Source organism: Salmo salar, chromosome 28, assembly GCF_965601325.2.
Source record: "Salmo salar chromosome 28, fSalSal1, whole genome shotgun sequence".
In the NCBI taxonomy this organism is placed as follows: domain Eukaryota; kingdom Metazoa; phylum Chordata; class Actinopteri; order Salmoniformes; family Salmonidae; genus Salmo; species Salmo salar.
In genome coordinates, this window is record NC_138318.1 from 36,817,865 (window position 1) to 36,962,043 (window position 144,179).

Sequence of the window (144,179 nt, forward strand, 5' to 3'; positions counted from 1 at the left end):
ATGTACCTTATGTGGAAGGACCACCAGAGGGCAGGCTGGGCTCACGGATAGTAGCCCAACAAGGCATGTGAGACAAGGTAACCAGAGTCAATTAAGCACAGCTGACGGTACTAATGAGATAAACTATCTCGGGAGAATGGCTACGGAGAGAGAGAGGTGCTATCCAAGAAGATCCATTAAGAAGGAGTGTTTCTGCAGGTGGGGACCACAGACCACTTCTCAGTTCCTATGCTTCCTGGCTGATGTTTTGGTCACTTTTGAATGCTGGCGGTGCTTTCACTCTAGTGGTAGCATGAGACGGAGTCTACAACCCACACAAGTGGCTCAGGTAGTGCAGCTCATCCAGGATGGCACATCAATGCGAGCTGTGGCAAGAAGGTTTGCTGTGTCTGTCAGCGTAGTGTCCAGAGCATGGAGGCGCTACCAGTAGACAGGCCAGTACATCAGGAGACGTGGAGGAGGCCGTAGGAGGGCAACAACCCAGCAGCAGGAGCGCTACCTCCGCCTTTGTGCAAGGAGGAGCAGGAGAAGCACTGCAAGAGCCCTGCAAAATGACCTCCAGCAGGCCACAAATGTGCATGTGTCTGCTCAAACGGTCAGAAACAGACTCCATGAGGGTGGTATGAGGGCCCGACGTCCACAGGTGGGGGTTGTGCTTACAGCCCAACACCGTGCAGGACGTTTGGCATTTGCCAGAGAACACCAAGATTGGCAAATTCGCCACTGGCGCCCTGAGCTCTTCACAGATGAAAGCAGGTTCACACTGAGCACGTGACAGACGTGACAGAGTCTGGAGACGCCGTGGAGAACGTTCTGCTGCCTGCAACATCCTCCAGCATGACCGGTTTGGCGGTGGGTCAGTCATGGTGTGGGGTGGCATTTCTTTGGGGGGCCGCACAGCCCTCCATGTGCTCGCCAGAGGTAGCCTGACTGCCATTAGGTACCGAGATGAGATCCTCAGACCCCTTGTGAGACCATATGCTGGTGCGGTTGGCCCTGGGTTCCTCCTAATGCAAGACAATGCTAGACCTCATGTGGCTGGAGTGTGTCAGCAGTTCCTGCAAGAGGAAGGCATTGATGCTATGGACTGGCCCGCCCGTACCCCAGACCTGAATCCAATTGAGCACATCTGGGACATCATGTCTCGCTCCATCCACCAACGTCACGTTGCACCACAGACTGTCCAGGAGTTGGCGGATGCTTTAGTCCAGGTCTGGGAGGAGATCCCTCAGGAGACCATCCGCCACCTCATCAGGAGCATGCCCAGGCGTTGTAGGGAGGTCATACAGGCACGTGGAGGCCACACACACTACTGAGCCTCATTTTGACTTGTTTTAAGGACATTACATCAAAGTTGGATCAGCCTGTAGTGTGGTTTTCCACTTTAATTTTGAGTGTGACTCCAAATCCAGACCTCCATGGGTTGATAAATTGGATTTCCATTGATTATTTTTCTGTGATTTTGTTGTCAGCACATTCAACTATGTAAAGAAAAAAGTATTTAATAAAATTATTTATTTCATTCAGATCTAGGATGTGTTTAAGTGTTCCCTTTATTTTTTTGAGCAGTATAGTTTAAAGATAATCGTAATGTGATCCTGTGTCATCTAAAGAAGATGTATGTTGTTCCTTTGGAGATTCTCATTGACTGTGTTGGAGTGTTTGTATTGTCAGAAATCCCTCAATAGAGAACTGTGTTGAATCAAGAAAACCTACTCTGGACTCATTTATTCCACCTTTCCACTTTAGAGTGACACCAAATGACTTGGTCCGCTCACACTTATGTTTCAAAAACAGTACCGTAAGTGATGGGTGTTAATGTTTACAGCTAACGTCAGGCCTCTTAACAAAAGCCCCCGTCAGAAGAGCCTATCGTCAATAGGCGCTTAAGCGGTTAGCGTCTATGAGGGGTAGAAGTGGGCTAACTTTCCAGTGCCTAACTATACAACCTTATGAATCATACTTTGTTTACACTGTGGTGTAGGTGGATTCCTGCATAGTATCAACAGAAGTAAAACAAGCACGTTGGAAATAGTTGTCAACAGCTGGTCAGATTTTTAAGGTCATTTTTTTGCAGACCAGATACAAAGGTAAGCTTCATGGTGTCACATAGGTCCACAAGTTTGGCAAAATCTTTCTTCTGCATGGATGAAGAGATCTTGAAAATAATGGTGACTGAAGAAAATGCAATTGACTGGAGCACATCATTTCCTAATCGGGGGAAAGAGTAACTAAATTGTCAATGCATTTCATTTGGGCAGTGCAGTCATTTAATTGGTTGTGTCTGAAATAGCACCCTATTTCCTGCACAGTGCACTACGTTTTACCAGAACTCCATGGGCCCTGGTCAAAGTACTGTACTATATAGTGAATAGGGTGCCATTTCAGACGCAGGCCTAGTTTGTGCTGGGTAAGAAGAAACTAAAGCTTCTCCTACAGGGTTTGATATGAGCCCATATTAAATGAAGTGTCCTTGTCTAGAGGTCAATATGACAAGTTTTGCCTTGCTGCTAGTGGTTAGAGCGTTGAGCAAGTAAACGGAAGGTTGCTGGATCAAATCCCTGAGCTGACAAGGTAGAAATCTGTCATTCAACATACTTAGAATGTTACTTAGTAATATGGTGCTGCTAGTGATAGACAACATGAGTCAAATCTGCAGTAAAACTGGTTTCAATTATTCTGCAGTGATTTGTTGTCTGCCATCTAGGGCATTTTAGGTTTCTAGTATTTTTCAGTCCTTTCCAGATAGTCGTTGCTGGAGAACTGTTGCTCTAGCCATTCACCTGCAGTTCTCCTCACATCCATTGATGTAGGATGCGATACTGTCTGTGTAGTCGTGTATGTTGGGATTGTTGTCCTTGAATATGTTCCAATCTGTGGTGTCTAGGCAGTCCTTTATCTCCCCAATGATCTTGTCAGTCCATTTCCACACCGTATGTTTGACAGGCTTGGCGGTTTTTTGTTTCTGTCTGTATGCAGGGATAACGTGTAGCATTACATGGTCATTGTTGTATGCCCCTTTAATAGTGCTGTAAACATGGTGTGGGTTCCCAAGGGGACAGCGTGGTATGCCCCTTTAATAGTGCTGTAAACATGGTCTGAGTTCCCAAGGGGACAGCGTGGTATGCCCCTTGTTCAACATTTTAACCAGTTGTTTGTATCTTGGAAGTTCTTGTTGTAGGTTGATGTTAAAATCCCAAATGATGGTCAAAATAGAAACTGGGTATTTCCTTTCCACCTCTGTGATCTGATCAGCCAATAGCTGTTGCTCTGTGTGTGCACAGCTGTGATCTGATCAGCCAATAGCTGTTTAGCTGTGTGTGCACAAGCGCTCGGCGAGATGTAGACTCCAGAATTACTTGCGGCAAATACCTTACCTTGCGAGGATAACTGCACTGAGCCTTATTCTAAAATGTTTTACGAGATTTGAGAACATATTGGGAGGAATCTTAGACCATTCCTCCATACAGAATCTTTCCAGATCTTTGATAGCTTTTGCCTGTGTTCTTCAATTCTAACCACAGGGTTTCAATGGGGTTCAAGTCTGGAGACTGATGTCCATTGCAAAATGTTGATTTTGGGGTCAATTAGTCCTTTCTTTATGGATTTTGTTGTGTGCTTAAGGTTATTGTCCTGTTGGAAGATTCACTTGCTGCCAAGTTTCAGCTTCCTGTCAGAGAAAACTAGGTTTTGGCTGCTAAATAGAGCTCTTTGGCCATTAAAAAGAGCTCTGGCCATAAACACCAGTGGTGGGTTTCTCATCGAAAGAAGGATGCAGAAAAGAACGCCATACCTACTGTAAAATATGATGGTGGATCTTTGATGCTATTGGGCTATTTCACTTCCACTGGTCCTGGGGCCCTTGTTAAAGGCCCAGTTCAAAATGTGTTTTTCCTGTGTTAACCTCTCTTGGGTACGGGGCAGTATTTTCACGGCCGGATGAAAAACGTACCCAAATTAAACAGCCTACTACTTGGGCCCAGGAACTAGAATATGCATATTATTAGAAGATTTGGATAGAAAACACTCTGAAGTTTCTAAAACTGTTTGAATGATGTCTGTGAGTATAACAGAACTCATATGGCAGGCAAAAACCTGAGAAAAATCCAACCCGGAAGTGGGAAATCTGGTTCTTGTAGTCTTTTCAAGTCATTGCCTATCTATCTAACACACAGTGACTTAGGGTTCATTTTGCACTTCCTAAGGCTTCCACTAGATGTCAACAGTCTTTAGAACCTAATTTCAGGCTTTTGCAGTGAACAGAGAGTGAACAAGAAGGCCGGGAAGTTGGTGACTCAGAAAATGACATGAGTTTTATGGTGCACGTTCATGTGATGAGTATCTGTGTTCCAAAACGTTTTTCAAGACATTGGAATCATCCGGTTGGAATATAAAATTTAAAAAAATGCATGAAATGTATGCACTCACTACTGTAAGTCACTCTGGATAAGAGCGTCTGCTAAATGACTAAAATGTAAAAAATGTAAATGTTATAAAGGCCCTAAAGATTGATGCTATACAACGTTTGACATGTTTCAACGAACGTAAATATAACTTTTTTTAACTTTTCGTCGTGAAATTTTGGGCGCGCTTCCTACATTTGGAGTAGCTTACTGAACGCGCAAACAACAAGGAGGTATTTGGACATAAACTATGGACTTTATCGAACAAAACAACATTTATTGTGGACCTGGGATTCCTGGAAGTGCCTTCTGATGAAGATCATCAAAGGTAAGTGAATATTTATAATGCTATTTATGATTTTAGATGACTCCAAAATGGTGGGTATCTGTATTGCCTGGTGTATGTTTCTGAGCGCCGTACTCAGATTATTGCAAAGTGTGCTTTCCCCGTGAAGCTTTTTTCAAATCTGTCACAGCGGTTGCATAAAGGAGATGGTTATCTATAATTCTTTGAATAACAGTTTAATATTTTTTTTGTAAATTGTTGTGCTGATTCACCGGCAGTATTGGAGGCAAAATACACTGCTCAAAAAAATAAAGGGAACACTTAAACAACACAATGTAACTCCAAGTCAATCACACTTCTGTGAAATCAAACTGTCCACTTAGGAAGCAACACTGATTGACAATACATTTCACATGCTGTTGTGCAAATGGAATAGACAACAGGTGGAAATTATAGGCACTTAGCAAGACACCCCCAATAAAGGAGTGCTTCTGCAGGTGGGGACCACAGACCACTTCTCAGTTCCTATGCTTCCTGGCTGATGTTTTGGTCACTTTTGAATGCTGGCGGTGCTTTCACTCTAGTGGTAGCATGAGACGGAGTCTACAACCCACACAAGTGGCTCAGGTAGTGCAGCTCATCCAGGATGGCACATCAATGCGAGCTGTGGCAAGAAGGTTTGCTGTGTCTGTCAGCGTAGTGTCCAGAGCATGGAGGCGCTACCAGTAGACAGGCCAGTACATCAGGAGACGTGGAGGAGGCCGTAGGAGGGCAACAACCCAGCAGCAGGAGCGCTACCTCTGCCTTTGTGCAAGGAGGAGCAGGAGAAGCACTGCCACAGCCCTGCAAAATGACCTCCAGCAGGCCACAAATCTGCATGTGTCTGCTCAAACGGTCAGAAACAGACTCCATGAGGGTGGTATGAGGGCCCGACGTCCACAGGTGGGGGTTGTGCTTACAGCCCACACCGTGCAGGACGTTTGGCATTTGCCAGAGAACACCAAGATTGGCAAATTCGCCACTGGCACCCTGTGCTCTTCACAGATGAAAGCAGGTTCACACTTAGCACGTGACAGACGTGACAGAGTCTGGAGACGCCGTGGAGAACGTTCTGCTGCCTGCAACATCCTCCAGCATGACCGGTTTGGCGGTGGGTCAGTCATGGTGTGGGGTGGCATTTCTTTGGGGGGCCGCACAGCCCTCCATGTGCTCGCCAGAGGTAGCCTGACTGCCATTAGGTACCGAGATGAGATCCTCAGACCACTTGTGAGACCATATGCTGGTGCGGTTGGCCCTGGGTTCCTCCTAATGCAAGACAATGCTAGACCTCATGTGGCTGGAGTGTGTCAGCAGTTCCTGCAAGAGGAAGGCATTGATGCTATGGACTGGCCTGCCCGTTCCCCAGACCTGAATCCAATTGAGCACATCTGGGACATCATGTCTCGCTCCATCCACCAATGCCATGTTGCACCACAGACTGTCCAGGAGTTGGCGGATGCTTTAGTCCAGGTCTGGGAGGAGATCCCTCAGGAGACCATCCGCCACCTCATCAGGAGCATGCCCAGGCGTTGTAGGGAAGTCATACAGGCACGTGGAGGCCACACACACTACTGAGCCTCATTTTGACTTGTTTTAAGGACATTACATCAAAGTTGGATCAGCCTGTAGTGTGGTTTTCCACTTTAATTTTGAGTGTGACTCCAAATCCAGACCTCCATGGGTTGATAAATTGGATTTCCATTGATTATTTTTCTGTGATTTTGTTTATCGAACAAAACATACATGTATTGTCTAACATTGAGTCCTAGGAGTGTCATCTGATGAAGATCGTCAAAGGTTAGTGCTTAATTTTAGCTGAATTTCTGGTATTTGTGACCCCTCTCCAGCTTGGAAAATGGCTGTGTGGTTTTTCTTGTGTTGTACCTGTCCTAACATAATCTAACTTTGTGCTTTCGCCGTAAAGCCTTTTTGAAATCGGACAATGTGGTTACATTAAGGAGAAGTGTACCTTTTTTAAAATGGTGTAAAATAGTCGTATGTTTGAGAACTTTGAATTATGACATTTTGTTGTTTTGAATTTGGCGCTCTGATTTTTCACTGGCTGTTGAATAGTGTGAAACGTGGGTGGGACGCTAGCGTCCCACCTGCCCAAGAGAGATTAACTATATATTTACACACCAAGGTTGGAATAGTACTGTGAATGTGTGAACATGATAATGCCCTTTTAGCGTAAGAGCTGTTTGAAAAGACCACCTGAAAAGTAAAGGTGTTTTGGTGGGATGGTGACAACACCATGCAGTAAATTAGTTAATAGACCAATAAGAAAGTTCCAAACCACTCTGCCAATAACAGCTAATCTTCCGGTTTCCCATCCCAACTCAGACCACTCCGCCAGTCCTAGCAAAATTCTTGCTTGACAAATTGTACATGCTAAGAATCCTATTTTGTTTCTATTTTACCATTTTAATTGAAAACAATCACAATGAAGTACTTAATTGTTACCCAGAAATTACATTGACATTGAGATAAAAACAGCTGCGTTGGAGGACAATGCACAACTCACTGTGTTGTGAGGTTAAACCAATGATTGAATTCTAACTGTGAGGATGCAACAGCAACTCTTGACTTTCCTTGTCTTAGAGTGAGGCTTTAAATTAGTGGGAGGGATAAACAGGTGCCAAATACTTACAATACTTACAAAAAGAACAAACCGGTCAAAGAGCAACAAACTGAAGCAATGAACTCGTTCATAAGAAAACACGAAAGCATGCCAACCTTATTACCCGCCTCTGTCAGACAAACAAAATGACAGGTGCTTAAATAGAAAATATTCATGAGAATCAGTTTCACATCAGGATACTCAGTTAACATTAAGCTGCGCAGATTATACAGTGAGGGGAAAAAAGTATTTCATCCCCTGCTGATTTTGTACGATTGCCCACTGACAAAGAAATGATCGGTCTATAATTTTAATGGTAGGTTTATTTGAACAGTGAGAGACAGAATAACAACAAAAAAATCCAGAAAAACGCATGTCAAAAATGTTATAAATTGATTTGCATTTTAATGAGGGAAATAAGTATTTGACCCCCTCTCAATCAGAAAGATTTCTGGCTCCCAGGTGTCTTTTATACAGGTAACGAGGTGTGGAAGTGGAGCAACTCTGAAGAAGAGACAATAGCAGCGTAAAGTTAAACCTTTACCAATTATTTTTTTACATTTTTCAAACTGTTGCTTTTGGTTTTGTCTAAAGAGTTATTTAAAGTTTGAGCCAGTTCACCGTGTTATTATTTACCTAATAACATAGCAGCACTGTCTATTGAACTATAATAACAGGGCCAGTTTACAAGTAAGCCTTATAATTTGATGTACCTTGAAACTTTTATTTTATGCATCGTAACATCCTGGTGCGGGTTTTTGTTTTAGGCCTATAGGAGGTTAGATCACGCTGGTCTTATACTCTGGCTTACTCCTGGTCTTTCGTTTGCACCATATTGTGTTCACCATTTAACAAAAAAACAATGACAAGTGGAGGGGCAGAAGGTGTACAGAGGGGGAAAAAACGCAGAGGCGGCTCCTCGTGTGTGTGTGTGTGTGTGTGTGTGTGTGTGTGTGTGTGTGTGTGTGTGTGTGTGTGTGTGTGTGTGTGTGTGTGGATCCGTTGAGCACCTTATAAGGAGTGTCACTGAGAGGGGGAGGTCTGTTAGAGAGTTTGGGGTAAGAGGGTTAATCACACGTTCCTGGTTGATTGTTAGGCATGTGTTTTTGTACGTTGACGTGCTTTAAAGCGTCCCTTTTATGTTTTTGGTGGTGATAGAGGATTGTTGGTATATTAGGCTGATCCAATGTGTTCTTATGGGGCAATGTTTTAGTTCAAGTATCCCTGGTAAATTCGATGACTCATTGTTAAGATTAAATTTACATCCTGGAACTGTAGGGGATTAAATAAAATCGGCAAAATAAAACAGGTAATAAGTAGATTAAAACAACTTCAGGCGAAGATCATACTTTTGCAAGAATCACATCTATTATCTGGCGACGTTCCTAAGATAAGCAAGAGGTGGCCTGGGCAGGTCGTTGCATGTAGTTCCCATGCAAGGGGAGTTAATATTCTTATCCCTAAATCCATTCCATATCAGATATTGCAAACAATTTGTGATCCCACCGGCAGATATATTATTATATGGGGTACCTTGCTGTCTGAGCAGTTGAATTGAATTAATGTGTATGGTCCCAACAAAGATGACTCTAAATTCTTTAATGATTTGCTTTTAAACCTTTCCACACTTCCAGGTAATTATATTGTTGCAGGGGACTTGAATTTCACTTTAGATCCTGTTAACGATCGCACCTCGGGTTCGAACTACTCCCACACCCAATCTAGGAAAACTATACAGAATTTTATGAAGGATTTAAATTTAAGAGATTTGGAGAGAAATGAAACCAGATGGTGTGTAATACTCCTGTTAATCTAGCACTCACCAGACCTATTCCCGAATCTACTTTTTTTTTTATCTCAGCAGCATTACGCTCAAAAAATTGAAGATTGCTTTTATGATAGCATTCTCATCTCTGACCATGCTCCAGCATCTCTTATATATTCCGATTCTAATTTAGTAGGTGACCAAGCTAAATGGCGCTTCCAATCAAAATGGCTGCAAGATACAAGTTTTACAGAATACATTGGACAGCAAATTGACCTATACTTTTCAATTGATACAACACAGACTTCAGCTTGTACTATAATATCTTATGCTTCACTGAGTCGTGGCTGAACGACGACACTATCAACATACAGCTGGCTGGTTATACGCTGTACTGGCAGGATAGAATAGAGGTGTCTGGTAAGACATGGAGCGGTGGACAATGTATTTTTGTAAATAACAGCTGGTGCATTATATCTATTGCTTGCCTGAGGTAGAGTTTCTCATGATAAGCTGTAGACCACACTACCTACCGAGATAGTTTCTGTATTTTTCATAGCTGTTTACATACCACCATAGACTGAGGCTGGCACTAAGACAGCATTGAATGAGCTGAATTCCGCCATAAGCAAACAAGAAAACGCTCACCCAGAGGCGGCACTCCTAGTAGCCGGGGACTTTAATGCAGGGAAACTTAAATCAGTTTTACCTAATTTCTATCAGCATGTTAAAATGTGCAACCAGAGGGGGGAAAAAAACTCTGGACTGCCTTTACTCCAGACACATACAAAGCTCACCATCGCCCTCCATTTGGCAAATCTGACCATAATTCTATCATCCTGATTCCTGCTCCAAGCAAAAGTTAAAGCAGGAAGCACCAGTGACTAGATCAATAAAAAAGTGGTCAGATGAAGCAGATGCTAAGCTACAGGACTGTTTTGCTAGCACAAACTGGAATATGTTCTGGGATTCCTTCGATGGCAGCACATCAGTCATTGGCTTCATCAATAAGTGCATCGATGACGTCGTCCACACAGTGACTGTACGTACATACCCCAAGCAGAAGCCATGGATTACAGGCAACATCCGCACTGAGCTAAAGGCTGGAACTGCTGCTTTCAAGGAGCGGGACTCTAAACCGGAAGCTTATAAGAAATCCCGCTATGCCCTCCTACAAACTATCAAACAGGCAAAGTGTCAATACAGGACTAGAATCGTACTACACCGGCTCTGACGCTTGTCGGCTGTGGCAGGGCCTGCAAACCATTACAGACTACAAGGCAAGCACAGCTGAGAGCTGCCCAGTGACACGAGCCCACCAGACGAGCTAAACTACACTACCGTTCAAAGGTTTGTGGTCACTTAGAAATGGCCTTGTTTTTGAAAGAAAAGCTAAAAAATGTATCCATTAAAATAACAAATTGATCAGAAATACTGTATAGACTTTATGTTGTAAATGACTATTGCAGCTAGAAACGGCAGATTTATGGAATATCTACATAGGTGTACAGAGGCCCATTATCAGCATCCATCACTCCTGTGTTCCTATGGCACGTTGTGTTAACTAATCCAGGTTTTTCATTTTAAAAGGCTAATTGATCATTAGTAAACCCTTTTGCAATTGTTAGCACAGCTGAAAACTGTTGTTCTGATCAAAGCAGCAATAAAACTGGTCTTTAGACTAGTTGAGTATCTGGAGCATCAGCATTTGTGGGTTCGATTACCGGCTCAAAATGGCCAGAAACAAAGAACTTTCTCCTGAAACTCGTCAGTCTATTCTTGTTCTGAGAAATTGCCAAGAAACTGAAGATCTCGTACAATGCTGTGTATTACTCCCTTCACAGAACAGCTCAAACTGGCTCTAACCAGAATAGAAAGAGGAGTGGGAGGCCCCAGCGCACAACTCAGAACGAGGACAAGTACATTTGGGTCTAGTTTGAGAAAGACGCCTCACAAGAACAACTGGCAGCTTCATTAAGTAGTACCTGCAAAACACCAGGCTCAACGTCAACACTGAAGAGGCAACTGTTGGCCTTCTAGGCAGAGTTGCAAAGAAAGCCATCAGACTGGCCAATAAAAAGTCAAGATTAAGATGGGCAAAAGAACAAACTCTACGTAGAAAGCCTGCATCCCAGAGTCAAACTGACAGAGCTCGAGAGGGATCCGCAGAGAAGAATAAGAGATAATCTCCGTTAATACTGGTGTGCCACGCTTGTCAACTCATACAAGACTCAAGGCTGTAGTGGCTGCCAAAAGGTGCTTCAAAGTACTGAGTAAAGGGTCTGAAAACTGAATAGCTATGCAAGTGTGATATCAGTTTCATTTTTTAATACATATGCAGTGTCTTAACCCGTTTCTGCTTTGTCATTATGCCTTGTGTTGAATGCATGAGCCTTTATAAAATGTACATTGTCTGTCCTGTGAATCATTGGGTGTGACTGACTGAGGGTTATATTTATCTACCTTGTGCCATTGTCACAAAAGGTGTTCATCTGGCAACAAGATGAAGCAAATAACCACATGTAGATGTAACAAACCATTTATTTATTTAGTTCAACTGTTGCATAGAGCTAACAAGCCATTTTAATACTACATTTTCAAGACAAAGTTACTTTACGCATTCCCACACTAAAGAAAAGTATTAGTTGGATTCTTGTTTGATATAGTCAGAGGTTGATCAGCATTAGTAATACATGACACTAGTTATGGGGAAGACTAGACCAAGTCTTCTGTCCTTTGGGTCTTCATGCCTGGCAGTCATTCTTGATCAACTGGATCGCTCCCAGCCAGGGTTGGCTCCACACCTCAAAGATGCACTGGTAGGTCTGAGGAAACAGGAAGCAACACGAGTTGGCGTGATCAAACACCCTTTCAGCGAGCATACCACCTGACAAAAGGTTTGTTGGACATTGCAGCCGACTGCCTGAGCTACAAATCACCTTGCATCATAAACAATGTATTATTTGTAGAGTAGTCAGGCAAAATGTACCCACAATGAATCATGGTTTTGATGCTCTCAAAACACTGCCAACAGACATTCGTCTATAGAAATGTCAACTGAAACTTCCCTTTGCAAACAACTCAATACTGAAATGGGTAACACGTTACAAGTAGGATTTACTAACGGTTTATAAATAGTTTTAGTTACCAATGTGTCCACTGTTGGTAACAGGTTAAACCAAAAAAACTGACAATTTTTAAGCTGTACATATAGGAAGCACTGAGCTGAAGTGCCAGTGTTAACACAAACATATCTGGGACCAGGCTAGTCTAGTGGTCCTTACCGCAGCTGGGTCCTGATGCACAGCGCAGTCCTTCACCACGCCTCCCTTCCTGCACAGGGTCCTGGCCATCTGCACTGTGAAGATGTACTTCATCCCAGCTACCACCTGTAAGCAGAGGATGGTCAGCACGTCAGACCACAGACATTGAAATCCCCCCCCCCCCCCCCCCCCCATCTTGAATGAGGAACCTGTTCTAGTGATTCTATTTCTATGTCTAGAACTGAACTACTAAAAAAAAAACTGTGCAGATGACCGCATGGTTTAAAAATGAGTCTCCTGCATAATATCAAGTGAGCATTGTTCACTGAGCCAGAGGGTACATAGGGCAATGGACATCTTATAATCACATTATTCCTAGCGTGTTCACTCCTGACAATAGGCTCCCATTGTCTCCACTCATCAACTATGTAAGGGATCTATGGAAAACAATGAACGACGTGGATCCACGACACTATAGCGGAATGGAACTGACTTTATACGGAGTTTAATTATTTTCCAGTGAATGGATAGAACCCTGAGTTGATTATTCCTTTTACATCAAATCTATAATTTCCCACACGTGTGTTCGCCATCCAGCGAAGTAGCTAGCAAGTTGACTAGATGGCTACAGTAGTTGCCGTGTTAACCCAACAAACAGACTTGCTTGTTTAACCATCAATCCTAGCTTGCTATTATGAAAACCAAATTCAACAAGACCAATACTGTATTCAATTTGACTTTTGCTTTCAAAAGTAGCTCAAACTTTTAAAAAAAACTATAGCCATTTAATTATATGGTTCAAACATACCCTGCGTTATAGGGAATTATACCAACGGGTGGGTCTAATACTGGATGCTGACAGGTTTAAACCGCATTCCAGACATTGTTTATTACACAAATTAGCACCAGTTAAAGGTAGGACCTTGACGTGCCCATTTAATCTGTTCTGACTGCGCAATCCAGTTTCTCGTAAACCCAGCCAGGCGGTTTATAAACTTGATCAACTGTAAAAAAAAAACATCTAGAGACATTGATCTCCTTTTAGGCCAGCATTTGATTTTCAACAGCGGAGATTTGTATAAACAAAGCTGTCTGTCTCTTGCATCCGGAAGAGAGTTTATCAGCGAGTCGAAATCATGAAGCAGCTGGTGTCAATAGTGTTGCTTCCGTCTCTTTCCTCGCTCCTACCTGGGCTCGAACCAGGGACCTGCAGAACAAGGGAAACTTCTAGGTCTGAGCAACTGACGACACCGATTGAGTCACTATTAGCGCGCACCTCGCTAACCATGTCACACCGGCATAGCTTTTAATGGATATATAAAGATATAATCCAGGTCAAATGAAAATGCAGCTAGTTCGCTGCCTTTACAGCTTCAATTTGAAGTGATTGTTGTTCAGAGGAACTAGTTAACAGTGTCCTGACGAGAGAGCACATTTTCTATGCCAAGTTTAGTAGCTCATAGTTATCCAAATTCAATGTCATTAGAAAATTTAAAACGCAAATACTTTGCTGTTATTCTGTCTTCATTGTTTGACGTGACTAATTTAGCCATAGTTAACTAGCAAGTCAGCAAGGAAGGGATAAGAACATTACCAACTAGTATTACAATGGAACAATTTGAACGAACGACCAGCCGGTTTGGGCAGCAACCTTAGACTTGACGGGACTACATCTCGTGAAATAGTATGAATAATAAACATTTTTTAAAAGTTATTCAAATATGTCAATCAATATTTGAATATGTTGGTAACCCGTTATATAAAAGTGATAACGCCCTCGAAGCCGGTGTTAAGGATATATTGGCACGGTTTCCCGGTCCTCGACTTGCTCTCGGGCGTAACACCTGTGCCAATATCCAAACACTGGTTTCTCGGGCGAAATGCAACAACAACAAAAACCCCTGTCGTGTGTGATCGCGGCGTAAAGTTAGTTAACTTGCTACTTCCAGACACAAACGAGAGAATATCTGACCATTCCACTAACTGAGCTGGTTAGGATGTTATCCAGATCGTTGGTGACCAACTGCGCTGCTGGAAACGATTGAATTACGTTTTTTTGGCTGACGTTTACTGACACCGGTCATATTCGACAGATGAATTTACGAATTCACATCATTTAGTTATTCTGCCTCTGGCACACAAGACGAGATTGTCCTGAAATCAGAGTAGATAGACAGTGAATTTAGGTATTGAACAGCGGAATGAAAAACAAAAAGAAAAACTACGTTACACAAACGATGAACATAAGTCAATTCAACTAATGAAAGGATCTATAAAAATGACACTGACCTGTCTCTGAGCCTTGACAACTTTGGCCACCTGCCTAACATACAGATCGTTTGTTGCCTTGTTGTATTCGGCCACGGCGAACTGCAGTGCGTCTTTGGTAGTTTGGTCGTTCATATTTGCGTCCGTGACGCCCCCCGGCATCCCATCGACGCTCGCCACGATGAATGTCACCGCGAGCAAAGGAACGACGATCTTCCAATTCATGGTCATTTTCCCCTCCCGTCTTATCTTGTCTTGTCTTGTCTTGTCTTGTCTTTTATTGCAACTTCGATCGTATCAACTAACGTTTAAACCACAACGAATCCTCGCCTCGGACGACTTTTATATAAACGCGTTGACGTCACGTCTGCTTGTTGAGGTGGGTGGGGCTTAATTATGAGTGGAATTAATATCAACACAGAAGCGACCGCCTCTAATCACACCGACAATGAACTATGCTCAAAATGGGACGGATACGTGCAACAATAGTTAAACATTCACCTTCTGCTACTATTTCTGTCAAGCCATTTATCACATACAGTTTGGTGCAAAAGTTCAATAAATCCAACGTGTGCGCCACAGAACGAATTGCCTCTGCATCTCAATGCTGCAAGGCAAACGCAGCTCTCCATTGGAAATGAAAGTACTTCTAGTGTACCAACACGCAATAATAACTGTTGGTATCGTCAAAGCCTAAAAGATGAGGACCCAAGAGATATCACGTAACTTACTAGAGTAGCCCGTTTTGCAGCGCGGCTTACCCCGTTTATTTGCTTGGTTGTAGAGGTTAAGCTAAATAATTCTATATGGAAAAATATTACGAAACGTAATGAGAACTTGCACACCAATGGATGTCAAAAATCTAAATCTCTGTAAGTGACACTAAACTAAATAGGCCCAGGACTAGGCTTTATTGGCTTTAGGGATGATTGGCTATTTATACATTCTAGCTTTAGACCTACTGTTAGAGTTCCCAGTGTATTAAACAGTGGTTACTTACTTACTTACTTCCCAGGGGGTGTCAAACTCATTCCACTGAAGGCCGAGTTGGCAGCCGCTTTTATAGTTCTTCTTTCGATTAAGACCTAGACAACCAGGTGAGGGTAGTTCCTTAGTCATTAGTGACCTTAATTCGTCAATCAACAACAAGGGTAGATCGAAAACCCGCAGACAACTCTGCCCTCCTTGGAATGAGTTTTACACGGGGCTAGGCTATATTCGTGATTTGACTTCTGTGCTTGTTATTTAGTCTATGGTGACTGGCCTCAAGTTATTGATGATACAAACCTGAAGAAATGAAATTAGAATTAAGAATTGTATTTTCTTATCATCATCGTGGTCATAATGTCATTAGTCTAGTGAAATGGTGCTTTCAAGACAACTGGGAACTCGGGGGGGGAGAAAAAAACGAGGTCAAATCCTGACGTCAGTGATCGGATTTTCAAGTCGGAAAGTCTGAGCTTCAGAAAGGTGCGCAGTGTCCCGACTTCATATTCCAAAGTTGGTTCACCGTTCAAAAAAGATTTTCCCATCCGGAGCTCATTTTTCCCGAGTTCCCAGTTGTCTTGAAAGCACTGAAGTCGGGAGATTGCCGAGTTCAGTTGATTTGAATGCAGTAAACGTCCAGACTTCAGTCAATGACGCACATAGACAGGAGCGCACTTTGGAACTGCAGGACTCTTGAGTAACCATGCAGACAATTGAAGTTCTGAAGTGAGTCCTTTTTTTATGTGGATAAATAGGGCATATTTAATCAAACCATTGCATACGAGTATATTAATAGCCTATAGACGTGGTTAAGACTAAAGAGGTCAACGGAACGCAGACAGTCGGGATAGAAGAAAAACGTCGGATTGGCGTCGCACGTTCAACAAACAAAGTGGATATTCGTCAAGTCATGATCGATGTATTGTAACAGGCCCACAATTTGGTTACCAATGTTCGATTTTTATATATTTGGCTGTTTTCGCTGCATAACATTTAGAAATTGAGAAGAATTTAGAAGTGACCGTAAAATGTTAACTCCCCATTTGTATAAACTGCTAGCATAGCTAGGATAGCGAAATCTGGGTTTGGAAGCATGTCGTTTTTAAAGGCGCACATGCAGAAATCGCTCCACCATTTTCTGGTTGCAAATATTAAAATAGTTCGACTAATGTCCGTTTTATTTAACTACAAGCAAGTATGATACGATGATATTCTACACAATTTAAACAGTTGAAATATATTTTCCATTACCACATATAGTAATATCAGCTGCTTGAACCTTGTGTAGAAAACACAAAGTAAAAAAAAAAGCGAAGTAATGTCGCACATAGAACATATCTACTGCTTTCAATGAGAATGACAGATGTTGGGTTGCCCAAAAAGTTATGTTTTGCAGCTTTAACTGTAATGCAGTTGATTAGTGATGACGACATAAATATATTAGGGTTGACATCCATACAAGCATTTTATTCAGATTTATACCTCTGTGAAATACCATGTATTTTCCCTCGGGGGCAATGAGTTGGTTTGGGAGGTTGAATGAAATGGCTAAATTCCCATGTGCCAAAATAAAAAAACTAGTTAAATGGGTTTCCATCGCATTTTCAACTACTGTTAGTTTTGTAAGAAGAAAAGTTTTGCTATATAGCGAATCTCTAGTTTTGGCAACAGCTCGTAGATACGGTGTGGGTAGGCTGCCTACATGAGCAAGTTTGTTTATACAGTGAGGGGAAAAAGTATTTGATCCCCTGCTGATTTTGTACGTTTGCCCACTGACAAAGAAATGATCAGTCTATAATTTTAATGGTAGGTTTATTTGAACAGTGAGAGACAGAATAACAACAAAAATCCAGAAAAATGCATGTCAAAAATGTTATAAATTGACTTGCATTTTAATGAGGGAAATAAGTATTTGACCCCTCTGCAAAACATGACTTAGTACTTGGTGGCAAAACCCTTGTTGGCAATCACAGAGATCAGACGTTTCTTGTAGTTGGCCACCAGGTTTGCACACATCTCAGGAGGGATTTGTCCCACTCCTCTTTGCAGATCTTCTCCAAGTCATTAAGGTTTCGAGGCTGACGTTTGGCAACTCAAACCTTCAGCTCACTCCACAGATTTTCTATGGGATTAAGGTCTGGAGACTGGCTAGGCCACTCCAGGACCTTGATGTGCTTCTTCTTGAGCCACTCCTTTGTTGCCTTGGCTGTGTGTTTTGGGTCATTGTCATGCTGGAATACCCATCCACGACCCATTTTCAATGCCCTGGCTGAGGGAAGGAGGTTCTCACCCAAGATTTGACAGTACATGGCCCCGTCTCTCATCCCTTTGATGCGGGAAGTTGTCCTGTCCCCTTAACAGAAAAACACCCCCAAAGCATAATGTTTCCACCTCCATGTTTGACGGTGGGGATGGTATTCTTGAGGTCATAGGCAGCATTCCTCCTCCTCTAAAAACGGCGAGTTGAGTTGATGCCAAAGAGCTCCATTTGTCTCATCTGACCACAACACTTGCACCCAGTTGTCCTCTGAATCATTCAGATGTTCATTGGCAAACTTCAGACAGGCATGTATATGTGCTTTCTTGAGCAGGGGGACCTTGCGGGCGCTGCAGGATTTCAGTACTTCACGGCGTAGTGTGTTACCAATTGTTTTCTTGGTGACTATGGTCCCAGCTGCCTTGAGATCATTGACAAGATTTTCCCGTGTAGTTCTGGGCTGATTCCTCACCGTTCTCATGATCATTACAACTCCACGAGGTGAGATCTTGCATGGAGCCCCAGGCCGAAGGATACTGACAGTTCTTTTGTGTTTCTTCCAGTTGCGAATAATCGCACAAACAGTTGTCACCTTCTCACCAAGCTGCTTGGCGATGGTCTTGTAGCCCATTCCAGCCTTGTGTAGGTCTACAATCTTGTCCCTGACATCCTTGGAGAGCTCTTTGGTCTTGTCCACGGTGGAGAGTTTGGAATCTGATTGATTGCTTCTATGGACAGGTGTCTTTTATACAGGTAACAAGCTGCGGTTAGGAGCACTCCCTTTAAGAGTGTGCTCCTAATCTCAGCTCGTTACCTGTATAAAAGACACCTGGGAGCCAGAAATCTTTCTGATTGAGAGGGGGTCAAATACTTATTTCCCTCATTAAAATGCAAATCAATTTATACAATTTTTGACATGCGTTTTTCAGGATTTTTTGTTGTTATTCTGTCTCTCACTGTTCAAATAAACCTACCATTAAAATTATAGACTGATCATTTCTTTGTCAGTGGGCAAATGTACAAAATCAGCAGGGGATCAGACTTTTTACCCTCACTGTATGTAAGACGGAAGCCAAAATAAAAACTAATTTGCCTACGAAGGGGGAATATTATGGACAAAAGAGACAAATGTTTATTTGTCCAACGGCAGCCAAGCATTGATGATCATGTCACCAGAGTAAGACCCTTGTTATATATTGGAACGAGGCATCAAGTTCATCACCTTGCACTTTCATCATAATTGATTGAATCGCTAGCCTAATAAACCGCATGCTTTCCCAACGAGTAGTAGTGGACGGACCAAACGACATGGCATTGCTTGATTCCATTTACTTTGATTTATGATGGTTATTATATCAATATTTGCGCATAAAAGCATATGAGAGAATTGTCGGTGGATAATTAATTTTACAGACAAAAAGATCGCACCTTGTCTAGCGTGTTTTGTCGACATTTAGAAAGTTTACCTACAAATGTTCTGTTTTCATCAGACCTGTCATTAAGTTGTTTTAATATGTACTTTACTCGCATAGAAAGATTGAATGGAAACCTGGTTTGTGATGCGAACTTAAAAAAATTATAATAATAATTTCCGGGTTGTTTTGTGTGTTGGTATTCCAGACAGGCCCTCTCCAGCCTGGATCCTACCCAGCAGCAGCAGCTTTTGGTGGCCGGGTCGGCGGTGGCCGTGGGCGGGCTGCTGACCTGTTATTACTGGGTGTATCAAGGGACGAAGACCAAGCGCATTCCAACAGGGGATGGGTGGTGGGGGGCAGGAGAGAAGCCTCGGTCAGAGGATGAGAAGGTTTTCCCCTTTCAGGTCCAAACTTCCGATGAAGAGATACAGGTAGGATAATAAAGGGGGTGAAACTTTTATATCAAGTTAATAATTGCTGCAAGTCTTACTGTCAGTTTCTACTGGACACAAACTGGTTCAATCCACTTTGTTTTAACTTAATTTGCCAACATATTGTGACATGGAATCTACATGTAAAATACATTTTAGATTTGAAAGAAGTAAACTGTTGTTTTTTGAAGGTGAAATTTCAACCACAGGATTATGTCATCATGGTAACCAAATTTCAACAGGCAATTGTATAAAAATATGTTTCATTAATTTGGATATTTAAAACAATGTCAGATCATCAACATTTCTATGCACTGTCGAGGGGAAAAAAACAATAGGCTGGCCAGCACCTATTGGAGAGTTGATGCATCTACAACTACCCTTTGCTATCCCATCCAGGGTATTAACCAAGCCCAGCCATTATATTTATCACAGACTATTACCTATGTGCTATCGTGAGAAGGATTGTTGTGAGTTCTCCAGTTAAAAACGAAATAGATTCACTGTCGCTATTAAAGTCATTCCAAAGGGAAGTTTTAACAGAGCAAATGAAACGGGACTGTACTTTATCTCTCCATACATCATCAATGAGACTATTTAGCCCTGTATAGCATTAGTAAAATCATCAACAGCTATCGTTTCGATTCAACCCAGAATTTAATTAAACGTAGACAATAAAATTGGCCAAGTGTTTCAAACTCTGGTTGATGTAAAATGTAGTGATATTGAATTGTTTGGTTGTCAACACAATGTATCTTCTGCTTGTATAGTGACCAGTAGCAGGATCAATAGATGGTAATATATACATGTAAACAGGAGGAATAGTGGCCAGTAGCAGGATCAATAGATGGTAATATATACATGTAAACAGGAGGAATAGTGGCCAGTAGCAGGATCAATAGATGGTAATATATACATGTAAACAGGAGGAATAGTGGCCAGTAGCAGGATCAATAGATGGTAGTGGCAATCAATAATCAACAGCCGTTTAGCAGACTAATACATTTTAATCAATGATCATTTTAGCAGCAGCGTAAATTGACTGAGCGGGTAGACTCCTGTGGATGGACATGGAGTCCGTGTGGATAGTCTGTGGGGGAGGGAGAACAGTATTTGTTAGCCATTTGATAGTCTCATAGCCAGGCGATAGAAGTTGTTTAGGAGTCTGTTTGGCAGGGCCTTGATGCAACAGTACCGTCTGCAGGACGGGGAGCATGGAGAACGGTGACCCACAACTGCAATCTTGGTCATTTGGTTCTGCTATCAGATGAAGCACAGTGATAATACATTAATCTGTTGTATAAATAAACAAAATATCTGACATTGTCTTCCCAATTTGCAGTAATATACATTTCGTTAACAATTAAACCAAAAATCAGACATGGTTTTTCCATTGGAATTTGGTTGTGCTTTTAGATTGTTGAAAGCGTAGTGACAACACACTGGAAATTCAAATAACTTTAATCTTTTTGAGTGGGTGAGTATAGGTTGTAATCTCATTGATCAACATCTCAACTAAATATTATCCATGTTGAAATGACGTAGTGTGCCCAGTGAGTTATGGTTGAGTATCTTTTAATTTCATGTGAAAATCAAGGGAACATGTAACTTTGTATGACCACAACAGGCCTAACACAGGTCTTCTTCTTCCTCCTCCATCATCTTCCTCTACAGGACTTGTATGACCGTATTGACAGGACCCGGTACACTGAACCACTGGAGGACGCAGGCTTCCAGTACGGCTTCAACTCTACCTACCTGAAGAAGGTTGTCTCCCACTGGAGGCATCAATTTAACTGGAAGAAGCAGATTGCAATACTCAACAAGTACCCTCAGTTCAAAACCAATATCGAGGGTTAGTAGGCCTTGATGATCACATCATCATCTTTTTAGTGCCAGTTTCTGTCTCTCACTCTGTTTGGCATTTGTCAGGCATAATCATTAAAGTCTGTTTTAAAAAAAAAAAAGTTGATTTAAAAAGAGTAAGGCCTTTATAAAAGGCTCATACATGCTTATAACAAGTTACCACAATGTTTTACCCACTGCTCCCCATCCTCTAACCCCTGATTCCTCTTCCTTCAGGATTGGATGTACACTTCATCCATGTGCGTCCACCTCACCGTGAGGGCCAGAAGGTGTTGCCTCTAATGCTGGTGCATGGCTGGCCTGGCTCTGTCTATGAGTTCTATAGGATCCTGCCCTTACTCACTGACTCGCTGGACAGTCTGGCTTTCGAGGTCATCTGCCCCTCCATCCCTGGATATGGCTTCTCCGAGGCCCCTCGTAAGCAAGGTGAGGACTTGCTTCTGGGGCATAAGCATTCTCTGAAGCAGGGGGGTCAAACTCATTCTATCGCAGGGGCCGCATTCGGTCTTCAACGAGGTCCAAACAGCTACACTGAAAATGTGTTTTTTTTTATATATATATATCCTCGCCGTCAATATCTGAATGCCTAGCTTTCTTTTTGGTGAATATTAGCGAACTGGACACAGTCAAGAAACTGTAAAAATGTACACTGAACAAAAATATGAATGCAACATGCAAAGGGTTAGTCCCGTGTTTCATGAGCTGAAATAAAATAACCCAGACATTTTTCATACGCACAAAAAGCTTTTCTCTCAAATGTTGTCCACAAATTAGTTTACATCCCTGTAACTGAGCATTTGCCAAGATAATCCATCCACCTGGCATGTGGCATATCAATTTACTGATTAAAACAGCATGATCATTACACAGGTGCACCTTGTTCTGAGGACAGTTAAATGCCATGCTAAAATGTGCAGTATTGTCACATGACACAGATGTTTCAAGTTTTGAGGGCGTGTGTAATTGTCATGCTGACTGCAGGAATGTCCACCAGAGCAGTTGCCAGAGAATTTAAAGTTAGTTTCTTTACCATAAGCCGCCTCCAACATTGTTTTAGAGAATTTGGCAGTACATCCAACCGGCCTCACAACCACAGACCACCTGTAACCATGAAAGCCCAGGACCTCCACAACCGGCTTCTTCACCTGCGGGATTGTATGAGACCAGCCACCCGGACAGCTGATGAAACTGTGGGTTTACACAACTGAAGAATTTCTCCACAAACTGTCAGAAACCGTCTCAGGGAAGCTCATCTGAGTGCTCGTCATCCTCACCAGGGTCTTGACCTGACTGCAGTTCGGCGTCGTAACCGACTTCAGTGGGCAAATGCTCACCTTCAATGGCCACTGGCACGTTGGAGAAGTGTTCTCTTCACGGATTAATCCAGGTTTCAACTGTTCCGGGCAGATGGCAGACAGCGTGTATGGTGTCGTGTGGGCGAGCGGTTTGCTAATGTCAACGTTGTGAACAGAGTGCCCCATGGTTGGGTTATGGTATGGGCAGGCATAAGCTACGGACAACATGGCAATTTGAAATACACAGAGATACCAGAGATGAATGTAGTGTTTACTGTTCATTTTTGTTTATCATCTACTTCACTTGCTTTGGCAATGTTAACATATGTTTCCCATGCCAATAAAGTCCCTTGAATTGAATTGATAGCGTGACAAGATCCCGAGGCCCATTGTCGTGCCATTCATCCGCCACCATCACCACAAGTTTCAGCATGATAATGCATGGCCCCATGTCTCAAGGATCTATACACAATTTCTGGAAGCTGAAAATGTCCCAGTTCTTCCATGACCTGCGTACCAGACCTGTCACCCATTGAGCATGTTTGGGATGCTCTGGGTTGATGTGTACAACAGCGTGTTTCAGTTGCCACCAATATCCAGTACTTTGCACAGCCAATGAAGAGGAGTGGGACAATATTCCACAGGCCACAATCAACAGCCTGATCAACTCTGAGAAGGAGATGTGTCGCGCTGCATGAGGCAAAGGGTGGTCACACCAGATACTGACTGTTTTTTTTAATCCATGTCCCTACATTTTACAATTGTTTTCTGTGACCAATAAAAAGCATGAGTTGGCGCACACCAAGATAAAATTATTTAGTTTAGAGGTGCTTAACGACGGTGAATAAACTAACTTTTGGTTCAACCATGATGCATAATTTACGAGGGAGACTTATATATTTTTTTTTAAAGGTATATGCGACCAACATATGCATACCTGTATTCCCAGCCGTGTGAATTCCATATAGTAGGGTTTAATTTATTTAAACTGACTGATTTCCCTTTATGAACTGTAACTCAGTAAAATCTTTAGAAATTGTTGCATTTTGCGTTTTTATATTTTTGTTCAGTGTAGGTCCATTATCACTTCCACGCAGTTGTGATTTTGGTTTTAGTCATTTTAAAGTATATCGTGTTTGTCCCCCCCCCCCCCCCCCCCCCTTCGCTGGCCGGATTGGACGGGCGCTGTATGTTTGACACCCCAATTCTAAAGAACTGTGATGGCATAGACCAGTTTTTACAAACGGCCAAACGTTCTGTCACATTGTTTGTTGCAAGAATTTGAGCTGGACATGTCCATATATCCTGCTAAGTGACTTATTATGTATCTCTATCTGGTTATATCATAACTCCACACCACAGTAATACAGGGTTAGGTTACAGTAACCCCATCATGACAGGCTGGAGGAGTTGTAGAACCTAGAATAGCAATAAATATCCCACTAATACTGTTTTTCTTAATAAAAAAATAAAAAAAGATCAAGCAAGGAGATTCAAGTTTTGGTTATTTTCTGACTGTGGTAAGTCATATTTTTGGCTTTTTACCCAGCCCTTTTTAGTAAAGTTACTATTTGTTCACTATACTAGGAATAGATGAGTTACTAAGGGCTATAGTCTTCTGTGGTGTCATACTAATGTATCTGCTCTTCTTCTGTGGTGTCCCTCCCTGCAGGGTTTAACTCTCTGGCTGCAGCGAGGGTCTTCCACAAGCTGATGGAGCGTCTGGGTTTCTCAGAGTATTATCTGCAGGGAGGAGACTGGGGCTCACTCATCACTACTAACATGGCCCAGATGAAGCCAGAGTAAGAACAATTCTCTTCTTTTCTAGATAAGTGCACTTGCCCATTCCCCTTCATGTATTTTAAAGCATATAATTGATGTAAACATTGGCTGGACTGAGTTGCCAGTAATGTGTAATCCATGAGAGGGGGAAAAGAAAAACAGTGTGCATCTGTACACTTTGAAAGAAGGGTTTAAAATCAGGAAACAGCCTAAGAACTCCCAAGTGGCGTAGCGGTCTAAAGCACCACATCTCAGTGCTAAAGGCGTCACTACAGCAGCCCTGGTTCGATTCCAGGCTGTATCACAACCGGACGTGATTGGGAGTCCGATAGGGCGGTGGACAATTGGCCCAGCATCGTCCGGATTTGGCTGGGGTAGGCCGTCTATTGTAAATAAGAATTTGTTCTTAACTAGTTAAATAAATAAAAATAACAGACAGCCGGTCCCAGTTCTCTCTCTCGTCCCTTGGAACTCATACCCTTTTGATATGTGTTGATCTGTTAAGTGGGAACAATATGGTGGAAGCACCACCACTACACTGATTCTACCTATCCAGACCCTTCAGATACACAGCACCACCACTATACTGATTCTACCTATCCAGACCCTTCACGATACACAGCACCGCCACTATACTGATTCTACCTATCCAGACCCTTCACATACACAGCACCGCCACTATACTGATTCTACCATATCCAGACCCTTCAGCATACACAGCACCGCCACTATACTGATTCTACCTATCCAGACCCTTCACATACACAGCACCGCCACTATACTGATTCTACCTATCCAGACCCTTCACATACACAGCACCGCCACTATACTGATTCTACCTATCCAGACCCTTCACATACACAGCACCGCCACTATACTGATTCTACCTATCCAGACCCTTCACATACACAGCACCGCCACTATACTGATTCTACCTATCCAGACCCTTCACATACACAGCACCGCCACTATACTGATTCTACCTATCCAGACCCTTCACATACACAGCACCGCCACTATACTGATTCTACCTATCCAGACCCTTCACATACACAGCACCGCCACTATACTGATTCTACCTATCCAGACCCTTCACATACACAGCACCGCCACTATACTGATTCTACCTATCCAGACCCTTCACATACACAGCACCGCCACTATACTGATTCTACCTATCCAGACCCTTCACATACACAGCACCGCCACTATACTGATTCTACCTATCCAGACCCTTCACATACACAGCACCGCCACTATACTGATTCTACCTATCCAGACCCTTCACATACACAGCACCGCCACTATACTGATTCTACCTATCCAGACCCTTCACATACACAGCACCGCCACTATACTGATTCTACCTATCCAGACCCTTCACATACACAGCACCGCCACTATACTGATTCTACCTATCCAGACCCTTCACATACACAGCACCGCCACTATACTGATTCTACCTATCCAGACCCTTCACATACACAGCACCGCCACTATACTGATTCTACCTATCCAGACCCTTCACATACACAGCACCGCCACTATACTGATTCTACCTATCCAGACCCTTCACATACACAGCACCGCCACTATACTGATTCTACCTATCCAGACCCTTCACATACACAGCACCGCCACTATACTGATTCTACCTATCCAGACCCTTCACATACACAGCACCGCCACTATACTGATTCTACCTATCCAGACCCTTCACATACACAGCACCGCCACTATACTGATTCTACCTATCCAGACCCTTCACATACACAGCACCGCCACTATACTGATTCTACCTATCCAGACCCTTCACATACACAGCACCGCCACTATACTGATTCTACCTATCCAGACCCTTCACATACACAGCACCGCCACTATACTGATTCTACCTATCCAGACCCTTCACATACACAGCACCGCCACTATACTGATTCTACCTATCCAGACCCTTCACATACACAGCACCGCCACTATACTGATTCTACCTATCCAGACCCTTCACATACACAGCACCGCCACTATACTGATTCTACCTATCCAGACCCTTCACATACACAGCACCGCCACTATACTGATTCTACCTATCCAGACCCTTCACATACACAGCACCGCCACTATACTGATTCTACCTATCCAGACCCTTCACATACACAGCACCGCCACTATACTGATTCTACCTATCCAGACCCTTCACATACACAGCACCGCCACTATACTGATTCTACCTATCCAGACCCTTCACATACACAGCACCGCCACTATACTGATTCTACCTATCCAGACCCTTCACATACACAGCACCGCCACTATACTGATTCTACCTATCCAGACCCTTCACATACACAGCACCGCCACTATACTGATTCTACCTATCCAGACCCTTCACATCTGCAAATATCGAAGGGTTATGGTGACGTGTCCTAATCTCGCTCCTGGGGACTCCAAGGTGTTCACATTTGGGTGTTTGCTGTACAGCACTACACAGCTGATTTAACTCATGAAGTTTTAGTATTTGAATGAACTGTGTAGTGATAAAGCAACAAAAAAAAACGCAGGGTGTACCCCTTGTCGACCCCAGGGCTGAGTTTGGGAAAGGCTAGGTCACGGGGACATTTAGTGTACACAGAATAAAATGTCTTCGGATCGTCAACACTACAACCATCAAGCAGAAACATTTCTCTGTTGGATGACTCTCTTTATGTTCTCTTCCTGTGCCACTGTGTAGGTGTGTGAAGGGTCTCCACCTCAACATGTTAACTAGCAAAATGAAGGGGTTCCGTGTCCTGTTTTCAATCCTGATTGGCCGCTACCTGCCCTGGCTGGTTGGGTTCACCCGGGAGGATGTCAGGAGGTTGTTTGGTTCAGTAGGTTTCATGGAAAGGAACGTCTATGAGATCCTCAGAGAGACCGGCTACCTGCATATCCAGGGCACCAAGCCAGACTCCGCTGGTGAGACGGTTTTTTTTACCTGATATTTCACCTGGTGTTTTGATGATCCACGACTCCCAGGCTTGTTGTTTGAGCATGAGACTGAATGGACTGTGTTGTTAGTCAGTTTTTACCATCGGTCTGTAGTACTCGTAACACCACCACACACACGTGGTGATATGCTTGATCCATTTTTGCCATGAACAGCCTTTCAAAGCACTTCATGGCTACAGACGTGAGTGCTACAGGTCGGTAGTCATTTAGGCAGGTTACCGTAAATTCCGGACTATAAGCCGCAACTTTTTTCCCAGGCTTTGAACCTCGCGGCTTAAACAATGACGCGGCTAATATATGGATTTTTCCCGCTTTCCATTTTTTTTCTCTCTATGACGTGCTCAGTTTTTTGGCGGCATTAAGCTTTCATTAGACCAATGAAATTGCCGAACGGGTTAAGGTCAAAACTTTTTTGTTTACTGTTTAGATTAAATCGAGCGCTCTCAAACTTCCCATCATTCTGATTACGGTAGTCATTTTGTCTCCCTCGTCATGGCAAAGACACGGAGAAATGCGTATGATGCAGCTTTCAAGTTGAAGGCGAATGATCTGGCTGTTGGAAAAGGAAATAGAGCTGCTGCACGGGAGCTTGGTCTTAATGAGTCGATAAGACGTTGGAAACAGCAGCGTGAGGAATTGACTCAGTGCAAAAAGACAACTACCGGTAAAGCTTACTGCTAATTATTTATTTTTTGTTACAAGCCGTGTTTCGTTAAAGCCTGTGTAAAGTTCATTTGTTTCAATGTACCGGTAGGCACCTGCGGCTTATAGACATGTGCGTCTTATTTATGTAAAAAAAAAACATTATTTTTTTTAAATTCAGTGGGTGCGGCTTATATTCAGGTGCGCTTAATAGTCCGGAAATTACGGTACCTTGGTGTTCTTGGGCACAGAGACTATGGTGGTCTGCTTGAAACATGTAGGTATTAGACTGGGTCAGGGAGAGGTTGAAAATGTCAGTGAAGACACTTGCCGGTTGGTCAGCGCATGCTCGGAGTACACGTCCTGGTAATCCGTCTGGCCCTGCGGCCTTGTGAATGTTGACCTGTTTTTAAAGGTCTTACTCACATCGGCTACGGAGAGCGTGGTCACAGTCGTCTGGAACAGCTGGTGCTCTCATGCAGCTTTTGTTCCACAAATAAGGTCTAAGATGTAATCTTCAAAATATTCTTACATTTTATGTTTTGGTGCCTCTAGGGCAATTCAGAAAGCTGATTGATGACCTTATTACTGATGAATGTGTTTTTTATGATTGTGTTTTTCTTTCTTTTTGTATTTTTACTTTGTGTATTTCAGGGCTGTAAAAGAGACCATGGTTTCTGTATGACTCCCTGGTAAAATAAATAAATGCATGGGACACACAGACCTCTGATAGTTTAGCTGTAGTAGTCGTACTAATCATAGTGAAATGTCTCCCCCTGCAGGTTGTGGAGTGAATGACTCTCCAGTAGGCCTGGCTGCTTACATGCTGGAGAAGTTCTCCACCTGGACTGACTTCAACAACAGGGACTTGGAAGATGGGGGGCTAGAGAGGTACAAGCTACAGTTCAGCCTGTTTACTTTGGGTTGTGAGTGGAGAAATAGATACTTTTTAGAGGGTAGATATATTGCTGTCCCATCAATTACTCTTAATCAAATGATGGTCAGATCTGCCAAAACTGTAGGGGAAACATTCAATACAACTTTATTTGTCCCAGCAAAACAATGAACCTACTCTATTTGCATGAACATGTTGCCTTGGTAGCACCCATTCACAGTCCTATTCACTTGACACCAAATGGGAAAAACACAAACTGAAACAGGGACTACCTGGGTTGTATTTATTAATGTACACAATAGCAAAATATTTTGCAACTGAAAGTGTTTCTTATTGGAGAATGAATAAAACCCAGGACTATTGATTGGTTCATTGAGAAAGCCCGGTTCCTGTCTTTTTAGGAAGTTCACCCTGGACGACCTGCTGACCAACATCATGATCTACTGGACCACCGGCTCCATCGTGTCCTCCATGAGGTTCTACAAGGAGAACTTCAAGACCAACATTGAGAACAGACTGGATAATAAGTGAGTTTATGTGTGGTGTCATAGTTCTCCAGTATGACACGGGCTGTTCCTACAGGGCCTGTCCAGTTAATATGACACGGGCTGTTCCTACAGGGCCTGTCCAGTTAATATGACACGGGCTGTTCCTACAGGGCCTGTCCAGTTAATATGACACGGGCTGTTCCTACAGGGCCTGTCCAGTTAATATGACACGGGCTGTTCCTACAGGGCCTGTCCAGTTAATATGACACGGGCTGTTCCTACAGGGCCTGTCCAGTTAATATGACACGGGCTGTTCCTACAGGGCCTGTCCAGTTAATATGACACGGGCTGTTCCTACAGGGCCTGTCCAGTTAATATGACACGGGCTGTTCCTACAGGGCCGTTCCTACAGGGCCTGTCCAGTTTATATGACATGGGCTGTTCCTACAGGGCCTGTCCAGTTAATATGACACGGGCTGTTCCTACAGGGCCTGTCCAGTTAATATGACACGGGCTGTTCCTACAGGGCCTGTCCAGTTTATATGACACGGGCTGTTCCTACAGGGCCTGTCCAGTTTATATGATACGGGCTGTTCCTACAGGGCCTGTCCAGTTAATATGACACGGGCTGTTCCTACAGGGCCTGTCCAGTTTATATGACACGGGCTGTTCCTACAGGGCCTGTCCAGTTTATATGACACGGGCTGTTCCTACAGGGCCTGTCCAGTTAATATGATACGGGCTGTTCCTACAGGGCCTGTCCAGTTAATATGACACGGGCTGTTCCTACAGGGCCTGTCCAGTTAATATGATACGGGCTGTTCCTACAGGGCCTGTCCAGTTAATATGACACGGGCTGTTCCTACAGGGCCTGTCCAGTTAATATGACACGGGCTGTTCCTACAGGGCCTGTCCAGTTTATATGATACTGGCTGTTCCTACAGGGCCTGTCCAGTTTATATGACACGGGCTGTTCCTATAGGGCCTGTCCAGTTTATATGACACGGGCTGTTCCTACAGGGCCTGTCCAGTTTATATGACACGGGCTGTTCCTACAGGGCCTGTCCAGTTTATATGACACGGGCTGTTCCTACAGGGCCTGTCCAGTTTATATGACACGGGCTGTTCCTACAGGGCCTGTCCAGTTAATATGACACGGGCTGTTCCTAAAAAACAATAATAGACGCTATTTAATAATACATGCCAAGGGACATGTAGTACATTTTGTAGTTTTGTGATCCTTGCGGGACTTGAACCCATGACCAACTGAATCAATCACAGAACCCTAATCATGCTTGCTTTGTGTTATGATAACAGGCTCCCAATAATGACATGTTCTAGGTGGTTGTTTTCTACCTACTTTAGTTGAATGCACTGATTGTGAGAGACACTCTGCTAGAATGAGTGTTTACTATGACTAAAATGTAAATGTGTGGCTGTTTGTTAACCTGTCTCTTGTGTCCTCAGTACGGGGGTATATGTACCTACAGGCCTGGCGGCGTTTCCCAACGAGCTAATGCACGTGCCCCAGTCGTGGGCCAGAGACCGGTTCAGGAACATCTATTCCTACTCTTACATGCCCCGAGGAGGCCACTTCGCTGCCTTCGAGGAGCCACAGCTCCTGGCTGACGACCTGCTGCAGTTTGTGAAGAAGGTGGAGAAGTTGTAGAGTTGATGGATACAAGAGGTCGACTCTCCACTCCTGCCAAGTGCCTGGAAGAAAAACCAGCAGGGCTGCAGAACATGATAACACTACAGCTTGGAATTGTATCTTTGTACTAAAAGAACATTTTAAATGTTAATCTAAGATAAAAAGTCAGAAGCACTGTCTGATTATCAGGTAAATACTTTGTCAATCAGTGATGTTAACACTGCAATATGATCATGCTCAGTGATTGTGTTGGTGTAATATTAAGCCTATACAGTCAACATAATGGACCAATACTGTAATAAAAAAAAATGAAATTATCAGCACTTAAAACACAGATTACAAATGTCTTCCAGATTGCACAACAACTGTGTGAAAGCAGCCTCAATCACAGATGTCTGTTCTAATCTTGTTTCAATAATGCACTACTGCTGTAATCATGTCTAATGTGATGACCCTTTACGGCAGGGATGTCAAACTCATTCTACAGAGGGCCAAGTGTATGTGGGTTTTCCTTTCAGTTAAGACCTAGAAAACCAGGTGAGGGGAGTTCCTTACTAATTAATGACCTTTTATTCATTGATCAAGTACAAAGGAGCGAACACCCGCAGACACTCAGCCCTCCATGGAATGAGTTTGACACTTCCTGTAATGTCTTCCTGTGTAGTGTCTAATATTTGTGGGGCTGGTGTCCAGGAGTGACCTGGACACAGCTTAAGTCTAGTCCTGGACTAAAAATATATTTCAATGGTAGTGTTCCATTGAGCATGGTTTTTAGTCTAGGTCTGGATTTAGCCTAATCTATGTCCAGGAAACCGTGAAGAATTTTCTGTGGACCCCAGGAAGACTAGCAGTCACTAAGGTGTCAGCTTATGAGGATCCAAATAAAGATGGTGCTTAAAGTTAGAGAGGGAGATAAGACTCCAGCTAGAGTGATTTTTTTTGTTTTTTTTGCAATTCGTTCCAGTCATTGGCAGCAGAGAACTGGAAGGAAAGGCGGCCAAAGGAAGTGTTGACTTTGGGGATGACCAGGAGATATACCTGCTGGAGCGCATGCTATGGGTGGGTTTGTTATGGTGACCAGTGAGCTGAGATAAGGTGGTGGATTTTGTCCATCCACACCCAGACTAAATCTAAACACGCAGGTTGAAATATCAAAATGAACTCTGAACTATATTCATTTGGGGACAGGTGTGAAACATCCATGGCCATTTACCTAGCTTGCTGTTGCCAGCTAATTTGTCCTGGGATATAAACATTGGGTTGTTATTTTACCTGAAATGCACAAGGTCCTTTACTCCGACAATTAATCCACTGATAAAAGGATAAATCTAGTTTATATTAATCGCTGATCCTTCAATCTTCTACTTCGGACTTTATATGGCTGTTGGCAACCAACTTTAAGGTTCATTCCTACCACCAACTGGACTGGAGTGTTGACCTCAGTTCACTTTTTAATGACACACGTGGGTATTATGCTCCTAAAAACCAATGATGAGGCGGGACTAACAACGCATATTGCATCAAAAACAGAACCAAGTTATAGTTTAACACCTGGCTACGCAGACGCTCGTTGAAGAGCAACCAGTTTGGATGAAGACTAAATAACGTGTGTGTGTATATTTATTTATTTATACAAAGCGAGCGGTGTGGTCAGCATTTAAGTTCACCATTAGCACTTCCTCGTTTGTTCCGCTGTGTCGGTTTGAAAAACCCTCTGGACGTTGCATCATGGGAAACGTCGGTGCGAAGACTGGAGCCCAGGTCAACTGGAGCCACCTGGCGGTGAGTTTGTTCACACCGGAGACCGGCACGGTTAAAAACATCCGTCTGCTCTGAGAAGTAAACTAACGGAAGAGGCCTGTCAAACGAGTAAATTACCCGCAGCCATGAACCTTAATCACTATATTGCCATATTGAAAGTTAACTGATTGTAGCTACTTATGTGGCTGACACGGTGTATGTATTTGTTGTATTTGATCAGTCAGCTGTCCGGTGCAGTTCTCAGGTGATTTGGACCAACGTGCTCCGGGCCATGGCGTCGGTGTGTGTGGCTGTCCGTGTTCGACCCTTGAACAAAAGGTCTGTATACTGTCATTTATTATGTAAACTCTCCTTTAATCGGAGTGGACAATCCATAAATGTTTTTCATGTTGCCGTGTCAGATTGATATAACTTGATGTATGATGACATGACTCAGCATATGAATGAATCAGTGGGGTCTGTGTCATTTTAAGATGATGGACGATAACTTCTTAATGGGCATTGCCTTATTTTATTTTTAACAGCATATTGGATGGCCGTCATTAATTTTCCGTTCACCCAACTCAATCGATAGGTTCAGGCTACTACATGATACTCGAATTTCCGCATGAAACTTAACGACGAGAGATTGTATTTTAATCAAAGTGACAGATTTTGTTTTCTTTGTTTGAGTGGCTGGTCAGGGGCTGGAACGTAATTACAAATCATTTGTTGATTGCAAATTGACCACAAGCGGCACAAACAGATAAAGCAATTATTTCAAACCTTGTTTACATTTGTAAATGATCAAATGTCTTATGTCTGGGAATACTAACACATTTCTTTAATTAAAATCACTTGGTGCTAATTTCATGGTGTTTTTACAGTTAATGTCCAACAATGAATAGAAAACACCTGCGGGCCGCCAGTTGGGGAACTCTATACTATAGTGTACAGTAACTAAGCGGTTTAGTAGTTACTGCCCCGGAGACGACAAAGTATTAACACCAAAAACGTAATTCATTGATTTGGAAGAGATTCAGTGTTGGATAGCCAGCAAGCTAACATATCACCCCTCTCTGTGTTGAGCTGGTTGTTTGAGTAGGCTAACTAACTATAACTTATGCTTTCAGTACTAGTCATTCTCTGATCCTTTGATTGGGTTGACAAAATGTCAGTTAATGCTGCAAGAGCTCTGATAGGTTGGAGGATGTCCTCTGGATGTTGTCATAATTACTGTGTAAGTTTATGGAAGGGGTGAAAACCATGAGCCTCCTAGGTTTTGTATTTTTAGTTGATGTAAGCAGAGGAGGATGAAAACTACCTGTGGTACATCATGGTGTTACCCTACAGAGTTCTGTTGAGGGCTACTGTAGACCTTCATTTCCTATTAGTGTTTTAGTCAATTATTTGGTGACTAAATATATTTAGTATAGTTTTATCTGAAAATGATATATTTTTAAATGTTTCACTTTAAAAAAAAATCTATTCACTGAGGATGATGGTCCTCCCCTTCCTCCTCTGAGGAGCCTCCACTGGAATGAAGGCTATATATCATTAGAAGAATAATGAAATAATATATATATATATTGTTCAGGGATAAATATAGTAATAATTTACTCAACACTAGAGATTGAAGTCCAATGGTGCTTTTTCAAAGATGAACTGCACAGTTCAAATTCTTGTTTCCCGATAAGAGGTGTTTTCTCATTCAAGTAAATTATCATCACAACATTGATTGTATTTATCGTCATGGCACTTACTCACCCACAAACTAACAATATATCGTCTGTAGGCCCTCACTGGACATGGTTTGCTGTTTTCTACATAAAACAGCCTGACTTTTGACTTAATGTAAACTGCTCTAAAAATCTACATCCATTTCACAGAGAAAAGGAAATGTCAGCGACGGTGATTATCCACATGGAGGGGAACACCACTTCTGTAGACTGCAACAAAAAGGTCAATGCAACATTAAATCATCAGAAACCATTCTTGAGCTTTTGTTTTAAGTGACATACATTTTTGGGGGAAGGAACAGACTATGATGATATGAGAAATGTTTGTACAAATATCGGAACCAACCGAAGGTTCTAGAATGAAGATGGCACAATGACAATGGCTCTCCTGTTTTATAAATGAATCAAAGCTGGGTTTTTTGTGTTTGTAGGACATACACAAAGGCATTCCTGGCGTTGGCCTGACTGACCGAGGAAGACATTCATTCTCCTATGATTTCTCCTACGATTCTACTGATGTCAGAAGCCCCAACTTTGTGCCTCAGGAGAAGGTATAGCACAAACACACACACACACCTCTGAACCTGCAGCCACTCAAGTGGCACACTGTTCATCAGCTATACCCTCAATGGAGACCCTGTGGTGTGTTCTCTACGTGGAGGAGAGGCTGTACATCTCTCTGTTATCTTTAAGTTCTGCTCTGGAGGAGAAAGAGCTATGAGAGCTCCCACATACCAACTGAACTCGCCCTGGTTTCACACATCCATCCGGCTTAACCCCTAATTCACCTCTTACTACCCCCTCCCCGCCATCCCTGTTCATTGCAGGTGTATAAAGACTTGGGCTGTGATGTCCTGAAGGCAGCGTTTGAAGGTTACAACGCCTGTGTGTTCGCCTATGGAGAAACTGGATCAGGGAAGTCTTATACCATGATAGGAAGCCCAGTAAGTCACCCAGGATTATTATAATTTTTATTTTTTTGTATTACAACTTTGAAATTGCGACTTTTTTTTTTAAAGGACCGTTTACACTAAAATGCATGAAAATGAAATAACATTGACACCATCTGAAATATAACTGGTGCGCGTCACTGCACTCTAGGAAGCTGAAGACCTAGTGGTGGCTGTGTGAAGATTCGCGCCACTCCTTACTCTGTTTACGACAAATATGTTGTAACTTGTCACTTTGATCTTTAAGGTTTAGTGTGAGATTTTAGCAATAAAGCCCTTTCTCAGCTTACCCAGAGTGGTTAAACTCGTGGATACCATTTTTTTTTTTGTGTGTGTCTGTGTGCATTTTGAAGTTGCTAACTAGCGTTAGCTCAATTGCTAACTAGCGTTAACACAATGGCTGGAAGTCTATTGGAACAGATGGCACAATGATTGTGTGCTAACTCTAGTTAGCAATGGCTCGCAAAACGGCTTTCAACTTCTTTCAAACTGCTTGCAGATACATAAAAATGGTATCCATGATTATCCAAGCCCGTCTCAGCAGAAATATTTGTAATACATTTGTATCTATCGTAACAGTCAAGTTTGGACACATCTACTCATTCCAAGGTTTTTCTTTTTACTATTTTCTACATTGTAGAATAATAGTGAAGACATCAAAACTATGAAATAACACATGGAATCACTGCATATTTGAGTAATAGCTAAATGTAATAAAAGTTTAGGTTTGTTTACATTACCTCGTTTTGTGACAGTTGGGCTGTAGGCTACTCCGCTAGCCGCTTGCTAGCTAGCTGGCTAAAAACCGCAAGCTAGCCTTTTAGGTTCCTACATCTCCCCCATGTGAAATAATCATATTTCTAATTAAATAATATGCCCTGGCAAATATTCTTATACTGCTTCAATGTATTCTCAACCATATCTGCTAAAAATGGAATGCCATTATATTTTGCTTACAGAGAAAAAGCACATGGCTTGGGGTTGTTTTTAGGTGCAGGTTGGAATTTGTCATGAATCTTGCCATGGAGGCAAGCTGGCACAGCCACAAAGTCATAAAATGTTATTTTAAACCTAACCCTTACCTTAACCACACTGCTAACCCTAATGCCTAACCTTAAATTATGACCAAAAAGCATATTTTGTTCATACATTGTTTTAACAGCCGCTCAGATTATAGTTGGTTATCAATGCAAAATAGACTGCTTATGCTATTTAATGCAAAGCTAAACTAAGAGGCGCAATCTGGAAGTTGATTGGTGACAATTACTTTTTAGCCATTTAGCAGACGGTCTTATCCAGAGCAATTAGGGTTAAGTGCCTTACTCAAGGGCACATTGACCTTTCGGCTATATGTTTAATTAGTTTGTGAAACCACTTTTGTTTTCGAAAGAGGAACAAACTATTTTCCTGATTCCATTTTCAACCAAAGCGAGTTTGGTGATAAAATAGTTTCATACTACTCAACACTGCCCCCGATGTTGCGCCACGAATTGTGCGGTCCGTAACAATATTTGAGTGGCAGGTAACTCCGTAGCAGAACTATGCAAGCAGCATAGGCAGGACTTCGTCCAAGGTGCCACCTATTTTTATATTTGTTTTGTGACGTAAAACGACATTCACATATTCCACTGCATTTGTGTAAGGTGGTGTAGACTCTTTAACTTCACATCAGATGCCCTGGCTGTTTGTAGAAGTTTTTGCTTCACTGGACGTGTGTGTCTGTGGAACAGCAGAGGAGAGGGACTATAGGAAACACCATATGTATGTTAAATGTACATGACCTCTCCTGTTATACTTTCTTCCTTGTGTTCCAGGGAGATCTAGGTCTGATTCCACGGATCTGTGATGGCTTGTTCTGTCAGATATCAGAGATGGACCAGGTGGATGGGGCCTCCTTCCGCACAGAGGTCAGGTAAGAGAGAGAGAGCACTAACAGTTTTAATAAGTGTGGCAGACAGTGTGGTCCAATGGTGTTGGCTGGATGGCATGTTCATTTGGCACCTATCTAAAATGTGACTAATTAGCTGAGGGTCGACCATGTGAGGTCATCGCTGTTGGTATTCACAACGTTTACCTGTCCAGACTTTTAGCCAGTAGAGCAGATTCGAACAACCGGGGGAGGATGCGCTAAAGGAAGGTGAACATTGGCTTTTTCACCTTCTGTATGATGAGTCTGAGGTACTCTAGCTGACCTAACTGCCAAACCCCCTACAGTAGCGCTAGGATAGCTGACCTAACTGCCAAACCCCCTACAGTAGCGCTAGGCTAGCTGACCTAACTGCCAAACCCCCTACAGTAGTGCTAGGATAGCTGACCTAACTGCCAAACCCCCTACAGTAGCGCTAGGATAGCTGACCTAACTGCCAAACCCCCTACAGTAGCGCTAGGATAGCTGACCTAACTGCCAAACCCCATAGAGGATAGCTGACCTAACTGCCAAACCCCCTACAGTAGCGCTAGGATAGCTGACCTAACTGCCAAACCCCCTACAGTAGCGCTAGGATAGCTGACCTAACTGCCAAACCCCCTACAGTAGCGCTAGGCTAGCTGACCTAACTGCCAAACCCCCTACAGTAGCGCTAGGCTAGCTGACCTAACTGCCAAACCCCCTACAGTAGCGCTAGGCTAGCTGACCTAACTGCCAAACCCCCTACAGTAGCGCTAGGCTAGCTGACCTAACTGCCAAACCCCCTACAGTAGCGCTAGGATAGCTGACCTAACTGCCAAACCCCATAGAGGAGCGCTAGGCTAGTTTACCTGACTGCTAGTTGGATGATTTTAGAGTACAGCGTGATTACAGTACATCTGTATGCCAATGAACATAAAGACAAGCTGTCTTATACCAGCTCCGCTGTAGTAATTCCTATGAATTTTATGACGAAATAAAATACTTTCCCCAGCCGCTGTCAGAATATATATTTTTTTATATAGAACTATTTTAATTAAATAAACATTCAGGGTATTAAAACTTAATCAGGTGGAAATGGTGTCTGCTTTCATTTTTGTGTGCTCAGAGAGAGATCGTTGTGAGTGTTAAAGTTGTTTCCAGACAACTAAGCAATAACGTTCCCTGTCTCTCTTTCCTCCCACTCACAACCCCAACAGAATACATCTCTTTCCTCCCACTCACAACCCCAACAGAATACATCTCTTTCCTTCCACTCACAACCCCAACAGAATACATCTCTTTCCTCCCACTCACAACCCCAACAGAATACATCTCTTTCCTCCCACTCACAACCCCAACAGAATACATCTCTTTCCTCCCACTCACAACCCCAACAGAATACATCTCTTTCCTCCCACTCACAACCCCAACAGAATACATCTCTTTCCTCCCACTCACAACCCCAACAGAATATCTCTTTCCTCCCACTCACAACCCCAACAGAATATCTCTTTCCTCCCACTCACAACCCCAACAGAATATCTCTTTCCTCCCACTCACAACCCCAACAGAATATCTCTTTCCTCCCACTCACAACTCCAACAGAATACATCTCTCTCCTCCCACTCACAACCCCAACAGAATACATCTCTTTGCTCCCACTCACAACCCCAACAGAATACATCTCTCTCCTCCCACTCACAACCCCAACAGAATACATCTCTCTGTTCAGGCTGTGAAAAGATGACTTGCTTTGATGTAAATGGCACTTTAATCTCTGTCAACAATAGATGAGGAAAATCATGGCTTTTATTATTGTGTTTTTCTGACAGGGTTTAATTAGGTAATTCGCTAAGTGAGTGAAAATTAGCTTGAAAATACAATTTGTCAGTGGATGATTTGGATCAAGTGATAAGTTATTCTGATGGTTGAATGAAAGCAGCTAGTCAGAGTGACAGATATCAGGAACAGGAAATGGAGTAGCTATCTAACGTCATCACAGATTATCATGTGATGTAGTTAAAACTACTTATCTTTCCCCCGTCAAATAGCAAACACCTTTCTAGAGCCTGTAGATACTGAAGGAAGCTTGCGGTCGATTGTTCTGCAGCCCGATGGTGGATGGTAATAATGATGATGGTGATGATTATGATGTGAAATGTTCCATGTCTTTGTTTGTTAGCTACCTGGAGATTTATAATGAGCGTGTGCAGGACCTTCTCACGACTAAAACGGGCCCAGGGAGCAGGTCAGGACTCCACCTCAGAGAACACCCCAAGGATGGGCCCTATGTGGAGAGTAAGACTTTATTACATTTACATTTAAGTCATTTAGCAGATGCTCTTATCCAGAGCGACTTACAAATTGGTGCATTCACCTTATGATATCACTCACGACCACATTGATCAGGGGTCTACAACCTTTTCTTGCCCAGGGACCCCCCCTCCCAGCCAGACCGCTAACACAGGGACCCCCCTCCCTCCCAGCTAGACCGGCAACACCGGGACCCCCCCTCCCTCCCAGCTAGACCGGCAACGCCGGGACCCCCCCCTCCCTCCCAGCTAGACCGGCAACGCCGGGACCCCCCCCTCCCTCCCAGCTAGACCGGCAACGCCGGGACCCCCCCCCCCTCCCTCCCAGCTAGACCGGCAACGCGGGGACCCCCTCCCTCCCAGCTAGACCGGCAACGCGGGGACCCCCCCTCCCTCCCAGCTTGGCCGGCAACGCGGGGACCCCCCCCCCAGCTAGACCGGCAACGCGGGGACCCCCCCCCCCCCAGCTAGACCGGCAACGCGGGGACCCCATCATGTTAGCCCAACATTTGTTATCATCAGGTGAATAATAATGGCAAAGAAAAGTTATCAACATTTTAAAATTAATAGATTTGGTAGAAACGCTGAACTAAATTATGAAGGCAACATGTAAAGTGTTGGTCCCATGTTTCATGAGCTGAATTAAAAGATCCCAAGAATGTTCCTTACGCACAAAACATAAGTTTTGTGCGCAAATTTGTTTACATCCCTGCAGTTTTGCAACTTTAGCCTGCATCTTTGATATGTGCTGAGAGAAGGACAGTGCACCGTCTAGCCATACTCCCATTTACTTGTATGAGTTGACTACCTCAAGCTCTAAACCCTCAGAGGTAGTAATAACACCAGTGGGGAGAGGGGCATTCTTCTTACCAAACCACATGACCTTTGTTTTGGAGTTGTTCAGAACAAGGTTAAAAAAGCTTGTTGGACATGTTGCTAACTAAACACTGGTCTCTGTTGTCTTCACATCATTAAAGGTGAAGACTTATTTTTTTCAAATAAATTCTCTGTAATTATTATTACGTGATTAAACTAATCATGTAATTAACTAGGAAGTCGGGGCACCACGGACAATCTTCAGATTACAAAGTTATACTTTTCTGAATATAACTCTACAGATATAAAAATCTGATCAATTAGTCTTCTACTAATGAATTATTCTTTACCTCACGTCAGTCTCATCTGAACGTCATAAATTGTTGGTTATCTGCATGAACCCATCCTTTAATATAAATCATCCTTACACCAATTGGCTTAATCATTTTATTTATTAACTAAATAATCATAGAAATGCATAAACAAACAGTAGATATTGGTTACTAACAGTGATAGGGAAGATCCCCTAGTGGGCTAAGCCGATATGACTGCTTGGTGGGCAAAGGGAAGGGGGTGTGGACTGAGAAAGAGCGGGGAAGACGAAATGGATTCCCTTTCAGTCTATAATTATATACATTGAAATGCTAATCCTTCGCCCGTGAACGGCTGCTCATTCGAGAATAATTGCAAGTACGTATTTACGGTGTATGTCATTGTTGTCTTCTCTGTTGGAATCCGGAGAGTTAATCTCTCTTTCTGTTTCCCTGAAGCTCAAAGTCTTTTGTGGTTAGACTGGAGACTTCAGAGTACCATTCAGAAATGTTCTCATAGAATAGATGTTTTCGGCTGTTGTCGGTATTCGCATCCCAGTTTTACATAATTTCTAGCTGCAGACTAGTAATTAGTATCTAAGATTTGCTCTTATTCTGTAGGGATCGATAGTTTCAGAGTTTAACCATTTCCAGCCGTGTAGCCAATGCTCCACGTGGTTTGGTTTTCTAGTCTTGGTTCTCAAACCTGTGCCATCTCAGCTTACACCGAGGTCTGAACTATTCGCAATCACAGCTCACGCTGTGGGTTTGATTAGTCTGAAGAGGATTTCCTCAGGAGGGGCTTTTGTTCGTAACAGTAGAAAAGGCGGTTCCATGACGCCAGATCATGTCTGTGTTCACGGGGGCGTGGCTGGTGACTAGTTAAACTTTACAGGGAATACAATTCTCCCAAAATGTAAAGGTTCACATTACATCATTTCACAAATAGTTTCATCTTTACTCATTCATTTTATACAATAATTAGATGCAAACGCCATAATTGAGAAATGTACACGTTCAGAGATAGTAGTTCTGTGTGTTTCCTGTCCTTCGTGAGGTCACCAAATGAAACACACTCAACATAAGTGTCCCTTAAATGTCCACGGACCCTTCCCACATTCTCACAAGTGGACATATACATTTGAAGTCGGAAGTTTACATACACTTAGGTTGGAGTCATTAAAACTCGTTTTTCAAGCACTCCACAAATGTCTTGTTTACGAACTATACTTTTGGCAAGTCGGTTAGGACATCTACTTTCTGCATGACAAAAGTCATTTTTCCAGCAATTGTTTACAGACAGATTTTCACTTATAATTCACTGTATCACAATTCCAGTGGGTTAGAAGTTTACATACATTAAGTTGACTGTGCCTTTAAATAGCTTGGAAAATTCCAGAAAATGTCATGGCTTTAGAAGCTTCTGATTGACTCAAATGATGTCAAATTGCCTATTGGAGGTGTACCTGTGGATGTATTTCAAGGCCTACCTTCAAACTCAGTGCCTCTTTGCTTGACATCATGGGAAAATCTAAAGAAATAAGCCAAGACCTCAGAATTTGTTTTTAGAAGTGTGGTTCATCCTTGGGAGCAATTTCCAAATGCCTGAAGGTACTATGTTCATCTGTACAAACAATAGTACGCAAGTATAAACACCATAGGACCACGCAGCCGTCATACCGCTCAGGAAGGAGACGCGTTCTGTCTCCTAGAGATGAATGCACTTTGGTGCGAAAAGTGCAAATCAATCCCAGAACAACAGCATAGGACCTTGTGAAGATGCTGGAGGAAACAGTCCTATATCGACATAACCTGAAAGGCCGCTCAGCAAGGAAGAAGCCACTGCTCCAAAACCGTCATAAAAAAGACAGACGACAGTTTAACTGCACATGAGGACGAAGATTGTAGTTTTTGGAGAAATGTCCTCTGGTCTGATGAAACAAAAATATAATTGTTTGGCTATAATGACCATTGTTATGTTTGGAGGAAAAAGGGGGAGGCTTGCAAGCCAAAGAACACCATCCCAACCGTGAAGCACGGGGGTGGCAGCATCATGCTTTGCTGCAGGAGGGACTGGTGCACTTCACAAAATAGCTGGCATCATGAGGCAGGAAAATCATGTGGATATATTGAAGCAACATCTCAAGACATCAGTCAGGAAGTTAAAGCTTGGTTGCAAATGGGTCTTCCAAATGGACAATGACCCCAAGCATACTTCCAAAGTTGTGGCAAAATGGCTTAAGGAGAACAAGGTATTGAAGTGGCCATCACAAAGTCCTGACCTCAATCCTATAGAAAATGTGTAGGCAGAACTGAAAAAGCGTGTGCGAGCAAGGAGGCCTACAAACCTGACTCAGTTAAACCAGTTCTGTCAGGAGGAATGGGCCAAATTTCACCCAACTTATTGTGGGAAGCTTGTGGAAGGCTACCTGGAACGTTTGACCCAAGTTAAACAATTTTTAAAGGCAATGCTACCAAATACTAATTGAGTGCATGTACACTTCTAACCCACTGGGAATGGGATGAAGGATAAAAGCTTAAATAAATAATTCTCTCTACTATTATTCTGACGTTTCACATTCTTAACATAAAGTGGTGATCCTAGCTGACCTAAGACAGGGAATTCTTACTAGGATTAAATGTCAGGAATTGTGAAACTGAGTTTAAATGTATTTAGCTAAGGTGTATGTGAACTTCCGACTTCAACTGTATCTCTTCTAGACAAACCCTGTCTCCCACCATGCAGTGCTCCATGGTGCTGGTCTGCAGTGTCCACGATAATCAGACTGCATGCCTTACCGCCTTTTGGGACAACAACTTCCATTGTCAGAGCGGTCACTCGACTATCTTGTCAATATAATAGAACTTTGTCTGCAGGAGGAGCGCTGTCTGTTTGAACTCTGACCCCTAACCCTGTCTCCCACCATGCAGTGATCCATGGTGCTTGTCTGCTATTAGAGAGTGATTTCACATTCTTACAATAAAGTGGTGATCTTAACTGACCTAAAACGGGATTTTTTCCTAGGATTAAATGTCAGGAATTGTGAAAAACTGAGTTTAAATATATTTGGCTAAGGTGTATGTAAACTTCCGACTTCAACTGTTTCATTTTCCCATTTTGACGATTTAGGAGTTTGGCCACGTGAAATCCTTTGTTCACTCTGTGGTATCTCTCTCGCGCTCTCTCGCTCGCTCTCTTTTTTTTTTTAAATTGTGTATTTTTTTTAATTTTTTTATCTATTTTTTTTTTTTGCTTGAGAAGGGGGAGAGTCTCCGCCAGGCGTTTACGACCTGAGATAACAGGACCTGGGTGTAGGAGATAGGGGGGAAGCCACGATCTACACCCAGAAAGGGCCACGTCATGACACTGGTAGACATGTTGCTAACCAACAAAGGTCATAGTGGCTGACTGGATATGAGCATGTCTGGAGTGTGTCTCACTTTTTTTATTGATCTCTCTAAGGCTTTTGATACAGTTGATCATGCTATACTAAGGCAGAGATTGTCGAGCGTAGGTCTTTCAGAGCATGCAGTTGCATGGTTTGTTAACTATCTGTCTGATAGAACTCGGTGCACTTAATTTGATGGGCTTATGTCTGTTAAATTGTCTGTCTTTAATGGTGTGCCCCAAGGCTCTGTACTTGGTCCTCTCTTATTCACTTTTTATATAAATAATTTGGACAAAAATGTCCAATGCGCAACTTCATTTTTATGCTGATACTGTTATTTACTGTTGTGCCCCGTCTCTTACAAAAGCTTTCCAGAACTTGCTAAATGCTTTTTATATTGTTCAACATACCTTGTGTCAATTGAAGCTTATCCTCAATACTGACAAAACTAAACTAATGGTGTTTTCTAAAGCAAGAAATAGACCTCTGAACCTTTCAGCTATGACAACCTGTCAGGGCAAGGAGATTGAGGTTGTAACCTCGTATAAATATATTGGAATTTTGATTGATGATGGCCTCTCTTATAAAATGCATATTCAACAACTTACAAAAAAATTTAAGCTGAAATTGGGATTTTATTTTAGGAATAAGGCCTGTTTTTCTTTTGAAGCCAGAAGGAGACTAGTATCAGCTACGTTTATGCTTTTACTAGACTATGGGGATATTTTATATATGAATGCTTCCGTGTTTGAGATCAATTGACACCCTTTACCATGGCACTTTGAGATTTATTTTAAACTGCAAAACCCTTACGCACCACTGCACTTTGTATACCAGGGTTGGCTGGCCTTCTCTAGTCACTCGTAGGCTCAGTCACTGAAATACTTTTATTTACAAAGCCATTTTGGGTTTACTACCTTTTTTTATTTGGGCATTTTTATTGTTCAGAAATGTGGTGGGTACTCGCTTTGTTCGCTGGACTTTATCCTGCTAACTGTTCCAAATGTCCGAACTGAATTTGGTAAAAGGGCTTTTATGTACTCTGCTCCATCGGCTAGGAACGCCTTACAAAATACTTTTAAACTGGAAGAACTTGTCCCGATTTGGTGTTTTTAAGTCATTGATGAATGATCTTGAGACTGATTCCCTGACCTGTCAATGTTTTATGATTTTGTTATACTCTTGTGAATTCTATGCTTTATACTAGATTACTTGTAGTTTTTCATGTTCTGTGTCTTTACAAAAAAAATAATGATTTGGTGCTGCCTATCTTGGCCAGGACGCTCTTGAAAAAGAGATTTTAAATCTTAATGACCCCTTCCTGGTTAAATAAAGGTTAAATAAAATAAATGTCAGGTGTGTCTCTCTCTCTGTGTGTGTGGTCAGACCTGTCGCCGCGCCTGGTTCAGAACTACACTGATATTGAGGAGCTAATGCATGCTGGGAATGCCAAACGCACCACGGCGAACACAGGCATGAATGACGTCAGCAGCTGCTCTCACTCCAGCTTCACCATCATCTTCACACAGGTAAACACACACACACACACACACACACACACACACACACACACACACACACACACACACACACACACACACACACACACACACAGAAACTGCTGGTGACCAAGTGTTCACAATGTCTATTTTTGTACTATAATATACCAATACCTGCCTCTTAGACTATTTTATCCATAGTGACTTACAGTACATTGAGTTATTTATTTTGTGTGTTTCACTGTGTGAACCCACAACTTTGATCTGATCAACTGACCCACACAGGACCACACCATGTATTCATGTCCGTTTTTACTTGGGTGTGTGTGTGTGTGTGTGGTTGACCCTTTTTGACTTTGTTGAAGAAAAGTATTTTCTTGCCTTAAGGTGCAACCAAAGACCAGCGCTCGAGATCAAATTTGTCCAAAATTATTATATAGAGATGTTTTGCTTTGAGCCACATCCAGCTATACATGTTAAGTAGCACAGTGTTGAGTGCTGATTTGTCTGCATCCCTCCCTCCATCCATCAAGCCATCCCTCCCTCCATCCATCAAGCCATCCCTCCCTCCCTCCTGACGTTAACAGCTCTGTGTCTGTGTGTCACCTTGGTCTCCAGGTTCGTTTTGATGCAGAGCTGCCATGTGAGACAGTGAGTAAGATCCACCTGGTAGACTTGGCAGGCAGTGAGAAGACTGGTGCCAGACTGAAGGAAGGAGCCAACATCAACAAGTCCCTGGTCACTCTGGGTAGTGTCATCTCTGCTCTGGGTAAATTTATGCTTAGTACACATGGACGAGCACATGAACAGACGGAAACGCAAGCACAGATGCGCCCACACACACACACACACACACCACATGTCTAATGCCAACCATGACATGACAACTCAGGCTATTAGTAATACCAATTAAACTCTGTACCAGGATTTTGAGTCAGTCTACCAAGCGGTAGCTACACTACTGGCAGCCACGCTACTAAGTATTCATCTCTCTGGCCAGCTTTGTGGCATGAAACATAAGTCCTTTCACGCTTTTGTAGTTGTTTTGGAAGATGTTATTGTGGAATTTTTTTCCAGTCTGTTTCAGTCAATTAGTGTTTCGTGTCGGTCTCTCTGGGGGGAGTGTGTTTACTTCTTTGTGTGTCTTGCCTCCTAGCTTGTGTGTGTGGAGGAGGTGTTTACAAAAAAGTAAAAGCTGCTCTTCACCCCCCTGTAAAGTCTCTGTCTGTTCTCTCCTAGCTGATACATGTGTGACTGGAGGAGGAAGGAGCTCCCACACAGGGAAGAGGAAGAAGCAGCTGTTTATCCCCTACAGAGACTCTCTTCTGACCTGGCTCCTGAAAGATAGCCTGGGGGGAAACTCCAAGACAATCATGATAGCAAGTATGGTTGATCTTAGTCAGTGGTATTCAGTCGGGGGTTGCTAACAAAAAGGACTAGTAGTGTAACCTATTTTGGTGGTGAATTGTCATAGTATTAATTTAACATTTTGAGTCATTTATCAGACACTTATCCAGAGTGATTTACAGTTAGTGCATTGGTGTTGATTATTCGCTTTGGTATTGCTGATTTGATTGATCTCTCTTTTAGTAAGAGATCCACCTCACTCCTGTTTGTGTCCATCTTTCTGTCCAGCCCTTTCTCCTGCTGACGTGCACTACGGTGAGACACTGCGCACGTTGCGCTACGCTAACCGAGCTAAGAACATCGTCGTCAAGCCCACAGTCAACGAGGACAGCGGTGTTAGAGTCATCAGAGAACTGCAGCAGGAGGTCGGTAGACTGAGAGGACTGATGGACTATAACAACCAGGTAGGTGTTCTAGTATCCGAAAGGTCGCTAGTTCGATTCCCAGAGCTGACAAAGTGAAAATAAATCTCTGTGTCCTTGAGCAAGGCACTTCATTTCTCCAGGGTTGCTGTTGATAATAGCAGGCGGGGGAACAGCCTCACCCCCCCCCCCCCCCCCTGTCCTCTCCTACAGGTGTTGGGTAACTGGAATGACAACATCTGGGGGGGTGTTTGAGTCCTGGGCATCTGGGGGGGTGTTTGAGTCCTGGGTAACTGGAATGTCAGTAACTTTGTGAAGAGTAAGAAGTCATAGAAACCCTGCCTGAACTTTCTCCTTATCTCTCTCACTTTCTCAGACACACACGTACTTACGTCTCTCCCAGTAGATCGACCCAACAGATGGCTGTTTCAGTGTCAAATCTGAGGTCTGAGCTTTGGGCTCCATCTGTCCCTTTGTCCGGTTCCACAGATCCGTCAGAAAGCCTCAGGAGGTTGACATGTATTAGTAGTGTTTATCGTCCCAGATAAACCCTATTCCCTTTATAGTGCACTACTTTATTCCCTTTTTGTAGTGCACTACCAGGGCCCAAAGGGGATAGTCTTTACTGCTTCTCACACCATTCTGTTGCTGCTAGCGTAAACTCTTGTTTATGTGGCAGTCGAAATAAGATGACAAAACAATATCCAGGAAACAATTTGCTGTTGGTTCTGTCGACTCAGTAGCTCTGCAATAAATGTCCCTTTATTCCCTTTATAGGGCACTACTTTTGACCAGTGCTCATAGGGAATAGGGTGTCATTTATAGGGCACTACATTTGACCAGGGATCATAGGGATAGGGTGTCATTTATAGGGCACTACTTTTGACCAGGTCCCACAGGGGATAGGGTGTCATTTATAGGGCACTACTTTTGACCAGGTCCCACAGGGAATAGGGTGTTATTTATAGGGCACTACTTTTGACCAGGTCCCACAGGGAATAGGGTGTCATTTATAGGGCACTACTTTTGACCAGGTCCCACAGGGAATAGGGTGTCATTATAGGGCACTACTTTTGACCAGGTCCCACAGGGAATAGGGTGTCATTATAGGGCACTACTTTTGACCAGGTCCCACAGGGAATAGGGTGTCATTTATAGGGCAATGCAATAAAAAAAAACACTCTAAAATGTGCAATTTTGTAATACATCACAATGCCACAGATGTGTCAAGTTGAGGGAGCTTTCAATTGACATGCTGACTACAGAAATGTCCATCAGAGCTGTTGCCAGAGAATTGAATGTTCATTTCTCTACCATAAACTGCCTCCAAAAACATTTTAGAGTATTTGGCCTTATGTCCAATCAGCCTCACAACCATAGCCCATGTGTAACCACGCCAACACAGTGGGTCGGCCTGGCTCCCCAGTCATGTGAAATCCCGTAGATTAGGGCCTAATTTATTTCAAATCCAATTTTATTGGTCACATACACATGGTTAGCAGATGTTAATGCGAGTGTAGCGAAATGCTTGTGCTTCTAGTTCCGACAGTGAAGTAATCTAACAATTCCACAACAACTACCTAATACACACATCTAAAGGGATGGAATAAGAATATGTACATATAAATATATGGATGAGCGATGACCGAGCGGAAAGTATCCAATTGACTGCAACTCAGCAAAATCTTTGAAATTGTTGCTTGTTGTGTTTTATATTTTTGTTCAGTATAAATGAGTTGGTTGAGACTCAATTTTTAATGGAGGATAATCACTTGACAGACTTTGGTGGAATAGTTTCTAGTTTTTCAGGGATGAGCATTTTTTGTTTTCAGCATCTTTGTTCTTATGTTCTGCTGTGGACTGATTTATGGTGATTTATGAATTGAATAATGTTGCTTGGAAAGAAGAACCTAATTGTTTGAAAATGAAAGTTAGGGTTAATTATTTTGCCAAGGTAAACTTTGTTTGGAGGAGTGTTCAGGACTGTGTTATGACAATAGCTGCAGGGGCGGCAGGTAGCCTAGTGGTTAGAGCGTTGGGCCAAAAGGTTGCTAGATCGAAACCCTGAGCTGACAAGGTACAAAATCTGTCGTTCTGCCCCTGAACAAGGCAGTTAACCCACTGTTCTCCGGTAGGCCATCATTTAAAATAAGAATTTGTTCTTGACTGACTTGCCTAGTTAAAGGTTACATTTAAAAACATATATATTTTTAATAACCCACAAGTGCTCATCAGTCTACCTATCAGCCCTGCGATTTGGGTCTGTTAACTTACGAGGACCAAGCAGGTTGTTAGATGTGGTAAGTGTTAAGTTAGAGGTTAGTGTCATGGTTGCATTGTAACTTCCTACAGTATTGGAAGACACACACACACACACACACACACAGACACACACACACTGCAATACTTATACATGGTTATATAGCAGTCTAATATGGAGTTAGATGCAGGTTTTCCTACACTCCAGTTAACAGAACAGTAACCAACATTCTGATATAAGCTATGCAGAAATGACATTTGGCATTTTCAGTAAACATTGGCATGTAGTTTGTCTTCCCTAACTCTGTCCCTCTTTCCGTCCCATGTAACAGGCGCTTGTAGTTTCCATATCCTACCAGCGGGTGTCAGTGTTGCTCTGCTGAACCTCGTGCTCAGCCTCAGCGACTGTAGAAAAGGAGGGAGGGATAAGGGTAATAAAGGAAGAGTCAACCTGGCGTTGCTATTTAGATTAGAATGGCATCCGACTGGCATTACAGCTGCTGAAATGGTCCTGAAGTCAACATCTGACACTGGGGGAGAGATGGAGAGAGCAGAGGAAACATCAGACGTGTCTAATCACTTACTCTATCTCTCTCTCTCTCTCTCTCTCTCTCTCTCTCTCCATCCCATATGGCTCCTCAGTGTGTAGAAGAGAGAGTGAGAGAATTTCCTCCTTCACGCTTTAGTCTGCCAGCCCAGAGTTTAGAGTGAGAGAAGAACAGCAGGAGGAAGACGAGATGAGTGACGTGACATTTTTAGCTGGTTGGCATTGGAAACTGTCGAAACAACAGGGTTAGTTTGGAATCTTAATGTTACCACAATGCTGTGCAGTGGTTACTTGACTCACTTTGAAAAGTTTCATTACGTTTCAAAATCTTTGAAAACGTTTGCACCTGAACTGGACCCGCCCACCTGCTATTGTGGAATATTGTAGGTAATTACCAGTCACTGCTGATGTCTAATTAACAGGTCTTGATTAGCTACATATAGCTCTGTGTTCATTATGCTACCGTCCGTCAGTCTGTTCCTCGTGTTCATTAAGACAGCCATGTAGTAAATCTCAGATGTTCAATCTATACAGTTAAATATCGCCATATTTTCTGTCCTAATTGGCTGTACCTCCACCAAAACTCCAGTATTTTTCCTTCATAGCTTATTCTGACATTTTTTTTTTTAAATAGGGAGACAATTTGTTTTTCTGGCAGTTTTATTTCTGTATTATCTCATGGCTCCTCCTTGTCCTTGTGCAGCAGACATATGGTGAGCACATCGAATCGCAATAAAATCACACTATCGAATAGCAATGCATATAGAATCGTGAGAATCTCCAATACATATTGTATCAACACTTAAAGTATCATGATAATATCTTATCGTGAGATTCCTGGCAGTTCCCAGCCCCACGTTGAAGGGTGAGCTTCTGAAATGGTAACTGGGCCCTTGGTCAAAAGTAGTGCACTATTAAGGGAGTGGGATGAATACATGGTCTATGTCTACAGACGAGCTGGGGACAGACCTGAGGGGAACAGACAACACAACGAAGCCTGGCCGTGTTTCTCGTTAAGTTAGGAATCGGGATGCTTTGTGACACTCGGGCTAAAAGGCCACTGTCCTGGCAAGCCGCTGGCACACTGATGGCGTAACTCTCTAAAGTGTTTGATGAACGGCTTTATGGATTTTACATTTTTTTTTGTCTTCTGCTACATTTGCATTCTGTACAAGATGACGAATGGTAGAGCCAGGCATGGAACTAGGGATACTTTGATGAATGCAGGAGACATATTAGAGGCTAGTGTGTGAGTGAGAGAGAACTAGACTGCATCGGTGTCTATTTAGAATGGAGAAGGGCACATCTATTCAGCTTCCTCCACTGTTTCACATTTCAGACGGCCTTATCAACAATGCTGTTCACCTTTCTCCATCAAATGTATTTATATAGCCCTTCTTAGATCAGCTGCTATCTCAAAGTGCTGTACAGAGACCCAGCCTAAAACCCCAAACGGCAAGCAATGCAGGGTGTAGAAGCACGGTGGCTAGGAAAAACTCCCTAGAAAGGCCAAAACCTAGGAAGAAACCTAGAGAGGAACCAAGCTATGAGGGGTGGCCAGTCCTCTTCTGGCTCTGACAGATTACATCTCTGGAATCATTTAGTGTGATTGGATGGAAAAGAACCAGCAGCTAGCCAGTCAGATCGGAGAGAGGCAGATTATTTGACAAACCACAACTGATACTCTTAGCTGTGACCTTTGACATGTGATCCTGTGGCATTCTGGGAAGGTGATGCCAGAGAACAATGTCCGTCCTGGATGGTAGTGCTGGGAATTGCCAGGTACCTCACCATACGATATTATCATAATACTTAGATGCTGATACGATATTGCGATTGTCACGATTCTAAACTCAGCAAAAAAAAGAAATGTCCTCTCACTGTGATCCGTTTGTTTTCAGCCAACTTAACATGTGAAAATATTTGTATGAACATAACAGTATTTGACAAACTTAACAAGTTCCATAGACATGTGACTAACAGAAGTGGAATAATGTGTCCCTGAACAAAGGGGGGGGGGGGGTCAAAATCAAAAGTCAGTATCTGGTGTGGCCACCAGCTGCATTAAGTACTGCAGTGCATCTCCTCCTCATGGACTGCATCAGATTTTCCAGTTCTTGCTGTGAGATGTTACCCCATTCTTCCACCAAGGCACCTGCAAGTTCCCGGACATTTTTTGGGGGAATGGCCCTAGCCCTCACCCTCCGATCCGACAGGTCCCAGACGTGCTCAATGGGATTGAGATCCGGGCTCTTCGCTGGCCATGGCAGAACACTGACATTCCTGTCTTGCAGGAAATCATGCACAGAACGAGCAGTATGGCTGGTGACATTGTCATGCTGGAGGGTCATGTCAGGATGAGCCTGCAGGAAGGGTACCACATGAGGGAGGAGGATGTCTTCCCTGTAATGCACAGCGTTGAGATTGCCTGCAATGACAACAAGCTCAGTCCGATGATGCTGTGACACACCACTCCAGACATGACGGACCCTCCACCTCCAAATCGATCCCGCTCCAGAGTACAGGTCTCGGTGTAACGCTCATTCCTTTGACGATAAACGCTGTCTTAGGCGTCTCAAAGTACGGACATTGCAGTGTATTGCCCTGGCCACATCTGCAGTCCTCATGCCTCCTTGCAGCATGCCTATGGCACGTTCACGCAGATGAGCAGGGAGCCTGGGGATCTTTATTTTGTGGTTTTTCAGAGTCAGTAGAAAGGCCTCTTTAGTGTCCTAAGTTTTCATAACTGTGACCTTAATTGCCTACCGTCTGTAAGCTGTTAGTGTCTTAATGACCGTTCCACAGGTGCATGTTCATTAATTGTTTATGGTTCATTGAACAAGCATGGGAAACTGTTTAAACCTTTTACAATGAAGATCTAATGGCACAGATTTAAAAAAAAAAAATTGTACTTTTTTTTTTTTACTAATTGATACTTCGAGTCAGTATCGTTATGTAACTGTGTGGACTTTTTCCCCCTAACGATACTGGATGAACTATACATTTTTAGGCAAAGTTAAGCACATTTCCAGCAGTTGCAGACCTCATGAAGCCTGACAATGTCTCACTGGGCAGGCCTCTGTCGCTGTCTAGTTCCCTATTCTTAGTGTGTGTAGCTAGGGCTTTTTTCTGTTGATCAAAGCTGCTTCTCTTCTCCCTGAAAGGGAAAACTAAATAGCCTCAGTAAGGGTCCCCCGTCTCGTCGTCCTTAGAGAAAGTGAGAGCAGTGTAAACAGAACCTTAATATCCAGGAAGGTAGATTTTTTTTTTTTTTCAATGCTAATGGCAGCCAAATTCCTCATGTTAGTGCACAACTAGAGAATATGGCACAACTTGTGAACATAGCCCTATTGGTCCTGGTCAAAAGTAGTGCACTAAATAAGGAATAGGGTGCCGTTTGGGATGTTACTGAGATTTGGTTCCAGGGCACGTGGGAAAGGTAATTAATTTGAGATGGGTTGAAGAGCAGCCTCTTGGAGAGGAGGGAGTGAAGAGCGACAGAAAAAGGTAAGAGGGAAAGATACCAGAATGTTCTCTCCTGCAGGATGCTGCCTGCCATATCATTTCCCTCACACACACATGAGAGAAGATTGCAGGATGTACCCACCCATTTGTTTTTATTATGGAAAGAGATTAATGCAAACCTGGGGGGTAATCATTAGTCCAAAGCATTTTTGCAACGGAAACCATTTTACTCCAAATGGCAAACATTTTGCAATGAAAATTGTAGTTTCTATTGGGCAAATTCAGTCAGTTCTTTCCCGGTTTGGTTTCTAGTGAATACACCACTGTAGTGCACTACTCTGGTCAGAAGTTGTGCACTATATAGGGAATAGGGTGCCATTTTGGGACTCTCATGGAAATAAGAGGAAGCACTTTGCCCTCTTGATTTGTTGAAATATAAACTAAGAGTTTATATTTTGGTTAGACCCAGTGCGGAAAGGCAGTGCGGCAAGGGGACTGTTTCTTTAGTTGGATAATTCCTCGTCTCACTTTCCTTTCTCTCGTGCGCTTTTTGACCAGGGTCTATAGGGTGTAATTTTGGACACCCACCCCACAGTGTCTTCAGTCATCTCCACCTATTTCCTTATGAATGGGTTCATGACCTTAGTATTCACCCTGTCAGTATTTATACCTTAATAGTTCATTTGAGATGACCTTTTTATATGAGAGATTTTGCTCCGTTTTCAAGTTGCTTCACCATGACTTGTCACTTTTGTTTTTGTGACTCTCAATGGAAATCAATAAGCAATCAAGTTGCTAATGTGTTTGAGCCCTCATCTTCAAGTCCACAGTAAATCCCAGTAATGTATTGTTCTACGAGCTTCATTTCAATGTCTTTGGAGACTCTTTCCCCCCCCCCAACACCTGTCCGGTGTTGTATTGTTGCTGGGAGGGATTTGATTGTTTTCTTCAGTGTGGGTGAGGAGCTGGTGAGATGGACAGGTTAATTGGCATTCCTACAGTGGAGTTGGTGTTTGATATGCAGAGTGCATTAGGGAAAACTCGGAGTGTCTGAAGGTGAGTGACATTTTTAATTGGAGCGTATAGGCTACCCAATATGACCTTTTGATGTTCTGGTGAACCTCCACGTATCTGTAAGCATAGCGATAAAATAAGTTGTAGCTCTAATTGGGACTGCAACAGCCTGGGTACAGTCTGTTTGTGCCATCATGCCACTTCTTGTCATGCAAACAAACAAGGAGTTGACATGGTGGCAAATCCAGATCAAGGACCAGGCTTTTTGGACTGAGGAACTGAGTGATTACAAACCAGATCTGGGACCAGGCTTGTTGGACTGAGGAACTGAGTGATTACAAACCAGATCTGGGACCAGGCTTGTTGGACTGAGGAACTGAGTGATTACAAACCAGATCTGGGACCAGACTTCTTGGACTGAGGAACTGAGTGATTACGAACCAGATCTGGGACCAGGCTTCTTGGACTGAGGAACTGAGTGATTACAAACCAGATCTGGGACCAGGCTTCTTGGACTGAGGAACTACGTGATTACAAACCAGATCTGGGACCAGGCTTCTTGGACTAAGGAACTGAGTGATGCAGTTCTTTTTTTTTAAGACAACTTGACTACTTTCCATGACTTGACTCACTTTCTATGACTCGTAATGAAAATCAATAAGCAGTCCAGTGTCAAATGTCTGCTCTCAAACCTTCAAGCATTTCGTTGTAACTCACAATTTATAAATCCCAATAATGCATAGATCTGTGAAAGGTGAACTAAATGTCAACATCTTTGAAGAGATATCTCCCCCACACAAGTTACCACAGTACCGTTCCTCTTGGAGATGGCCCCCTGTCCTGTCCTCTATGTCAGGAGTTTATATTGATGTGTTATAGTCTGGCCTCCTGTCCGCTCCCGGGTGGCTGGAGACTCATCAGAGCTCCCGGGTGGCTGGAGACTCATCAGAGTCCTCATGGACAGGTGGTGGACTGGCTGACCTTTCAGTACAGTTACTTTATTTTATGTAGGGAAACAAACTCTCTGAGTTGAAGTACTAACAAATGCATTCAAGCCATCTGCAGTTGGGGGGAAATTGTATGAGCTGCCCAAGCCGGACCAATAGACAAGCGAGTGTGTGTCTGTCCAAGCCTGCCCAAAATATTATGTCCAGCACCTGCCTCAATTAAGGGATATAGAGCAAAATACACACACATAGTAGTGTGTGTGTGTGTGGCATTGTGCTGCATGCCCTGCCCTGGAAAGCAAGAGAATCTCATCTACCCAGTCTGTCTCCTGGAAGTGTGTGTGTGATTCTGCCCAGGCCTGTGGTTAATTAAAGGGATCCTTCAGACTTCATTATAGGTGAAGAGAGGAGCCTGACAGATTAATGCACTGTGTCACTTCACTGAGACAGGACAGGGAGATGAAACGCACACACAGTCAGTCAGTCGATGCTTCTCTCTCGTCATTAGGCGATGCTCCCCCCCCCCCCCTCCTGTCTGTCTTCTGTCACTCTGCACAGCCATAACTATACATAAACAGTTTAAACTAGTTCATGGAGGGTATTGACTTCTCTCCAAGGGGGCTGTTTTCTGGTCAGCCTCCTGAAGGTACTTATGATAATCCATAGAAAATGCAAATCCTGACAGCCAGCCACACACAAGCCGAGTGAGTTTGTTATTCAACAGGAGCCACTGACTGAAAGAAAAGGCTGTTGGCCTTCCCTCGGTGGGAGCTCTGCATCCGTCTGGTGACTTCATTTCATTTGAAGTCCATAGTCATATCTCCTACACACAGGTGGCTGTGCGACTCCCCCTCTCAGTACAGTTTCTTCACGTACTGTTGAGCAGTGAGGACAGCCCGGTGTATAGAGCAGCCGGCCCAGAGATGGAAATGCGGTCACGCTGTAGTCATGCTGTCGCTCGCTACTTTTTTTAAATGTCTTCCACAGATCAAATCCATTTATTCTTATCGCCGTCCTTTTCTGAGGGACAGGAACCTGAAATGCCATTAAATGCATATTTAGCAGGGAGTTCTGGACAAGCGGCATGGATTTGTCGACCTGGACGGTCATTGATTTGAGGCTGACTTTTGAGTTGATGATCCGACCAAAGGTGAACGGGGGGTGTGACCGCTTGTAATGTGAATGTCAGTACTATAGGGCAGCTTTACACACACACACACACACACACACACAGATGCGTGCACACAGACACTATAGGGCAGCATTAATCAGACTCTTATGTGAAACATGGACGTTAACCATTCCATTAGTCACTGTTTGACATGGATGTTTCTGTGTGTGTGAATGAATAGACTTTATTTTTTTCAGAGGAGGAACTATCCAGAATACTACCATGAAATTGTTTCCATAATGACTCATATTCACCCGATCCTTCAACCTTTCCTCGGGAAAGGCATCGCATTGCAAGATAGTTTGTCACTGAGCAGCAGAGGAAACATATCACTTCAAATGTTATTTGTCACATGCGCCCGAATACAATAGGTGTAGACCTTACTGTGAAATGCTGAATACAACAGGTGTAGACCTTACTGTGAAATGCTGAATACAACAGGTGTAAACCTTACTGTGAAATGCTTGCTTACTTGTTGTATGAAGATGTTGAGGAGAGCAACATCACTTTATGTTGAAGAGGTCGACGTCGCTGTGTGTGGATGTGGAGGAGGGCGACGTCGCTGTGTGTGGATGTGGAGGAGGGCGACGTCGCTGTGTGTGGATGTGGAGGAGGGCGACGTCGCTGTGTGTGGATGTGGAGGAGGGCGACGTCGCTGTGTGTGGATGTGGAGGAGGTCGACGTCGCTGTGTGTGGATGTGGAGGAGGTCGACGTCGCTGTGTGTGGATGTGGAGGAGGTCGACGTCGCTGTGTGTGGATGTGGAGGAGGGCGACGTCGCTGTGTGTGGATGTGGAGGAGGGCGACGTCGCTGTGTGTGGATGTGGAGGAGGGCGACGTCGCTGTGTGTGGATGTGGAGGAGGGCGACGTCGCTGTGTGTGGATGTGGAGGAGGGCGACGTCGCTGTGTGTGGATGTGGAGGAGGGCGACGTCGCTGTGTGTGGATGTGGAGGAGGGCGACGTCGCTGTGTGTGGATGTGGAGGAGGGCGACGTCGCTGTGTGTGGATGTGGAGGAGGGCGACGTCGCTGTGTGTGGATGTGGAGGGTTAGAGGAACAAAATGACACATTCACTTACAGGTAGTGGTTCTCAATGGGTTACTTGAAGTACCCCCCTCGTCTAAATGATCACTAGATCATGTTCTTAGGAGTCTTCCCATGTAGCCCCTGTGGATAATCCAGGAAACCCCATGGCTAATCGTTCTCCAGGTTGAGAACCACTGACCTACAGTATGCTGTGTCCCTGTGGAGATCTATTGTTTTTAAAGGACAGGTTCACCCATTTCTCATGTTATATTGTTTTTGTGCATCTCTGATTTGATGTTCTATCAATTTCCCTGGGCCATTTAGTGGTTAGAGCGTTGGGCCAGTAACCTAAAGGTTGCTGGATCGAATCCCCGAGCTGACAATGTAAAAATCAGTTGTTTTGCCCCTGAGCAAGGCAGTTAACCCACTGTTTCCCGGGCGCCGACGACGTGAATGTCGACTATGACAGCCCCCCGTACCCCTCTGACTCAGGAGTTGGGTTAAATGAGGAAGACACATTTCAGTTGAATGCATTCAGTGGTACAACTGACTAGGTATCCCCGTTTCATATATATATATATATATGTGTGTGTTTGTGTGTGTGTGTGTGTGTGTGTGTGTGTGTTTTTTCATGTGTATCAGAGTTATTGGCGTTCAAGCAGGCAGTAATTTGTCCGGTATGACGTAGCGTTGTGATAAAGTCTCTCTCTCTCTCTACACTGGAAGTTAACAGGAATATGACTCTTAGATCTGAAACGTCTTATGTCAGATTTCGGGAGGTTGTCTTCTCTCCATTGAACCGTTGATCATATTTTTTGTTGTTGATATTCCTACCTCCTAGAAATGTTTTAATTTGATCACGTCTCCTATTTGTCTTCCTCTTCAGTCCAGGGTACATTGCATGGTGCCATTGTGAATGTGTGACTCTGCAGGTTGAACAGGGTGAGATTGTAGACTCCTAAATTCATAGCACAGTTTTTAGAAGATTTTACATCTAACTAGCTACGTTTGCTAGCTGCCAGCAAGCCCGTAGAGAGCGCATTGCATTGTGGATTTTGTAGGCGACTTGAGCCGCAACAGATTTCTACAACAATTTTCACGTTGCTACCAACCTTATTATAACGCTAAAGTTAAACATTTCTTCACAAAAAAATATTACTTTACCTTATTACTGTTATTTAACGGAGTTGTTTTGGGGGATTTTTTTTCCTTTTTAAGTTTGTCTCTGGTCTGTGTAAAGTTGACTCTATTCCCCCAGTCTGACTGAGTTTTCCTACCGTAGGCAGAATAGTTTAAATCTTAACCCAATGGTGTGATGTTGGTGGAGGGATCCGCCTGCTGAAACATTGTGTACAGTTAAACACGTCGCCATGGGAATCTCAATGATTTATAGTCTCTCTCTAGCCGTTAGCCATTCTCCCGCTACCGCGGCGACGCACGGGTTGGAGTGTCCCAAATGGAACCTTGTTCCCTTCACAAAGCACTACTTATGACAAGGACCCATAGGACTCTGGTCTAAAGTATTGCACTGAATAGGGAGCAATTTGGGATGCGGGTCGTAGTTGGCGCTCTTATTCTGACTAGCCCTGGGGTGAAGCGGAACCAGAACTCATAAACAATTCACTTTTCTGCTGTTTTGCTATTAAACGTCTGACTGTCAGCGGTTCCTGTCAGCGGTTCCTTTCGGTTGTGATTATTGTGGCCCAGACTTTGCTAGCCTAGGAGATGCAGTATATGAAGATATTGTTCTGTAGTAATTCACTATTCTGTTTCAGCTCTGTTTGTCCCCTGTTGTGTATGGTTGGAGGAGATGATAGTGTAGCTCTGAGAGTAAAGAAGTTACTGTGTCGGTTACTCTGTGTGTCGGTTACTCTGTGTGTCGGTTACTCTGTGGGTCGGTTACTCTGTGTGTGGGTCGGTTACTCTGTGTGTGGGTCGGTTACTCTGTGTGTGGGTCGGTTACTCTGTGTGTGGGTCGGTTACTCTGTGTGTGGGTCGGTTACTCTGTGTGTGGGTCGGTTACTCTGTGTGTGGGTCGGTTACTCTGTGTGTCGGTCGGTTACTCTGTGTGTCGGTCGGTTACTCTGTGTGTCGGTCGGTTACTCTGTGTGTCGGTCGGTTACTCTGTGTGTCGGTCTGTTACTCTGTGTGTCGGTCTGTTACTCTGTGTGTCGGTCTGTTACTCTGTGTGTCGGTCTGTTACTCTGTGTGTCGGTCTGTTACTCTGTGTGTCGGTCTGTTACTCTGTGTGTCGGTCGGTTACTCTGTGTGTCGGTCGGTTACTCTGTGTGTCGGTCGGTTACTCTGTCTGCCGGTTCTATAAGAAGAGACTGTAGCTCTGAAGAGGGTATCTGTGTAGTGTTGGACTTACACCTGTTGTCGTCGTAGTAGTAGTACTAACCCTGTTCTGTGTCTGTGCTGTAGGAAGAGACTGTAGCTCTGAGGAAAGAGGGTATCCGTGTGCTGTTGGACTCAGAACTACCTCATCTAATCGGCATCGACGATGATCTTCTCAACACCGGCGTTATTCTCTATCATTTAAAAGTAGGTAAAGGCCCAGAGAGCCGTACGTGTGTGTGTGTGTGTATATATATATATATATATATATATATATTAACTTGTGTAAATATTTATATGAACATAACATTCAACAACGGAGACATAAACTGAACAAGTTCTACAGACATGTGACTAATAGTAATGGGGGGGGGGGTCAAAATCAAAAGTAGCAGTCCGTATCTGATGTGGCCACCAGCTGCATTAAGTACTGCATTAAGTATTAATCTCCTCCTCATGGACTGCACCAGATTTGCCAGTTCTTGCTGTGAGATGTTACCCCATTCTTCCACCAAGGTACCTGCAAGTTCCTGGACATTTCTGGGGGGAATGGCCCTAGCCCTCACCCTCTGATCCAACAGGTCCCAGACGTGCTCAATGGGATTGAGATCCGGGCTCTTTGCTGGCCATGGCAGAACACTGACATTCCTGTCTTGCAGGAAATCACACACAGAAGGAGCGGTATGGCTGATGGCATTGTCATGCTGGAGGGTCATGACAGGATGAGCCTGCAGGAAGGGTACCATATGAGGGAGGAGGATGTCTTCCCTGTTACGCACAGCGTTGAGATTGCCTGCAATGACAACAAGCTCAGGCCGATGAAGCTGTGACACACCGCCCCAGACCATGACGGACCTTCCACCTCCAAATCGATCCCGCTCCAGAGTACAGGCCTCGGTGTAACGCTCATTCCTTCGACGATAAACGCAAATCTGACCATCACCCCTAGTGAGACAAAACCGAGACTCGTCAGTGAAGAGCACTTTTTGCCAGTCCTGTCTGGCCCAGCGACGGTTGTGACCTTAGACGACGTTGTCTGGTGAGGACCTGCCTTACAACAGGCCTACAAGCCCTCAGTCCAGCCTCTCTCACCCTATTGCGGACAGTCTGAGCACTGATGGAGGGATTGTGCGTTACTGGTGCAACTCGGGCAGTTGTTGTTGCCATCCTGTACCTGTCCCACAGGTGTGATGTTCGGATGTACTGATCCTGTGCAGGTGTTTGTTACACTTTGTCCTCGCAGTGGCAGACCATCAGCTGTCCGTCCCGTCTCCCTGCAGTGCTGTCTTAGGCGTCTCACAGTACGGACATTGCAATTTATTTCCCTGGCCACATCTGCAGTCCTCATGCCTCCTTGCAGCATGCCTAAGTCACGTTCACGCAGATGAGCAGGGACCATGGGCATCTTTTTTGTTGTTGTGTGTTTTTAGAGTCAGTAGAAAGGCCTCTTTAGTGTCCTAAGTTTTCATAACTGTGACCTTAATTGCCTACCGTCTGTAAGCTGTGTCTTAACGACCGTTCCACAGGTGTATGTTCATTAATTGTTTATGGTTCATTGAACAGGCATGGGAAACTGTTTAAACCGTTTACGATGAAGATCTGTGAAGTTATTTGGATTTTTACAAATTATCTTTGAAAGACAGGGTCCTGAAAAAGGGAAGTTTTCTTTTTTTTGCTGAGTTAATAATACACACACAGCGCATTCGGAAAGTATTAGCTTTTTCCACATTTTGTCACATTACAGCTTTTTTCTAAAATGGATGCAATGGATGAGTATCAATCTACACACAATACCCCATAATGACAAAGCAAAAACAGGTTTTTAGACCTAACTTTAATTCATAAAACAAACACTTACATAACTTTTCAGACCCTTTACTCAGTATTTGTTGAAGTGCCTTTGGCAGCAATTATAGCCTCACATCTTCTTGGGTATGATGCTACAAGCTTGGCATACCTGTATATTGGGAGTTTCTCCCATTGTTCTCTGCAGATCCTCTCAATCTCTGTCAGGTTGGATAGGGGAGAGTTGCTGCACAGCTATTTTCAGGTCACTCCAAAGATGTTAGATCGGGTTCAAGTCCGGGCTCTGGCTGGGCCACTCAAGGACAGAGACTTGTCCCGAAGCCACTCCTGCGTTGTCTTGGCTGTGCACTTAGGGTCATTGTCCTGTTAGGATGCACCAAAGTTCAGTTTTGAGCCTCATAGCTAAGGGTCTGAATACTTATATAATTAAGGTATTTCTGTTTTTTTATATATATAAATTAGCAAAAATGTCAACCTGTTTTTTCTTTGTCATTATGGGGTATTGTGTATAGATTGACTTTAAATGATTATTTTTTTAAATACATTTTAGAATAAGGCTGTAATGTAACATGTTGAAAAAGTGAAGGTCTGAATATTTTCCTGAATGCTGTACATTCTCAATGTGTCTTTTGGTACGAGCCAATATTGCACCTTGTTCTAAAACTACTGCTATATCTGAAAATACCAAATTACTGGTCGGTACTAGTGCACTACATAGACCAGAGCCCTAAAGTAGTGCACTATATTGGGCTCTGGTCTAAAGTAGTGCACTATATTGGGCTCTGGTCTAAAGTAGTGCACTATATTGGGCTCTGGTCTAAAGTAGTGCACTATATTGGGCTCTGGTCTAAAGTAGTGCACTATGTAGGGCTCTGGTCTAAAGTAGTGCACTATGTAGGGCTCTGGTCTAAAGTAGTGCACTATGTAGGGAATAGGATGCCATTTGGGATGCATCCCTTAGATTGGATTCTCCCATAAGGAGATCGGCTTACTACCTGGCAGACTTAATAACATTGGCCTTGGGCTCTGATTACAGGAAGTCAGGACGCTGGTGGTTCGACACGAGGCGCAATCCAATCAGGATATCGGTGAGTCAGGAGGAGGATGGGATATCTGCTGTGGGTTTCATGTGAATTTTGTTCTGGAGACTTTTAGGCACTCATCTCCCTTTTGTCTTTTGACTTGGACTACTCATTATGTGATCAAGATAAGTCATTCTGAGCCTCACCAACTGACCCCCTTAAACTCAACGTTTCTGTCTCAACATCTGCTCGCTTCCCTCCCGTTCTCCATGGTGCTGGTCTGCAGGAGGAACACTGTCTTTGAACTCTGACCTCTAACCCTGACTCTCGGTCATTTCTAGATGGGATACAGCTTTTTGTCAAATTGCATTGTAGCTAACCCTTTTCCTAACCTTAACCTACTCCTACCTGCTTTGTTAATTCTCCTAACCTGCTGCTTAAGCTCTAACCTGCTACGAAAAGTAAATTCTTGACAAAAGCTGTATCTCTTTTAGACAAACCTTGTCTCCCACCATGCAGTGCTCCATGGTGCTGGTCTGCAGTGTCCACGATAATCAGACCGCATGCCTTACCGCCTTTTGGGACAACAACTTCCATTGTCAGAGCGGTCACTCGACTATCTTGTCAATATAATAGAACTTCTTTGTCTGCAGGAGGAGCGCTGTCTGTTTGAAATCTGACCCCTAACCCTGTCTCCCACCATGCAGTGATCCATGGTAGAGGTCGACCGATTATGATTTTTCAACGCCGATACCGATTATTGGAGGGCCAAAAAAGCCGATGGCGATTTTATTATTATTATTTTTTTGCGCATTTATTTATTTGTAATAATGACAATTACAACAATACTGAATGAACACTTATTTTAACTTAATATAATACATCAATAAAATCAATTTAGCCTCAAATAAATAATGAAACATGTTCAATTTGATTTAAACAATGCAAAAACAAAGTGTTGGAGAAGAAAGTAAAAGTGCAATATGTGCCATGTAAAAAAGCTAACGTTTAAGTTCCTTGCTCAGAACATGAGAATGTATGAAAGCTGGTGGTTCCTTTTAACATGAGACTTCAATATTCCCAGGTAAGATGTTTTAGGTTGTAGTTATTATAGGACTATGTCTCTCTATACAATTTGTATTTCATATACCTTTGACTATTGGATGTTCTTATAGGCACTTTAGTATTGCTAGTGTAACAGTATAGCTTCCGTCCCTCTCCTCGCTCCTACCTGGGCTCGAACCAGGAACACATCGACAACAGCCACCCTCGAAGCAGCGTTACCCATGCAGAGCAAGTGACGTTTGAAACTCTATTAGCGCGCACCCGGCTAACTAGCTAGCCATTTCACATCGGTTACACCAGTCTCGTATTGGAAGTTCATAGGCTTCAAGTCATAAACAGCGCAATGCATTGCGAAGGGCTGCTGGCAAAACGCACGAAAGTGCTGTTTGAATGAACGCTTACGAGCCTGCTGCTGCCTACCATCGCTCAGTCAGACTGCTCTATCAAATCATAGACTTAATTATAATATAATAAACACACAGAAACATGAGCCTTAGGTCATTAATATGGTCGAATCCAGAAACTATCATCTCGAAAACAAAATGTTATTCCTGTTACATTGCACAACCTTCAGTGTTATGACATAATTATGTAAAATTCTGACAAATTACCCAAAGTGTTGCATATACCCTGACTGTGTGCAATGAACGCAAAATGACACAATTTCACCTGGTTAATATTGCCTGCTAACCTGGATTTCATTTAGCTAAATATGCAGGTTTAAAAATATATACTTCTGTGTATTGATTTTAAGAAAGGCATTGATGTTTATGGTTGGGTACAGTCGTGCAACGAATGTGCTTTTTTCGCAAATGCGCTTTTGTTAAATCATCCCCGTTTGGTGAAGTCGGCTGTCTTTGTTAGGAAGAATAGTCTTCACAGTTCGTAACGAGCCAGGCGGCCCTGACTCTGTTTGCAAGAGAGTTGACACATTTTCCCTAGTTAAATGAAATTCATGTTAGCAGGCAATATTAACTAAATATGCAGGTTTAAAAATATATACTTGTGTATTGATTTTAAGAAAGGCATTGATGTTTATGGTTGGAGCAACGTGTACCTAAGCGATTATATGCAACGCAGGACAGGCTAGATAACTACACATGGTTGATGATATTACTAGTTTAACTACTGATTATGATTGATTGTTTTTTATAAGTTTAATGCTAGCTAGCAACTTACCCTGGCTTCTTACTGCTTTCGCGTAACCTCATGGAGTGCAATGTAAAGCAGGTGGTTAGAGCGTTGGACCAGTTAACCGTAAGGTTGCAAGATTGAATCCCTGAGCTGACAAGGTAAAAAATCTGTCGTTCTGCCCCTGAACAAGGCAGTTAACCCACCGTTCCTAGGCCGTCATTGAAAATAAGAATGTGTTTTTAACTGACTTGCCTAGTTAAATAAAGATAAAAAATCGGCCCTTATTAATCGGCCATTCCGATTAATCGGTCGACCTCTAATCCATGGTGCTGGTCTGCAGGAAGAACACTGTTTGAGATCTGTGATGGAGTTGTGAAGCTGATCCCCCAGACGGGGGCGCTGTGCTCTGTTAACGGACTGGAGACGACCCGGCCCTGCCAGCTCACACAGGTTAATGATCCATGTGTGGGTAATGATCCGTGTGAGTCTGTTAGGAGACTCTGCAGGATAATGAGTGTGTGTTGACTTGGAAGACATGCTAAACCTCTAGTAGCTGCTCCACCCATGGAGAGCTCATCCATCCCCTTCTTCCTTTAAGACTAGACTACACAACATGTCTCTGCTCTGAACTTTCAGGCAACTTGACAAAATAAAACTGAAAAGTTTTACTCAATTCTCACTCCTTTGCCGAGGTTAAGTGAATGCATTGCCATGAAGTACTCAATCTCTCTGACATGATTGGCTTTTGTCCAGACTCCGGCTGGCTGATTTTACTGGAGGTAATAGGCTACAACAACTCTGCAATGCTTTGTAAAGCTATGGCATAGAGGCTGATATCAGGGCTTATATAACTATCGGCCTCACACTCAGATAAACCACATCAAGAGATTTTCTCCAGGTCTCCTATCTCGTTCTCTCTCTTCTACCTCTCTCTCCTTCTTTCTCTGCAGCAAATACTAATCTTGCTTCTATTAATGGCTTTTGATGAGTGACAAAGAACCTGAGAGGACGGTGGGTGATAGTAATTCCTGCTCCTGTTGCAGCTGGGATCTATCAAATGTCCTGTAGAAAATGGCCTGAGACGCAGCCTCTTCAGGGAGGGGATGTTGGTTCAGACGCAGCCTCTTCAGGGGTGGGATGTTGGTTCAGACGCAGCCTCTTCAGGGAGGGAGGGGGGATGTTGGTTCAGACGCAGCCTCTTCAGGAAGGGGGGGGGATGTTGGTTCAGACGCAGCCTCTTCAGGGAGGGGATGTTGGTTCAGACGCAGCCTCTTCAGGGAGGGGATGTTGGTTCAGACGCAGCCTCTTCAGGGGTGGGATGTTGGTTCAGACGCAGCCTCTTCAGGGAGGGGATGTTGGTTCAGACGCAGCCTCTTCAGGGGGGGGATGTTGGTTCAGACGCAGCCTCTTCAGGGGTGGGATGTTGGTTCAGACGCAGCCTCTTCGGGGAGGAGGGGTGGGATGTTGGTTCAGACGCAGCCTCTTCGGGGAGGAGGGGTGGGATGTTGGTTCAGACGCAGCCTCTTCGGGGAGGAGGGGTGGGATGTTGGTTCAGACGCAGCCTCTTCGGGGAGGGGGGGGGGATGTTGGTTCAGACGCAGCCTCTTCGGGGAGGAGGGGATGTTGGTTCAGACGCAGCCTCTTCGGGGAGGGGGGGGATGTTGGTTCAGACGCAGCCTCTTCGGGGAGGAGGGGGATGTTGGTTCAGACGCAGCCTCTTCGGGGAGGGGGGGGGGATGTTGGTTCAGACGCAGCCTCTTCGGGGAGGAGGGGGATGTTGGTTCAGACGCAGCCTCTTCAGGGAGGAGGGGGGATGTTGGTTCAGACGCAGCCTCTTCGGGGAGGAGGGGTGGGATGTTGGTTCAGACGCAGCCTCTTCGGGGAGGAGGGGGGGATGTTGGTTCAGACGCAGCCTCTTCGGGGAGGAGGGGGATGTTGGTTCAGACGCAGCCTCTTCGGGGAGGAGGGGGGATGTTGGTTCAGACGCAGCCTCTTCGAGGGAGGAGGGGGGGGATGTTGGTTCAGACGCAGCCTCTTCGGGGAGGGGGGATGTTGGTTCAGACGCAGCCTCTTCGGGGAGGAGGGGGATGTTGGTTCAGACGCAGCCTCTTCGGGGAGGAGGGGGATGTTGGTTCAGACGCAGCCTCTTCGGGGAGGAGGGGGATGTTGGTTCAGACGCAGCCTCTTCGGGGAGGAGGGGGATGTTGGTTCAGACGCAGCCTCTTCGGGGAGGAGGGGGATGTTGGTTCAGACGCAGCCTCTTCGGGGAGGAGGGGGATGTTGGTTCAGACGCAGCCTCTTCGGGGAGGAGGGGGGGATGTTGGTTCAGACGCAGCCTCTTCGGGGAGGAGGGGGGGGATGTTGGTTCAGACGCAGCCTCTTCGGGGAGGAGGGGGGGGATGTTGGTTCAGACGCAGCCTCTTCGGGGAGGAGGGGGGGGATGTTGGTTCAGACGCAGCCTCTTCGGGGAGGAGGGGGGGGATGTTGGTTCAGACGCAGCCTCTTCGGGGAGGAGGGGGGGGATGTTGGTTCAGACGCAGCCTCTTCGGGGAGGAGGGGGGGGATGTTGGTTCAGACGCAGCCTCTTCGGGGAGGAGGGGGGGGATGTTGGTTCAGACGCAGCCTCTTCGGGGAGGAGGGGGGGGATGTTGGTTCAGACGCAGCCTCTTCAGGGAGGAGGGGGGATGTTGGTTCAGACGCAGCCTCTTCGGGGAGGAGGGGGATGTTGGTTCAGACGCAGCCTCTTCGGGGAGGAGGGGGGGGATGTTGGTTCAGACGCAGCCTCTTCAGGGAGGAGGGGGATGTTGGTTCAGACGCAGCCTCTTCGGGGAGGAGGGGTGGGATGTTGGTTCAGACGCAGCCTCTTCGGGGAGGAGGGGGATGTTGGTTCAGACGCAGCCTCTTCGGGGAGGGGGGGGGGGATGTTGGTTCAGACGCAGCCTCTTCGGGGAGGGGGGGGGGGATGTTGGTTCAGACGCAGCCTCTTCGGGGAGGAGGGGGATGTTGGTTCAGACGCAGCCTCTTCGGGGAGGAGGGGTGGGATGTTGGTTCAGACGCAGCCTCTTCAGGGAGGAGGGGGATGTTGGTTCAGACGCAGCCTCTTCGGGAGGAGGGGGGATGTTGGTTCAGACGCAGCCTCTTCGGGGAGGAGGGGGATGTTGGTTCAGACGTAGCCTCTTCGGGGGGGGGGGATGTTGGTTCAGACGCAGCCTCTTCAGGAAGGGGGGGATGTTGGTTCAGACGCAGCCTCTTCGGGGAGGAGGGGTGGGATGTTGGTTCAGACGCAGCCTCTTCAGGAAGGGGGGGGATGTTGGTTCAGACGCAGCCTCTTCGGGGAGGGGGGGGGGATGTTGGTTCAGACGCAGCCTCTTCAGGGAGGAGGGGGATGTTGGTTCAGACGCAGCCTCTTCAGGGAGGGGGATCTTTGATGTGATACTCTCTCTAGCGTTATGTTTTTTATCTCTCAGAGCCAGGTCGGGTTGGAGTAAGCCAGGCTATAGTGGGAGAAGCTCGCAGGCAGCCCAGGCCTGGCAGAGCTAACTGAATAATGGGGTTTTCTACAGGGGCTAAAGTTGGCTCTCTTCAGCTCTCTGCCTACCTGGCTGGTTCTATTCCCAATGCTATGTAAAGGCTAATCCTGGTCTCCACTTCAGACCCCACTCTGCTATCACCACCATCTGCCAATTAAATGGAGAGGCCTGGTGCTTTGTCTGGGGCTTTGTCCAGGGCCTGTAGCCCTCCAAAATGTTTAGTAAGAGAAATGGCATCTGCCCTGTGGAGGGTATGAACGGGGATGGGAGGAGAGGAGAGTGGTTCACAGCGACTCAAGAGTGCTAATGGTAACTCTGAATTACTCTGAGGTAGACAGCAGAGAAGAGGTGAAGAGGCAGCACTTTAATCTTTACAACATTTGGGAGAGATGTGTTTTGTGCCTGTCACTAGAACTGAACACACTTTATCAACAACAAATTATTTTAATAGACTGCTCCAATTAACAACCATCCACTGCCACAGCACTCTCAACTTTTAGGGCTGGTTTCCCAGACTCTGATCAATGGAGCTATTTCAATGGAGAATCTCTTTAGTCCGGGACTAGGTTTGGTCTGTGTCCAGGAAACTGACACTCGATGTCTATCTTTTTTTCACTGCATAACGGCTGTTCCGTTCGCATTGAGCAAGTTTCCATAACATGTTTGTCTGTCTGGTTTCAGGTGCCGTCATCCAGCTAGGGAGAGGGACTATGTTCCGTTTCAACCATCCTAGAGACCAATGCAAGGTGAGACACAGCACAACCTCTCTCTCACTAACCCCCAGGCCACAGCACAACCTCTTTCTCACTAACCCCCAGGCCACAGCACAACCACTCTCTAACCCCCAGACCACAGCACAACCACTCTCTCTAACCCCCAGGCCACAGCACAACCTCTCTCTCTAACCCCCAGGCCACAGCACAACCTCTCTCTCTCTAACCCCCAGGCCACAGCACAACCTCTCTCTCTCTAACCCCCAGGCCACAGCACAACCTCTCTCTCTAACCCCCAGGCCACAGCACAACCTCTCTCTCTAACCCCCAGGCCACAGCACAACCTCTCTCTCTAACCCCCAGGCCACAGCACAACCTCTCTCTCTAACCCCCAGGCCACAGCACAACCTCTCTCTCTAACCCCCAGGCCACAGCACAACCACTCTCTCTCTAACCCCCAGGCCACAGCACAACCACTCTCTCTCTAACCCCCAGGCCACAGCACAACCACTCTCTCTCTAACCCCCAGGCCACAGCACAACCACTCTCTCTCTAACCCCCAGGCCACAGCACAACCACTCTCTCTCTAACCCCCAGGCCACAGCACAACCACTCTCTCTCTAACCCCCAGGCCACAGCACAACCACTCTCTCTCTAACCCCCAGGCCACAGCACAACCTCTCTCTCTAACCCCCAGGCCACAGCACAACCTCTCTCTCTAACCCCCAGGCCACAGCACAACCACTCTCTCTCTAACCCCCAGGCCACAGCACAACCACTCTCTCTCTCTCTAACCCCCAGGCCACAGCACAACCACTCTCTCTCTCTCTAACCCCCAGGCCACAGCACAACCACTCTCTCTCTCTCTAACCCCCAGGCCACAGCACAACCACTCTCTCTCTCTCTAACCCCCAGGCCACAGCACAACCACTCTCTCTCTCTCTAACCCCCAGGCCACAGCACAACCACTCTCTCTCTCTCTAACCCCCAGGCCACAGCACAACCACTCTCTCTCTCTCTAACCCCCAGGCCACAGCACAACCACTCTCTCTCTCTCTAACCCCCAGGCCACAGCACAACCACTCTCTCTCTCTCTAACCCCCAGGCCACAGCACAACCACTCTCTCTCTCTCTCTAACCCCCAGGCCACAGCACAACCACTCTCTCTCTCTCTCTAACCCCCAGGCCACAGCACAACCACTCTCTCTCTCTCTCTAACCCCCAGGCCACAGCACAACCACTCTCTCTCTCTCTCTAACCCCCAGGCCACAGCACAACCACTCTCTCTCTCTCTCTAACCCCCAGGCCACAGCACAACCACTCTCTCTCTCTCTAACCCCCAGGCCACAGCACAACCACTCTCTCTCTCTCTAACCCCCAGGCCACAGCACAACCACTCTCTCTCTCTCTAACCCCCAGGCCACAGCACAACCACTCTCTCTCTCTCTAACCCCCAGGCCACAGCACAACCACTCTCTCTCTCTCTAACCCCCAGGCCACAGCACAACCACTCTCTCTCTCTCTAACCCCCAGGCCACAGCACAACCACTCTCTCTCTCTCTAACCCCCAGGCCACAGCACAACCACTCTCTCTCTCTCTAACCCCCAGGCCACAGCACAACCACTCTCTCTCTCTCTAACCCCCAGGCCACAGCACAACCACTCTCTCTCTCTCTAACCCCCAGGCCACAGCACAACCACTCTCTCTCTCTCTAACCCCCAGGCCACAGCACAACCACTCTCTCTCTCTCTAACCCCCAGGCCACAGCACAACCACTCTCTCTCTCGCTCTCTCTCTCGCTCTCTCTCTCGCTCTCTCTCAGCCGCTCTGTTTCCTGGACACACACACACTACGCCTTTCAATTTACATTGAGCATGATCTTTAGTCCAGGACTAGTTTTTAATAATGTGTTTCTGGGAAACCAGCTCTTACTCCCGGACAAGAGAACATTCCAGCACAGGACTTAAAACCTCTTACATCTAGACGTTCCGCTAGCGGAACACCTGCTCCAATATCCAATGATAGGCGTGGTGCGAATTACAAATTCCTCAAAAATACAAAAACTTCAATTTTTTTCAAACATATGACTATTTCACAGCATTTTAAAGACAAGACTCTCCTTTATCTAACCACACTGTCCGATTTCAAAAAGGCTTTACAGTGAAAGCAAAACATTAGATTATGTCAGCAGAGTACCAAGCCAGAAATAATCAGACACCCATTTTTCAAGCTAGCATATAATGTCACAACCCAGAAGACAGCTAAATGCAGCACTAACCTTTGATGATCTTCATCAGATGACACACCTAGGACATTATGTTATACAATACATGCATGTTTTGTTCAATCAAGTTCATATTTATATAAAAAAACAGCTTTTTACATTAGCATGTGACGTTCAGAACTAGCATACCCCCCGCAAACTTCCGGAGGAATTTGCTAAGAATTTACTAAATTACTCACGATAAACGTTCACAAAAAGCATAACAATTATTTTAAGAATTATAGATACAGAACTCCTCTATGCACTCGATATGTCCGATTTTAAAATAGCTTTTTGGTGAAAGCACATTTTGCAATATTCTAAGTACATAGCCCGGCATCACAGGGCTAGCTATTTAGACACCCCGCAAGTTTAGCACTCACCAATATCAGGTTTACTATTATAAAAGTTTGATTACCTTTTGTTGTCTTCATCAGAATGCACTCCCAGGACTGCTACTTCAATAACAAATGTTGGTTTGGTCCAAAATAATCCATCGTTATATCCAAATTGCAGCGTTTTGTTCGTGCGTTCCAGACACTATCTGAAAGGGTAAATAAGGGTCGCGCGCATGGCGCAATTCGTGACAAAAAAATCTAAATATTCCATTACCGTACTTCCAAGCATGTCAACCGCTGTTTAAAATCCATTTTTATGCCATTTTTCTCGTAAAAAAGCGATAATATTCCGACCGGGAATGTCCATTTAGCTAAACAGAGGAAAGTAAACAAAGCTTTCGGTCGACGCGGGCACGAGCCTGAGTCTCACAGTACTGTAACCAGCCACTACCCAAACGCGCTACTTTTTTTTCAGCCAGAGCCTGCAAAGCCACGATTCAGCTTTTTACCGCCTTCTGAGACCCTATGGCAGCCGTAGGAAGTGTCACGGGACAGCTAAGATCCTCACTCTTCAATAAACAGAGACAAGAAGAACGACACCTTGTCAGACAGGCCACTTCCTGCATGAAACCTTGTCAGGTTTTTGCCTGCCAAATGAGTTCTGTTATACTCACAGACACCATTCAAACAGTTTTAGAAACTTTAGGGTGTTTTCTATCCATATGTAATAAGTATATGCATATTCTAGTTACTGGGTAGGAGTGGTAACCAGATTAAATCGGGTACGTTTTTTATCCAGCCGTGAAAATACTGCCCCCTAGCCATAACAGGTTAACCAACATTTCCCTACTTTTCCTCCTGTAGATCACTTAGCTTGTGATTTGCTGCTCAAGTTTACTTTATCTAACTCTGTACAGCTTACTTTGTGTAATTTTTTAAGTCAATTTGCAAATTCTTATCTCGGAGTCATAATTATTATTGTGCCGTCGGTTAAACTCTTCCTGCGAAACCAGAAACAACACACAGATGGCTTTCTTCAAAGAAATGCATTTTCTGTCTTCCTCTTCCTCCGAGCCATCTCCTTCCACATGACCTGTGTACGTACACACACACACACACACACACACAAAGCCCTTCTTCATAGCTCGTTATCAACAACTATTTATTTCTGTCTATTAATGAGTCTTGTATAATCCTCTCAGAATGGCTGGTATTTAGACCGGATCATTATGGGATTATCATAAAGGGAGTCGTATGCTTATGACAAATGAACTGTTATAACCTGCGTTATAACCTGCAGGCTTCCAGTAAAGTGTTACACAACTGTTTCCTTGGGTAATAAGTCTCAACTCCACGCTCTGTAATAGTAGCAATATATTATTTTCAATCACGTAGTCCGCGTCCCAAATGACACCCTTTTTCTCTTCATAGTGCACTTCTTTTGACCCATAGGGCACTATAAAGGGCATAGGGTACCATTTTTGGGATGCAACCCATACATTTTACAGAGGCAGATTCAGCAGCTAATGGAACAGAACAAGGCTGTTCAGTCCTTTTTTTTTTAATGGTATATTTAATGTGTATGTGAATTGCATTCCAAATGGTACCTGGTCAAAAGTAGTGCACTATAAAGGGAACAGTGTGTCATTTAGGAAGGTCTACTTTGGACAGAAACAACAAGATTTTTTAAAACTGTATAACTGGTAAACACATACTGGAGGAGTTACTGGCTAGCTTGGCTAACCAACTAGCTACGTCGGTCGTGGTGCACATGACCAGAATGACACGTCGACCAACCACTAAAAAGCACACCACGTTTCTGTTTTGAATATTGAGAAAAAGGGTGAAGATGGAACATTTTTCATTCCCAAAGTCTACCTTTAACCAGAAAAGGTTTTTTTTTTTTTTTTTTTCGGGTCTTGTCTACATTTTTATTTGGCCATTTTAAATGTTTCAATAAAATCTAGTTAAAGTTTGTTACGTGCACAAAATACAGCCAGTGTAAACGGTACAGTCAAATGCTTACCCTCCAGATTTTCCTCAACTTGTCGTGTATCAATGGACAATAAAGTAGAGATTTAAGAGTACACAGGTGAAGGTAATGAAATATGTTCAGTCAGTCAGAATTGGCCACTTTGGAAAGACTACAAGCGTATTTGATCAGGAACAGCATGTTCGACGACCTCATCCATGTGGATCCTAGTTTCCAATATGTGCATAAAGACCATTGGTGGGATCACTGATGTTCGCAACGCCCAGTTTTCTGTTCGCTAACGGGGGGTGTGTTTGTGTGTGATGGTGTGTATCTTATGTTCCCCCCCCAGAGTGAACTTCTCTCCAGCGTGTCCATGACGGACCTCTCCGAGCCTACAGAGAACCTGTTCAAGGCAATGCTTTTCCATCCCGGGTCAGTGTTTTTTACGAGGAAATCATGAATAAGTTCACGCACCTGTCTTTTCCAAGTGTTGAAAAAAATGACACTCTTCTCCAGACAGTCTTTTGTAAATTTAAGATGAATAAGAGCAACAGTAGCAGTCCAAATGTTTGTACGCCACTTCTCATTCCAGGGTTTTTCTTTATTTTTACTGTTTTCTACATTGTAGAATAATAGTGAAGACATCAAAACTATGAAATAACACATATGGAATCATGCGGTAACCAAACAATTGTTAAACAAATCAATCAAATGTATTTATAAAGCCCTTCTTACATCAGCTGATATCTCAAAGTGCTGTACAGAAACCCAGCCTAAAACCCCAAACAGCAAGCAATGCATGTGTAGAAGCACGGTGGCTTGGAAAAACTCCCTAGAAAGGCCAAAACCTAGGAAGAAACCTAGAGAGGAACCAGGCTATGAGGGGGCGGCCAGTCCTCTTCTGGCTGTGCCGGGTGGAGATTATAACAGAACATGGCCAAGATGTTCATAGATGGTCGTCAGGTAGCCTAGTGGTTAGAGCGTTGGGCCAGTAACCGAAAGGTTGCTAGATCGAATCCCTGAGCCGACAAGGTAAAAATCTGTCGTTCTGCCCCTGAACAAGGCAGTTAACCCACTGTTCCTAGGCTGTCATTGTAAATAAGAATTTGTTCTTAACTGACTTGCCTAGTTAAATAATGATAAAAAAGGGTATAATAATAATAATCATAATCATAATAATCATCATCATCACAGTGGTTGTAGAGGGTACAACAGGTCAGCACCTCAGGAGTAAATGTCTGTCTTTTCATAGCCGATCATTCAGAGTTAGAGACAGCAGGTGCGGTAGAGAGAGCGAGTCGAAAACAGCAGGTCTGGGACAAGGCAGCACGTCCGGTGAACAGGTCAGGGTTCCATAGCCGCAGGCAGAACAGTTAACTGGAGCAGGAGCACGGCCAGGTGGACTGGGGACAGCAAGGAGTCATCAGGCCAGGTAGTCCTGAGGCTTGGTCCTAGGGCTCAGGTCCTCCGAGAGAATTAGAGAGAGCATACTTAAATTCACACAGGACACCGGATAAGACAGGAGGAATACTCCAGATATAACAGACTGACCCTAGTCCCCCAACACACAAACTATTGCAGCATAAATACTGGAGGCCGAGACGGAAGGGGTCGGGAGACACTGTAGCCCTGTCCGACGATACCCCCAGACAGAGCCAACCAGGTAGGATATAACCCGAACAAATCAAAATATATTTTATATTTGGCATTCTTCAAAGCAGCCACCCTTTGCATAGCCCTTTGCTTTGGACACTCTTGGCATTCTCTCACCCAGCTTTTCTTTTTAAACCAGTTCTATCATTTTAAATATTAGTCTCAGGAGCCACTGTCAATAATACACATTCATTTATATATGTCATTTTAGTCTTCGTTTTCCTTCAGTTTGTAGCCTGTATTTTCCGTCATTCCATTCCGTTGACCTTTCCTTCCTCTGTCAGGTCTGTGTAGTTGTTCCTGAGAGTGGCTAGCAGTAGTGGATCATACTAGACTAACGAGGTACAATAATTTGGGACATGTAGCTTATTATAGAATCATTACGGAACTCCAACCTCATGTATCAACCTGGAGCCTGGTGTGCAGTTCACGATGACTGGACCGTTGTCCGTTAGTGACGAGTACTTTTGTTTTATATTGACTATTGGTCAACCTCTATTGTGTGCTTTTCTCACCTTCAAATATGACAACTTTCGGGATGAATCAAACCACTTTTATTCATCCATATATTTAGTTTTGTAAAGGCTTTCCAAACCTGTTTTTATGATTCATAAATACTTTCCTAACCCTAAATAATATACAAGATCAGAATATTTTTAAATATCCCAGTTGGTGCCGAAATGTAGACGAATATGGATTTATTTAATTCATCCCTATTATTCTGAACCTTCCATATATTCTTGTCTGTGGACACAATTCTAACTTAAAGGTACACAGTATTTAAATGGTTGGCTTCAGATAAAGGTACTGAACCTTTTATTGAATGAAACCTCCACGAGAAACTGTTGGCCAGCAAGTGGGAGGGTTTTCAGAATGACATGTATTCATTGTGTGTGTGTGTAACCGATGTGAAATGGCTAGTTAGTTAGCGGTGGTGCGCGCTAATAGCGTTTCAATCGGTGACGTCACTCGCTCTGAGACTTGAAGTAGGGTTTCCCCTTGCGTTGCAAGGGCCGCGGCTTTTGTGGCGCGATGGGTAACGATGCTTCGTGGGTGTCAGTTGTTGATGTGTGCAAGGGTCCCTGGTTCGAGCCCGGGTTGGGGCGAAGAGAGGGACGGAACCTACACTGTTACATGTAGGTAGCCCCACCCGTAGAGCGTTTTGCGTCCCTGCATGAGGTAAGTCTTAATACCTACCGAGACGTGCGTGTGTAGGAAAGGCGTACATTTGCTAATTCTGAATCGGCCCCAAACTTAACAGAACAAATAGGCTAGTCCGCGTGAACTATATATATATTTTAGGGGGGGGGGACTAGGCCTAATCACATTATTTTGTGAAGAAGCCTTTGACTCTCCTCCGGAACTGCCACTGTAGGACCTACACAGCACAGCCATTGGTTAAAGCAGCACACAAAAAAAGGTTTTGATCAGCAAGAGCAGATTAGGCCGGCGCTCAGGTTTGGAAAAGCCATTTTTTCCTGTAGTCCACAGTCATCTCCTTGGCAGGAACTAATGGGGATCCTTAATAAATACAAATGGTCAGAGAGACAGCGATCAGTCTCTTTAGACGGCGCCTTTACCTTTTTTTTATTAGTTTGACCCGTCCAAGACGATCTCTGACTAGATGGTTCAGTTCTCTCAGCCCAGGAGTAGCAGCACAGACTGTCGCGTCCTGGCAGTAAGAGCAGATGGATATATGACCCGTCCTACACTCCTTTTAATGGCCATTTTAGCTGACCGTCTCACTGCTAAACAGACAGAGAAAAGACGTCAATTCTTTGCCACATGTAGTTTTGAACACAATGGTCTAGTGTGACAACAATAGTTTCCCACCTGACTTCCCGTTTTTAGACGGTAGTTTATTAGGGCGGCAGTAAGAATGGGGAATGGCTATACAGACTTCTTATGAGCCAGAATATAAAACTAACCATTAACCTGATTTTTATTTAATGAATTTTTTTAAATATCACATCAAGTCTGTAGCCCTTTCTGTGTGACTGTAAGTGGTGATAGCATAAGTTGGTGTGCCATCTATTTTAATGATCAGATTTGAAAACACACGCACACACTTAGATGTTGAACAGCTATGAATAGCAAACAATCCCAATGTCTGGATAAAGATTAGCAGACACTTAACTTGCTGTGAAATGAAACAAAATGGCTATGTAGATTTGAAGGATTAACATAAAGTACTGTGACCGTGTCCCAAGTGGCACCCGATTCCCTATGGGACCTGGTCAGAAGTAGTGTACTTTATAGGGAATAGGGTGCCATAGGGCCCTGGTCAAAAGTAGTGCACTATATTGGGTGACATTTAGAATGTACACTTTATCCTAGGGTGCTCGGGGGGGGTTAGGAGAGAACACTGAATGAAACCAAACATACAGCTCAAGATGTTGTGACAGCAGACTTAGCTAGGGCTCAATGTATTAGTGAGTGTGTTTTAATACATGAGTTTTGTGCCCCATTTATTGTCTTGTATTTTATCCTCTATAAAATAGCTTTTTTGGAAAAAAATAGCCAGCAGGTTATTTGAACATAAACCCAACTGCTGTGTCTCCCATAGGGTTCTCATCAAAAGGAGTGGACTTTAAGGGGATAGGCACCCTAAATATAATTTAAAACAAGTAGTTGTTTTTGTTGTCCCTGATGTATTTTTTTAGAATAACAAATGTATTATTTAAATCCTCTGGTTTAACTGCTGCCTCCTCCAACAGGATGGATATGCTAGCTGTAGCAGGACTGAATGGAGACACTAGACAACAGAGGAGCTCTGTGCTCTCTTCTCCACTACAGACCTGTACAGTAATGGTACGTAAACACACACACACACTCGTATACAGATACCTACACTCATCTGAATGGATACTGTGCAAGTGGACAGGTAACTTTTACTAGCTAACATTGGGGCACATTTTCACCTATTGTTTTCCTGATGAAAGTTAAACATGAAGGTGAAATATTGTTTTATGTTAAGGTGTGTGTGTGTGTGTGTGTGTGTGTGTACAGTACACTCAAAGTATTCAGACGCCCATATTTTGTTACGTTACAGCCTTACTCTAAAATTGAATAAATTCATTTTTTCCCTCATCAATCTAAACACAATACCCTATAATGACAAAGCGAAAACAGGTTTTTAGCAATTTTTGCAAATGTTTTATACTTATGTAAATAAGTATTCAGACCCTTTGCTATGAGACTCGAAATTGAATGCCGGTGCTTCCTGTTTCCATTGATCATCCTTGATGTTTTTACATCTTGATTGGAGTCCACCTGTGGTAAATTCAACTGATTGGATATGACTTGGAAATGCACACACCTGTCTATATAAGGTTCCGCAGTTGGCAGTGCATGTCAGAGCAAAAACCAAGCTATGAGGTCGAAGGAATTGTCTGTAGAACTCCAAGACAGGATTGTGTCGAGTCACAGATCTGGGGAAGGATACCAAAACATTTCTGCAGCATTGAAGGTCCCCAAGATCACAGTGGCCTCCATCATTCTTAAGTGGCCACTCGGCCAAACTGAGCATTCAGTGGAGAAGGGCCTTGGTCAGGGAGGTGAACAAGAACCCAGAGCTCCAGAGTTCCTCTGTGAAGATGGGAGAACCTTCCAGAAGGACCACCATCTCTGCAGCTCTCCACCAATCAGGCCTTTATGGTAGAGTGGCCAGACGGAAGCCACTCCTAAAAGGCATATGACAGCCCGCTTGGAGTTTGCCAGAAGGCACCTAAAGACTCTCAGACCGTGAGAAACAAGAGTCTCTCATCTGATGAAACCAAGATTGAACTCTTTGGCCTGAATGTCAAGCGTCACGTCTGGAGGAAACTTGCAGCCATCCCTACGGTGAAGCATGGTGGTGGCAGCATCATACTGTGAGGATGTTTTTCAGTGGCAGGGACTGGGAGACTAGCAAAATACAGAGAGATCCTTGATGAAGAGCGCTCAGGACCTCCGACTGGGACAAGTATCTGAATGTCCTTGAGTGGCCCAGCCAGAGCTCAGACTTGAACACGATCGAACATCTTTGGAGAGACCTGAAAATAGCTGTGCAGCGACGCTCCCCGTCCAACCTGACAGGATCTGCAGAGAAGAATGGGAGAAACTCTACAAATACAAGTGTGCCAAGCTTGGGAAAGGGGGATAACTAGTCAGTTGTCCAACTGTAATGTGTCTTCCGCATTTAACCCAACCCCTCTGAATCAGAGAGGTCGGGGGGGCTGCCTTAATCGACATCCACGTCTTTTCGGCGCCCAGGGAAGAAAGACATTTTTACTTTGTCACCTTGGGGATTTGATCCAGCAACCTTACGGTTACTGGCTCAACGCTTTAACCACTAGCGTCATACCCCAGAAGATTCGAGCCTGTAGTCGCTGCCAACAGTGCTTCAGCAAAGTACTGATTTAAAGGGTATCAAATCAAAGTTTATTGGTCACGTGCGCCGAATACAACCGGTGTAGACCTTACAGTGAAATGCTGAATACAACCGGTGTAGTAGACCTCACAGTGAAATGCTGAATACAACAGGTGTAGTAGACCTCACAGTGAAATGCTGAATACAACAGGTGTAGTAGACCTTACAGTGAAATGCTGAATACAACAGGTGTAGTAGACCTCACAGTGAAATGCTGAATACAACAGGTGTAGTAGACCTCACAGTGAAATGCTGAATACAACAGGTGTAGTAGACCTCACAGTGAAATGCTGAATACAACAGGTGTAGTAGACCTCACAGTGAAATGCTGAATACAACAGGTGTAGTAGACCTCACAGTGAAATGCTGAATACAACAGGTGTAGTAGACCTCACAGTGAAATGCTGAATACAACAGGTGTAGTAGACCTCACAGTGAAATGCTGAATACAACAGGTGTAGTAGAACTTACAGTGAAATGCTTACTTACAGGCTCTAACCAATAGTGCAAAAAAGGTATTAGGTGATCAATAGGTAAGTAAATAAATAAAACATCAGTAAAAAGACAGGCTATATACAGGAGAGAGGCTATATACAGGAGAGAGGCTATATACAGGAGAGAGGCTATATACAGGAGAGAGGCTATATACAGGAGAGAGGCTATATACAGGAGAGAGGCTATATACAGGAGAGAGGCTATATACAGGAGAGAGGCTATATACAGGAGAGAGGCTATATACAGGAGAGAGGCTATATACAGGAGAGAGGCTATATACAGGAGAGAGGCTATATACAGGAGAGAGGCTATATACAGGAGAGAGGCTATATACAGGAGAGAGGCTATATACAGGAGAGAGGCTATATACAGGAGAGAGGCTATATACAGGAGAGAGGCTATATACAGGAGAGAGGCTAGTCAGGCTGATTGAGGTAGTATGTACATGAATGTATAGTTAAAGTGACAATGCATATATGATAAACGGAGTAGCAGCAGCGTTAAAAAGAGGGGTTGGAGGGGGTACACAATGCGAATAGTCCGGGGTAGCCATTTGATTACCTGTTCAGTTGTCTTATGGCTTGGGGGTAAAAACTGTTGAAGCCTTTTTGTCCTAGACTTGGCACTCCGGTACCGCTTGCCATGCGGTAGTAGAGAGAACAGTCGGACTGGGGTGGCTGGGGTCTTTGACAATTTTTAGGGCCTTCCTCTGACACCGCCTGGTGTAGAGGTTCTGGATGACAGGCAGCTTAGCCCCAGTGATGTACTGGGCCGTACGCACTACCCTCTGTAGTGCCTTGCGGTCAGATGCTGAGCAGTTGCCATACCAAGCAGTGATGCAACCAGTCAGGATGCTCTCGATGGTGCAGCTGTAGAACCTTTTGAGGATCTCAGGACCCATGCCAAACCTTTTTAGTTTCCTGAGGGGGAATAGGCTTTGTCGTGCCCTCTTTACGACTGTCTTGGTGTGTTTGGACCATTCTAGTTTGTTGTTGATGTGGACACCGAGGAACTTGAAGCTCTCAACCTGCTCCACTATAGCCCCGTCGATAAGAATGGGGGCGTGCTCGGTCCTCCTTTTCCTGTAGTCCACAATCATCTCCTTAGTCTTGGTTACGTTGAGGGATAGGTTGTTATTCTGGCACCACACGGCCAGGTCTCTGACCACCTCCCTATAGGCTGTCTCGTCGTTGTCTGTGATCAGGCCTACCACTGTTGTGTCGTCTGCAAACTTAATGATGGTGTTGGAGTCGTGCCTGGCCATGCATTCGTGGGTGAACAGGGAGTACTGGAGGCGACTGAGCACGCACCCCTGTGGAGCTCCAGTGTTGAGGATCAGCGTGGCAGATGTTTTGCTACCTACCCTCACCACCTGGGGGCGGCCCGTCAGGAAGTCCAGGATCCAGTTGCAGAGGGAGGTGTTTAGTCCCAGGTTCCTTAGCTTAGTGATGAGCTTTGAGGCCACTATGGTGTTGAACGCTGAGCTGTAGTCAATGCATAGCATTCTCACATAAGTGTTCCTTTTGTCCCGGTGGGAAAGGGCAGTTTGGAGTGCTATAGAGATTGCATTATCTGTGGATCTGTTTGGATGGTATGTAAATTGGAGTGGGTCTAGGGTTTCTGGGATAATGCTGTTGTTGTGAGCCATTACCAACCTTTCAAAGCACTTCATGGTTACGGATGTGAGTGCTACGGGTCTGTAGTCATTTAGGCAGGTTGCCTTTGTGTTCTTGGGCACAGGGACTATGGTGGTCTGCTTGAAACATGTTGGTATTACACTCAATCAGGGACACGTTGAAAATGTCAGTGAAGACACCTGCCAGTTGGTCAGCACATGCCCGGAGCACACGTCCTGGTAATCCATCTGGCCCCGCAGCCTTGTGAATGTTGACCTGTTTAAAGGTCTTACTCATATCGGCTACGGAGAGCGTGATCACACAGTCATCCGGAACAGCTGATGCTCTCATACATGCCTCAGTGTTGCTTGCCTCGACGCGTGCATATAAGTGATTTAGCTCTTCTGGTAGGCTTGTGTCACTGGGCAACTCGCAGCTGTGCTTCCCTTTGTAGTCTGTAATAGTTTGCAAGCCCTGCCACATAAGATGAGCGTCGGAGCCGGTGTAGTATGATTGAATCTTAGCCCTGTATTGATGCTTTGCCTGTTTGATGGTTTGTTGCAGGGCATAGCAGGATTCCTTGTAAGATTCCGGGTTAGAGTCCCACACCTTGAAAGCGGCAGCTCTAGCCTTTAGCTTAGTGCGAATGTTGCCTGTAATCCATGGCTTATGGTTGGGTTATGTACGTAAGTAAATGTGATATTTAAGTTTTATTTAATTTTTTTACCTGTTTTTGCTTTGTCGTGTGTTGATTGAGGGGGTGAAAAATGTTATCAATTTATTTTTATTTTTTAAAGGCTGTAATGTAACAATGTGGAAGAAGTCAAGGGGTCTGAATATTTTCTGAATTGGGGGGGCGGTGTGTGTGTAATCCACTATCCACATTTGGCGGTATGTATTGGGCATGCATTATAAATTGTATCTTAGTGTGCAGATGTCCGTATTGTTTGGGCACACAATCTCACACACGTCTAAATACAGACTTTTATGGAGCATGAAATGCCTGTTCCCATGGCTTGTTTTCTTAGTTTAATATTTCAAACCTGTTACCTTTTTTAATGAGCCCACCTTAGAGCCCGCCTCAGAAAACGACTAACGTTTTGTGAAGGCACGCTGTACACAGAGCACTTCAAGCCGTTAGTTTTTCCCCTCGCCTTCCTCACTCCTTTGGCTTGTCAATTTGAAGCATGCTATTTATACAGAAAACAAGTTTGGCAATGCCATGGCTGAGTCCTTTTTCAATTAACAACGTGGGTTAACTATGGCTTTTTTTGATCCGTTCTTTTACTTTAAAATTAGTTTTTTGTTACTTGTTTCTTGGCCTAACAATAGAAACATGAAACAGAAGTGATTTTATCGAGGGAGGGGAGGATGGAGTGGGGTAGGATGGAGTGGGGTAGGATGGAGTGGGGTAGGATGGAGTGGGGTAGGATGGAGTGGGGTAGGATGGAGTGGAGGAGGATGGAGTGGAGGAGGATGGAGTGGAGGAGGATGGAGTGGAGGATGAGGGTGTTGCTGTTCAATCATGAACAGGAGGGTGTTGTCTGAGAGGTGATGGGAGGGAGTACTACCTCTGCCTAGAGATGGGGGAGAGGAGGCCTTGCCTGGGGACCGGGCCCTTCAGCAGATACCTGTCCTCTCTGGTCCAGCAGGCTGATGGGTGTACTGTGGGGCCTAACAAGAGCCCAGGTGTCCTGTCAGGTCTCTCTTCTGACGGCCGCAGCAGGAGACTGTACAAGGCCGGAGCCTGTTACAGTGGCCCGGCAGGGATCTCATTAAGGGCTGTTGTATCCCACCTGCAGACAGGAGACGACAGAGGAACAGAGGAAGGAACGCACCACGGACACTTCCCTCTGGCCAGCAGCAGCTCAACGTACACACAGATCTCTCGGTTTGACAAACACACTGCCTCTCTGTCCCAGCTCAACACACAGACCCACAACCAGACCGAATACACAGCCTCCCGGCTGGACAGACACAGACGCAGCCAGGCGGTACGCGGCCTACCGCTAGCAGCGTTGCAGGGCCAGTTCAGTCGTTGCATGATGAATCTATCCAAGACCACGGTGGAGGGCTACGGAGACAATTACAAGGAGGAGACCCAGACTGGGGCTAGGAGGGAGGAGGAGGTTGAGCAGGGCTTTAGGCTGGGTTCTCTGGTTAGCAGCGTGTCTAGGGGTGAGGAGGCGCAGGATGAGAGCCAGTTCTCTGCTTCCGGGCTGGGTGCTCTGGTTAGAAGGGTATCCCAGATCTCTGGGCTTGGGGTGGAGCATGAGCTAGATTCTCTGGGGGAAGAGAGCTCTATCTCTGGGATGGGTTCTGTGGTCAGCAGTGGGGTCTCATGGATGTTCCCGGGCACGTGGCGTCTCCTCCACAGCTCCCTGCCGAGAGTCCTGCAGCAGTTCTGGGACAGTACAGGAGATCTGCAGCCTGGAGATGGTGGAATGGTTGGGAGTCTGCAGCCTGGAGCTGTGGGACGAGCCTGCTCCAGTTGGCCCAGTCAGGTTGTCTCAATGGTGAGGGACAGTCTGGTGCTGTCAGTGGTCAAAGACAGCCAGGTCTTCTCATTGGTCAGAGAGAGTCACATGTTCTCCTATGTTAAAGACAGTCAGGTATTCTCTATAGGCAGTGAGCTGCCATTGGTGCAACACATAAGCACCGAGCTAACTCTTCAGGACTTCAGGAGCATTCCCATTGAGCTCACTCAGGATCTTCAGCAAGTGGAGTCAACTGGAATACAGCAGAGAGCTATTGACCTTAACACCGCACCAAAAATGAACCTGCTCCTTCTTACAACCTACAATACTGTCTTCGGCCCAGCACCAAGCCTGTACCCAGCCCAGAATGCCACTGAGTTCCCACATAAACAGAACACTGGTAAAGAAGTGGATTGGAGAACAGGGGAACAGAATCCCATCCGAGAACTGGAATGGACTCTGGAGCAGGAAGGCAGACAGGAGGCTCCATCTATGTCAGAGGTACAGCTTACAACCAAGGAGGAGCTGTGGTCACCAGAGGACCAGATCAAGATGGAGGAGGACCCACAGTGTGTTACTGACGGAGCCAATGGCAGCACGCCACAGTCCCCTCCAGAGCAGGGGGACAACGCCAGGTCTACAGGTCCAGAGAAGAGCTCTGTTTCTGGGCAGGAGAAGCAGTGGACTGAGGGTGTCCAGGTATATTACCAGGTGTGTTTTTAGTAATTCATATTATGAAATGTACAAAGTGAATCCAAATCATTCAGCCTTCCATGTTGCTTTATTAAAATAAACCAAATCTCGTTCTTTCTCTCAGAGACTGGTGGAGTTCCCAGGGGCTCTGGTTCTACTCCAGTCCCTTCCCGTGTCCACCCTCCTGGGTTGTCTCCAGTCCGTTCTCCCCTCTGTCTTCACTTCTCAGAGACTACTGGCTCTCTACTGGCTGGGCGTGGCCAACTGCAGCCAGCCCCACCCACACCCTTCCCTCGTCCTCCTATTGGAGTCCTGCCTCTACGCCCTGACTCTTGACCCTGACATGCACGATCAGACCACGCCTCTGACAGTGTTCCACCACCTCCCCCTGCTGCAGATCAAGGAGATCCAGGTAGGTCTTTTTTTTTTTTTTTGAAAAAAATATGTATATTTTATTGTTCTACCAATTAAATAATTTACCTATTTTCTTTGTTATTAATTATATTTATCCTCATCTTTATCATCACCATTATCATCATCTAGAATGTTCTACCTAAATATCCATCTAGGTGGGTTTTGGCGGTCAGAGCCTTCGTCTCACAGCCTCCACTGAGGAGAGTGTCCTGACCCTCTACACCCACAGGTAAAGGAGAGGACCACTGTTCTTATCCTCTAGCCTAGTGGAAACAAAAGGGTGCTTGGAGCCAACAGTTGATCATGATCGATTGCCAATCAGTCGCACATTTTTTAATTTTGTTTTTAGAAGTAGGTTAGCACTTGAATAGAAGAAGATTATGAAGTAGGTTAATGTCTTCGTGTGGTCTACTAAGATGCAGGTTTGCATTTATTGTCCTGAATCTTGTTCTGGAGGCAGCTCTGTACAGCATGGTCACTATTTGCCACAGCCACAAAGTCATGGTCTGATTTTCAACCTAACCCTAATGCCTAACCCTTACTTTAAAGTGGAACTGAAAGCGTTTTAGCAACAGGAAATCTTATCGAAATCTGTTCATATACACCACAGAAGGCTGGCGCACCTTAATTCATGAAATGAAATGTATGCATTCAATACTGTAAGTCGCTCTGGATAAGAGCGTCTGCTAAATGACTAAAATGTAAATGTAATTGAGGAGGACGGGCTTGTGGTAATGAGTGGAGCAGAATCACTGGAATGGTACCAAATACATCAAACACAGGGTTTCCAGGTGTTTTTATTCAGTTCCATTTACTCCGTTCCAGACATTATGAGCCATCCTCACCTCACCAGCCTCCACTGATATTTTTATTTATATTTTCTGACAAGCGAGCACTTAGGTATGGTTTTCATAAATTCATAGAATGTTTTGGAATGACGAAAGTAAGGCGTTTCAAAATTCTCTAGCAATATCAAATGGGGAAAATGTACTTGCGTTTAGACAATTGACACTGCAGTGAGTAAAACCTAATAAAAACATCTCTCTTGTCCAAGTTCCGGAGTCTGTAGACCAGTGCGCCATAGCCAATCAGAGCTACACTAGGCCTATATGCAAATAAGCCATTTGCCACACGGCCCTTCCATCATTCACTTTGAACTGGTCTATGGGTATACAAGACACAGTCGGTCAGTCACTAACTCCTCTAATGACATGACATCCTCCCAGCAGCTAGCTAGCTAGCTACATAAATAAATACGCTAGCCCAGGGGTGTCAACTCAATATTGGAAAAAAACTAAATAAAACAAATTTGTGGGCCAGACATATCCTATTTGGCTAGAAAGGGTTGCAGTTTTTTTGTTGTAAAAACCATTATTTTATTAGAAAAATATGGCCCTTATACTTAAGTATGTGGAGCAGTTGTTATGCTGACGTTTGGACCTCTGTAGCGAGTGATAGACCGGGGAGACGATTTGTTTGCGCGCTACGTGCTTTAGCACTCTGTGGTCTCAATCTGTGCGCTTGTGTGGCCGACCACTTCCTGGTTGAGATGTTTTGTTTTTTTCTTCTCCTAGACATTTCCACTTCACAATAAAAGCACTTACAGTTGACCCGGGGCAGCTCTAGCTAGGCAGAAATATGACTAATTGACTTGTTGGAAAGGTGGCATCCTACGATGGTGCCATGTTGAAAGTCACTGAGCTTTTCAGTAAGGCAATTCTGCAGCCAATGTTTGTCTATGGAGATTGCATGGCTGTGTTCAATTTTACACACCTGTCAACAACGGGTGTGGCTGAAATAGCCGAATCCACTAATTTGAAGGTGTCCACATACTTTTGTGTATATATATATATTTATATATATATATATTTATTAGTGTATGCAAATAGGATGCTGAATATAGCATTTTAACATATTAAAACGAGGTAAATGTATATTTGTCTAGCCTTTGCTGCTTAAAATGCTGCGACCGTAATCAAAATCTATTAATGATTCCAAAGAACACAAATGTAACTATAGGGTGTTTTAACATTTTAAACTTAAAACATGTTATTTATTTTTAAAAGATTTCTTTTTAAATATTTTTGACTTTTGCACTGCATGGCTCAAAAGTACAGTTGAATGCAGCAATGCTGCATTCAACTGTAATGGTACACTCATAATGTATTGAGTAATCTGCCTGGGCTACTGCTCTAATGTTGCTGTAACAGGCCTACATGTTTGTCCTTTGATGCAGGTTATGTTTTTTTGTTTATTCATTGTCCAGCTTTAAAAACTGAAGCCAGGCTGCAATATTTTAGTAGCCTAGATAGGACTGTGGTATACTGTATGTCTGTACACTTTCCCTCCACTGCACGCTGTAAATGGGACACACAAAATCAGCGCAAGTTGAATTGTGTACAGTTGCCGTGATCGGTAAGCTGCTCTGATAGCTGATGCTTAAAGTTAGTGAGGGAGATATGAGTCTCCCAGCTTCAGTGATTTTTGCAATTCGTTCCAGTCATTGGCAGCAGAGAACTGGAAGGAAAGGCGGCCAAAGGAAGTGTTGGCTTTGGGGATGACCAGTGAGATCTCATTTACAACTGCGACCTGGCCAAGATAAACTAGGCAAGTCGGTGAAAAACAAATTCTTATTTAGAAAGACGGCCTACCCCGGCCAAACCCTAACCCGGACGACACTGGGCCAATTGTGCGCCGCCCTATGGGACTCCCAATCACGGCCGTTTGTGATACAGCCTGGAATCGAACCAGGGTCTGTAGTGACTCTTCTAGCACTGAGATGCAAGTGCCTTAGACTGCTGCGCCACTCGGGAGCCAATGCCTTACTGTACGTCATGGAATTATTTAGTCAAATAGATCCCTTTTTTTTTTTTTTAAACCTCTTTTATAAAGTTGGTTTTGAAACAATACTGGGAATTCTATATTTTCACTGATATTATGATTGTCCGTTTTGTTTCAAATCTGCATTGTAGTTAAAACGCTGTCAGTTCCACTTTGATTTGATTTAAATTAAGAATAAAGAGCAACATTTTTTGTTTTCATGAGTTGTTTGCCGATTTTTGACTTTGCAGCTGGCTTATCGAGCAGAAATGGCTCAGTTCTGCCTCCAGGACAAGATTCATGACAATAAACAGCAGCCTGCTACTAAGGCGTGTTGCTTGAATAATAGAAATACATTTGATCAAATGTTCAATTACACCCTCTGCTGTACCTCCACAGCCAGACCCTTACACAGGCCCTCACCCAGGCCCTGCTGAGTGTGTTCTCCCCTGGGGACCAGCGAGTGGCTCACCACCCTTTCCTGAACGAGGACCTGATGGAGCTGTCTCTGGACTGGACGGCCCAGGTACCTGACCTGGTGTTGGATGCTGGGCCCAGGGTGTCTGGTCACTTCCACAAGACCCTAGCTGACCTGGTGTATATACTGCACGGCAACATGGACAGGTAGTAGTATTGTAGTAGTAGTATTTGTTGGTCTTGAAAGGATAGCGCATAAGAACTGAAGACAGACAAACAAGTTTTATTTTATGTCTTTTCAGAGAGAAGCCTAGTCTGGGAGAGGTCAGACTGCTGCTCTACACTACCGTTGGTGTGACAACGACCCCTGACCCCAGACCTGACCCCTGGGCCCAGCTCCTCCTCACGGAGACGCACCTTGGACTGGTGCAGGTACATTAACTATGTTTTATATTTATGCAGGAAGATGCCATGCACTCACTCTCACCGTGACATTTGTCAGATTCATTCATTCATCCATCCATCCATCCCTTCCTTCATGCAGGAGAATGCAGTGTTCCACCCTGCTCCGCGCTACCTCCCCCTGCTCTCCCGACAAGCACAGTTCCAGGGGGTGTCCCTTCGGTGCCGCTCTGACGTCCGCTGTTTGATGGTCGGAGATTGGGCCGGGAGCTCCACTGGTGTGGGGGGAGATGGAGCTGGGAACTCCCCCGGTGTTGGGGGAGATGGAGCCGGTGATGAAGGTAAAATAAATAGACCACATGTTGATGCAGTCCATTTTTAAAGTCAAGGAAAACACTAAAACGTGTTAGGTTTACCAATTAAATTATTTGGAGCATACATTTTCATTTTGAACACCAAAATGTCCGTATTTCAATTGTAGTCTTCGGTGGGACAATTCGACTGGACATCATCTTCTCTCGGAACCAGAGGACCAGGGGAGAGAGGTGGGACAGGCCTAGGGGACAGCCTGGAAGAAGAGGTGCTGCTGCTCTATGGAAGGTAGGAAGGGTAGCTGAAGCTGCTATCCTGTATGCTGCCTCAAATTCATGTCCTCCGTCGCAGCAGCAGGCCGAAGTGTGGAAATTACGTTTCAGCTGCTCGTCAGAGGCCGCCCGTCTGATTAATCACTTGTCAAACATCTGAATGGTCACTGATCAAGGACTGGACAGACCATAATGAACTGTAGCTTAGACCGGACTGAACAGAAGAACTGGTACCTAACTCTCATTTGAGAGGAAGTCAAGGTGTATGTTTTCTCACTGAGTGGCAGTCGAGGTGGCAGTGCAGTGCATCTCAAAACAACAACATGGAGAATGTCTCTTATGACACTATTAAAGGCCAGTTTCCCAAACACAGACTAAGACGAGTCATGGACTTATAAAAACATGCTCAAAAGACAATCTCTCCTTGTATTTCAACTTTTGTCTAGGACTCGGATTAATCTGTGTCCAGGAAACAGGCCCATAGAGTACATGAATATATTGATGTGTTTTGTTCAAAGTTTCCATGCACTGATTTCAATGAAATGTTCATATCTCATTTTCCACATGTAATTTGAGTCTTTCTGAAGTGCACTTTATTTTTGGTCTGCTGTTCTCCATGCTGTGTTTTTTCATTCACTGTTCATGATGTTTTTGTTGTTTACACTGTACAGGGACCCCAGGACACTTGATTCTACAGAATATAGGCCATTTTTTTTAAGGATAGATATGCAAAGTGTCCAAATAAATGCAAGGTATGCCTTTTTTAAGCATATTTGCACTTTTGACCATATAAAGACAAGTGTTATACCTCAAATATTTGAAACGTTTATGTTTTATGGACATATGTAAACAATTTTTAAAAATTACTTAATGCCAAGTAATCTAATAATTAATTATATTTGTGGAATATTTGTATTACTTGGTAGTTTCAGACACTCGTGTATTAAAAATAAATGTATTAAAATGATCATGTTTACAATGCTGCAGGTGGAAAATATGCGTTTTGTTTAGGTTTGTCAAGCAATAAAAGTTATACAACTTCTCTTTTGGTTTTTGTCAGTCAATCGTTTCTAGTAGACGATCTTCTGTGAAGGATTGAAACTTCAGAATGTAGCTTCATCTGCTCATTCTTTCTGATTCTTCTCTCTCACTCGCTCTCTGTGTGTATCTGTCTCTATGGCTGCGTTAAAGATCAGAATTGGACAGCCTATGTGGTGTTAACTCTGTCAGTAGCTTGCCTCCTTGTCCCTTACGACCCAGCCTCTCCTGCGGAAGCACAGTTCCCGCTCAGCCCAGTCAAAACTGTTCGCTGCTCTGGCACCCCAATGGTGGAACAAGCTCCCTCACGACGCCAGGACAGCGGAGTCAATCACCACCTTCCGGAGACACCTGAAACCCCACCTCTTTAAGGAATACCTAGGATAGGATAAAGTAATCCTTCTACCCCCCCCCCCCCCAAAAAAAAAGATATACAGTGCCTTGCGAAAGTATTCAGCCCCCTTGAACTTTTCAACCTTTTGCCACATTTCAGGCTTCAAACATAAAGCTATAAAACTGTCTTTTTTTGTGAAGAATCAACAAGTGGGACACAATTATGAAGTGGAACGAAATTTATTGGATATTTCAAACTTTTTTTAACAAATAAAAAACAGAAAAATTGTCCGTGCAAAATTATTCAGCCCCTTTACTTTCAGTGCAGCAAACTCTCTCCAGAAGTTCAGTGAGGATCTCTGAATGATCCAATGTTGACCTAAATGACTAATGATGATAAATAGAATCCACCTGTGTGTAATCAAGTCTCCGTATAAATGCACCTGCTCTGTGATAGTCTCAGAGGTCCGTTTAAAGCGCAGAGAGCATCATGAAGAACAAGGAACACACCAGGCAGGTCCGAGATACTGTTGTGGAGAAGTTTAAAGCCGGATTTTGATACAAAAAGATTTCCCAAGCTTTAAACATCCCAAGGAGCACTGTGCAAGCGATAATATTGAAATGGAAGGAGTATCAGACCACTGCAAATCTACGAAGACCCGGCCGTCCCTCTAAACTTTCAGCTCATACAAGGAGAAGACTGATCAGAGATGCAGCCAAGAGGCCCATGATCACTCTGGATGAACTGCAGAGATCTACAGCTGAGGTGGGAGACTGTCCATAGGACAACAATCAGTCGTATACTGCACAAATCTGGCCTTTATGGAAGAGTGGCAAGAAGAAAGCCATTTCTTAAAGATATCCATAAAAAGTGTTGTTTAAAGTTTGCCACTAGCCACCTGGGAGACACACCAAACATGTGGAAGATGGTGCTCTGGTCATATGAAACCAAAATCGAACTTTTTGGCAACAATGCAAAATGTTATGTTTGGCGTAAAAGCAACACAGCTCATCACCTTGAACACACCATCCCCACTGTCAAACATGGTGGTGGCAGCATCATGGTTTGGGCCTGCTTTTCTTCAGCAGGGGCAGGGAAGATGGTTAAAATTGATGGGAAGATGGATGGAGCCAAATACAGGACCATTCTGGAAGAAAACCTGATGGAGTCTGCAAAAGACCTGAGACTGGGACGGAGATTTGTCTTCCAACAAGACAATGATCCAAAACCTAAAGCAAAATCTACAATGGAATGGTTCACAAATAAACATATCCAGGTGTTAGAATGGCCAAGTCAAAGTCCAGACCTGAATCCAATCGAGAATCTGTGGAAAGAACTGAAAACTGCTGTTCAAACGCTCTCCATCCAACCTCACTGAGCTCGAGCTGTTTTGCAAGGAGGAATGGGCAAAAATGTCAGTCTCTCGATGTGCAAAACTGATAGAGACATACCCCAAGCGACTTACAGCTGTAATCGCAGCAAAAGGTGGCGCTACAAACTATTAACTTAAGGGGGCTGAATAATTTTGCACGCCCAATTTTTCAGTTTTTTATTTGTTAAAAAAGTTTGAAATATCCAATAAATTTCGTTCCATTTCATGATTTTGTCCCACTTGTTGATTCTTCACAAATTACAGTTTTATATCTTTATGTTTGAAGTCTGAAATGTGGCAAAAGGTCGAAAAGTTCAAGGGGGCCGAATACTTTCGCAAGGCACTGTAGATGTACTATTGTAAAGTGGTTGTTCCACTGGATGCACCAATTTGTAAGTCGCTCTGGATAAGAGCGTCTGCTAAATGACGTAAATGTCTCCAGTCGGAAGGAACTAGGTTAAATCTGTATTATACTCTCGGCTCAACACCACACCCCCTTCCTCTCTCAGCTCAACACCACACCCCCTTCCTCTCTCTGCTCAACACCACACCCCCTTCCTCTCTCGGCTCAACACCACACCCCCTTCCTCTCTCGGCTCAACACCACACCCCCTTCCTCTCTCGGCTCAACACCACACCCCCTTCCTCTCTCGGCTCAACACCACACCCCCGATTCAGAGGGGTTGGGTTATATGAGGAAGACACGAGGTCAAGGTGAACATCGAACTCCTATTGAACCCATCCCAGGAAATTGGCAAACAGGAAACTGCTCACCCAGAGGCGGCGCTCCTAGTTTCCGGAGACTTTAATACAGGGAAACTTTAATCAGTTCTATCTAATTTCTATCAACATGTTAAATGTGCAACCAGAGGGGGAAAAAAATTGTAGATCACCTGTACTCCACAGACAGAAGAGTACAAAGCCCTCCATTTGGTAAATCCGACCACAATTTTATCCTCCTGATTCCTGCTTACAAGCAAAAATGAAAGCAGGAAGCACCAGTGACTTGGTCTATAAAAAAAGTGGTCAGGTGAAGCAGATGCTAAACTACAGGACTGTTTTGATAGCACAGACTGGCTAACCGGGCTATCTGCACTGTGTCCCGCCAACCCCTCTTTTACGCTACTGCTACTCTCTGTTCATCGTATATGCATAGTTACTTTAACCATATCTACATATACATACTATCGCAATCAGCCTGACTAACCGGTGTCTGTATGTAGCCTCTCTGCTGTATATATCCTCTCTACTGTATATTTTTCACTGTCTTTTTTACTGTTTTTATTTCTTTACTTACCCATTGTTCACCTAATGCTTTTTTTGCACTGTTGGTTAGAGCCTGTAAGTAAGCATTTCACTGTAAGGTCTACTACACCTGTTGTATTCAGCATTTCACTGTAAGGTCTACTACACCTGTTGTATTCAGCATTTCACTGTGAGGTCTACTACACCTGTTGTATTCAGCATTTCACTGTTAGGTCTACTACACCTGTTGTATTCAGCATTTCACTGTGAGGTCTACTACACCTGTTGTATTCAGCATTTCACTGTAAGGTCTACACTAGTTGTATTCGGCGCACGTGACAAATAAACTTTGATTTGATTTGGTCCTATAACTCGTATTGACCCCATACTATTGACCCCATCCTATTGAACCCATCCTATTGACCCCCATCCTATTGAACCCCATCCTATTGAACCCATCCTATTGAACCCATACTATTGACCCCATCCTATTGAACCTGTCCTATTGAACCCCGTCCTATTGAACCCCGTCCTATTGACCCCCGTCCTATTGACCCCCGTCCTATTGAACCCCGTCCTATTGACCCCCGTCCTATTGACCCCCGTCCTATTGAACCCCGTCCTATTGATCCCTGTCCTATTGACCCCATCCTATTGAACCCCGTCCTATTGAACCCCGTCCTATTGATCCCCGTCCTATTGACCCCGTCCTATTGACCCAATCCTATTGAACCCCGTCCTATTGAAACCATCCTATTGACCCAATCATATTGAACCCATCCTATTGACCCCCATCCTATTGAACCCCATACTATTGAACCCCGTCCTATTGAACCCCATCCTATTGAACCCATCCTATTGAACCCCATCCTATTGAACCCCATCCTATTGAACCAATCCTATTGACCCCATCCTATTGAACCCATCCTATTGACCCCATCCTATTGAACCCCATCCTATTGAACCCGTCCTATTGACCCCCGTCCTATTGAACCCGTCCTATTGACCCCCGTCCTATTGACCCCCATCCTATTGAACCAATCCTATACCCAGTGAATTTCCCTGGTCTTCCCAGTTAACACTGCACTGATGAATAGGAGTTTTTTTTTTACTCTGTACTGATGACGATGCTGGTTTAACAGTTGATCATCATGTTCCATTGCTGAGAGGAATTTGAGGTCAAACTCAATGAGAAGCGGAAAGGCTGACAGACAGACTGATTAAGTACACATGCACACACTCCAAACTCTTACAGTCTGAGGTCAGGACTGACTGGTCCCCTCATGTCTGCTAAATGTCATGCCCAGCAGCAGCAGAGTGCAATCAGTCCTCCTTTCTTCGATTCCTCCTCCTTCCTCCTCATTTGTCCCCTCTCTCTCTCTCTCTCTCTCTCTCTCTCTCTCTCTCTCGCTCTCTCCTCGGTTCTACTCTTCTTTCTCCTCCCTTCTTCCTCCTCTCTTTCTACTTTCCACCTCCCCTTCTGCTCTTCTCCTCCCTTTCTCCATTCTCTTTCTACTTCCACCTCCCCTTCTGCTCTTCTCCTTCTCCTTCCCTTCCTCCTCCTCCCTTTCTCCTTTCTCCTCTTTCTACTTCCATCTGCTCTTCTCCTTCCCTTCCTCCTCCTCCCTTTCTCCTTTCTCCTCTTTCTACTTCCTCCTCCCCTTCTGCTCTTCTCCTCCTTTCTACTGTTTCCTCATTTCTATTATTTCTCCTCTTTCCTCTCTACTCCATTCTCTATTCTCTCATCTGTTCTCTTTCATCAGTTTTCCTCCATTCTCCTCTCTTTCCTCCATTCTCCTCTCTTTCCTCAGTTCTCCTCTCTTTCCTCAGTTCTCCTCTCTTTCCTCAGTTCTCCTATTTCCTCAGTTCTCCTCTCTTTCCTCAGTTCTCCTCTCTTTCCTCAGTTCTCCTCTCTTTCCTCAGTTCTCCTCTCTTTCCTCAGTTCTCCTCTCTTTCCTCAGTTCTCCTCTCTTTCCTCAGTTCTCCTCTCTTTCCTCAGTTCTCCTCTCTTTCTTCAGTTCTCCTGTCTTTCCTCAGTTCTCCTCTCTTTCCTCAGTTCTCCTTTCTTTCCTCAGTTCTCCTCTCTTTCCTCAGTTCTCCTCTCTTTCCTCAGTTCTCCTCTTTCCTCAGTTCTCCTCTCTTTCCTCTGTTCTCCTCTGTTCTCCTCCTCTCTCTCTGTTCTACTCTCTCTCCTCCGTTCTCCTCTCTGCTCCTAGTCTGAAGGGGAGAACAAGGCACCCTATTTTTTAAACTGTATAGTGCTCTATGTATCAAACACAAAAGGATGAGAAGGAAAAATAAATCATAACCAAATGTTGATGTTTACTCTAAGCTCCCACAATGTGCTTGGGAAAGATTACAATTATGGTTTATTTCTTCGCCACCGGCTCGTTCATAAGTTCTAAAGCCATTTTGGAGGGGGGTAATGTATTACAAATATTTTTACAGGTCCTAAAAGGGGTTCATATAGATGAGGGCAAAGTCTGTCCTCTGGTAGATAAGGCGAAAGTGGAGTCTGTCATTGAAAACACAGAGAAAAGTGCTTCTGCTCTGAATTACACTTCACCTCACTCTGAATTACACTTCACCTCACTCTGAATTACACTTCACCTCACTCTGAATTACACTTCACCTCACTCTGAATTACACTTCACCTCACTCTGAATTACACTTTTCCTCACCTTGCGCACTTTTCAGACAGCCAGTGGAATAACACTGAGTACCCTTCCGGAGTACAAGACTTGTCCCTGCAGTCAAAGCAGCTGATGCCTTCACAGGAGGGCGACAAACCACAGTCTATGCGACAACTGCCGGTGACCATAGCAACAAAATAAACATTATCGACGTGCGGAAAAATCGCTACAACACCATAAGAATTCATAAAAATGCAAAGAATGATTGGAATAGAAAACAATTTTGTTTTATTGTTAAACACGAATCTGTAAGCTGATAGTGTGCAAGTAGAGTACCAAAGTATGAGTCATAATACCCATGAAACCTAGCTGTCAAACAGGGAAATGTTTCCAGTCGTTTTTCCACAATTCATCTTTCCGATAGAGGATTTTAGAAACACTTAAAATAAGGGCTGTGTTTTTGTGTATGCTTACCATGATGTGACGTTTTGATAACCATGTAAATCTCTCCAGGACAACATGACTTAGCATATGCTCACTCTTAGCATAGCAGTGATGTAAAAATACTTTGGAGTACTACTTAAGTAGATTTTTGGTGGTATCTGCACTTTACTTTACTATTTATATTTTTGCAAACTTTTACAGTTACTACATTCTTAAAGAAAATAATGTACTTTTTTACATACATTTCACCTGACACCCAAAAGTACTTGTCACGACAGCAAAATGATCTAATTCACATCCTTCTCATGAGAACATCCCTGGTCATCCCTACTGCCTCTGATCTGGTGGACTCACCAAACAGAGAACATCCCTGGTCGTCCCTACTGCCTCTGATCTGGTGGACTCACCAAACAGAGAGCATCCCTGGTGATCCCTACTGCCTCTGATCTGGTGGACTCACCAAACAGAGATCATCCCTGGTCATCCCTACTGCCTCTGATCTGGTGGACTCACCAAACAGAGAACATCCCCGGTCATCCCTACTGCCTCTGATCTGGTGGACTCACTAAACAGAGAACATCCCTGGTCATCCCTACTGCCTCTGATCTGGTGGACTCACTAAACAGAGAACATCCCTGGTCATCCCTACTGCCTCTGATCTGGTGGACTCACTAAACAGAGAACATCCCTGGTCATCCCTACAGCCTCTGATCTGGTGGACTCACCAAACAGAGAACATCCCTGGTCATCCCTACTGACTCTGATCTGGAGGACTCACTAAACAGAGAACATCCCTGATCATCCCTACAGCCTCTGATCTGGAGGACTCACCAAACAGAGAACATCCCTGGTCATCCCTACTGCCTCTGATCTGGTGGACTCACTAAACAGAGAACATCCCTGGTCATCCCTACTGCCTCTGATCTGGTGGACTCACCAAACAGAGAACATCCCTGGTCGTCCCTACTGCCTCTGATCTGGTGGACTCACCAAACAGAGAACATCCCTGGTCATCCCTACTGCCTCTGATCTGGTGGACTCACCAAACACATGCTTTGTTTGTAAATGATGTTTGAGTGTTGGAGTGTGACCCTGGCTATCTGTAATACATTTTTTTTAAACTAGGAAATGTGGCAATCTGCTTTGCTTAATATAAGTAATTTGAAATTATTTATACTTTACTTTTGATACTTAAGTATATTTTAGTGTTTTTAAAAACAAATACTTCTAAACTTTTACTCAAGTAGTATTTTACTGGGTGACTCACTCTTACTTGAGTCATTATCTATTTTAAGGTATCTTTACTTTTACTCAAGTATGATAATTGTGTACTTTTTCCACCACTGGGCATTAGACATAGAGATATTCATAGGTGATGGTCTCATTTCTAATACCTTCTCTGTGGTCTGGTTTTGCTGTCTGGTCTCGTACATCCTCATCAGTGTTCTGAATCTAAACACACTTTGTTTCTTCCCTAATTTAGTTATAAACAAAGTTGTCAGTTTTCCATCTGTTTAGCCTGTTTAATAATGTCGTCTCAAGGCATTGTAATGTAATGCCATAGACTTAGACACCTCTACCGCCCCCAAAAGCTTGTTTTAGCATGGGCAGCGCCATTGAGAAATCTCACCAACTCTACTGCTCCAAAGCCTGATTTTAGCATGGGCGGTGCTATTGATGAATGTCACAATTTTGAAGTAGTGAACTGGGCGGGACTACCTAAGGGTTAAGGAAGGATCACATTATTCCGTCCAGGTCATCAGGAGGGATCAGCCAATGAATTGTACTTGTTAGCAAATATTCCATAAGTGCAGATGGTGGTGAATCAACAACCTTGGCTTTATACCTATTCAAGCAACACACTCCAGGGGGCAGTGTGCACCATTTCTGTTTGTTTACCAACTCATAGAAGTAGTAGTAGAAGAAGAAATTGAACTACTTTAAAATGTAGATGACCTCAGTAACCAGGTTTCAATCCCAACTTTTTACGCGAGTAAAGTACATAAAAATGTCACAACGTGCCTTATAGAAACAGCTAATTTGTCACTAAACTTTCCAAATGTCGACAAAACAAAATATACTAGACGAAGTGGGATCTTTTTGTGTCTGTAAAATTAATTATGAGAGAAATGGCAGTGGAAATGGCTTTATTCACAAATATGAATGTAATAACCATCATATCAAAGTAAACTGTGAGTCACGTGATGACAAGGTGTGTGCTCCTCCCACTACGACTCGGGAAAACATGCAGTTTATTAGGCTACATATTAAATAGGTTATGATGAACTTCACAGGGTGGTGAAAGAGCACGGTGATGAGCTTGATGCTCCTTTCCAATAAAAAATGGAGGGTCCTATTCCGGTGACATGATGATCGATGCTTGACTGCCGTTTGACAAATAAAAATAATCAAACTATTTTGACCATAATAAACTCATTGTGTAGGCTATAGGTTATCCGCAGTGTATCTGTGAGCTGTTGGCTTGAGCACACGTGCCAAGACCAGAGTGGACACATTCGCTAACATTTGTTTTGTGTGACAAAACCATCAACAGAGTTGAAAATATGACGGAAATGCATTTAACTTTTTTTATATTCATGATCATCAATGCTTGCCTTGCCGTTTGACAAATACACTTTTCGCTCTTTTGTCCATTATAAGCTCACCGTGTAGACAAATTAGTTTTTTAATCTTGTCTTCCGTCTTACATATAAACAAACTTGCTCTCATGTAAGCAGCCTACCCACACCGTATCTACGAGCTGTTGCCAAAAACCAAAGATTCGCTTCATAACAAAGCATTTCTTCTTACAAAACCATCAGTAGATGAAAATGCGATGGAAACGCATTTAACCTGTTGGGTCTAGGGGGCAGCATTTGCACGTCTGGATAAAAAAAATGTACCCGATTTAATCTGGTTACTAATCCTACCCAGTAACTAGAATATGCATATACTTATTATATATGGATAGAAAACACTCTAAAGTTTCCAAAACTGTTTGAATGGTGTCTGTGAGTATAACAGAACTCATTTGGCAGGCAAAACCCTGAGACATTTTCTGACAGGAAGTGGATACCTGATGTGTTGTATTGACTTTAAACCTATCCCATTGAAAAACACAGGGGTTTAGGAATATTTTGGCACTTCCTATTGCTTCCACTAGATGTCACCAGCCTTTACAAAGTGTTTTGAGTCTTCTGGAGGGAGATCTGACCGAACAAGAGCCATGGAACGGTGATGTCCCATTAGACACCTGGCGCGCTACTTCATGTTGGGTACCCTCGTTCCAATACGTTATAAAAGAGTATGCATTCGTCCACCTTGAATATTATTCATGTTCTGGTTAAAAAAGGCCCTAATGATTTATGCTATACAACGTTTGACATGTTTGAACGAACGGAAATATATTTTTTCCCCTCGTTCATGACGAGAAGTCCGGCTGGCTTACATCATGTGCTAACGAGACGGAGATTTTTGGACATAAATGATGAGCTTTTTTGAACAAAACTACATTCGTTATGGACCTGTGATACCTGGAAGTGACATCTGATGAAGAGAATCAAAGGTAATGGATTATTTACATAGTATTTTCGATTTTAGATCTCCCCAACATGACGTCTAGTCTGTATCGCAACGCGTATTTTTCTGGGCGCAGTGCTCAGATTATTGCAAAGTGTGATTTCCCAGTAAGGTTATTTTTAAATCTGGCAAGTTGATTGCGTTCAAGAGATGTAAATCTATAATTCTTTAAATGACAATATAATATTTTACCAATGTTTTCTAATTTTAATTATTTAATTTCTGACGCTGACTTGACTGCCGGTTATTGGAGGGAAACGATTTCCTCAACATCAATGCCATAGTAAAACGCTGTTTTTGTATATAAATATGAACTTGATAGAACTAAAAATGCATGCATTGTCTAACATAATGTCCTAGGAGTGTCATCTGATGGAGATTGTAAAAGGTTAGTGCATCATTTTAGCTGGTTTTATGGTTTTGGTGACCCTGTCTTTGACTTGACAAAACATTACACACAACTCTTGTAAATGTACTGTCCTAACATACTCTAAATTTATGCTTTCGCCGTAAAACCTTTTTGAAATCGTAAAACGTGGTTAGATTAAGGAGATGTTTATCTTTCAAATGGTGTAACATAGTTGTATTTTTGAAAAATTTGAATTTTGACATTTATTTGGATTCAAATTTGCCGCTCTTGAAATGCACCTGCTGTTGATGGAGTGCACCACGGGTGGCACGCTAGCGTCCCACCTAGCCCCAAGAGGTTAACTTATGTTTTTTTCTCGGTACATGGGAGTTTAACTGCTAAGGTCATATTTATATGCACTACTTCGTCTCAAACATCCACATCAAGTCAATTTAATGGAAACATCTCTGGTGGAAAATGTGCATATTGTTTTTATGCTGGTTTTAGAATATTCACATGAAAATCTATTGGATGGAACGATGACACTTCCCATGTGGTCACAGACTCCCTAATGGGAAAGATACAACGATGAGAAGTCTATGTCTACTGCTTACTGTGTGGTTTGGGTTTCATCTGTCCCCAGTTTTCAGTCTGGTTACGTTTATCTACTGTATAATAGCTGGATTCTTTCTTCTGCTTTTCAGTGGTGGGTTTTCCTTTAACACAGAAGGAGCGTTAGAGTTGCACTAACTATGTCTGAGTGAATGAGTGAATGTGTCTGAGTGAATGAGTGAATGTGTCTGAGTGAATGTGTCTGAGTGAATGAGTGAATGTGTCTGAGTGAATGTGCCTGAGTGAATGTGTCTGAGTGAATGTGCCTGAGTCAATGAGTGAATGTGTCTGAGTGAATGTGTCTGAGTGCAATGTGCCTGAGTGAATGTGTCTGAGTGAATGTGCCTGAGTGAATGAGTGAATGTGTCTATGTGTCTGAGTGAATGTGTCTGAGTGAATGAGTGAATGTGTCTGAGTGAATGTGTCTGTGAATGAGTGAATGTGTCTGAGTGAATTAGTGAATGAGTGAATGTGTCTGAGTGAATGTGTCTGAATGAATGTGTGAATGAGTCTGAGTGAATGTGTCTGAGTGAATGTGTCTGAGTGAATGTGTCTGAGTGAATGTGTCTGAGTGAATGTGAATGTGTCTGAGTGAATGTGTGTGAGTGAATGAGTGAATGTGTCTGAGTGAATGTGTCTGAGTGAATCTGGCTGAGTGAATGTGTCTGAGTGAATGTGTCTGAGTGAATGTGAATGTGTCTGAGTGAATGTGTGTGAGTGAATGAGTGAATGAGTCTGAGTGAATGTGTGAATGAGTGAATGTGTCTGAGTGAATTTGTCTGAGTGAATGTGTCTGAGTGAATGTCTCTGAGTGAATGTGTCTGAATGAATGTGTGAATGAGTGAATGTGTGAGTGAATGTCTCTGAGTGAATGTCTCTGAGTGAATGAGTCGGAGTGAATGTGCCTGAGTGAATGAGTGAATGTGTCTGAGTGAATGAGTGAATGTGTCTGAGTGAATGTCTCTGAGTGAATGTGTCTGAGTGAATGTGTGAGTGAATGAGTGAATGTCTCTGAGTGAATGTCTCTGAGTGAATGTGTCTGAGTGAATGTGAATGTGTCTGAGTGAATTTGTGAGTGAATGTCTCTGAGTGAATGAGTGAATGTGTCTGAGTGAATGTGTGAAAGTGTCAGTGTCTGAATGAATGTGTCTGAGTGAATGTGTCTGAGTGAATGTCTCTGAGTGAATGTGTGAATGAATGAATGTGTCTGAGTGAATGTGTGAATGAGTGAATGTGCCTGAGTGAATGTGTCTGAGTGAATGTGCCTGAGTGAATGTCTCTGAGTGAATGTGTGAATGAGTGAATGTGCCTGAGTGAATGTGCCTGAGTGAATGTCTCTGAGTGAATGTGTGAATGAGTGAATGTGTCTGAGTGAATGTGCCTGAGTGAATGTGTCTGAGTGAATGTGCCTGAGTGAATGTCTCTGAGTGAATGTGTGAATGAGTGAATGTGCCTGAGTGAATGTGCCTGAGTGAATGTCTCTGAGTGAATGTGTGAATGAGTCAATGTGTCTGAGTGAATGTGCCTGAGTGAATGTCTCTGAGTGAATGAGTGAATGTGCCTGAGTGAATGTGTCTGAGTGAATGTCTCTGAGTGAATGAGTCTGAGTGAATGTGTCTGAGTGAATGTGCCTGAGTGAATGTCTCTGAGTGAATGTGTGAATGAGTGAATGTGCCTGAGTGAATGTGTCTGAGTGAATGAGTGAATGTCTCTAAGTGAATGTCTCTGAGTGAATGTGTCTGAGTGAATGTGTGAGTGAATGAGTGAATGTGTCTGAGTGAATTTGTGAATGTGTCTGAGTGTCTGAATGAATGTGTCTGAGTGAATGTGTCTGAGTCAATGTGTGAGTGAATGTCTCTGAGTGAATGTGTGAATGTGTCTGAGTGAATGAGTGAACGTGTCTGAGTGAATGTGTGAATGTGTCGGAGTGTCTGAATGAATGAGTCTGAGTGAATGTGTCTGAGTGAATGTGTCTGAGTGAATGTGTCTGAGTGAATGTGTCTGAGTGAATGTGAATGTGTCTGAGTGAATGTGTGAGTGAATGTCTCTGAGTGAATGTGTGAATGTGTCTGAGTGAATGAGGGAATGTGTCTGAGTGAATGTGTGAATGAGTGAACGTGTCTGAGTGACTGTGTCTGAGTGAATGTCTCTGAGTGAATGTGCCTGAGTGAATGTGTCTGAGTGAATGTGTCTGAGTGAATGTGTCTGAGTGAATGTGAATGTGTCTGAGTGAATGTGTGTGAGTGAATGAGTGAATGAGTCTGAGTGAATGTGTGAATGAGTGAATGTGTCTGAGTGAATTTGTCTGAGTGAATGTGTCTGAGTGAATGTCTCTGAGTGAATATGTCTGAATGAATGTGTGAATGAGTGAATGTGTGAGTGAATGTCTCTGAGTGAATGTCTCTGAGTGAATGAGTCGGAGTGAATGTGCCTGAGTGAATGAGTGAATGTGTCTGAGTGAATGAGTGAATGTGTCTGAGTGAATGTCTCTGAGTGAATGTGTCTGAGTGAATGTGTGAGTGAATGAGTGAATGTCTCTGAGTGAATGTCTCTGAGTGAATGTGTCTGAGTGAATGTGAATGTGTCTGAGTGAATTTGTGAGTGAATGTCTCTGAGTGAATGAGTGAATGTGTCTGAGTGAATGTGTGAAAGTGTCAGTGTCTGAATGAATGTGTCTGAGTGAATGTGTCTGAGTGAATGTCTCTGAGTGAATGTGTGAATGAATGAATGTGTCTGAGTGAATGTGTGAATGAGTGAATGTGCCTGAGTGAATGTGTCTGAGTGAATGTGCCTGAGTGAATGTCTCTGAGTGAATGTGTGAATGAGTGAATGTGCCTGAGTGAATGTGCCTGAGTGAATGTCTCTGAGTGAATGTGTGAATGAGTGAATGTGTCTGAGTGAATGTGCCTGAGTGAATGTGTCTGAGTGAATGTGCCTGAGTGAATGTCTCTGAGTGAATGTGTGAATGAGTGAATGTGCCTGAGTGAATGTGCCTGAGTGAATGTCTCTGAGTGAATGTGTGAATGAGTCAATGTGTCTGAGTGAATGTGCCTGAGTGAATGTCTCTGAGTGAATGAGTGAATGTGCCTGAGTGAATGTGTCTGAGTGAATGTCTCTGAGTGAATGAGTCTGAGTGAATGTGTCTGAGTGAATGTGCCTGAGTGAATGTCTCTGAGTGAATGTGTGAATGAGTGAATGTGCCTGAGTGAATGTGTCTGAGTGAATGAGTGAATGTCTCTAAGTGAATGTCTCTGAGTGAATGTGTCTGAGTGAATGTGTGAGTGAATGAGTGAATGTGTCTGAGTGAATTTGTGAATGTGTCTGAGTGTCTGAATGAATGTGTCTGAGTGAATGTGTCTGAGTCAATGTGTGAGTGAATGTCTCTGAGTGAATGTGTGAATGTGTCTGAGTGAATGAGTGAACGTGTCTGAGTGAATGTGTGAATGTGTCGGAGTGTCTGAATGAATGAGTCTGAGTGAATGTGTCTGAGTGAATGTGTCTGAGTGAATGTGTCTGAGTGAATGTGTCTGAGTGAATGTGAATGTGTCTGAGTGAATGTGTGAGTGAATGTCTCTGAGTGAATGTGTGAATGTGTCTGAGTGAATGAGGGAATGTGTCTGAGTGAATGTGTGAATGAGTGAACGTGTCTGAGTGACTGTGTCTGAGTGAATGTCTCTGAGTGAATGTGCCTGAGTGAATGTGTCTGAGTGAATGTGTCTGAGTGAATGTGTCTGAGTGAATGTCTCTGAGTGAATGTCTCTGAGTGAATGTGTGAATGTGTCTGAGTGAATGTGTGTATGAGTGAATGTGTCTGAGTGAATGTGTCTGAGTGAATGTCTATGAGTGAATGTGCCTGAGTGAATGTGTCTGAGTGAATGAGTGAATGTGCCTGAGTGAATGTGTGAATGTGTCTGAGTGAATGAGTGAATGTGTCTGAGTGAATGTGTCTGAGTGAATGAGTGAATGTGTCTGAGTGTCTGAGTGAATGTCACTGAGTGAATGTGTGAATTGTCTGAATGAATGTGTGAATGTGTCTGAGTGAATGTGTCTGAGTGAATGAGTGAATGTGTCTGAGTGAATGTGTGAATGTCTCTGAGTGAATGTGTGAATGAGTGAATGTGCCTGAGTGAATGTGTCTGAGTGAATGTCTCTGAGTGAATGTGTGAATGAGTGAATGTGTCTGAGAGAATGTGTCTGAGTGAATGTGCCTGAGTGAATGTCTCTGAGTGAATGTGTGAATGAGTGAATGTGTCTGAGTGAATGTGTCTGAGTGAATGAGTGAATGTGTCTGAGTGAATATGTGAATGTGTCTGAGTGTCTGAATGAATGTGTCTGAGTGAATGTCTCTGAGTGAATGTGTCTGAGTGAATGTGAATGTGTCTAAGTGAATGTGTGAGTGAATGTCTCTGTGTGAATGTGTGAATGTGTCTGAGTGAATGAGTGAATGTGTCTGAGTGAATGTGTGAATGTGTCTGAGTGTCTGAATGAATGAGTCTGAGTGAATGTGTCTGAGTGAATGAGTGAATGTGTCTGAGTGAATGTGTGAATGTCTCTGAGTGAATGTGTGCCTGAGTGAATGTGTCTGAGTGAATGTGTGAATGAGTGAATGTGCCTGAGTGAATGTGTCTGAGTGAATGTCTCTGAGTGAATGTGCCTGAGTGAATGTGTCTGAGTGAATGAGTGAATGTGCCTGAGTGAATCTGTCTGAGTGAATGTGTCTGAGTGAATGTGTCTGAGTGAATGAGTGAATGTGCCTGAGTGAATGTGGCTGAGTGAATGAGTGAATGTGTGAATGTGTCTGAGTGAATGAGTGAATGTGCCTGAGTGAATGTGTCTGAGTGAATGTGTGAATGTGTCTGAGTGAATGAGTGAATGTGTCTAAGTGAAAGTGTGAGTGAATGTCTCTGAGTGAATGTGTGAATGTGTCTGAGTGAATGTGTGAATGTGTCTGAGTGTCTGAGTGAATGTCTCTGAGTGAATATGTCTGAGTGAATGTGTGTGAGTGAATGAGTGAATGTGCCTGAGTGAATGTGTCTGAGTGAATGAGTGAATGTCTCTGAGTGAATGTCTCTGAGTGAATGTGTCTGAGTGAATGTGTCTGAGTGAATGAGTGAATGTGTCTAAGTGAATGTGTGAGTGAATGTCTCTGAGTGAATGTGTGAATGTGTCTGAGTGAATGAGTGAATGTGTCTGAGTGAATGTGTGAATGTGTCTGAGTGTCTGAGTGAATGAGTCTGAGTGAATGTGTCTGAGTGAATGTGTCTGAGTGTCTGAGTGAATGTCTCTGAGTGAATGTGTCTGAGTGAATGTCTCTGAGTGAATGTGTGAATGAGTGAATGTGTCTGAGTGAATGTGTGAATGAGTGAATGTGCCTGAGTGAATGTGTCTGAGTGAATGTCTCTGAGTGAATGTGTGAATGAGTGAATGTGTCTGAGTGAATGAGTGAATGTGTCTGAGTGAATGAGTGAATGTCTCTGAGTGAATGTGTCTGAGTGAATGAGTGAATGTGTCTGAGTGAATGTGTCTGAGTGAATGTGAATGTCTCTGAGTGAATGTGTCTGAATGAATGTGTCTGAGGGAATGAGTGAATGTGTCTGAGTGAATGTGTCTGAGGAATGTGTCTGAGTGAATGTGTGAGTGAATGTCTCTGAGTGAATGTGTGAGTGAATGCTTCTGAGTGAATGTCTCTGAATGAATGTGTCTGAGTGAATGTGTGAGTGAATGTGTCTGAGTGAATGTCTCTGAATGAATGTGTCTGAGTGAATGTGTCTGAGTGAATGTGTCTGAGTGAATGTCTCTGAGTGAATGTGTCTCAGTGAATGAGTGAATGTGTCTGAGTGAATGTGTGAGTCAGTGTGTCAGGAGAAGACAAAGTGTCTATGTGTGTTTTCTCTGTCATGTGATCACATTTAAACTTGGTTCATTTGTGGCTTCCTTCCTTTGTTCTTATTCAGAATTCATCTATGAACTGCTACATTGATACAACTTTCATACTCTGTGACTTGAACTCATGACACATACAAAGAACACAAACAAGAGTACAAACGAGTACAAACAAGAGTACAAACAAGAATACAAACAAGAGTACAAACAAGAGTACAAACAGAATACAAACAAGAGTACAAACAGAATACAAACAAGAGTACAAACAAGAGTACAAACAAGAGTACAAACAGAATACAAACAAGAGTACAAACAGAATACAAACAAGAGTACAAACAAGAGTACAAACAGAATACAAACAAGAGTACAAACAAGAGTACAAACAGAATACAAACAAGAGTACAAACAGAATACAAACAAGAGTACAAACAAGAGTACAAACAGAATACAAACAAGAGTACAAACAGAGTACAAACAAGAGTACAAACAAGAGTACAAACAAGAGTACAAACAAGAATACAAACAAGAGTACAAACAAGAGTACAAACAAGAGTACAAACAGAATACAAACAAGAGTACAAACAAGAGTACAAACAGAATACAAACAAGAGTACAAACAGTAGCCTATTTTCGTTTTTCCACCTGGGTACTGAACCGTACCATAGGCAACTGGTTCACTTTTTATGGGTTGGTTCTGTTCTGATTCAGCTCGTTTTTGTTTTCCATTTAAAAATGTACAGATGTAGGTCTGAATGTTGTTGAATTTATTAGAATCCTGCTGCAGCTGATAATTGTGGAAGAGTAAAGTACGCAACGATTCAGACCAGGAACAGAAACACAGACCGATTCGCTTCTCTCTGGCGAAAACAACAACAAACTGTTCAACCTCGCCGGTGCAGTAGAAGCCTTTTTCGTCCTTTGTTTTGGTTTACATTTTTTTTTGTACCAAGTTTCTTTTCCCAATCACATCACATCACCATCAACGGGATGTCAACTGGAGAGGAGAAATAGATCTCTGGGAATACTGCCGAATGGTGTGGGACGTTATGCGCAGCGTTACATTGTACCAGTGAATAAAGTCTAATAAATTACTTAAAACATTAGCTATAGCTATTACATATACTATAATTATTGCAAAACTTTACTTATTTGATAAGAACGTTGAACATGTTAGCCATAGTAGTATAATTACTTAACATCATAGCTATAATAACATAGTTACGGCAAAACTTTACTTATTTTTGAAAACTTTGGCCTTTTACTTATCAACACTGAACAAAAAATATAAATGCTACAAGCAACAATTTCAAATATTTTACTGAGTTACAGTTCATATGAGGAAATCAGTCAATTGAAATGAATTAATTAGGCCCTAATCCATGGATTTCACATGACTGCATTTAACCCAACCCCTCTGAGTCAGAGCAGAGAGCTATCTACATCCACGGCACCCAGAGAACAGTGGGTTAACTGCCTTGCTCAGAGGCAGAATGACAGATTTTTACCTTGTCAGCTCGGGGATTCAATCCAGCAACCTTTTGGTTACTATCCCAACACTCTAACCAGTAGGCTACCTGCCACCCTTAATATCAGTTGGTACTCTGTCATTTATAATGACATATTCACTATTTGCAGTTACTGAATAGTTTTTCAATACAATTCAACAATAAAGTCCTGTTTTGCTGTATATTTAATGCAGCATACTGGAAATGAACTGTGGAAAAGTATTGCGGGAGGGGAAAGAATCACTGGCTCATTAACATGTTGTTAAGGCGTGCCTTTTAAGTGGCTATATTTGTTGCACCCGTTAGTGGGAGTGCGATACCAATTTAAGTGATATTTGGATGAAGTTCCCAAATAATTAAATGTATGTAAAGAACAGATCAGAGTGGCAGTCTCAAACCTTTAATGGTTGAATATTTAACCATATCCATCTGTTCTGTTTTGTAGTTACAGCCAGTTTGGAAGCCTTTGCTTCTAAATGTGCAAGTGATATAAAACCCAAGATATTCATTAATACACCGTAAAATACAAATTCCTAGCAGCCAACCTGCTTTCTCCAACACCTTGTAACTACAGTAAAAGAGATAGTCAGAGATACATCTTGTAATTACAATTATTTTGAAGACGAGTGTATCCTTAACTACAACAACATTCCCAGTAACGGTTACAGAAACGTTTTACATCCTCTGACTGTGATGTTTTTTTGTAACCAACCTTGGTTGTAAGTTGCTAAGGACAAGAGTGCCTGCTGACTTGGTACTATAAATTCGATTTCAGTCAAAATTTTGGTACCGTAAAATGGATTACAGTAGCTGTACTGTAAAATAAATTACAGTAATTTACTGGCCAATTGCAGCCAGTAAGTTACTGAAATGTTTTACAGTGCAGAGTCCAGAATTGCGATTTATCACTCTCCATTTTCAATGTTTTTGTATCTTGTCGTTGTATCTAAAATGTTAGCTAAGTTAGCCAGGGGCCTGTTGCACAAAACTAGGATAAGGGATTAAGCCAGGATATCTTGGTGATCCTGGCTCAATTGATCCGTAATCCGGTTGCACTAAAGATGGATAGGGGGCAGGAGGATATGTTATGGTATAAATTACCATGGAGATTTATTCTGTGGAGCTAGCCTGCTCCAGACCAGGCTAAATTCCAGGATCTATTTAATCTCATCCCTAATGTCAGTCAGCAGTCACCACAAATGGAAACCAATAGTTATTTCACTGCTCACTATACATTGTTATCACATAACTAGACCCACTGTCATTATTTAAACGTTTGTGATCATTAATTTCAATGATTTTGGATAAAAAATAATTTTTAGATTATGTTGCTATCATTAGATAATTTACAGTTTCCCATAGACTATAAGGCTATATATAAAATGATAGAATATTAGGGCCACAGAGGGGAAAAAAACACAAGTAATAATATTGTAACCGGTTGTTTTAAAGGAGGACAGTTGTTAAAATGACAGATGTGGGGCATTTCGTGAAATTGTACTTCAGTATGGTTTCATAAACAAAGACATGCTGATGTGCCAGAATATTAAGTATCACATTGTCATAAGTATCAAAACTGTAAAAACAATATGTAGCTTTTCTGCAGAAAGAACCAGCCTCATAAATTTATGACTTTATCCTTTTTCTTCAGTGTGGCCCTAGTACTCTGTCATATAAACAAATACACATTCCATATGAATATAAAAACACAATGTGTAACATTATGTTCCTTTATTGAATAAGGACAAAACAAAGCAGGTAAACCATCAGCTCCTTTCGAAACTGAAGTCACAGTGACTACAAGATGGAAAGCACAGAATCCAAGCATATTATACAAAATGATACATACACATTCAAAGGTCTGTATATAACACACCCTGCATGTCTGCACACTAAAATAAATGCAGGACAAATCCATACACATCAACTGAACAGACAAATGAATGGATGCAGTAGCCTCCCTGCAGCCTTGTATTACACACAGTATACCGCACAAACATCATAAGAGGCCAAATTCGTAAAAAAACGAACCCAAAAAAACCCCAATTCCTCTGCCACCGCAGGACATATTTAACCAAAATTGAAAGCACACATACTAACTAAAATAATTCAACACATATTGGTCCCTCAGCAGCCGACCACTGTCGTCATCAGGGAAGATTGCCGGATTGTCCCAGTCCATGGCTGGTGGCACTCTGGGGGCCCTCTCCTTCCTCAGGCAGGCCACATTGTGGAGGACAGCACAAGCCACAGTAATATCACATGCCCTAACAGGGCTGACCCTTAATTTGTGAAGGCAGTGAAAGCGTGCCTTCAGGAGGCCAAAGGTCATTTCAACTCTGGCCCTGGTCCTGGCATGGGCATGGTTGTAGGCCTGCTGTGCTTCCTGGGGGTCTGTGAAAGGTGTCAGGAGAAAAGGCTGGCAGCCATACCCCCTGTCTCCCAGCAGCACACCAGAGAATTCACCTGTCAACACAAAATCTCATCATTACTACCTCATAAACACAGTGATATTCTTGACACAGCCATGATGGTTATAAATAGGGGTTGTGTGGCTTACCTTGTGATAGGCACTGATAGATTTCAGAGGCCCGAAAGATTCTGGAGTCATGGACTGAGCCAGGCCATTTTGCCACAACATTGCTGATCACACAGTCAGCATTGCAGACCATCTGAAATCATAAGATGAGGAATATTACACCAATCAATGCACATCACTGGCAATGCAGAGTGTTCGTCAATGGACAATATCAAAAAGTTATGTTCACCTGAACATTAATGCTGTGAAAGGATTTCCTATTCACAAAATCGGCCTCATGGGCACCTGAGGGGGCTTTTATCCTTATGTGTGTGCAGTCCACTGCACCAATGACATTGGGGAAACCTGTCACACAAAGTAATGAGTATCCTACTATGTGTTAACAGTTGTCCTGTAATTTGTAGATCCTCTTACCTGCAATCCTATAGAACTCCTCTTTGATGTCACAGAGTCTTCTGTGGCCAGGGAAGGAGATGAAGACATCTGCTAATGCTTTGATAGCCAGACACACACTCCTTATTGTGCGGCAAATTGTGGCCTTGTTCAGCTGTTCTGCATCCCCCACTGAGTACAGGAAGGCTCCACTAGAAAAAAAGCGCAAGGCCACACAAACCATTTGCTCCACACTCAGTGCATGGCTCCGTGCAGTGCGGTGCTTAATCCTGGGACCCAGTAGTCTGCATAGATACCTGATGCCATCTGCAGAAAACCTGTATCTTTCATATAGATGGTCATCAGGGAAGGCCAGTGGGTCCAACCGGTCCCTGAAGACCCTTTCTCGCCTGAAGGCTCTCCTCAGCACAAGTGCTTCTTCATCCACCACATCTCGCACGAATGGGCATGCCATTGTCAGAGCAGAAAGGAACACACAATTTTGGGCCTTCATATAGGCTAGTGGCCACACCTGGTGCTGGGGGGGTGGGCAAAAGAGGGCGATGCCTTATAACGATGACTTGGTTGTACTGATTGCTGGGAAAATAAAAAAAACCTTAGAAAGATGCCACCGTCCTGTGTGCTCACAATAAGAGCTCATATGTCATGGCTCACTTGACTTTACGAGAATATACCTAATTTTTATTTTGAGCTGTGTCATCTTCTTGGAGCTGGGGGAGGAAAGAAAAATAATGATTAATACATTTGTGTTACAGTTAGCATACAGTGTACATTGAAGGCATATCTCACCTCCCTCTCAAGTTTTTTTATTTCAAGGTCCAGTTTCCTAATTGTCCTCTTTTTTATTTCGGACTCCAGTGCAAGATTTTCCATCTTTTTCTTCTTGTACTGAATGTCTATGTCTGCCAGTTCTATTTGGCGCCGGAGGTGGTTGCCATACAACTTTCTGATAGCTTGTGAGCTCTGTGAACACAATACAATTAGCGCAGCTGGAATTTGGCAGGATGTGGTGTCCTTTTATTAATACGCACTATGTTGCCAGGCTGGTTTTCCCACTGTATAGCATCTGGGTCCTGTAAAAGAAATTAGATTTTTTGATTTTGATGAGGACTCCTCACCATTGTAGAGTAAATAGTACTTTCACAGTCTTAACATGATACCTCATGCCTTCTGGAATCCAGAGAGATGGTCTCCTCCTCATCATCGTCTCCATCATGTGCTGTTGCTGCTGCACTGGGGCCTTCACCCTATCACATTTAATCGGATTCATATTGAAGCTAGTAGACAAGACATGCCAGGCCTACAGTATGCCTTTGATGGAGTACTCACTGGATCAGCATCGTCTGGTGCTTGTGCTGGTGGCTCTAACAGGAACACAGTGCTGCCAGACACTGCAAGGCAATAGGTAAACCAAAGTCAGACAGTCCAAATTGATTCAATATGAATGTGGTTGTATCCCATGTAGAGATGGAAGGACATACCTTGAATGAAGCGGGTGGCATCTTGGGAGGAACCTATGCTCGTCTCTTTCCCCCCAGGGATCCCCTCTAAGACGGGCCTGCCTTTATTTAGCTCCAAGGCCATGTCCTCTGCTGGGGTAAGGTCAGCCTTTGGTGACCCACCACCCGTGCCTTGTCTGTGGGTATTCTTTTTCACTGCTAAAACAGTACAGACAATGTGTGAGCAGGCACCTTCTGGGTACAATATATGCTTGTGCTTTGTTAAATATTAGTCAGGGACCATACCATTCTGCAGAATGTTCTTGTATTTGATTTTGACCTGCTGCCATGTCCGTTTTGGCCCGTTCATGTTTAATCTACACACACACACACACACACACACATTTAATGGAGTCACACTGCAAAAAATTACTTGGTATTTTTGTCTTGTTTTCAGTAAAAATATCAAAAAATCTATCATAGCTTTATACAGTGTGATGGAGTTACTTTACACAATTTCACTCATATCTGCAGTGCATTTCAATTAAAAATTTAACCGTTTCATAATTACAGTACAACTGCATTTTTGGAGATGTGAATTAAATATTTGAATTGTAATTGTGATGTTTCAGCGGAGCGGTGACTGTGTAATTGTGCACTACTTACGCATTCAGGCGGTCTGCAATACTTTGCCACGCTTTTTCTCTTTGCTTTATCACTGTGGCGGTGTTGCCTTTCTTCTTAATTATATATTTTACCTCCTCGTATGCCTCCATGAGGATTTGTGCTTCCGACGGGGAAAAGTACGCGGCTCTAGTTGCCATGGTAAATCAGTTAATCTGTGATCTGTGGCGGGGTCTATTTGAGTGAGCCGTGAGCGCGCACCTATCCAGGATTGGTTTCACCTGGCTTAATGAATCCGTGTCTGCTCATCCTGGCTTGGTCTTTGTGCAACCAATTAAGCCTGGACGCACATGTTTTGGCTTCATTGAGCTCAGCTGAGTCATTTATCCCGGATGTCTTAATTCTACTTTTGTGCAACAGGCCCCAGGTCTATATTTCAGTGGTAAATATAATCGCAATGGAACATTGTTATTGTTATGATGATGACGACAGTGGGAAACCCCGCCCCTCATTACACTTTACAAAGGTAACCAGTATCAGATATTTTCAAGGTACCAGACTGGTAAACTTTTGACCCTCATGAAACCAAACCCAAACAAATGTAATAGAAAAATGGACCCAGCCGCACCAGCTCGGGTACGGTACGGTTCAGTACCTAGGAGGAAAATCTCTATATGTGTCTTCTCTACTGACGAAACAAAATAATAAGTGTCGTAATATAACATATTCCATTAAGAAGACCCTTTTATCCAAAGCGACTTACAGTCATGCATGCACACATTTTCATACGGGTAGTTCCTGGAATCGAACCCACTATCTTGGCTTTGCAAACGCTATAATGTTCTTTTGGGAGCCATTGTGTATGTTGACAGAGGAGGAGACAAAAACTGGAACATTCAAGGGATTTCTGTCTTTGTGATTGAGCCTTTATGGGCATACTTTAAGTGTTGTAGTCTACAGTACCAGTAGTATGGAAAGCCTCTCTGAGCTCTCTGAACACACAAACAAACAATCTCTCTCTCTCTCTCTGTCTCTCTGTCTCCCTCTCTCTCTCCCTCTGCCTCTCTCTCTCTCCCTCTCTCATGCTTTAGCTTCATCTTCTCTAATGGACCCAGTGTGAGGCAACAGAGCAGGGTTTTATTCAGCCCTTCTGATGGAATGTGTCTCTGAAGAAAACGTCACAATGGCACCCAGAATGTCACATCACCACCATCACCACCACATCCTGCTCAGAGTCCTGCTCATTTGTGTCTGTCTGTCCTCGGGCCAGAGAAATTTCAATGCCCTTTTTAGAAGGATGATTTTGTCACACAGTGCCATTTCTGAATTGGAATACATTCAGAGTCCCCTCCTACCCCGCCGACCACCCTCCCTCCACCCCTCCTCGGGTTTTCTTTGACCTCGCATGAGTTGAATTAGCATTTGTAGGAACTGCGAGACATTTGCCAGCGTAGTTTGTGACAGATTTCACTGGCTCCATTTGACTGCTGCCCTGGGGGGGGGGACGTGACGGAGCAGAGCAGCCTTCAGTTAGACCATCTGTTGAATCTCACTGAGACTGGCTGGAGCTACCCAGCAGAGACTTGAGAGAGAGTGTGTGTGTGTGTGTCTATGTGTGTGTGAGAGAGTCTTTCCATGACTGCTACCACGTCTGCCATCACTCTGAAGCCCCAGTGACTCTGTGATGTCTGGGGATTAGAAGGAGTAAGTGCTGCTTTAGGTATCAGCAGACTGAAAATATAAACATTTATTCATATTTCCTTAAGGTTATTACGGAAATGTTTTTGTAAACAAACCCGTTTTTTTATTTTTTTTATTGCATATTTATGTGTGGGAAAAGTTTGATTTGAGTGGAAACTGGGTGTAGTCCATTATACAGATAACATCTAAGAAAATAGTCCATTAAATGTCCATTACATTTTCTTTTGGGACTGGATGGAATAACAGTGTTTACACATAGATAGGCTGAAAGGGCACAGCATGGAGGGATGGACGGATGGAAGGATGGACGGATGGAACGATGGACGGATGAAGGCTGGTGCATTAGCATAACGATACATCCTTAGAAAGCATTGAGGCCAATTTACATCAGGGCCAGCAGAGGAGAGGAGAGGAGAGGACAGGGGATCAGAGGAAAGGAAAGCAGAGGAGATTAGAGGACAGGAGAGGAGAGGACATGAGAGGAGAGGAGAGGAGAGGACATGAGAGGAGAGGACAGGAGAGGAGAGGAGAGGACAGGAGAGGAGAAGATTGTGTAAATAATGGCAAATTCAATCTGGGCCTGGCCAGAGAAAAGTCTGAATTGTCCTCTTGCCAGTTTTACAACCTTTCTCTATGACATTTCTCTCAGATAAAATCTATTTTCTGAAGATGTAAGCACAAAGTTAATTATCTGCCCATTTGTGTTTGGGGCATAAATAGTGCCGTGTCACTCAGTGTAACCCGATGAATATTGTGATGAAGAGTCACTGGGTTGCTCTCTCCTTAGCACACACACACACACACACACACACACACACACACACACACACACACACACACACACACACACACACACACACACACACACACACACACACACACACACACACACACACACACACCCACCCTATGGGTACCACAAAGCAGACAGTCCTATTTACGACGGCCCTTCTGAGAAACTAAACACGTCTGTTTTCCCAACGAGGCAGAGCAGAGAGAGAGAGAGAAAGAAAGAGAAAGAGAGAGAGAGAGAAAGAAAGAGAGAGAGAGAGAAAGAAAGAGAGAGAGAGAAAGAGAGAGAGAGAAAGAGAGCAGAGAGAGAGCAGAGAGAGAGAGAGCAGAGAGAGAGAGAGCAGAGAGAGAGAGAGCAGAGAGAGAGAGAGCAGAGAGAGAGAGAGAAGCGAGAGAGAGAGAGCAGAGAGAGAGAGAGAGAGAGAGAGAGAGAGAGAGAGAGAGAGAGAGAGAGAGAGAGAGAGAGAGAGCAGAGCAGAGCAGAGAGAGAGAGAGAGAGCAGAGAGAGAGAAAGAGAGCAGAGAGAGCAGAGAGAGAGCAGAGAGAGAGAGAGCAGAGAGAGAGAGCAGAGAGAGAGAGCAGAGAGAGAGAGAGAGAGAGAGAGCAGAGCAGAGAGAGAGAGAGAGAGCAGAGAGAGAGAGAGAGAGCAGAGAGAGAGAGAGAGCAGAGAGAGAGAGCAGAGAGAGAGAGAGAGAGAGAAAGAAAAAGAACAGACATGGAAACAACCACACATTCACAGCCCAGTAAACTGTACAATATTAGAAATTCATACAGATTGGCCCAAAACAGCACAGAAGAATACCAGAAAGGAACCTGTAACCAAAATATCCAAACACTCTTAGATAACTTTCTGGATACCACATTCACTCACAGTAAAGAAGGCATCAATCTAGCAGTACGAAACATCAACTATATATTCAGGCAAACGGCAAAAGAAGCACAATTGAAATTGATAAAAAACTAAACTAAAAAAATCACAGATGACAACTGGTTTGATGCAGATTGTAAAATTATAAGGAAAAAACTTAGAACACTATCCAACCAAAAGCACAGAGACCCAAATAATGGTGAATTACACCTTCATTACTGTGAGACTTTAAAACTCTATAAACGTACACTCAGAACCAAAAAAGCACAGTACAACAGCAAGCAGCTGACACTAATTGAGGAGTCCATAAACACAAACAACTTTTGGCAAAATTGGAAAAAACTAAAAAAATCTAAACAAGAGGAATTAGCGATACAAAATGGTGACATATGGACAACCCATTTTAAAACACTCTACAACACCGTTAAAATTGACACAAATGCAGAACAACGCCAAATCCATGAGAAGTTGAATGGATTAGAAAAAGCTATAAAGGACAATCAAAACCCATTGGACTCTCCAATTACTGACCAGGAGCTCTATAAGAAACTTCAGGCTCACAAATTTAAAAAAGCATGCGGACCTGATGGCATCCTAAATGAGATGCTCAAACTCACTAGTGAAACATTTCAATTGGCTATATTAAAACTGTTTAATTTGATCCTGAGTGTAAGTTATTTCCCTGACATCTGGAATCAAGGACTCATAACCCCAATCTTTAAGAACGGAGACAAATTTGACCCTAACAATTACAGAGGCATTTGTGTGAACAGTAACCTGGGGAAGGTTTTCTGTAGTATCATCAATGTAAGAGTTCTAAACTTCCTTAATAAGCACAATGTCTTGAGTAAAAGCCAAATTGGATTTATACCAAAACATCGCAGAACTGATCATATTTACACCCTACACACCCTGATAGATAAACATGTCCACCAAAATAATACCAAAATATACGCTTGCTTTATCGACTTCCAAAAAGCATTTGATTCTATTTGGCATACAGGACTGTTCTACAAAGTTATTGAAAGTGGTGTAGGGGGTAAAACATATGACATAATTAAATCAATGTATACTGGCAATACGTGCAGCATTAAAATTGGTAAGAAAAGAACAGAATTCTTTAACCAGGGGCGGGGCCTTCGTCAGGGTTGCAATCTGAGCCCTGCACTCTTCAATATTTACATCAACGAATTGGCCACTATTCTAGAAAAGTCCTCAGCCCCTGATGTTAGTCTCCACAATTCAGAAGTTAAATGCCTACTCTTCGCAGATGACGTATGCCTGCTGTCACCCACAGCACCTGGCCTACAGCAGAGCCTGGACCTGCTAGAGCAGTACTACCAGACCTGGGCCCTGGCAGTAAACCCCAAAAATACTAAAATACTGATTTTCCAGAGAAGATCCAGATCTCAGGGAATTAGACCAAAGTTCTCAATTGGTACAAAATATATAGAGTACTGTACACACTACAATTACTTAGGTTTAAAAATAAGCTCAACTGGACACCTTAATGAGGCAGTGAATGAACTGAGAGAGAAAGCACGCAGGGCATTCTACGCCATTAAAAAGCAAATTCAAATTGAAATACCTATTAAAATTTGGCTAAAACTAATTGAATATGTCATTGAACCAATTGCACTTTATGGCAGCGAGGTGTGGGGTCCACTTGCAAAACAAGATTTCATCAAATGGGACAAACACCCCATTGAAACCCTACATGCAGAGTTCTGTAAGATTCTCCTACGTGTCCAGAGGAAAACTACAAACAATGCATGCAGGGCAGAATTAGGCCAATATCCACTAATAATAAAAACTCAAAAAAGAGCAATTAAGTTTTGGAAACATCTAAAATACAGTGACCCCCTCTCATATCATTACCAAGCCCTGCAATGCCAAGAGCTGAGCAAAGAAAAGAGTCCCCTCATCCAGCTGGTCCTGGGGCTGAGTTCACAAACCTGTTCTACTAACACACTGAAGCCTCAGCACCAGAACATCCAATCAATCAGAATAAACCAAATTACAACACAGTCAAAACAAAACTACATTGCTTATTGGGAAACACAAGCACAAACACAAAGCAAAATGCAGTGCTATCTGTCCCTAAATCGACAGTACACCGTGGCTAAATATTTGACCATGGTTACTGATCAAAACCTTAGAAAAACCTTGACAAAGTACAGGCTCAGTGAGCACAGCCTTGCCATTGAGAAGGGTAGACACAGGAAAACCTGGCTCCCTGTAGAGGAAAGGCTGTGCAGCCACTGCACCACAGCAGAACCTGAGACGGAGCTGCATTTCCTGACAAAATGTCAAAAATATAAAACAATTAGAGAGTGTCATTTCCCCAAATTTGAAACCCTTATTCAAGGTTTCAAAGACCTCTCTGATGAGGATAGGCTACCCGTCCTGTTGGGGGAAGACGCAGAGAGCTGTGGGTTGGCAGCGCACTACATTGCTGCCTGCCATAAGTTGAGGGACAGTGTCTGACAGACCAATAAACCTGCACATGTCCTCTACTGTATGATTATTGTTATTGTTGAATATATGGTTATTTTGACCCTTGGTTATTGTTGTTACTGTTGTCCCGTTGACAATATTTGATTCTCATTTTTTATTTATTTTTATATTGTAAATATCCAAAATAAGCTTTGGCAATATGTTTATTGTTACGTCATGCCAATAAAGCGAATTGAATTGAATTGAATTGAGAGAGAGAGAGAGAGAGAGAGAGAGCAGAGCAGAGGAGAGAGAGAGCAGAGCAGAGAGAGAGAGAGAAAGAGAGCAGAGTAGAGAGAGAGAGAGAGAGAGAGCAGAGAGAGAGAAAGAGAGCAGAGCAGAGCAGAGAGAGACTGCTGATGCTCCTATTTCTAGACCTGCCTCTCCAGCTCTATTAATCAAGCAGCAGAAGTTCTGTTACCGTGTCGACAGTGATTTCTCCAGCTCTGTTAATCAAGCAGCAGAAGTTCCGTTACCGTGTCGACAGTGATTTCTCCAGCTCTATTAATCAAGCAGCAGAAGTTCCGTCCGGTCGCGTGACCCGCCTCGCGCGGTCGACCGGCGCAGTGATTTCTCCAGCTCTATTAATCAAGCAGCAGAAATTCTGTTACCGTGTCGACAGTGATTTCTCCAGCTCTATTAATCAAGCAGCAGAAGTTCTGTTACCGTGTCGACAGTGATTTCTCCAGCTCTATTAATCAATCAGCAGAAGTTCCGTTACCGTGTCGACAGTGATTTCTCCAGCTCTATTAATCAAGCAGCAGAAGTTCTGTTACCGTGTCGACAGTGATTTCTCCAGCTCTATTAATCAAGCAGCAGACGTTCTGTTACCGTGTCGACAGTGATTTCTCCAGCTCTATTAATCAAGCAGCAGACGTTCCGTTACCGTGTCGACAGTGATTTCTCCAGCTCTATTAATCAAGCAGCAGAAGTTCTGTTACCGTGTCGACAGTGATTTCTCCAGCTCTATTAATCAAGCAGCAGACGTTCTGTTACTGTGTAGGTAGTTGCGTCATCGTGGTAACACTGTTATGAATTGCACAGGAAGATGAATAATTACTAGTTTGCTCGCGACAAACCTATTTTACAGTTGTTGCTACTTACTGTATTCAGATGGGATTTGTGCTGATTGCTTTCCTATGAGGATGATGGATAATAATGGCTTTTGGGCCAGAGGATGTGTTGGATCGCCTACTGATGAAGAACGTTTTGAAACCCAAGTGACAATTGATGAGACTGATGGAAATATAATATAACTTTTAAGACCCAAACCCCAATGAGACTCAGTGAAGCAAAATGGCTAGAAGTATAGAGATCTCAGAGCCTTCAGTGTAGGCCTGCTGTTCCTAACAGTTAAGCCTAGTGTGTTGCTCTTATTTGAGTAAATTAATTCTTTGTAAGTTGTTAGTCTCTCTAGAAGAGACAGGTTTCCTCCCACAATGTTCCCTTAGCGCTGGCATTTCCAACACTAGTCAGTTGTTCCCTTGGCCTGCACCTTGCTACCGTATATCATTTGAACCAAACCATACATTACAGATGAAATATAGATAGCGGTATAAAACTGTTCCCAGACCAGTTCTGTGTGTGCGAAGGGGCTACGCTGCATGATAGTGGAAGGTTTTATATGACCCTGACCAGCCATATGGTATAAAACTGTTCCCAGACCAGTTCTGTGTGTGCGAAGGGGCTACGCTGCATGATAGTGAAAGGTTTTATATGACCCTGACCAGCCATATGGTATAAAACTGTTCCCAGACCAGTTCTGTGTGTGCGAAGGGGCTACGCTGCATCATAGTGGAAGGTTTTATATGACCCTGACCAGCCATATGGTATAAAACTGTTCCCAGACCAGTTCTGTGTGTGCGAAGGGGCTACGCTGCATCATAGTGGAAGGTTTTATATGACCCTGACCAGCCATATGGTATAAAACTGTTCCCAGACCTGTGTCTGAGCCTGTCCTGTGAGGCCTGCTTTATCACTGCGAGCTAGGCAGGCCCTACAGAAACACCTGTCCTCCCTCTGTGTCACTGAGTCAAGATAACGCTCATTTTCCGCCTAACGTCCTCTGCTCCAGGCTTGCAGAGGTACCCTATACCTTCCTTCTCCCAGCCAACACACACACACACACACACACAGACACAGCCCCCACACACACACACACACACACACACACACACACACACACACACACACACACACACACACACACACACACACACACACACACACGCACGACACACACACACACACACACACACACACACACACACACTCTCTTTCTCAGCCGCTACATTACCTTTCCCAACCCTACGAACTCCTCTGCAAAGTTTACATTTTTCATTCCTGTGCTTTCTCTTGCTCTTCTGCCATCCATTTAGTGTGTGTCTGTGTGTGTGTGTGTGTGTCTCTGTGTGTGTGTCTGTGTGTCTCTGTGTGTGTGTGTCTATGTGTGTCTCTGTGTGTGTGTGTCTGTGTGTGTGTCTATGTGTGTCTCTGTGTGTGTGTGTGTGTCTATGTGTGTGTGTGTGTCTCTGTGTGTGTCTCTGTGTGTGTGTCTATGTGTGTCTCGTGTGTGTGTGTGTCTGTGTGTGTCTATGTGTGTCTCTGTGTGTGTGTGTGTCTCGTGTGTGTGTGTGTGTCTATGTGTGTGTGTGTGTCTCTGTGTGTGTCTCGTGTGTGTGTCTCGGGTGCCTGTGTGTGTCTATGTGTGTCTCTGTGTGTGTGTGTCTCTGTGTCTCTCTGTGTGTGTGTGTCTCTGTGTCTCTCTGTGTGTGTGTCTATGTGTGTCTCTGTGTGTGTGTGTCTATGTGTGTGTGTGTGTGTCTCTGTGTGTGTGTCTCTGTGTGTGTGTGCGTCTCTGTGTGTGTGTCTATGTGTGTGTGTGTGTGTGTGTGTGTGTCGTGTGTGTGTGTGTCTCTGTGTGTGTGTTTCTGTGTGTGTGACTCTGTGTGTGTGTCTCTGTGTGTCTGTGTATGTGTGTGTCTCTGTGTCTATGTGTGTCTGTGTGTGTGTGTGTCTCTGTGTGTGTGTGTGTGTGTGTGTGTGTGTGTGTGTGTGTGTGTGTGTGTGTGTGTGTGTGTGTGTGTGTCTCTGTGTGTCTGTGTGTCTCTGTGTCTATGTGTGTCTCTCTGTGTGTGTCTGTGTGTGTGTGTGTCTCTGTGTGTGTGTGTGTCTCTGTGTGTGTGTGTGTCTCTGTGTGTGTGTGTGTGTGTCTGTTTGTGTGTGTCTCTGTGTGTGTGTGTCTCTGTGTGTGTGTGTCTCTGTGTGTGTGTCTATGTGTGTCTGTGTGTGCATGTGTGTCTCTGTGTGTGTGTGTGTGTGCACGTGCGTGTCTCCCATTAACAAGGGGAAAAGGTTAAGTTCTCTGTCATTACTTACACTTCCAGTGTCCATATACCCAATCCACAATCCCCAGCCCTCATCTTAATGTCAGCCTGAGGCCTACTACCACTCAGTCATTATCCCCAGTGTCTATGGTCTAGCTCCATTTACCTCACTCAGTCATTATCTCCAGTGTCTATGTCCTAGCTCCATTTACCTCACTCAGTCATTATCCCCAGTGTCTATGGTCTAGCTCCATTTACCTCACTCAGTCATTATCCCCAGTGTCTATGGCATAGCAAGACCTAGTTCCATTTACCTCACTCAGTCATTATCCCCAGTGTCTATGGCCTAGTTCCATTTACCTCACTCAGTCATTATCCCCAGTGTCTATGGCCTAGTTCCATTTACCTCACTCAGTCATTATCCCCAGTGTCTATGGTCTAGCTCCATTTACCTCACTCAGTCATTATCCCCAGTGTCTATGGCATAGCTCCATTTACCTCACTCAGTCATTATCCCCCAGTGTCTATGGTCTAGCTCCACTTACCTCACTCAGTCATTATCCCCCAGTGTCTATGGTCTAGCTCCATTTACCTCACTCAGTCATTATCCCCAGTGTCTATGGTCTAGCTCCATTTACCTCACTCAGTCATTATCCCCAGTGTCTATGGCCTAGTTCCATTTACCTCACTCAGTCATTATCCCCAGTGTCTATGTCCTAGTTCCATTTACCTCACTCAGTCATTATCCCCAGTGTCTATGTCCTAGTTCCATTTACATCACTCAGTCATTATCCCCAGTGTCTATGTCCTAGTTCCATTTACCTCACTCAGTCATTATCCCCAGTGTCTATGTCCTAGCTCCATTTACCTCACTCAGTCATTATCCCCAGTGTCTATGGTCTAGCTCCATTTACCTCACTCAGTCATTATCCCCAGTGTCTATGGTCTAGCTCCATTTACCTCACTCAGTCATTATCCCCAGTGTCTATGGTCTAGCTCCATTTACCTCACTCAGTCATTAGCCCCAGTGTCTATGTCCTAGTTCCATGTACCTCACTCAGTCATTATCCCCAGTGTCTATGGCCTAGTTCCATTTACCTCACTCAGTCATTATCCCCAGTGTCTATGGTCTAGCTCCATTTACTTCACTCAGTCATTATCCCCAGTGTCTATGGTCTAGCTCCATTTACCTCACTCAGTCATTATCCCCAGTGTCTATGGTCTAGCTCCATTTACCTCACTCAGTCATTATCCCCAGTGTCTATGTCCTAGTTCCATGTACCTCACTCAGTCATTATCCCCAGTGTCTATGGCCTAGTTCCATTTACCTCACTCAGTCATTATCCCCAGTGTCTATGGTCTAGCTCCATTTACTTCACTCAGTCATTATCCCCAGTGTCTATGGTCTAGCTCCATTTACCTCACTCAGTCATTATCCCCAGTGTCTATGGTCTAGCTCCATTTACCTCACTCAGTCATTATCCCCAGTGTCTATGGTCTAGCTCCATTTACCTCACTCAGTCATTATCCCCAGTGTCTATGGCCTAGTTCCATTTACCTCACTCAGTCATTATCCCCAGTGTCTATGTCCTAGTTCCATTTACCTCACTCAGTCATTATCCCCAGTGTCTATGGCCTAGTTCCATTTACCTCACTCAGTCATTATCCCCAGTGTCTATGGTCTAGCTCCATTTACTTCACTCAGTCATTATCCCCAGTGTCTATGGTCTAGCTCCATTTACCTCACTCAGTCATTATCCCCAGTGTCTATGGTCTAGCTCCATTTACCTCACTCAGTCATTATCCCCAGTGTCTATGTCCTAGTTCCATGTACCTCACTCAGTCATTATCCCCAGTGTCTATGGCCTAGTTCCATTTACCTCACTCAGTCATTATCCCCAGTGTCTATGTCCTAGTTCCATGTACCTCACTCAGTCATTATCCCCAGTGTCTATGGTCTAGCTCCATTTACCTCACTCAGTCATTATCCCCAGTGTCTATGGTCTAGCTCCATTTACCTCACTCAGTCATTATCCCCAGTGTCTATGTCCTAGTTCCATTTACCTCACTCAGTCATTATCCCCAGTGTCTATGGCCTAGTTCCATTTACCTCACTCAGTCATTATCCCCCAATGTCTATGTCCTAGCTCCATTTACCTCAGCCCCAGCTCTGCTCTATTTCAATGTAATTCGTACTGATTGTGCTCTGGGTGCCATTTTGGATGTTTGATTAGGCCTATAGTCCCTCTTCTCTGAGTGGAGGGAGCAGACAGGAAGCAAAGTGTCTCTCTCACTGCTTCTCTCTCGCTGCCTCTCTCTCTCTGTTTCTCTCTCTCTCTCTTTCTCTCTCTCTCTCTGCGGGCCTGTTAACAGCCCCTCTCCTCAGAAAGAGCTCCCCTGGTACTTACCCTCCGCCCCACCGAGATCTACCCGCCGACGAGGCACTGTGGCTGGGGCAATTTGTCCAACATGAAGAGCCTCTCCTGGGAGTGTGTTTAACTGCTAAATGATCTGGCAGGACCCAGTTCTAATCCTCCACAGCGCTGGTCCCCAAGTAGAAAATGGCACCCTATTCCCTATATAGCTCACTATGGGCCCTTGTCAAAGGTAGTGCACTACAAAGGGAATAGGGTGCCATTTGAAGACTATTTATTTAAATTCAGGGGTGATATGATTTTGTCTCTCGGTGCTGGTTTACCGGCTATTTCTCAGCTACCCTGGGGACAGACTGTTACAGTCCCTCCGGTTATCCTGACACAACCAGCCCCAGGGAGCATGCACAGGCAAACATACGGATGGGAGTATAGGCCTGAATACATATGGAGAATCCACACAGAAGTAGCACATCCAGTAATAAGGTCAGTTATTCTACTCTCTCTGTGTTCTTTCCCTTTCACTAGTTAGTGTAGGTCTCAACACACAAGGGTTGTGTTTCATTAGGAGACACTCACTCCCCAGCTAGAACATTTGGTTTCTTGGAAGTTGTGGGAACGTCTGTTTTTTTTTTGGTTTCCCATTGGTTCTGGGAACTAAGCTATACTTTTCCTGACTAGTAAAATCTGAGAGCCGAAGTGAACATTTCACCTGTTCTGGGAACGTACATTTTTAGGTTCCAGGGAGGTTCTGAGAACGTCTTACTGTGGTTCCCTGAAAGTTTTCCTGGGAGGTTTTATTAACGTTCTGAGAACAGAAACTATAGGTTATTTGAAGGTAATTAAATAATGTTCTGACAACATGTTTTAATACGTTTTTAATTAATAATACTGGTAGCCTAGTTTGGGTTAACATTTTGAGCTCGAAGCACAGATAGGACACATGGAAATTCATTTGCTTAGGGATTAATCAAACACCTTTATTTTTTTATTGTGGCAAGGCGTCAGTGAGATTTCAAACTATGAACTTCTGTTCGCTATCCATGGAACTGCGCCACCAGAATGGTTAGGATGCCATGTTTATTATTAACTCATACAAAGTTGTTAATTTTAGTATATTTGAACCGACCCCATTTCAAAGGAAATATACACTCATTAAGATCAGGTTTGGCCAACACACCTGAACACATTTAACAAGATAGAGGATAGATAGAGAGTTTTGTTGACGCAGAGAACGAAATGTATGTGTTTTTACATAGCATTCTTAGAACATTCTCTGAACGGTACTAAAGTTTTCTTAAAGTTTTCTGAACTGTAAATAGAACTATGAAGACACCTCTTGGGAACGTTATGCTGAAGTACTGAAATTCCCACAGAAGAACGTTCTTTACGCTCTCTGAACTATTTGAGGACATACCCAAATGTTAAAACAATTGAAGAATATTCCTAGAACATTACTAAAATTGAAATGTAATTCAACCATGTTTGAATTTATAGGAAAAGTTCCTTAAATGTGTCGAGAATATTCCAAAGCCAAGCAACTATCCTGCAACATTCCCAACTATCCTGTATCATTCCCAACTATCCTGTATCATTCCCAGCTATCCTGCAACATTCCCAACTATCCTGTATCATTCCCAACTATCCTGCAACATTCCCAACTATCCTGCACCATTCCCAACTATCCTGTATCATTCCCAACTATCCTGTATCATTCCCAACTATCCAGAATCATTCCCAACTATCCAGAATCATTCCCAACTATCCTGTATCATTCCCAACTATCCTGTATCATTCCCAACTATCCTGTATCATTCCCAACTATCCTGCAACATTCCCAACTATTCTGCAACATTGCCAACTATCCTGTATCATTCCCAACTATCCTGTATCATTCCCAACTATCCTGCAACATTCCCAACTATCCTGCAACATTTCCAACTATCCTGCAACATTCCAACTCTCCTGCAACATTCCCAACTATCCTGTATCATTCCCAACTATCCTGTATCATTCCCAACTATCCTACAACATTTCCAACTATCCTGCAACATTCCCAGCAATCCTGTATCATTCCCAACTATCCTGTATCATTCCCAACTATCCTGTATCATTCCCAACTATCCTGTATCATTCCCAAATATCCTGCAACATTCACAGCTATCCTGCAACATTCCCAGCAATCCTGTATCATTCCCAACTATCCTGTATCATTCCCAACTATCCTGCAACATTCCGAGCTATCCTGTATCATTCCCAACTATCCTGCAACATTCCCAGCTATCCTGTATCATTCTCAACTATCCTGTATCATTCCCAACTATCCTGTATCATTCCCAACTGTCCTGCACCATTCCCAACAATCCTGTATCATTCCCAACTATCCTGTATCATTCCCAACTATCCTGTATCATTCCCAACTATCCTGCAACATTCCCAACTATCCTGCAACATTCCCAACTATCCTGCAACATTCCCAACTATCCTGTATCATTCCCAATTATCCTGTATCATTCCCAACTATCCTGCAACATTTCCAACTATCCTGATACATTCCCAGCAATCCTGTATCATTCCCAACTATCCTGTATCATTCCCAACTATCCTGTATCATTCCCAGCAATACTGTATCATTCCCAACTATCCTGTATCATTCCCAACTATCCTGTATCATTCCCAACTATCCTGCAACATTCCCAGCTATCCTGTATCATTCCCAACTATCCTGTATCATTCCCAACTAGCCTGCAACATTCCCAACTATCCTGTATCATTCCCAGCTATCCTTTATCATTCCCAACTATCCTGTATCATTCCCAGCAATACTGTATCATTCCCAACTATCCTGTATCATTCCCAACTATCCTGCAACATTCCCAGCTATCCTGTATCATTCCCAACTATCCTGTATCATTCCCAACTATCCTGCAACATTCCCAACTATCCTGCAATATTCCCAGCTATCCCGTATCATTCCCAACTATCCTGTATCATTCCCAACTATCCTGTATCATTCCCAGCTATCCTGTATCATTCCCAACTATCCTGTATCATTCCCAACTATCCTGTATCATTCCGAACTATCCTGCAACATTCCCAACTCTCCTGCAACATTCCCAACTATCCTGTATCATTCCCAACTATCCTGTATCATTCCCAACTATCCTGCAACATTCCCAACTATCCTGCAACATTCCCAACTATCCTGCAACATTCCCAACTATCCTGCAACATTCCCAACTATCCTGTATCATTCCCAACTATCCTGTATCATTCCCAACTATCCTGCAACATTTCCAACTATCCTGCAACATTCCCAGCAATCCAGTATCATTCTCAACTATCCTGTATCATTCCCAACTATCCTGTATCATTCCCAACTATCCTGTATCATTCCCAACTATCCAGAATCATTCCCAACTATCCTGTATCATTCCCAACTATCCTGTATCATTCCCAACTATCCTGTATCATTCCCAACTATCCTGCAACATTCCCAACTATTCTGCAACATTGCTAACTATCCTGTATCATTCCCAACTATCCTGTATCATTCCCAACTATCCTGCAACATTCCCAACTATCCTGCAACATTCCCAACTATCCTGCAACATTCCAAATCTCCTGCAACATTCCCAACTATCCTGTATCATTCCCAACTATCCTGTATCATTCTCAACTATCCTGCAACATTTCCAACTATCCTGCAACATTCCCAGCAATCCTGTATCATTCCCAACTATCCTGTATCATTCCCAACTATCCTGTATCATTCCCAACTATCCTGTTTCATTCCCAACTATCCTGCAACATTCACAGCTATCCTGCAACATTCACAGCAATCCTGTATCATTCCCAACTATCCTGTATCATTCCCAACTATCCTGCAACATTCCCAGCTATCCTGTATCATTCCCAACTATCCTGCAACATTCCCAGCTATCCTGTATCATTCTCAACTATCCTGTATCATTCCCAACTATCCTGTATCATTCCAAACTATCCTGCAACATTCCCAACTATCCTGCAACATTCCCAACTATCCTCTATCATTCCCAACTATCCTGTATCATTCCCAACAATCCTGCACCATTCCCAACTATCCTGCACCATTCCCAGCTATCCTGCACCATTCCCAACTATCCTGTATCATTCCCAACTATCCTGTATCATTCCCAACTATACTGCACCATTCCCAACAATCCTGTATCATTCCCAACTATCCTGTATCATTCCCAACTATCCTGTATCATTCCCAACTATCCTGCACAATTCCCAACTATCCTGTATCATTCCCAACTATCGTGTATCATTCCCAACTATCCTGCAACATTCCCAACTATCCTGTATCATTCCCAACTATCCTGCAACATTCCCAGCAATCCTGTATCATTCCCAACTATCCTGTATCATTCCCAACTATCCTGTAACATTCCCAACTATCCTGCAACATTCCGAGCTATCCTGTATCATTCCCAACTATCCTGCAACATTCCCAGCTATCCTGTATCATTCTCAACTATCCTGTATCATTCCCAACTATGCTGTATCATTCCCAACTAGCCTGCAATATTCCCAACTATCCTGCAACATTCCCAGCTATCCTGTATCATTCCCAACTATCCTGCAACATTCCCAACTATCCTGCAACATTCCCAACTATCCTGCAACATTCCCAACTATCCTGCAACATTCCCAACTATCCTGTATCATTCCCAACTATCCTGTATCATTCCCAACTATCCTGCAACATTTCCAACTATCCTGCTACATTCCCAACTATCCTGTATCATTCCCAACTATCCTGCAACATTCCCAACTATCCTGTATCATTCCCAACTATCCTGCACCATTCCCAACTATCCTGTATCATTCCCAACTATCCTGTATCATTCCCAGCTATCCTGTATCATTCCCAACTATCCTGTATCATTCCCAACTATCCTGTATCATTCCCAGCAATACTGTATCATTCCCAATTATCCTGTATCATTCCCAACTATCCTGTATCATTCCCAACTACCCTGCAACATTCCCAGCTATCCTGTATCATTCCCAACTATCCTGTATCATTCCCAACTAGCCTGCAACATTCCCAACTATCCTGTATCATTCCCAGCTATCCTGTATCATTCCCAACTATCCCTTATAATTCCCAACTATCCTGTTTCATTCCCAGCAATACTGTATCATTCCCAACTATCCTTCAACATTCCCAGCTATCCTGTATCATTCCCAACTATCCTGTATCATTCCCAACTATCCTGCAACATTCCCAACTATCCTGCAATATTCCCAGCTATCCTGTATCATTCCCAACTATCCTGTATCATTCCCAACTATCCTGTATCATTCCCAGCTATCCTGCATCATTCCCAACTATCCTGTATCATTCCCAACTATCCTGTATCATTCCCAACTATCCTGCAACATTCCCAACTATCCTGCAACATTCCCAACTATCCTGCAACATTCCCAACTATCCTGCAATATTCCCAACTATCCTGTATCATTCCCAACTATCCTGTATCATTCCCAACTATCCTGCAACATTTCCAACTATCCTGCTACATTCCCAGCAATCCTGTATCATTCCCAACTATCCTGTATCATTCCCAACTATCCTGTATCATTCCCAACTATCCTGTATCATTCCCAAATATCCTGCAACATTCACAGCTATCCTGCAACATTCCCAGCAATCCTGTATCATTCCCAACTATCCTGTATCATTCCCAACTATCCTGCAACATTCCGAGCTATCCTGTATCATTCCCAACTATCCTGCAACATTCCCAGCTATCCTGTATCATTCTCAACTATCCTGTATCATTCCCAACTATCCTGTATCATTCCCAACTATCCTGCAACATTCCCAACTATCCTGCAACATTCCCAACTATCCTCTATCATTCCCTACTATCCTGTATCATTCCCAACTATCCTGTATCATTCCCAACTGTCCTGCACCATTCCCAACAATCCTGTATCATTCCCAACTATCCTGTATCATTCCCAACTATCCTGTATCATTCCCAACTATCCTGCAACATTCCCAACTATCCTGCAACATTCCCAACTATCCTGCAACATTCCCAACTATCCTGTATCATTCCCAATTATCCTGTATCATTCCCAACTATCCTGCAACATTTCCAACTATCCTGATACATTCCCAGCAATCCTGTATCATTCCCAACTATCCTGTATCATTCCCAACTATCCTGTATCATTCCCAGCAATACTGTATCATTCCCAACTATCCTGTATCATTCCCAACTATCCTGTATCATTCCCAACTATCCTGCAACATTCCCAGCTATCCTGTATCATTCCCAACTATCCTGTATCATTCCCAACTAGCCTGCAACATTCCCAACTATCCTGTATCATTCCCAGCTATCCTTTATCATTCCCAACTATCCTGTATCATTCCCAGCAATACTGTATCATTCCCAACTATCCTGTATCATTCCCAACTATCCTGCAACATTCCCAGCTATCCTGTATCATTCCCAACTATCCTGTATCATTCCCAGCTATCCTGTATCATTCCCAACTATCCTGTATCATTCCCAACTATCCTGTATCATTCCGAACTATCCTGCAACATTCCCAACTCTCCTGCAACATTCCCAACTATCCTGTATCATTCCCAACTATCCTGTATCATTCCCAACTATCCTGCAACATTCCCAACTATCCTGCAACATTCCCAACTATCCTGCAACATTCCCAACTATCCTGCAACATTCCCAACTATCCTGTATCATTCCCAACTATCCTGTATCATTCCCAACTATCCTGCAACATTTCCAACTATCCTGCAACATTCCCAGCAATCCAGTATCATTCTCAACTATCCTGTATCATTCCCAACTATCCTGTATCATTCCCAACTATCCTGTATCATTCCCAACTATCCAGAATCATTCCCAACTATCCTGTATCATTCCCAACTATCCTGTATCATTCCCAACTATCCTGTATCATTCCCAACTATCCTGCAACATTCCCAACTATTCTGCAACATTGCTAACTATCCTGTATCATTCCCAACTACCCTGTATTATTCCCAACTATCCTGTATCATTCCCAACTATCCTGTATCATTCCCAACTAGCCTGCAACATTCCCAACTATCCTGTATCATTCCTAACTATCCTGTATCATTCCCAACTATCCTGTACCATTCCCAACTATCCTGCAACATTCCTAGCTATCCTGTATCATTCCCAACTGTCCTGCAACATTTCCAACTATCCTGCTACATTCCCAACTATCCTGTATCATTCCCAACTATCCTGCAACATTCCCAACTATCCTGTATCATTCCCAACTATCCTGCACCATTCCCAACTATCCTGTATCATTCCCAACTATCCTGTATCATTCCCAGCTATCCTGTATCATTCCCAACTATCCTGTATCATTCCCAACTATCCTGTATCATTCCCAGCAATACTGTATCATTCCCAACTATCCTGTATCATTCCCAACTATCCTGTATCATTCCCAACTATCCTGCAACATTCCCAGCTATCCTGTATCATTCCCAACTATCCTGTATCATTCCCAACTAGCCTGCAACATTCCCAACTATCCTGTATCATTCCCAGCTATCCTGTATCATTCCCAACTATCCCTTATAATTCCCAACTATCCTGTATCATTCCCAGCAATACTGTATCATTCCCAACTATCCTGCAACATTCCCAGCTATCCTGTATCATTCCCAACTATCCTGTATCATTCCCAACTATCCTGCAACATTCCCAACTATCCTGCACCATTCCCAACTATCCTGTATCATTCCCAACTATCCTGTATCATTCCCACTTCCTGCACATTCCCAACTATCCTGTATCATTCCCAACTATCCTGTATCATTCCCAACTATCCTGCAACATTCCCAACTATCCTGCACATTCCCAACTATCCTGTATCATTCCCAACTATCCTGTATCATTCCCAACTATCCTGCATCATTCCCAACTATCCTGCAACATTTCCAACTATCCTGCTACATTCCCAGCAATCCTGTATCATTCCCAACTATCCTGTATCATTCCCAACTATCCTGTAACATTCCCAACTATCCTGCAACATTCCGAGCTATCCTGTATCATTCCCAACTATCCTGCAACATTCCCAGCTATCCTGTATCATTCTCAACTATCCTGTATCATTCCCAACTATCCTGTATCATTCCCAACTATCCTGCAACATTCCCAACTATCCTGCAACATTCCCAACTATCCTGCACATTCCCACTATCCTGTATCATTCCCAACTATCCTGTATCATTCCCAACTATCCTGCAACATTTCCAACTATCCTGCTACATTCCCAACTATCCTGTATCATTCCCAACTATCCTGTATCATTCCCAACTATCCTGTATCATTCCCAGCTATCCTGCATCATTCCCAACTATCCTGTATCATTCCCAACTATCCTGTATCATTCCCAACTATCCTGCAACATTCCCAACTATCCTGCAACATTCCCAACTATCCTGCAACATTCCCAACTATCCTGCAATATTCCCAACTATCCTGTATCATTCCCAACTATCCTGTATCATTCCCAACTATCCTGCAACATTTCCAACTATCCTGCTACATTCCCAGCAATCCTGTATCATTCCCAACTATCCTGTATCATTCCCAACTATCCTGTAACATTCCCAACTATCCTTTACCATTCCCAACTATCCTGTATCATTCCCAACTATCCTGCAACATTCACAGCTATCCTGTATCATTCCCAACTATCCTGCAACATTCACAGCTATCCTGTATCATTCCCAACTATCCTGTATCATTCCCAGCTATCCTGCTACATTCCCAGCAATCCTGTATCATTCCCAACTATCCTGTATCATTCCCAGCAATACTGTATCATTCCCAACTATCCTGTATCATTCCCAACTATCCTGTATCATTCCCAACTATCCTGCAACATTCCCAGCTATCCTGTATCATTCCCAACTATCCTGTATCATTCCCAACTAGCCTGCAACATTCCCAACTATCCTGTGTCATTCCCAGCTATCGTGTATCATTCCCAACTATCCCGTATCATTCCCAACTATCCTGTATCATTCCCAACTATCCTGCAACATTCCCAGCTATCCTGTATCATTCCCAACTATCCTGTATCATTCCCATCTATCCTGCAACATTCCCAACTATCCTGCAATATTCCCAGCTATCCTGTATCATTCCCAACTATCCTGTATCATTCCCAACTATCCTGTATCATTCCCAGCTATCCTGCATACATTCCCAACTATCCTGTATCATTCCCAACTATCCTGTATCATTCCCAACTATCCTGTATCATTCCCAACGATCCTGCAACATTCCCAACTATCCTGCAACATTCCCAACAATCCTGGTTCATTCCCAACTATCCTGTATCATTCCCAACTATCCTGCAACATTCCCAACTATCCTGCAACATTCCCAACTATCCTGCAACATTCCCAACTATCCTGCAACATTCCCAACTATCCTGTATCATTCCCAACTATCCTGCAACATTTCCAACTATCCTGCAACATTCCCAGCAATCCTGTATCATTCTCAACTATCTTGTATCATTCCCAACTATCCTGTATCATTCCCAACTATCCTGTATCATTCCCAACTATCCTGTATCATTCCCAACTATCCTGTACCATTCCCAACTATCCTGTATCATTCCCAACTATCCTGTAACATTCACAGCTATCATGCAACATTCCCAACTATCCTGTATCATTCCCAACTATCCTGCACCATTCCCAACTATCCTGTATCATTCCCAACTATCCTGCACCATTCCCAACTATCCTGCACCATTCCCAACTATCCTGTAACATTCCCAACTATCCTGTATCATTCCCAACTATCCTGCACCATTCCCAACTATCCTGTATCATTCCCAACTATCCTGTATCATTCCCAACTATCCTGTATCATTCCCAACTATCCTGCAACATTCCCAGCTATCCTGTATCATTCCCAACTATCCTGTATCATTCCCAACTATCGTGCAACATTCCCAGCTATCCTGTATCATTCTCAACTATCCTGTATCATTCCCAACTATCCTGTATCATTCCCAACTTGCCTGCAACATTCCCAACTATCCTGCAACATTCCCAGCTATCCTGTATCATTCCCAACTATCCTGTATCATTCCCAGCTATCCTGCAACATTCCCAACTATCCTGCACCATTCCCAACTATCCTGTATCATTCCCAACTATCCTGCAACATTCCCAACTATCCTGTATCATTCCCAACTATCCTGCACCATTCCCAACTATCCTGTATCATTCCCAACTATCCTGTATCATTCCCAGCTATCCTGTATCATTCCCAACTATCCTGTATCATTCCCAACTATCCTGTATCATTCCCAGCAATACTGTATCATTCCCAACTATCCTGTATCATTCCCAACTATCCTGTATCATTCCCAACTATCCTGCAACATTCCCAGCTATCCTGTATCATTCCCAACTATCCTGTATCATTCCCAACTAGCCTGCAACATTCCCAACTATCCTGTATCATTCCCAGCTATCCTGTATCATTCCCAACTATCCCTTATAATTCCCAACTATCCTGTATCATTCCCAGCAATACTGTATCATTCCCAACTATCCTGCAACATTCCCAGCTATCCTGTATCATTCCCAACTATCCTGTATCATTCCCAACTATCCTGCAACATTCCCAACTATCCTGCAATATTCCCAGCTGTCCTGTATCATTCCCAACTATCCTGTATCATTCCCAACTATCCTGTATCATTCCCAGCTATCCTGCATCATTCCCAACTATCCTGTATCATTCCCAACTATCCTGTATCATTCCCAACTATCCTGCAACATTCCCAACTATCCTGCAACATTCCCAACTATCCTGCAACATTCCCAACTATCCTGCAATATTCCCAACTATCCTGTATCATTCCCAACTATCCTGTATCATTCCCAACTATCCTGCAACATTTCCAACTATCCTGCTACATTCCCAGCAATCCTGTATCATTCCCAACTATCCTGTATCATTCCCAACTATCCTGTAACATTCCCAACTATCCTTTACCATTCCCAACTATCCTGTATCATTCCCAACTATCCTGCAACATTCACAGCTATCCTGTATCATTCCCAACTATCCTGCAACATTCACAGCTATCCTGTATCATTCCCAACTATCCTGTATCATTCCCAGCTATCCTGCTACATTCCCAGCAATCCTGTATCATTCCCAACTATCCTGTATCATTCCCAGCAATACTGTATCATTCCCAACTATCCTGTATCATTCCCAACTATCCTGTATCATTCCCAACTATCCTGCAACATTCCCAGCTATCCTGTATCATTCCCAACTATCCTGTATCATTCCCAACTAGCCTGCAACATTCCCAACTATCGCTTGCAACATTCCCAACTATCCCGTATCATTCCCAACTATCCTGTATCATTCCCAACTATCCTGCAACATTCCCAGCTATCCTGTATCATTCCCAACTATCCTGTATCATTCCCAACTATCCTGCAACATTCCCAGCTATCCTGTATCATTCTCAACTATCCTGTATCATTCCCAACTATCCTGTATCATTCCCAACTTGCCTGCAACATTCCCAACTATCCTGCAACATTCAAAGCTATCCTGTATCATTCCCAACTATCCTGTATCATTCCCAGCTATCCTGCAACATTCCCAACTATCCTGCACCATTCCCAACAATTGTGTATCATTCCCAACTGTCCTGCAACATTCCCAACTATCCTGTAACATTCCCAACTATCCTGTATCATTCCCAACTATCCTGCACCATTCCCAACTCATCCTGCATATCATTCCCAACTATCCTGCAACATTCCGAGCTATCCTGTATCATTCCCAACTATCCTGCAACATTCCCAGCTATCCTGTATCATTCTCAATTATCCTGTATCATTCCCAACTATCCTGCAACATTCCCAACTATCCCGTATCATTCCCAACTATCCTGTATCATTCCCAACTATCCTGCAACATTCCCAGCTATCCTGTATCATTCCCAACTATCCTGTATCATTCCCATCTATCCTGCAACATTCCCAACTATCCTGCAATATTCCCAGCTATCCTGTATCATTCCCAACTATCCTGTATCATTCCCAACTATCCTGTATCATTCCCAGCTATCCTGATACATTCCCAACTATCCTGTATCATTCCCAACTATCCTGTATCATTCCCAACTATCCTGCAACATTCCCAACTATCCTGCAACATTCCCAACAATCCTGGTTCATTCCCAACTATCCTGCTATCATTCCCAACTATCCTGCAACATTCCCAACTATCCTGCAACATTCCCAACTATCCTGCAACATTCCCAACTATCCTGTATCATTCCCAACTATCCTGCAACATTTCCAACTATCCTGCAACATTCCCAGCAATCCTGTATCATTCTCAACTATCTTGTATCATTCCCAACTATCCTGTATCATTCCCAACTATCCTGTATCATTCCCAACTATCCTGTATCATTCCCAACTATCCTGTACCATTCCCAACTATCCTGTATCATTCCCAACTATCCTGTAACATTCACAGCTATCCTGCAACATTCCCAACTATCCTGTATCATTCCCAACTATCCTGCCCCATTCCCAACTATCCTGTATCATTCCCAACTATCCTGCACCATTCCCAACTATTCTGCACCATTCCCAACTATCCTGTAACATTCCCAACTATCCTGTATCATTCCAAACTATACTGCACCATTCCCAACTATCCTGTTTCATTCCCAACTATCCTGTATCATTCCCAACTATCCTGTATCATTCCCAACTATCCTGCAACATTCCCAGCTATCCTGTATCATTCCCAACTATCCTGTATCATTCCCAACGATCCTGCAACATTCCCAGCTATCCTGTATCATTCTCAACTATCCTGTATCATTCCCAACTATCCTGTATCATTCCCAACTTGCCTGCAACATTCCCAACTATCCTGCAACATTCACAGCTATCCTGTATCATTCCCAACTATCCTGTATCATTCCCAGCTATCCTGCAACATTCCCAACTATCCTGCACCATTCCCAACAATTGTGTATCATTCCCAACTATCCTGCAACATTCCCAACTATCCTGTAACATTCCCAACTATCCTGTATCATTCCCAACTATCCTGCACCATTCCCAACTATCCTGTATCATTCCCAACTATTCTGTATCATTCCCAACTATCCTCTATCATTCCCAACTATCTTGCAACATTCCGAGCTATCCTGTATCATTCCCAACTATCCTGCAACATTCCCAGCTATCCTGTATCATTCTCAATTATCCTGTATCATTCCCAACTATCCTGTATCATTCCCAACTATCCTGCAACATTCCCAACTATCCTGCAACATTCCCAACTATCCTCTATCATTCCCAACTATCCTGTATCATTCCCAACTATCCTGTATCATTCCCAACTATCCTGCACCATTCCCAACTATCCTGTATCATTCCCAACTATCCTGTATCATTCCCAACTATACTGCACCATTCCCAACTATCCTGTATCATTCCCAACTATCCTGTATCATTCCCAGCTGTCCTGCACCATTCCCAACAATCCTGTATCATTCCCAACTATCCTGTATCATTCCCAACTATCCTGTATCATTCCCAACTATCCTGCACCATTCCCAACTATCCTGTATCATTCCCAACTAACGTGTATCATTCCCAACTATCCTGCAAGATTCCCAACTATCCTGTATCATTCCCAACTATCCTGTATCATTCCCAACTATCCTGCAACATTCCCAGCAATCCTGTATCATTCCTAACTATCCTGTATCATTCCCAACTATCCTGTACCATTCCCAACTATCCTGCAACATTCCTAGCTATCCTGTATCATTCCCAACTATCCTGCAACATTCCCAGCTTTCCTGTATCATTCTCAACTATCCTGTATCATTCCCAACTATGCTGTATCATTCCCAACTAGCTTGCAACATTCCCAACTATCCTGCAACATTACCTGCTATCCTGTATCATTCCCAACTATCCTGTATCATTCCCAGCTATCCTGTATCATTCCCAACTATCCTGCAACATTCCCAACTATCCTGCAACATTCCCAACTCTACTGCAACATTCCCAACTATCCTGTATCATTCCCAACTATCCTGTATCATTCCCAACTATCCTGCAACATTCACAGCTATCCTGTATCATTCCCAACTATCCTGTATCATTCCCAACTATCCTGCAACATTCCCAGCTATCCTGTATTTTTCCCAACTACACTGTATCATTCCCAACTATCCTGTATCATTCCCAACTATCCTGTATCATTCCCAACTATCCTGCAACATTCCGAGCTATCCTGTATCATTCCCAACTATCCTGCAACATTCCCAGCTATCCTGTATCATTCTCAATTATCCTGTATCATTCCCAACTATCCTGTATCATTCCCAACTATCCTGCAACATTCCCAACTATCCTGCAACATTCCCAACTATCCTCTATCATTCCCAACTATCCTGTATCATTCCCAACTATCCTGTATCATTCCCAACTATACTGCACCATTCCCAACTATCCTGTATCATTCCCAACTATCCTGTATCATTCCCAGCTGTCCTGCACCATTCCCAACAATCCTGTATCATTCCCAACTATGCTGTATCATTCCCAACTAGCTTGCAACATTCCCAACTATCCTGCAACATTCCCAGCTATCCTGTATCATTCCCAACTATCCTGCAACATTCACAACTATCCTGCAACATTCCCAACTATCCTGTATCATTCCCAACTATCCTGTATCATTCCCAACTATCCTGCAACATTCACAGCTATCCTGTATCATTCCCAACTATCCTGTATCATTCCCAACTATCCTGCAACATTCCCAGCTATCCTGTATTTTTCCCAACTACCCTGTATTATTCCCAACTATCCTGTATCATTCCCAACTATCCTGTATCATTCCCAACTAGCCTGCAACATTCCCAACTATCCTGTATCATTCCTAACTATCCTGTATCATTCCCAACTATCCTGTACCATTCCCAACTATCCTGCAACATTCCTAGCTATCCTGTATCATTCCCAACTATCCTGCAACATTTCCAACTATCCTGCTACATTCCCAACTATCCTGTATCATTCCCAACTATCCTGCAACATTCCCAACTATCCTGTATCATTCCCAACTATCCTGCACCATTCCCAACTATCCTGTATCATTCCCAACTATCCTGTATCATTCCCAGCTATCCTGTATCATTCCCAACTATCCTGTATCATTCCCAACTATCCTGTATCATTCCCAGCAATACTGTATCATTCCCAACTATCCTGTATCATTCCCAACTATCCTGTATCATTCCCAACTATCCTGCAACATTCCCAGCTATCCTGTATCATTCCCAACTATCCTGTATCATTCCCAACTAGCCTGCAACATTCCCAACTATCCTGTATCATTCCCAGCTATCCTGTATCATTCCCAACTATCCCTTATAATTCCCAACTATCCTGTATCATTCCCAGCAATACTGTATCATTCCCAACTATCCTGCAACATTCCCAGCTATCCTGTATCATTCCCAACTATCCTGTATCATTCCCAACTATCCTGCAACATTCCCAACTATCCTGCAATATTCCCAGCTGTCCTGTATCATTCCCAACTATCCTGTATCATTCCCAACTATCCTGTATCATTCCCAGCTATCCTGCATCATTCCCAACTATCCTGTATCATTCCCAACTATCCTGTATCATTCCCAACTATCCTGCAACATTCCCAACTATCCTGCAACATTCCCAACTATCCTGCAACATTCCCAACTATCCTGCAATATTCCCAACTATCCTGTATCATTCCCAACTATCCTGTATCATTCCCAACTATCCTGCAACATTTCCAACTATCCTGCTACATTCCCAGCAATCCTGTATCATTCCCAACTATCCTGTATCATTCCCAACTATCCTGTATCATTCCCAGCTATCCTGCATCATTCCCAACTATCCTGTATCATTCCCAACTATCCTGTATCATTCCCAACTATCCTGCAACATTCCCAACTATCCTGCAACATTCCCAACTATCCTGCAACATTCCCAACTATCCTGCAATATTCCCAACTATCCTGTATCATTCCCAACTATCCTGTATCATTCCCAACTATCCTGCAACATTTCCAACTATCCTGCTACATTCCCAGCAATCCTGTATCATTCCCAACTATCCTGTATCATTCCCAACTATCCTGTAACATTCCCAACTATCCTTTACCATTCCCAACTATCCTGTATCATTCCCAACTATCCTGCAACATTCACAGCTATCCTGTATCATTCCCAACTATCCTGCAACATTCACAGCTATCCTGTATCATTCCCAACTATCCTGTATCATTCCCAGCTATCCTGCTACATTCCCAGCAATCCTGTATCATTCCCAACTATCCTGTATCATTCCCAGCAATACTGTATCATTCCCAACTATCCTGTATCATTCCCAACTATCCTGTATCATTCCCAACTATCCTGCAACATTCCCAGCTATCCTGTATCATTCCCAACTATCCTGTATCATTCCCAACTAGCCTGCAACATTCCCAACTATCCTGTGTCATTCCCAGCTATCGTGTATCATTCCCAACTATCCCGTATCATTCCCAACTATCCTGTATCATTCCCAACTATCCTGCAACATTCCCAGCTATCCTGTATCATTCCCAACTATCCTGTATCATTCCCATCTATCCTGCAACATTCCCAACTATCCTGCAATATTCCCAGCTATCCTGTATCATTCCCAACTATCCTGTATCATTCCCAACTATCCTGTATCATTCCCAGCTATCCTGATACATTCCCAACTATCCTGTATCATTCCCAACTATCCTGTATCATTCCCAACGATCCTGTATCATTCCCAACGATCCTGCAACATTCCCAACTATCCTGCAACATTCCCAACAATCCTGGTTCATTCCCAACTATCCTGTATCATTCCCAACTATCCTGCAACATTCCCAACTATCCTGCAACATTCCCAACTATCCTGCAACATTCCCAACTATCCTGCAACATTCCCAACTATCCTGTATCATTCCCAACTATCCTGCAACATTTCCAACTATCCTGCAACATTCCCAGCAATCCTGTATCATTCTCAACTATCTTGTATCATTCCCAACTATCCTGTATCATTCCCAACTATCCTGTATCATTCCCAACTATCCTGTATCATTCCCAACTATCCTGTACCATTCCCAACTATCCTGTATCATTCCCAACTATCCTGTAACATTCACAGCTATCATGCAACATTCCCAACTATCCTGTATCAATCCCAACTATCCTGCACCATTCCCAACTATCCTGTATCATTCCCAACTATCCTGCACCATTCCCAACTATTCTGCACCATTCCCAACTATCCTGTAACATTCCCAACTATCCTGTATCATTCCAAACTATACTGCACCATTCCCAACTATCCTGTTTCATTCCCAACTATCCTGTATCATTCCCAACTATCCTGTATCATTCCCAACTATCCTGCAACATTCCCAGCTATCCTGTATCATTCCCAACTATCCTGTATCATTCCCAACTATCCTGCAACATTCCCAGCTATCCTGTATCATTCTCAACTATCCTGTATCATTCCCAACTATCCTGTATCATTCCCAACTTGCCTGCAACATTCCCAACTATCCTGCAACATTCACAGCTATCCTGTATCATTCCCAACTATCCTGTATCATTCCCAGCTATCCTGCAACATTCCCAACTATCCTGCACCATTCCCAACTATCCTGTATCATTCCCAACTATCCTGCAACATTCCCAACTATCCTGTATCATTCCCAACTATCCTGCACCATTCCCAACTATCCTGTATCATTCCCAACTATCCTGTATCATTCCCAGCTATCCTGTATCATTCCCAACTATCCTGTATCATTCCCAACTATCCTGTATCATTCCCAGCAATACTGTATCATTCCCAACTATCCTGTATCATTCCCAACTATCCTGTATCATTCCCAACTATCCTGCAACATTCCCAGCTATCCTGTATCATTCCCAACTATCCTGTATCATTCCCAACTAGCCTGCAACATTCCCAACTATCCTGTATCATTCCCAACTATCCTGTATCATTCCCAACTATCCCTTATAATTCCCAACTATCCTGTATCATTCCCAGCAATACTGTATCATTCCCAACTATCCT

General features: G+C 43.6%; 3 protein-coding genes across 4 annotated transcripts; 2 read left to right on the forward strand and 1 right to left on the reverse strand.

Annotated features, from left to right (window-relative positions):
- Positions 1–11,636: 11,636 nt before the first annotated feature.
- On the reverse strand, positions 11,637–15,046 carry LOC106589915 (cystatin). The gene is made up of 3 exons (XM_014180364.3): positions 14,666–15,046; positions 12,398–12,502; positions 11,637–11,938 (listed from the first exon to the last, which is right to left on the reverse strand). Exons 1-3 carry the CDS (start codon positions 14,873–14,875, stop codon positions 11,858–11,860), a joined length of 396 nt encoding a protein of 131 aa, XP_014035839.1. The 5' UTR covers positions 14,876–15,046; the 3' UTR covers positions 11,637–11,857.
- A 1,013-nt stretch (positions 15,047–16,059) lies between these two features.
- Positions 16,060–32,244, forward strand: ephx5 (epoxide hydrolase 5). Of its 2 annotated transcripts, XM_045709921.2 has the most exons (9): positions 16,060–16,357; positions 19,509–19,734; positions 21,409–21,589; positions 21,817–22,026; positions 24,568–24,697; positions 27,409–27,632; positions 29,090–29,198; positions 29,604–29,729; positions 31,158–32,244. In XM_045709921.2, the coding sequence occupies exons 1-9, from the start codon at positions 16,335–16,337 to the stop codon at positions 31,357–31,359; spliced, it is 1,431 nt and encodes a 476-aa protein (XP_045565877.1). In that variant the 5' UTR covers positions 16,060–16,334; the 3' UTR covers positions 31,360–32,244.
- A 247-nt stretch (positions 32,245–32,491) lies between these two features.
- On the forward strand, positions 32,492–91,390 carry LOC106589914 (uncharacterized). Its single transcript, XM_082970591.1, has 22 exons — positions 32,492–33,420; positions 34,971–35,043; positions 35,252–35,371; positions 35,648–35,764; positions 37,585–37,682; positions 39,841–39,956; positions 45,873–46,015; positions 46,604–46,754; positions 47,225–47,368; positions 47,621–47,796; positions 60,607–60,726; positions 63,362–63,413; positions 69,758–69,822; positions 74,716–74,798; positions 78,737–78,830; positions 84,344–85,729; positions 85,836–86,123; positions 86,281–86,354; positions 89,345–89,569; positions 89,665–89,794; positions 89,907–90,105; positions 90,246–91,390. The coding sequence occupies exons 1-22, from the start codon at positions 33,374–33,376 to the stop codon at positions 90,506–90,508; spliced, it is 4,164 nt and encodes a 1,387-aa protein (XP_082826717.1). The 5' UTR covers positions 32,492–33,373; the 3' UTR covers positions 90,509–91,390.
- Positions 91,391–144,179: the final 52,789 nt, after the last annotated feature.

Excerpts from the sequence above, each read along its gene's own strand:
- LOC106589915 (XM_014180364.3), bottom strand. The coding sequence starts at position 14,875 with ATGACCATGAATTGGAAGATCGTCGTTCCTTTGCTCGCGGTGACATTC. Across the intron at positions 12,503-14,665 it reads TTGTCAAGGCTCAGAGACAG|GTGGTAGCTGGGATGAAGTA; the intron begins GTCAGTGTCATT and ends CTCTGCTTACAG. Across the intron at positions 11,939-12,397 it reads TGCATCAGGACCCAGCTGCG|ACCTACCAGTGCATCTTTGA; the intron begins GTAAGGACCACT and ends CTGTTTCCTCAG.
- ephx5 (XM_045709921.2), top strand. The coding sequence starts at position 16,335 with ATGCAGACAATTGAAGTTCTGAA. Across the intron at positions 16,358-19,508 it reads CAGACAATTGAAGTTCTGAA|ACAGGCCCTCTCCAGCCTGG; the intron begins GTGAGTCCTTTT and ends TTGGTATTCCAG. Across the intron at positions 29,730-31,157 it reads GAGAACAGACTGGATAATAA|TACGGGGGTATATGTACCTA; the intron begins GTGAGTTTATGT and ends TTGTGTCCTCAG.
- LOC106589914 (XM_082970591.1), top strand. The coding sequence starts at position 33,374 with ATGGCGTCGGTGTGTGTGGCTGTCCGTGTTCGACCCTTGAACAAAAG. Across the intron at positions 46,755-47,224 it reads TAGTGTCATCTCTGCTCTGG|CTGATACATGTGTGACTGGA; the intron begins GTAAATTTATGC and ends GTTCTCTCCTAG. Across the intron at positions 86,355-89,344 it reads CTGACCCTCTACACCCACAG|CCAGACCCTTACACAGGCCC; the intron begins GTAAAGGAGAGG and ends GTACCTCCACAG.